We start from the raw sequence: 138,151 nt of genomic DNA on the forward strand, positions 1-138,151 counted from the left end.
GCTTATCTAAAGTGATCAACAGGTGGGCCATTTCCAGCACAAATCCAGGTTTTCTCACCCTCCACCCCCCCACACAAATTCACTCTCCTGCTGGTGCTAGCCCATCCAAAGTGACAACTCTTTACATAATCAAGTCGGGCTATTTCCTGCATAGATCAAGGTTTTCTCACATCCCCCCCACCCCCATACACACACAAACTCACTCTCCTGCTGGTAATAGCTCATCTAAACTGACCATTCTCCAGGTTTAAATCCAAGTTAAACCAGAACATCTGGGGGGGGGGGGGGTAGGAAAAAACAAGAGGAAACAGGCTACCTTGCATAATGACTTAGCCACTCCCAGTCTCTATTTAAGCCTAAATTAATAGTATCCAATTTGCAAATGAATTCCAATTCAGCAGTTTCTCGCTGGAGTCTGGATTTGAAGTTTTTTTGTTTTAAGATAGCGACCTTCATGTCTGTGATTGCGTGACCAGAGAGATTGAAGTGTTCTCCGACTGGTTTATGAATGTTATAATTCTTGACATCTGATTTGTGTCCATTTATTCTTTTACGTAGAGACTGTCCAGTTTGACCAATGTACATGGCAGAGGGGCATTGCTGGCACATGATGGCATAGATCACATTGGTGGATGTGCAGGTGAACGAGCCTCTGATAGTGTGGCTGATGTTATTAGGCCCTGTGATGGTGTCCCCTGAATAGATATGTGGGCACAATTGGCAACGGGCTTTGTTGCAAGGATAAGTTCCTGGGTTAGTGGTTCTGTTGTGTGGTATGTGGTTGTTGGTGAGTATTTGCTTCAGGTTGCGGGGCTGTCTGTAGGCAAGGACTGGCCTGTCTCCCAAGACTTGTGAGAGTGTTGGGTCATCCTTTAGGATAGGTTGTAGATCCTTAATAATGCGTTGGAGGGGTTTTAGTTGGGGGCTGAAGGTGACGGCTAGTGGCGTTCTGTTATTTTCTTTGTTAGGCCTGTCCTGTAGTAGGTAACTTCTGGGAACTCTTCTGGCTCTATCAATCTGTTTCTTTACTTCTGCAGGTGGGTATTGTAGTTGTAAGAAAGCTTGACAGAGATCTTGTAGGTGTTTGTCTCTGTCTGAGGGGTTGGAGCAAATGCGGTTGTATCGCAGAGCTTGGCTGTAGACGATGGATCGTGTGGTGTGGTCAGGGTGAAAGCTGGAGGCATGCAGGTAGGAATAGCGGTCAGTAGGTTTACGGTATAGGGTGGTGTTTATGTGGCCATTGTTTATTAGCACTGTAGTGTCCAGGAAGTGGATCTCTTGTGTGGACTGGACCAGGCTGAGGTTGGTGGTGGGATGGAAATTGTTGAAATCATGGTGGAATTCCTCAAGGGCTTCTTTTCCATGGGTCCAGATGATGAAGATGTCATCAATATAGCGCAAGTAGAGTAGGGGCTTTAGTTGATAGTGAATTTTCCTGTAGAGCTCCTCTGATGAGGTAAGTCTCAGTGTCAGCAGGAGATTCACTCAAACAGAGCCATCCCCAATTACCAAGCGAAGAACAAAGCACCTGTGTTGAGAGGGAGTGTTCAGCATTTCCAGACCTCCAGGCATTTCACCCCCACCCCCCGCAGGCTGAGCACCAGCCAGAGAACGGTTAGTCTGACAGGTACAGTCTGTGCTTGTGCTTCAACTCCAGCCCAAGTCCCTGCCAGCTGCTGTTCCTGGGGCCCAGGTCTGGGGCAGGGAAGGAATTTGGTCTTGAGCCCTTGTCTGCAGCTCTGTGATGTTCTGCTCTGTACAGGTGATTGTCCTGTGCTCGTTACCTCAGTGGCTGAGTGCCTGTAGATAAAGGCCAGAAAGGGTTTCATTTTTGTGTTAAGCAGTCCCCTTGGCGGGTCACCCTTTCTGCTTGGCTCACTCGGGAGGTTCCCTGGGCGGCCGGAGAACGAGCAGGACTTAGTGCCATGGCAGACACACCTGCCTGGGAGGTGGGATTTGCGTGACGCTATTTCTGATTCGCTACAGTGCCCAGAGAACAGTGGGGGACAGTGTCAGTTCTGGACTCCTCAGCCTGTCTTTCAGGACGCCGTTACCCAGCTGCACGGGGCAGAGTCCACTTGGCATGCCCAGGACAGGCTTGGCGCCCTCGGGCCAGAGAGAGGGGAAAGGCCTCTAGCCCAGGTGTGCAGGGATCCCCTGTGAGGGCCTGGGGAACATGGTGGTGCTGCCGTACCACTTCCTGCTCTCGCTGGTCAGTGGGACGCGCTCCCTCCTGTCAGGTGACGCTCCAGTCTCTGTAGCTCTGGGCTGCTTATGAGCTGGGGAAAGGAGCCCAGCAGCGGGAGGGGCCGCAGACGCCCTGTTTGACCTTGGCCAAGTCCCTCGGGGCTTGTTTACACGGGGAAACTTACCAGCGTAACGACCAGTACGATGCTACCCCTGTGGTTCTCCTGGTGTGCTATGGTGGTGTAGTCAGGCCAGTAGACTTCCTTGTGCACTTGGTCTCCCTGGACCTCCATTCCCGTCTCTACATTGGGGCCAATAGCCCTGTCCTGCCGCACAGGGGGTGTGGGGATAAATACACTCGGATGGTACGGTGACGGGAGCCTGGATGGATAGGGCTGGAGTCTGGCTCAGGACTGGCAGAATCCCAAGTTACCATTTTAATAAGCTCTCAGTCTGGAGGAGTGAGGAGGCTGCTGTGCATAGTAGGAGGCTGAAGATTTGCATGCCCTTCCCCAGAGGAGTGAGCTGCACTGGTGACCTGTAGAGGAAGAGTGTGCTGTGGGTCTGGGAGGTTCTCAGCGGGGTCTCAGATTCACCCCCCTGCCCCCTGTAGTTGCACTGACCCACTCTCTGGGGCAGACCTAGCTAGGTCAATGAAGGATTGCTTCTGTCAGCCTAGATAGAATAAGGGAGGTGGAGTTCCTGTGACAGCAGCACCCCTTCTGTCACGGAAGGAAGCGTCTGCGCCACAGTGGCACGTAGCTGTAGCAGCTGTCGTGAGACATGGCCCCAGGCACTGCTGCTTACTGTCCCTGCCCTCCTCTGGTTTTGTGAGAACAGGGTGGGAGCGCGGAAATCTCCGGGTGTGAAATGTGAGTGTGTCTGTGCCGATACCGTATTTTCCTGCCCCTCAGCTCCGTTCACGCCAGGTCATCTGCTGGAGACAGTGTACCCCAACGCTCCTGACCTGGTGCTTTCTCTTTCAGGATGCTCACAACTGTATTCCTGAGCTGGACAGTGAGACGGCCATGTTCTCCGTCTACGATGGACACGGAGGTAACTGCTCCTCTCGCTCTTTCCAGGGAAGTGTACTTGGGCAGCTTCTCATGTGGAACTGCTCTGGTCTGCTGCAGTGGCTGTCCCTCCAGGGCAAACCCCTCTGGCAGTAAAAACCCTGCTCCTTCTTGGGATGTGTTCTCTGGGGCAAAGCGCAGACTGAGGCTGTGTGGGGCTGTGGGAGGAAGGGCACTGGGTTGGCACAGTGGGATCTGCACAACCTCCCTCTGTGCAGTGGGAGTTGGGCTTGAAGGGTCCACAGGAGGCATTCCAGGACTGAGGCTGTTCTTTTCCAGCTGTGCAGTCGGGCGGGGGAGCGGTTTGAGGGTCACCACTTGGAGGTGAGTACGTGCATACACAGAGCAGGTCCTAGAGGAAGGGGCCTTTCCAGTTCTGCGGTGAGGGGATGACTTGGGGTTTGCAAGCTGCTCTGGGGGGCTCTGCAGTTGGTGACCTTGATCGTGCTTTAGTTTCTAGACTATAGCTGAAGGTCCTTGCCTTGATGCTGCTGCCCACGCCCACTTCCAACGTCAGACTGAAGCCTGTGTCCACAGAGACTAAGAGATGGAAAAGTTCTGTTAGGTTCCAGCTAGTCCAGGAGTTCTCAAACCAGGGGTCGTGACCCCTCAGGGGCTCACGAGGTTATTACATGGGGGTCGCAAACTGTCTGCCTCCACCCCCAAACCCTTCTTCTCCTCCAGCATTTATAATAGTGTTAAAGATTTTAAAAAGTGTTTTTAACGTGTAAGGGGGTCGCACTCAGAGGCTTGCTGTGTGAAGGGGTCACCAATGCAAACCTTGGAGAACCACTGAGCTAGTCCCTTTGCCTCCGCACGCCCAGCGAAGCCAGTACTAGATATGTGGGCCCACAGACTCCTAAGCTTTCTGTAAATGCCTAGGTGGATGGATTCTGTCCAGGGTCAGTTTCCAATCAGAATGCACGTATTCTGTACCTCTGTGCAGAAACACGGTCTGGCATCTCCACTTGCAATGTAACTAATACAGTGGCATCCGCCCAAGACTGCGGACAACAGCATTTATTTATTTGCCACGCCACCCTGGTCGTATCTGAGCAGCTCACATCTTGCAACAACCCTGTCAGGTAGGAGAGGGTTGTTATCCTCTGGCTGGCAGTTGGGGAACAGGGACAGATCAAGGACTTTTTGGAAATGCCTTTGAGTTCAGGTGGTGTTTGGGTGCTGGACAAGTCTGTCCAAAGTCACGTGCTATCAGCCTGGCCCGCGGTCACCGTGGAGTCCCCATTGTAAGTGCAAGCCCTGCCCTGTCTTTTGCTGCTGCGTCCAAGCAGGATGCTCACTTTGAAACTGAACCCTGGAATTCTCAACCTCCCTGTATATTGTGTTTTGTGTTGTTGGTAGTATTGGCTTGTGTTACCATAGCAGCTACAAGCCTCCGTCATGGGCCAGAACCCCAGTGCTAGGAGCTTTACACACGGGACAAAAAGATTACTCCTTCCCCAAATAGCTTACAGTCAAAGTAAGGACAAGAGGGACCCAGCCAGACGGGGTGGCAAGGGAAGAGAGAGTCAGCTTTGTTGAGCAGGAGGGGCGGGCGTCTCTGCACACCAGCAGCCTAGAGGTGGTCAGGTTTCTTTTTTTTTTTTTTTTTTTGAAGCCTCAAGGCAACAGAGGGTGTTGGAGGAGAACGAGGCAGCTTTGTGGATGTTTGCAGGGAGATCCTCTCAAATACATGGGCGGCAGGGAAGAAGGCTCGAAAATGTACCAAGGGGGCAGTTGAGGCCAGCACCACGGGCCAGTCGGAGGCAGGAGTCAGCCTTTCACTAATGAATGAGAGAGGACAGGTTGGTGTGGACAGGGCGTTGAGAGTGAAGACCATTAGCTTTTGTTAGCTACAGTAGAGAAGGGGGGGCAGTGGAGGAATGCGAAGAGAGGGGTGACCTAGAGCGCCCCAGCTAGGACAGTGATATTTGCAGCAGCATTCTGAAGGGGTCTGAGTGAGACAAGACTGTATTTGTCAAGAGTCAGAGAGAAGGGTGTTGTACTAACGAGATTGGAGTGCAGAGGAGATTCATCCTAAACCAGTCTGAGGTGATGCTGGTGGGTTGGGGGAAGCAGCTAAAGGAGATGGTGGGTAGCTGCAGCACCTTGGATTGAGGGGGTACAGCCACTAGCAGTTACTGATCACAGTTTCGGGTGATTTGAGACCCACAACTCGCATTTGAGTGTGTCTGGCCAATCTTTGTTATAAGCCTAGTATGCCTCTCCGTGTTCCCGCCTCCTTGTCTCCCTAGGTCCTACCAGGGTGTTTTAGAGTGACTCTCTCCTCCGCTGCTCTCCTCAGTTAGGAACCAGCGATTTATAGGCCATAAAGCCAGGAGGAATCTCTGTGATCATCTCTCTGACCTCTGGTGTAACACTTGTGGTAATCCTTGTATTAATCCCTGTTTGAACTAGAGCAGAGCTTTTGGGCAACTATCCAGGCCTGGTTTAGACGGTGCCGGCGATGGAGGATGCACGGTGCCAGTGGCTCGTTACCTGCAGCGGCTGTCGCTGTCGTCGTAGTTGCATCTTATTTCTGGTCTGAATCTGTCCAGCCTCAGCTTCCAGACACTGGGCTGTGACCCCTTTGCCTGCTCCACTGAAGACTCCCTCCATGGTCAAATCACTGTCTCTCTCCTTTTCTCCCCCCTTCCCCCCCAGTGTGCGGATAGACTGGGATCAGGTCACCCCTTAGCCTTCCCTTCTTTAATAAAAATGTCATGGCACCAAGTCAAACACCTCATAGAAGTCTAAGTCTGTTACATCAGCACAGTGACCTTTATCAGCCAAATGTGTCATCTCATCAAAACCAGATAGCGCATTCTTTTGACAGGGCCTGTTTTCACAGGCCATAAACCCATGCTGCTTTGCATTAATTATATTCTAAAAGAACTGCCATGTAGGGTCAGACCATGGTCCCTCTAGCACAGTAGCCTGTCTCTGACAGTTGTCCATACTGGAGCTTCATGGGGAGTGCACATGACAAGGCAGTTAGTGATCCATCCTGTTTTCCCTTGCCGGCTTCTGGTAGTCCGAGCTTTAGGGTTGCCCCAAGCATAGGGTTGTGTCTCTGACCATCTTGGCTAATAGCCATTGATGGACCTGCCCTCCATAAACTTCACTATTTCTTTTTTTGAGCCCAGTTCTACTTTGGCCATCACAACATCCCTGGCAATGAGTTTCACAGATGAATTGTGCATTGTGTGAAAAGGTACTTCCTCTTGTTTGTATTCATTCTGCTACCTGTTAATTGTATTGAGTGTCCTGGTTTTTGTATCGTGGAAAAGGGTAAATAACACTTCATTATTCACTCTCTCCACACCAGGCATGATTTTCTAGATATCTGTCGTCCCCTCTTAGTCGTCTCTTTTCCAAGATGAACAGCCCTAATCGTTTTAATGTCTCCTCATATAGAAGCCCTTTCATAAACTTGATCATCTTTGTTCCCCTTTTCTGAACATTTTCCAGTTCCACTATATCCTTTCTGAGATGGGATAACCAGAACTTGACACAGTATTCAAGGTGTGGATGTACCATGGACTTACATAGGGGCATTATGATATTTTCAGTCTTATTTTCTATCACTTTCCTAATGGTTCCTACCAATCTGTTAGCCTCTTTGAGCGCTGCTGCCCATTGAGCTGAAGTTTTCAGAGAACTATTCACTGTGACTCCAAGATCTTTCTTGAGTGATAACAGCTAATTTCGAACCCATCATGCGTTACTTTGCGCTTATCAATGTTGAATTTCATCTATTTTCCTGCTCAATGACCCAGTTTTGTGAGATCCCCCTGGAACTTTTTGTAGTCAGCTTTGAACTTAACTATCTCGAGTAACTTTGTATCATCTGCAAACTTTGCCTCTTCATTGTTCACTCTTTCTTCCAGATCAGCAATGAATGTGTTGAACAGCACAGGTCTTTGTACAGATCCTTGGGGGACCCTCTTATCCCATGACAGCTTAGGCTCTGGTTACACGACAGCTTAAGTCATCATAAGTTATGTTGCTCATGGGTGTGAATTAGCTGCGCTCCTGAGCGCCATAACTTATGCCGGTGTGGACAGTGCTATGTCGGCAGGAGAGCTTCTCGTGGGGGCTGGTGTAGTTAAGCTGACAGGAGAGCTCTCTGGAGCGGTGTAGCTGCATCAGTGCTCTCTTGTGTAGCCACAGCATAAGTTTCCTTAAAAGTCTTTGGTGAGGGACCTTGTCAAAGTCTTTCTGAAAGTCCAGGTACGCTCTATCCACTGGATCACTCTTGGCCACATGCTTGTTGACCCTCTCAAAGAATTCTAATAGATTGGTGAGGCATGATTTCCCTTTAGAAAAGCTGTGTTGATTCTTCCCCAATAAACTCTGTTTAACTCGGTATTTGATAGTTCTGTTCTTTACTATGGTTTCTGCACTGACCTTCGTCCTGGCCAGAGGCTCCAGATTTCCCTCGGGGCGGTCACAGCTCAGCTCGCTCTGTGCCTAGGGCCACTGGAAGGAGCAGGCTTTTCAAGCAGCCTCTGCTCTCTTTCAGGGGAAGAGGTTGCCCTGTATTGTGCCAAGTATCTCCCGGAGATAATCAAGGACCAGAAGGCATACAAGGAAGGCAAACTACAGAAGGTAAGAGCCTGGCACTGCAGTGGATAAGTGTAGGCACTAAGGCAGGAGAACAGGCCTCTCTGGGTGTCTAGTCCCTCCCAGGTCCCGGTGTCCTCTGGGATTGCCCAGCCCCTCCCTCGGAGGGTGTCCCAGGGCCTGGTTATTCTCCCAGGGAAGCTTTCTTCCTTTCTCCACCTTGGGTCTTCTGCTCACTAACTGTTGGCCTTGTTGTTTAGCTGTTCCTCCTCTCTCCTTTAGCGCCCTTGAAGTTACTGAGAGGCAGTGCTCAGTTCTGGCCCATGTCTTGTGTTCCCTACAGAGTGTCCCCCTCTGCTCTCCATATCCCCACAGAGCTGCCCTAGTTTTCAGTCTCCTCCTAGATCAATGCAGGAATCGGAATGATGGGCAGCAGTGTAGGTGAGAGAAATCCAGCCCCTTGAGACTCACAGCGATGGCAGAGTGGGGCTCTGGGAGAACGCGGCATTAGGCAGCATGTTCTGGGTGCAGACCAGTCTGGCCAAGCCAGTGACCTGTAGGAACGAGGGGCTGTTCCTCATGCTGACCCACCCCAGTGCCGTGCCATCCCATCCCCCCACACGCTCTTTGGCCAACCTGGCCAGTCACCTCAGTGATTCTCCTGGAGGGGCTGGGGACATGATGGGATCCCGGTGCTGCTGAGAGAGGGGCGGGCACTCCCCTGAACAGCATGCAGCCCCCATGCTGTGTGTTTGTCCGTAGGCCCTGGAGGATGCCTTCCTGGCCATCGATGCCAAGTTGACCACAGAGGAGGTGATTAAGGAGCTCGCTCAGATCGCTGGGCGGCCCCAGGATGACGAGGAGGAGAAGGAGAAAGTGGCTGATGAAGATGATGGTAAGTAGCTGAGGCTGAGCACTGAGGCGCTGGCTGCCAGCCGTGTGAGGGGCAGGGCAGTGACTGTGTTAGGGAATGGTTTTGCTGTTCAAAGGAGCCAGTTAAACACGGTGCAGCTGGAGCTGACTGAGCGGCCTCCTCGAGGTGCCCCCCCCCCCCCCCCCAGCGCTCTGGGCTGGCATGGGGGAGTCGGAGTTGTTTTGGCAAGCTTGCTCATTTAACTGGCACACCCTCCCTTGGGTGTATCTGCAGCAGGTGCTCTGCTGCAGCCAAGGGTTCGAGCTTTCTGGGCCACGGCAATACTGGTCTGAGCTGAGACGTGGTGTCAGTGAAATGGGCAGCAGCGTCCTGAGCTCCTGGCCCAAGACTCTGCCTTTTTCATTCCATGAAGCAAATGTGCTTTCCCCCCTGGGCATGTCTGTCAGAGCAAGGAGCAAAGCCCTAACCAGGAAACAAGAATTACTGGGGGCCTCACTGCCAGCCTTTGAGTCAACATAAAGGGGCACCTGCACTGGACCATGGCATTTCTCTGCGAGTGCCGGGGACACCCGGGTTCCTAAACCTGGTGGGGAAAGCCCTTTAGTTTGCTCCTTGCAGTTGACAGCACTCTGGATAGAGTCATTTCACTTCCCATCTTTGAGCTGACTAGCAAAGGAAAATCTAGCAAAAAGCCAGCTTCAGGGAAGCAGCAAGATTCTCCCTTGAACTCCTAGACCCAGTTTGGTGTTTGGGAAGGGTGTGCCTTAGCGTTACATGTTTCCCCATGGCCCCAGTGCCTGGATTTCAGGTGGGCAAGCGACCTGTGCCAGAGCCCTGCAGAGTGACTTGGCCCTTGAGAAGCTTAGCCTTTCTCGTTTGTGGTGTCTGATCTGTGCAAGAAAACAGACCCACCCCCAAACAAAACCCAAATGCTTCGCCAGCATCAGCTGTTCCCACTTGTGAGCGCCTCCCCCCCCAACCCCGCACCTTGAGCTGAGCTTCCATTGGCTAATCTGGAAGGCGCTTCACATCCCTCCTTGGTGACCACTATGTCCATGATGTTGACCAGTGAGCATCGGCCAGGCTTAGCGGCTGAGAGCTGGCTGCTGTGTGTCCACAGAGCCCACTGTACGAGTGTGATGGTCGCCCTCTCCACTGCCCGTTCCAGGCGGCCTGCCTGCTTGGCCTGGGAGCTGCATGGAGCAGGCTCTCCCTGCGTGTGTGTGCGCGGCACGGCTGGAACACAGGGCATATCTTGGCTAGCACAGCTTGGAGCCAAATCTGTCCTGCCTTGCTGTCCTGCCGCCACCCCACTGGCAGCGTTTTCTGCTCTGACTTGCCCTCTCTCTTGCAGTTGACCACGAGGAAGCGGCCCTTCTGCACGAAGAAGCCACAATGACCATCGAGGAACTGCTGACCCGCTATGGACAGAACTGCATCAAGAACCTCAGAAACAAGCCACTCTCGCTAGCCGGGGAGATGGGCCAGGAGCATGATGGGGAGACGAGCGTGAATGGAGAGACCAGTCCGGGAGAGCTGGCCGAGCATAGGGAGAGGAAGAATGGGAAGCCAAACAACGAGGCCACTGGCATTTCCTCCACCTCGGACGGAGCCGAAGCTGGGGGCAACAGCTGTGCTGCAAAGCAGGCCGAAGTGGGCAGGGGTGAAGAGATGGTCACCTCCTCCACCGGGGAGGCGGGGCCCTCCTGCTCCTCCACCGGAAAGCCCCAGGGCACAACCAAGTCCAAATTTTTTGAAGACAGTGAGGACGACTCAGATGAGGCCGAAGAGGAGGAGGACAGTGAGGTAGGCGCCAGAGCTCTGGGGCATCTACCCTTCCTGAGGGTGGGGAATGTCTCTCTCGCCACATTCTTTAAGGGCTGTGAGAGCATCGGGCCACCCCAGGCCTGCCATCGAGGTGGGATTTACAGGCCAACACCTGCGTCCGCACTGCCTCTCTGTGGGCCTGTGGAGTGAGGGTGCTGCAGACACTGGCCCGTGCATGAGCTGGGAGCTGCTACCTGCTGCCCAGATCCTATGCACCAGAGAGAGAAAAGACCTGCTGGGTCATTGGCTCCCTCTTGCTGAGCTCATCTTGTCCATCCTCCCGGAGGGGCTTGTGCCCTCAGAGCCAGGCATTCCTGCTCTCTGATGGTCTCTCTTGTTTCTGTAGGAGTGCAGTGAGGATGAGGATGGCTACAGCAGTGAGGAGGCAGAGAATGAAGAGGATGAGGATGACACAGAAGAGGCTGAGGAGGATGAGGACGAAGAGGAAGAGATGATGTTACCAGGCATGGAGGGGAAAGAGGAGGTGCACATACCATTTCTGCCTTCTCTAGCGTTGTTAGTCCTGTGCCAGGGAGCACCCGCGGGTCACTGGGGAGCCAGAGGATGCCCCTTGGCCATGGAGGCTTTCTGCTCTGTGCAGCCCATTGATTTCCTACACAGCTTTCCTGTGGTGGAGCATGCTGCCTGAAGCAGGTGTCTTCCCACCCGGCGGCTGTGGAGGGTTTGGAATGGGGCATGGGCTGTGGGGAAGCTGCAAAGGGAGATTCCACTGCTAGCGTATCTGGTCGGAGCTCTGCCCAGAACCCGAGTTCCGCAGAGTGTACCGCAGAACAGCGCAGCAGTGCCTTCTGGAGCAGCCAGCCAGGCTGTGTGTCTCACCTGCACACAGCAAATGCTGGTCATGAATCATAGAATCCTAGAATCTCAGGGTTGGAAGGGACCCCAGAAGGTCATCTAGTCCAACCCCCTGCTCGAAGCAGGACCAATTCCCAGTTAAATCATCCCAGCCAGGGCTTTGTCAAGCCTGACCTTAAAAACCTCTAAGGAAGGAGATTCTACCACCTCCCTAGGTAACGCATTCCAGTGTTTCACCACCCTCCTAGTGAAAAAGTTTTTCCTAATATCCAACCTAAACCTCCCTCACTGCAACTTGAGACCATTACTCCTTGTTCTGTCATCTGCTACCATTGAGAACAGTCTAGAGCCATCCTCTTTGGAACCCCCTTTCAGGTAGTTGAAAGCAGCTATCAAATCCCCCCTCATTCTTCTCTTCTGCAGGCTAAACAATCCCAGCTCCCTCAGCCTCTCCTCATAACTCATGTGTTCTAGACCCCTAATCATTTTTGTTGCCCTTCGCTGGACTCTTTCCAATTTTTCCACATCCTTCTTGTAGTGTGGGGCCCAAAACTGGACACAGTACTCCAGATGAGGCCTCACCAATGTCGAATAGAGGGGAACAATCACGTCCCTCGATCTGCTGGCAATGCCCCTACTTATACATCCCAAAATGCCATTGGCCTTCTTGGCAACAAGGGCACACTGCTGACTCATATCCAGCTTCTCGTCCACTGTCACCCCTAGGTCCTTTTCCGCAGAACTGCTGCCTAGCCATTCGGTCCCTAGTCTGTAGCGGTGCATTGGATTCTTCCATCCTAAGTGCAGGACCCTGCACTTATCCTTATTGAACCTCATCAGATTTCTTTTGGCCCAATCCTCCAATTTGTCTAGGTCCTTCTGTATCCTATCCCTCCCCTCCAGCGTATCTACCACTCCTCCCAGTTTAGTATCATCCGCAAATTTGCTGAGAGTGCAATCCACACCATCCTCCAGATCATTTATGAAGATATTGAACAAAACCGGCCCCAGGACCGACCCTTGGGGCACTCCACTTGATACCAGATGCCAACTAGACACGAGCAGCTCCCCAGCCAGCCAGGTAGCCAGCCAGCTGAGGACGGCATTGGCAGCTGGCTGGGAGGCCTCGGGCTGCAGCTAGGTGCAGTGGAATGGAGACTGCAGACATCTCCATCCTTTCCACTACCCAAGCGCAGGCTGCAAGGACCGTCGGCTCCAGCCTGCAGTGCAGCCTCTGCTTGAGGCAGGCTGAGGCCAGAGTCACCACCGCTTGCCCCTCCATATGAAAGGAGAGGACAGCTGCAGGCCGTGCTATTGAGCTCACTGGTGTTCCTAGGACGGTGTTTTTTCTCTTGGCGGGAGAGGAGATCTCCCACTCCTGGGAAAATGTACACGTTCTGTTCCTTTCGCACCGGTTCCGAGCCCCCTCCCCTTCCCTCGCCTCCTGCAGTGGCCCCCTCTTTGGACCCTGCACCTTTTGGGATGGGAGGTCTGGTACATCTGATGTCCTATAAGGGCTCCTGGGGCAGGTCTGTACCTTCTCTCCCCTGAATGGTTCCTTTAGGGCTAGGGGCATTGTGTATCTGGAAAGAAGTCTCACCAAACCCCTTGCCTCTCAGCCTGGCTCTGACAGCGGGACGACTGCTGTGGTAGCCCTTATTCGGGGGAAACAGCTGATCGTAGCCAACGCTGGAGACTCTCGCTGCGTGGTGTCGGAGGGCGGCAAAGCCGTGGACATGTCCTATGACCACAAGCCGGAGGATGAGCTGGAGTTGGCCAGGATAAAGAATGCCGGCGGCAAGGTCACCATGGATGGGAGAGTGAATGGGGGCCTCAACCTCTCCAGGGCAATCGGTGAGTGAAGCCAGGAGACAGGCCAGGGCACCCTGCAGCCTTGGGGATGGCACCTGTGCGTAGACCACCTGTTTCACGGTGGGTTTGTGAGTGATGGATGATTTAGATGGGGCCCAAGTCATGTTAGGTACGTCAGCCAGGACTGGGGTATGTAGGGCTAGGTGCCAAAGAGCCTGCTGTGTAAGCAGGTAAACTGATGTCCAGTGAAGTTTCCTACTGAGAGATGCAAGGTGATGCACATTGGAGAAAATAACGTGAACTACCTGTGCACCGGAGAGGGCTCTGAAGAGAGGACCATTGGCAGTTCAATGGGACCTCAACTCAGCACGCAGCTGGGCTCAGAAAAGCAAACAAGATATTGGGGTGTATAAGGCATGGGATGGTGTATTTCCTAATCAGTGGTGTGGGCTCATCTGAACACCATGTGGAGTTCTCATCAGCCTCTTAAATAGGGTGTTGCACAACTAGGGGGGTTAGAGAAGGGCAGCAGGAATGGTCAAGGACTTGGGGAAAACTCTTCTGTTCAGAGTGGATTGTCCCCTTGGAAAGGAGACGAATGAGAAGGGACATGATTAAAGTTTCTAAAACAATGCATGGTCGAGAGAAGGGAGATCAGAAGTGTCTGTTTAAATGATGGGGACATTCATTGGGACTGAAAGGCAGCAAAATAAAACTGATCCAAGGAAATATTTTCGCACAAGGGGCCTGTAGAACTCCCTGTCACATGACATAACTGAGGCTATGAGCCTAGCAGGATTCAGCAAGAAATTAAATGTTTCTGTAGGCATGGAGAATATCCGGAATTATCAGAAGAAATACTAACCCCCAAATAGAGTTCTGAACTGGCCATGAACCCTCCTGCCCCAGAGCATGAGCCTCTAACTACTGGGGCTGGGGGAACCTTCCTCTGGGGCAGGCCCTGGTCACTGCCCCTTCCCCTGAAGCAGCTGGTGCTGGCTCCTGCCGGAGATGAGACACTGGACTAAATGGACCCTGGTCTGGTCCACGTGTGCAGTGTCTGTGTTTCTGCTCCTAAAAGCACAGACGGTGGGGTGAGATGTGTGGCTGGGCTGGGGATGCTCTATTTTGGGGTGCTCTCTCTTCTTCAGTGTTGTAGCAGCTTAATTGCCAGGGTCTGCTGAGCTGGCCCCATGCTCCAACTCAAACGCAGACTGAGGACGGGGGAGGTTGTCCCCTCCTGCCTGCGGGAGTGCTAGCTCGGGCTCTCGGCCAGCCCCCCTCCAGCAGTCAGGGCAGTGTAGCTGGAGGAGACTTTGCCAGCACTGACCTTCCTCTCTCTTGCCAGGTGACCACTTCTACAAGCGGAACAAGAACCTGCCTCCGGAAGAGCAGATGATCTCAGCCTTACCCGACATCAAGGTGCTGACGATAAATGAGGAACACGACTTCATGGTTATCGCATGTGACGGAATCTGGTGAGTGCCAGAAGAGCAGAAGCCCCTATGGGACGGATCCTGCTCCAGCCTTTGCACGGGGCAGCAGACCAGGTGCATATCCCCATGACGCCCTCAGTACAGGTTAGAGGCCTCCTGGATAGCTCATCAAAGAGCCCGAGGCAGGCTGTCCCCAGTGGGGCACCATTCCCTGGGTAGAGGATGGCACAGCGCACTGAGAGCCCAATCCCTCCTGTTCCACGGTGCCCATGGCCCCTGAACAAGGGGATCTCCTTTAATATCTGCCTTGGTGCGTGCCCTGCCTCTCCCATTCAGCAAGCCAGGGCTCTCCTCCCTAGCACAACCGAGTGTGGGGGACCAGCAGAACCAGGCCTCCCTGCTGTCAGCTGCAGGGCACTCTTCCCTTGCCCTACCAGCTGCTCTGACTCTTCTCCTGCTGTGCTGGCAGGAATGTGATGAGCAGCCAGGAAGTGGTGGATTTCATCCAGGCCAAGATCTGCCAGAAGGATGAGAACGGAGACCTGAGGCCTCTCTCCTGCATAGTAGAAGAGGTAAGCAGCCTGACTCCAGTTGCCCTTCGCTGGATGGGCTTCCTCAGCTTGCTGGGCATCTGCACGCTCGCTGGGCAGTGACTCCCTGCAGGGAGAGTTACTGGAACAGGAATCTGGGGCCTGCCCATTGCTTGGTGGTGACGAAATCCATACGGACCCAACAACTTCATCTGCCTTCCTAGTTTCAGAGGGGTAGTCATATTAGTCTGTATCAGCAAAAACAATGAGGAATCCTTGTGGCACCTTAGATACTATCAAATTTATCTGGGCATAAGCTTTCGTGGGCTAAAACCCACTTCATCAGATGCATGGAGTAGAAAATACAGTAGGCGTGTATATAAATATATACAGCACGTGAAAAGATGGGAGTTGCCTTCCCAAGTGGGGGGTCAGTGCTCATTAGGCCAATTCAATCAGGGTGGATGTGGCCCATTCCCAGCAGTTGACAAGAAGGTGTGAGTATCAGCAGAGGGAAAATTACTTTTTGTAGTGACCCAGCCACTCCCAGCCTTTATTCAGGCCTAATTTGATGGTGTCCCGTTTGCAAATTAATTCCAGTTCTGCAGTTTCTTGCTGAAGTCTGTTTTTGAAGGTTTTTTTGGTTGAAGAATGGCCACATTTAAGTCTATGCCTGCCTACTGTATTTTTCACTCCATGCATCTGATGAAGTGGGTTTTAGCCCACGAAAGCTTATGCCCAAATAAATTTGTTAGTCTCTAAGGTGCCACAAGGATTCCTCGTTGTTTTTGCCTTGCTAGTGTTATCCTGACCAGCCAGCGGGTGGCAGTGCTGAGCAGCAGAAGGCCCTGCCAGCAGGGGTGGTACTAGCACATCGGGGGCCCTCAGCAGGAATATTTGGGGGGTGCGCCACAACGCATCCTAGGAGTGAACAGGAGTCCCCTGGAGGTGCCTCGCGCTGGCTCTGCCTGCCGGCCCCCCAAGGCACAAGCAACGCCTTGAGCTGTCCCGTTCCCTCACCTGGGAGGAGCTGAAGCCTGGGCCCGGCCCCGGAGCCGGGAGTCAGCCGGCGAGGGGCCCCTTTGGACTGCCTCGGCTGTGTGTGAGGTTGGTGTCCTGGTGGCTGCTCCCCGGGTGCTGTTAACTTGTCCTGTTCCCTCTCAGCTCCTGGATCAGTGCTTGGCTCCCGACACCTCAGGGGACGGCACCGGCTGCGATAACATGACCTGCATCATTATCTGCTTCAAACCACGCTCCACGCAAGCCCACACCGACAGTGGCAAACGGAAACTGGCGGTGGCAGAGGCCCAGGCAGCAGGGGAGGAGAACGGCAGTGACAGCAGCAAGAAGGCCAAGCTGGACTAGCAGGCCCGGCACAGAGACTTGTCGTGCACTCCCCAGACTCGTTTCTTAAACAAGCTGAACTCGAGACTCCAAAGTCTTGTCCTTTTTTTTAGCCTTAGCAGAGGCCTCGTTTGTCTGTGTCCTGGACAGGGGTGGGGTGGGCTAGCCAGGGCATGTCATGTTGTTCATTTGTAACCATTCCAAAGAGTGAGCCAACAGGAGAGCTGCCGAGTGGGGCTGGCTGCAGATCCACGGACACGGGAGCCCCAGCAGAGGTGAGTGGCGCGTTAGTGGTTAGAGGATGGACGTCCCAACATTGTCTCCATGTAGGTGTCACCATTTTTGTGCCTGTGATTGTTCTGTTCAGAGGGGAAGAACTTTTTCAGTGTTGAGGTTTTTTAATCTGCGCCCCTTTATTTAAGGCCCTTTCTGGTTTTATTTGTGGAACAGTCTGGCTCGGGTGCCGGCGTTGCACCTCGCTCTGTTGTACACTTTCAGTCAACACTTTTTCAAACTAAACGCCCAGAAAACTTAGCCGCACCTTTGTCCTTGGCTCTTTCACAGGAGGTGGGGCGGGAAGTGGGGAGAACCAAGTCTGTCTGTTTAATCTTTCCCCCTTTACAGGTTAGGAGACCTTAGGAGAATGCGAGGAGCCGATTGCATGGTGTGTGCCCCAACCCACTACTGCCTTTCCTGCTGCAGCTCTTCTCTTGCACCTTGCTCCTGGTCTGCAGGCCCCAGTCTTGGGCTCCCTCCCGCTCCCCAGCTCTGCGACACTGCTGAGCCCTGGCCCTGCAGTGTTTGAGCAGAAAGCTGGCAGTGCTGTGGGGGGATGGCTTGGGGGTGTGTAGAAATGGGCAGTAGGGACAAATCTCCTGAGCTCATTTGTCTTTACTGAGTTGCTGATTTGAACCCTGGGCCCAAGAGGCAGGACTGACGCCCAAACATCTCGGGGCCCACCCAGCTCTTCTGTTCCGGGTGACGGCAGCACGGTGCGCTGGGCGGGTTCTAGCCCTACACCCATCTCTGGCAGCTTGTGCGCTTTGCTTCTCCAGCCCCCCTCAGGGCAAAGTGCCTGGGTTGGAAACAATCTACTGAAGACTGAACTGCTCCTTCTTCCCTCTCTTCTCCTCCCGCCCCCGGGCCTTCTGCATGGATCGGGATTGGCCAATGTGGGGAAGGACTGATGGGGGATTTTCCTACAGGCCGTTGCTGACCAAGGGGCTGTGGAGATGTTGGATCATCCAGTCCCTCCCCAGGGCTCTCCCCAGTCATGGGGCTCTCAGCCAATCTCTCGGGGGACGTCCACTGCTCAGGAGGTTCCAGCACTGCTCACGTGCCCACTGGATCATCCAGTCCCTCCCCAGGGCTCTCCCCAGTCATGGAGCTCTCAGCCAATCTCTCGGGGGATGTCCACTGCTCAGGAGGTTCCAGCACTGCTCACGTGCCCACTGGAGCTGTGCTCCCTCCTGCTGTCCTTCTGGGGGAGCTGAGCAGATCTCTTCGAAAGAGACCTTCAGTCTTGCAGCTCCAGGAGATGGAGACTCTGCCGATTCCTGTGGCAGTTCAGTGGTTTGTCACCCGCTCTGGTAACAGTAATTGGAGCCTGATTTCCAATTTTAATTTGTCTGGCCTCAGCGTCCAGCCATAGGTTCTTGTTCTGCCTTTCTCTGCTAGATTGAAGAGCCCATTAGTACCTGTGTTTTCTCCTTAGGCACTGTAATCAAGTCTCCTCTCAGTCTCGTTTTGATAAGCTAACCAGATTGAGCTCTTCCAGTCTTGCTGTAAGGCATTTTCCCCAGCCCTTGGAGAACTTCTCTCTCTTCTCTGCACCCGCTGCTTTCACAACCTCCTTTTTAAAATGTGGACCCCAGAACTGGGCACAGTATTCTAGTACTGGCCTCCCCAGTGCCACCTACAGTGGAAAAATCACCTCCCTCCTCCAAGTCACTCCTTGCCTGGGTGTGCATCCGAGGATTGCGTTAGGCCTTTTCCCCAGTGCATCACGCTGGGAACTCATGTTGAATTGCTTGCTCACTGTGACCCCTAAATCCTTTTCAGGGTCCCTGTTTTCCAGGCTCCAGTCCCTTTTTTGTACATCTGGCCTGCGTTTCTCGTCCCAAGATGTATGACCTTGCATTGGGTTGTATTAAAATGCATTTTGTTGGAATGGGCTCAGTTTACCAAGCAATCCAGTCACTCTGCGACTGTCCTGCCTCTCGTCCTTCACCACTCTGCCAAGCTTTGTGTCGCTGCAGTTGTTTTCATATTTACTTCCTGATCACTGATGGAAATGTTAAATGGCATCAGAACTAGCACGGATCCCTGTGGAACTCCGCTAGAAACATCTCCTTCCATGCCAGCTCTTAATCCACGAGAACACAGGAATGGCCATACTGGGTCAGCACCAAGTACTTCCAAGGGAGTGAACAGTTCAGGACAATTATCAAGTGATCCCGGCCTGTCGTCCCCTCTCACTTTCTGGCAGTCAGAGGCCTAGGGACACGCAGAGCATGGGGTTGCGTCCTTGACCATCTTGGCAATAGGCATAGATGGACCCATCCTCCATGAACTTATCTAGTTCTTTTTTAAATCCAGTTACACTTTTGGCCTTCACAACATCCAGTGGCTATGAGTTCCACAGGTTGACTGTGCATAGTGTGAAGAAATAATTCCTTTTGTTTGTTTTAAACCTGGTGCCTATTAATTTCATTTGGTGACCCCCTAGTTCTTGTGTTATGTGATGGGTAAATAACAATTCCCTACTCAGGTTTCAGAGTAGCAGCTGTGTTAGTCTGTATCAGCAAAAAGAAAAGGAGTACTTGTGGCACCTTAGAGACTAACAAATTTATTTGAGCATAAGCTTTCGTGAGCTACAGCCCACTTCATCGGATGCATGCAGTGGAAAATACAGTGGGGAGATTTATATACACAGAGAACAGGAAACAATGGGTGTTACCATACACACTGTAACCAGAGTGATCACTTAAGGTGAGCTATTACCAGCAGGAGAGCGGCGGGGGACACACACGGACCTTTTGTAGTGATGATCAAGGTGAGCCATTTCCAGCAGTTGTCAAGAATGTGTGAAGAACAGTGTGTGGTGGTGGGGGGAAATAAACATGGGGAAATAGTTTTACTTTGTGTAATGACACTTCCCTATTCACTTTCTCGACACCAGTCATGATTTTATAGACCTCTATCCTATCCCCTGTTAGTCTCTTTCTCGAGCTGAATAGTTCCGTCTTTTTAATCTCTTCTCATAGGGAAGCTGATCCAAACACCTCATCAATTTTGTTGCCCTTTTCTGAACCTTTTCCAATTCTCATACATCTTTTTTTTTTTTTTTGGATGGGACAACCAGAACTGCAGGCAGTATTCAAGGTATGGACATACCATGAATTTACATAGTGACATTGTTATTTATTGCCTTATTATCTATCCCTTTCCTAATGGTTCCTAACGTTCTGTTTGCTTTTTTGGCTGCCGCTGCACACTGAGCAGATTTTTTCCACGATGATTCCAAGATCTCTCTATTGAGATGTAACAGCTAATTTAGACCCTATCATTTTGTATGTAGAGTTGGGATTATATTTTGCAATGTGCATTACTTTGCATTGACAACATTGAATTTCATCTTCCATTTTGTTGCCTGGTCACCTAGTTTTGTGAGATCCATTTGTAACTCTTCACAGTCAGCTTTGGGCTTAACTATCTAGAGTAATTTGGTATTGTCTGTGAGTTTTGCTACCTCACTGTTTGCCCCTTTTTCCAGATTATTTATGACTCTTGAACAGCGCTGGTCCCAGTACGGAGCCCTGGGAGACCCTGCCTTTTACCTTTCTCCGCTGTGCAAACTGACCATTTATTCCTACCCTTTGTTTCCTAACTTTTAACCAGTTACCAATCCATGAGAGGACCTTCCTTCTTACCCCTTGACTCCTTACTTTGCTTAAGAGCCTTTGGTGAGGGACTTTGTTTAGGTACACTATATCCAGCAGATCCCCCTTGTTCAAGTGACTGTTGACCCCCTCAAAGAATTCTAATAGATTGGTGAGGCAGGATTTCCCTTTACAAGAGCCATGTTGACTTTTCCCCCAACAAATCGTGTTTATCTGTGTGTCTGATAATTCTGTTCTTTACTATAGTTTCAACCAATTTGGCTGGTACTGAAGTTAGGCTTACTGGCCTGTAATTATCGGGATCACCTCTGGAGCCTTTTTAAAAAATCAGCATTATATTAGCTACCCGTCGGTCATCTGGTACAGAGGCTAATTTAAGAGAGAGATTACATATTACACCTAGTAGTTCTGAAACCTCATATTTGAATTCCTTCAGAACCCTTGGGTGAATACCATCTGGCCCTGGTGACATATTAATATTTAAATTAACTATTTGTTCCAAATCCTCCTCTATTGACCCCTCAATCTGGGACAGTTCCTCAGATTTGTCATCTAAAAAGAATGGTTCGTGTGTAGGACTCTCCCTCACGTCCTCTGCAGTGAAGACTGATGCAAAGAATTAATTTAGCTTCTCCGCTATGACTTTGTCTCCCTTGAGGGCTTCTTTTGCACCTCAATCATCCAGTGAGCCCATTGATTGTTTGGCAGGCTCTTCAAATTCTTTTTTGGCCTGCTTAATTATACTTCTACACTTGACTTGCCAAAGTTTATCCTTTCTGTGTTCCTCAGTAGGATTTGACTTCCAGATTTCAAAGGATGCCTTTTTGTCTCTTACCATCTCTTGTACTCTGTTGTTTAGCCAGGGTTGGTTTTTTTGTTTTTTTTTTTAATTTGGAGTATACATTTAATTTGTGCCTCTGTTACGGTGTTTTTAAAAGTTTCCATGCAGCTCATAGGCATTTCACTCTTGTGACAGTTCTTTTTAATTACAGTTTAACTAGCCGCCTCTTTTTTATGTAGTTCCCCTTTTTCAGGTTAAATGCTGCTGTGGTATTTCCGCTCACCCCCACAGGATGGTCAATTTAATTATGTTGTGGTCACTAATACTGAGCGGTTCAGCTATCATCACTGCTTGGACCAGATCCCGTGTGCCACTTAGGACTAAATCAAGAATTGCCTCTCCCCCTGTGGGTTCCAGGACTCGCTGCTCCAAGGAAGAGTCATTAATGGTGTCTAGAAATTTTATCTCTGTGTCCTGTCCTGAGGTGACACGTTCCCGGTCAATATGGGGATAGTTGAAATCCCCCATTATTATTGAGTTTTCTGTTTTTCATAGAGTTGTAGGATTGGAAGGGATCTCGAGAGGTCATTTAGTCCAGTCCCCTGCACTCAAGGCAGGACTAAGTATTTCTAGACCATCCCTGACAGAGGTTTGTCCAGCCTGCTCTTAAAAGCCCGCAATGATGGTTTCCACAAACTCCCTGGGAAATTTATTAACCACCCTAACAGGAAGTTTTTCCTAATGTCCAACCTAAATTGCCCTTGCTGCAATTTAAGCCCATTGCTTCTTGTCCTATCCTCAGAGGTTAAGGAGAACAATTTTTCTCCCTCCTCCTTATAACAACGTTTTATGTACTTGAAAACTGCTATCATGTCCCCTCTCAGTCTCCTCTTCTCCAGACTGAACAAACCCAGTTTTTTCAATCTTCCCTCATAGATCATGTTTTCTAGACCTTTAATAGTTTTTGTTGCCCTTCTCTGGACTTTCTCCAATTTGTCCACATCTTTCCTGAAATATGGTGCCCAGAACTGGACACAATACTCAGCTGAGGCCTAATCATAGTGGAGTACAGCGGAAGAGTAACTTCTTGTGTTTTGCTTACAACACTCCTGCTAATACATCCCAGAATGATGTTCACTTTTTTTTGCAAGCGTTACACTGTTGACTCATATTTTGCTTTTGATCCACTATGACCCCAAGATCCCTTACCGCAGTACTCCTTCCTAGGCCGTCATTTCCCATTTTGTAGCCTCTCTTATGAGCATTTCACAATCACTGTCACCATCGGGGGGGGGGGGGGGGGGTCAGCCGTCTGTTCCTGCTTCTACATTCTATTGTTGAAGCATGGAATTTCTGTCCCTAGAGATTCTGTGGCACTGTTTGATTCATTTAAGATTTTTACTCTATTGGATTCTATGCTTTCGTTAACAAATAGTGCCACTACCCCTTCTACGTCATCATTCCTATATATCTTTATATCCTGGTGTTACTGTGTCCCATTGATTATCTTCATTTCACCCAGTTTCTCTGTCGTCTGATCTGGTGTGGGGCCTTCAGGGCCTCTGGAAGCACTCAAGGAGACACGGGTGACATGGTGCCCTTTGCAATGCAACACGCATTGTCAGGGGCTCTGGAACAATTTGTACAGTGGGGGTGCTGAGAGCCATTGAACTAAACTGTAAACAATGGACACCACTTCTAGCCATGAGCAGTGTGTGGGGTGGGGGCCAGAGGGATGGGGGACACTGCTTCCTTTGCTGAATGTGCTGCTCCTGCCAGCCAAGTGCCTCTGCCCCACTGGGGGGGAGGGGTGCACTGGTTGCACAGCATTGAGTAATGTGGGTCGTCCCCCCCCAGCCCCGGGGCAAGAGTGCTGAGGGCTGGCTGCAAGCCAAAGCCCCCAGCCAGCCTCAGGCTGAGCATCCCCAGGCCAGTGGGGCTCGTACTGCGTGTGCCAGGCAGTGCCCAGGAGCCCCATGCTGAATCAATACCCAATGTCCATCAGCACCTGGACCGCTGGGCGGAGCGTCCCCTTACCAGGCCGCAGGGCCCTGTCTGGGCCAGCAGTAGCTCGGCTGTACAGCAGAGCCCAAGGCAGCCTGCCCAGAACACCCATGGCCTACTGCCAAGACAGGAGACCTGGGGTCAAATCGGGCAGCTGAGGCACTTGACTCCGGCCCCCCTTCCAGCAGGTGCCTCAGTCACTGGGTGTCTCTGGTTTGCCATGACCGGGGCTGGCCTGGCTCAGACACTGAACTCCAGGAGAGGGGCACGACCAAGCATCCTAGGTGGATGCCGGTGCCTAGAGGCCCCAAGCAATGGCAGAGGGGGGCCTAGGTCCAATCCCCTGCCTTGGCATGTCCCTCCGGGCTAGATTAGGCGGCTCCCTGCTCAGCTTACTGGGAATCTCTGTAGGGGCCCAACTCTGCTCACTGGCCTTGGATTCTGTGGGTCCAAGCACTGGAACACAGGACTTGCTGAGGAAGGCATCAGAACCCCCTAGTCCAAGGGCTGTTGGGTGGGGTGGGATGAGATCCCAGCACCTATAGAAGGCCAGTGTCTCTGACAGCCTGCACTGGCATACATGGGGCAGAGGGGATCTCTCCAAAAGTGGGTGTGTGACAGGCCTGTATCCAGAGCCCTTTAAAAATAACCAGAGCGCTCAGGGCAGATGTGCTCCCTGGCTGAAGAGCCCCAGCCTATCTAGAAGAAGGAAAACTCTGACTTCAACCCCCATCTATGGGTCAAATGAAGCCTGGTTCTGAGTAGCCGTGAGGCCTGTACCAGCCGTTGGCCCCTTCAAAGCTAAAGTGAGACTGCATCCCGGGTCAGCTGTGTGTCCACTGCTGCTTGTGATACTGATGGACTAGGTCAGCAGGACACTGGGGCAAAGGTGAGAAGATCCTGTGTGCAGGCGATATGGCTATAAAGGTGTTTTCCAAAGAAGATCTGAAGGAAATAGCAAGCCAGTGGTATGACCAGCTAAGCAGGCCTGGGATGAAAACGAGCACAACCAAGACTGAGGTCATGTGGGTCAGTAGAGGGAAACTGGACCTAGAGATTAACTGAGTATGATTAAACCAGACGGACCAGTTCGGCCAGCTTGGTGGCTGGGTCATGGAAGATGGTGTGACTGAGCAGGAGCTGTAGGCCAGACTGGGATGTGCTGGAACAACCCGTCAGGGGTTGTGTATGACAGGTGTACACAATTGAGCCCGAAAGCCCAAGCGTGCAGAACAATGGTGCTCCTTCAGTGCTGTAGGGTGCAGAAAAGAGACAGCAGATCCTACACCTGCAGGCATGAGATGAGCTGGCTTTATGCTATTAAAAAGAATAATAGAGACAGATTTCAAAATGAGAATATTAGGATGGAAGTCAAAGTCCATGAGGTGGCTGATAAAATCCAGGTGTGACCATGTTGGAGTCACATGCACAGGATGAATGGAGGGGACCTGGTGAAAACAGCATGACAGGAGAAAGTGGTAAGGAAGAGATGCCAAGGAATCTGAGGAAGCAATGGATGGATTGCATCAAAGAAGGCAGGAAGACCTTAGTGCCATCTCGGAGAGATGAAGCTGGCAGAGGCTTGCGCAATGACCCAACCCCAGCTGATGGGACGATAAAGGGAAGAGGAAGTGGAAGAAGTTGCAGATGGGGGGTAACTTGCCCTCTACATTAGGGGTCTCACCCTGGTCTCTAATAGTCAAAGATTGGCTTGAGCCCTGAAGCAGGAGGTTTAATATCTCTGCCAGAATTCTGTTCTCATTAATTATGAGAACTCTGAACATTCTTGGTAACCACAGGAACTTCTAGTCCTTTTTTGAATGTTATCAAGTTCTTGGCCTCAATGACTTCCTGTGGCAGTCTGTTCCATAGGTCAACACTGTAAAGTCTTTGGGGGCAAAGCCTATCATTCTGTGCCCTTTCCATAGTGTGTGGTACAGTGGATTCTGGTCTGTGACTGGCTCTTAGACACTATGGGAATACAAATAATAATAAACATGGAAAAGTGTTTTTAAATCAGTTTATTTCCCACTTTTTAATGTCACCAAATTTCCCCTTCTTATGAGACGCTCCCCGTCTCCCTTCTCTAGACCATTCAGTTTTAAATACTTCTGCTGCCTCCCATTCATCACCTTTCCAAGGTAACAATCCCAATCTTCTCAATCTCTTTCCATAGAAGTTTTCCCAGGCATCACCTGCCTCAGAGCCCCCTCTCGCTCTGCAATACCATGTCTGAGACGAGGGGATTGATACTGCAAACCATGTCCGATGGGGCCACACCGTTGATTGATACAAGGCATTAGGAATTTCTCTTCATTATTCTCTGGCCCTTTCCTTCTGCACTCTGATCTTGTTTGCTTTTTTGACTGCAGCTGCACATTAAGCCTGGTCTCACTGAGCTACCCCCAGGGATGCCCAGGCCCCTCTGAGTTAATGCAGTTAATTTAGAAGCCTGTAAAAGTAGTTTAAATGGCTCCCTCCAAGGTGCATTACTTTGCATTTATGAGCTTCATTTTGAATTTCCTCAGAGCCCTCTCTGTCCTGACTAGCCTAATCCTTTTGTGTCATCTGCAGATCATAGAATCATAGCAGATTAGGGTTGGAAGAGACCTCAGGAGGTCATCTAGTCCAACACCCTGCTCAAAGCAGGACCGATCCTCAACTAAATCATCCCAGCCAGGGCTTTGTCAAGGCGGGCCTTAAAAACCTCTAAGGAACGAGATTCCACCACCTCCCTAGGGAACCCATTCCAGTGCTTCACCACCCTCCTAATATCAGTGTTTCCTAATATCCAACCTAGATCTCCCCCCGCACTGCAACTTGAGACCATTGCTGCTTGTTCTGTCATCTGCCACCACTGAGAACAGCCGAGCTCCATCCTCTTTGGAACCCCCTGTTCAGGTAGTTGAAGGCAGCTATCAAATCCCCCCACTCTTCTCTTCTGCAGACTAAATAATCCCAGTTCCCTCAGCCTCTCCTCAGAAGTAAAGTGCCCCAGCCCCAATCATTATCTTCCTGCTTGTGTGTCTCCAATTTTAGGAAGGAAGGAAGCTGGGTCCAGTCTCCCTATGACTAATGCTGGTGAGCCAGCCTGAGGGGAACTGATTGCCCAGCTAGCGCTCTAGGGCTTAACTGGTAAATGAGCACCTGGGCCTACCAGAGTTTTTTTCAGAATTCAGGGAGGGTCGATCCAGAGGCAGAACCTGTGGAGAAGGAAGGAGATCACTGCAAAGGCTGTTGCTGCTGACCCAGCTCCAGGGAAGAGAAGGGGGGTTCTTCATCTACGGATAATAGCAAGACTGCTGTATCCCACTCTAGGAAGCTTCTTGCTTTAAACAAGGATTCAGAGACTGTCAACAGGAGCGCTTAGTGGGACCAGAGCCCCTGGTGAAGTGGTTTCTTTTTTTTGTTTGATGGATTCCTTGTTGAATTAAGGGGTATTCTTAGATACAGAAACAATGAGGAGTCCATGTGGCACCTCTGATTAACCATTTTATTTGGGCATAAGCTTTCGTGGGCTAAAACCTACTTCACCAGATGCATGGAGTGAAAAATACAGCCTGGACCAGTCCACACAAGAGATTCACTTCCTCAACATTACGGTCCTAATAAGCAATGGTCACATAAACACCACCCTATATCGGAAACCTACTGACCGCTATGCGTGCCTACATGCCTCCAGCTTTCACCCAGATCACACCACACGATCCATTGTCTACAGCCAAGCTCTACGATACAACCGCATTTGCTCCAACCCCTCAGACAGAGACAAACACCTACAAGATCTCTATCAAGCATTCTTACGACTACAGTACCCACCTGCTGAAGTGAAGAAACAGATTGATAGAGCCAGAAGAGTACCCAGAAGTCACCTACAGGACAGGCTCAACAAAGAAAATAACAGAACACCACTAGCCATCACCTTCAGCTCCCAACTAAAACCTCTCCAACGCATCCTCAAGGATCTACAACCTATCCTGAAGGACGATCCCTCACTCTCACAGACCTTGGGAGACAGGCCAGTGCTCGCTTACAGACAGCCCCCCTCAACCTGAAGCAAATACTCACCAGCAACTACACCCACCACACAATAAAGACACTAACAAGTCCCTGTGCCAACTCTGTCCGCATATCTATTCAAGGGACATCAGCCACACTATCAGGGGCTCGTTCACCTGCACATCTACCAATGTGATAGATGCCATCATGTGCCAGCAATGCCCCTGTGCCACGTACATTGGCCAAACCGGACAGTCTCTAAGCAAAAGAATAAATCGACACAAATCTGACATTAGGAATTATAACATTCAAAAACCAGTCGGAGAACACTTCAATCTCTTTGGTCACTCAATAACAGACCTAAATGTGGCAATTCTTCAACAAAAAAGCTTCAAAAACAGACTCCAATGTGAAACTGCAGAACTGGAATTAATATGCAAACTGGACAGCATCAAATTAGGCCTGAATAAAGACTGAGAGTGGATGGGTCATTACAAAAACTAATTTTCCCCCATACTAATTTCTACTACCACGACTACCCCTCTGAAACCTTAGATACAAAGCTTATCTTAAACTTGTTGGAAACACCCGGGGAGTGGGGATTAAGAAAAGCATCTACAATGCCATGACTGACCCCAAGGGCCCAGTTACCTGCAGGGATATGAGTCTGTTACAAAAATCTTTTATAGGGAGTGTCATTGCAGCCCTTTTAGTCCTAGGATATGAGTGAGACTCCAGGTGGGTGAGGGAATATCGTTTATTGGATCAACTTCTGTGGGTGAGAAAAATAAGCTTTTGAGATACACGGAGCTCCTGGAGGGAGAAAGCTTGTCTCTCTCATCAACAGAAGTTAGTCATGTAAAAGTTATTACCTCCTTGTCTCGCTTAATAAATTAGGTCAACTAATTCCCCATTAGCAAGTATTTTACTGACCCATTCAAAGAATTTGAACAGCCTTGCTGAAAGTGAGCTGGTTAGGGGCTCTTGGGTCATGATCATCCAAGCATTTTGTTCTGTTAATGATCATTTCAACCAAATCACCTGGTAGTGATGTAAGGCTGCCTGCCATGTAAGTCTCAGAATCAACTCTAGAGAATTTTTTTGAATTAGGAAATACATTTGCCACTCTCTGTCCTCTGGAACAGTGGCTGCCTTTAGTGAGAGGATGCATCTGTTAGGTTTCAGAATAGCAGCCGTGTTAGCCTGTGGCCGCAAAAAGATCAGGAGGACTTGTTGCACCTTAGAGACTAACCAATTTATTTGAGCATAAGCTTTTGTGGGCCTCCCTGCATCGGATAGTTTGCTCAGCCATTTCCTACCCAAACTCCCTGGGAGGGAGCAGCTGGGCCCATGGACAGACGGCTGCTTCGATGACCAGTTTGCGCCAGGCCCGCAGCCTGGGATCGTGCCTGGTCTGGATTAGCAGCAAGGCGCAGCTCTTTCCCCCCCCGCCCCGGCAGTGTCAGTACAGGCTGGGGGGAACTCCCGGGTTTCTTTGCCTCAACGTCCTTGTCTTTCTTAAGTGCTCCCTGTAGCCTGGGGGGCCCCCGCAGCGCCCCAGATTGGGGCACAGGCGTCCTGCTTCCGGCACAGGCACAGAGTCTCCCCCTCTGGGTTCTGCACCTCCCGTGGCCTGCCCTGCGGCTCTGCCAGGGCTGGGCTCCCCTGGGCGGCAGCCGGCGCCCCAGAAACGCCCCAACACACTCGGGGTCTCCTGGAAGCGGCAGCCCGCGCCGGGGGGACGAAGCTGCGGCCAAGCAATGCGGGGCTTGATGTGCTCGTGTCACCCCCAGGCCCGGCCTTAATCGCCCCAGGGACCAACCTGCAGCGCCCCCGCCTGCCCCTGGTAACCCCCCCGATCCCCCCGCCCCCCTCCATTTCACCCCCAACACCCCTCCCCCTCGCCCCCCTCCATTTCACCCCCACCCCCGCCAACACCGCCCCGCTCCCCTGCCCCTGGTAACCCCCCCGATCCCCCCGCCCCCCTCCATTTCACCCCCAACACCCCTCCCCCTCGCCCCCCTCCATTTCACCCCCAACACCGCTCCCCCTCGCCCCCCTCCATTTCACCCCCGCCAACACCGCCCCGTTCCCCTTCCCCCCCTGCCCCTGGTAACCCCCCCGCCCCCCTCCATTTCACCCCCACCCCCGCCAACACCGCCCCGTTCCCCTTCCCCCCCTGCCCCTGGTAACCCCGCTCCCCGCCAACCCCCCCCATCCCCTTCTCGCCCTTCCCCCGGTAGCCCCGCCCCCCGATCCCCTTCCCCCGGCCCCGCCCCGCTTCCGCCCCGGGCAGTGGGCGCGCCGATGACGTCACGGCGGCCGCCTTTCCCCGAAGGGCCCCGCGGCTCCCAGCGCCCCCCGCGGCCGGAAGCGGAAGTGGGGCCGGAGCCACCGGCCGCTCCGAGCCGCGGGGCCCATGAGCGGCGGGGGCGGCGCGGCGGAGCCGGATCCGGGGCCGGGGTCGGGCTGGAGCCGGACACGATGCCCCGCCGGAAGCAGCGACACCCGCAGCCCGTGAAAGGTGGGGGGGGGTCGGGTCTCCTCGGGGGGGCCCGGCGTGGGGGGGGAGGCCCCGGGTAGGGGGCGCGGGGGGAGGCCCCGGGAGGGGACGGGACGGGACGGGAGGCCTCGGGGGGGGCCGTGGGGGCGGGGGGAGGCCCTGGGGGGGAGGGGACGTGGGGAGGCCCCGGGGGGGGCGCGGGAAGGGGAGGCCCCGGGGGGGGCCGTGGGGGCGGGGGGAGGCCCTGGGGGGGCGCGGGAAGGGGAGGCCCCGGGGGGGGCCGTGGGGGCGGGGGGAGGCCCTGGGGCGGGGAGTAGCACGCAGCTGTTGGGGTCCCTCCATGGCTTTTGTCCCCTCTGGTCAGGGACGGGAGCTGTGGCTGGCTCGGTCGTTGCCCGGCTCTGTCCGTTCCCTCGGGCACCCCTGGGCCGGGCACCCCTGGGCCGGGCACCGGGCTGGCTGGACCATCGGTCTGACCCCGCCTGGGTCCCGGGAACCGAGCGGAGGCTTCTCCCCGGGGGAGCGCTGGGGTGAGGCGGCATCAGAGCAGCCCCGGAGGGCGCGTCGGTGCCCCCGGCTGCAACCTCCGTTAGCCAAGCGCAGCGCTGCCGGTCCGAGGGGGGAGGCCGGGACACGAGGCGCCAGGTGCTGCGGCGGACCCCAAGGATCCCGTTGTGCCCAGGGGTGCCGTGTGCCCATAGCAGTAGGGCACTGGGAGGCGGCCCCCCATCTAGGCGCAGGCAGTCCCCAGACCCTCGCGCATTCAGCTTTCAGTCCTGTCCATTTCCCTTACGCTGGACCTCGGTCAGCTCTCCTCTCGGAGGAGGAGACCCTATTGGGTCTGTTAGGAAGCTCCCCTTAGGGACGTCCCCACTCCCTTCTGAGGAGCGTGCGGCGACGATTCCCCTGGTCCTGTACTCGCTCCAGCTCTCAGCAAGTTAGCATGAGTGTAGGTCACAGCCCAGCTGCAGGAGCATGGGCAGCGGCCGCAGAGGTACAGCTGAAACGTTCGGGCATGGACTTGGCACAGCCAGGCCATGCCGCTGCGGCCACACGGCTGTTTATATTCTGAAAGCCTGAGCAAGGGAATCTCAGTCTTAGCTCATGGTGCAGCCATAGCCTGGGATAGAGCTCTAGGGGGGTATCGGGGGCGGGAGGGGGGAATACGTGGGCAGCTCCCCAGCCCTGGTAGAGGAGCTGTGTGAGCGGTTCCTTTCGGGCAGCAGAATCTCTGATTTCTTAGCAGGTGGGGAGTAGCCAGCAGGGAAGCTGTTCTTCCTCCCCTCCCAGTGAAATATACAAGGCAGATGGCTCCAGGCTCCTCTCCTGAAGGCCTGAAGGGTCTCCTGAACACCTGAAGGGTGTGTGGAATGGCAGAACCCAACATCTGACCTGAGCACCAATGGGCTTTGGTGGAATAACTTGCATGGGCGGGGTGCTGTCCTGGGAGCCAGTCTGTGTTCTGCCATGGGCTCCCTGTGTGGCCCTGGGCCAGTTGCTTTGGGTTTCAGTTCCCCACCAGCACCAAGGGAGCGAGCCGGTGAAGGCTGGATAGCTGGCGTGGCTCAGAGGCCGTAGACGTTGGGCTAGGTCAGGACTGTAGTGGGGCGAAAGCTGCACATCCCGGGGCTCACACAAGCCAGCACAATCTCTCTCCCACCACCCAGCTGTGCTCAGCGTCCCCTGGACTACACTGGCAACTCCCTGGTGCAGTGAAACCTAATCTGGTCACCTGAGTCTCCCGGCAGCGTTGTGGCTTGTCTGCAGAGGCATTAGGCTTTGGGATGTGGGGACAGAGCTTGCCAAGTTCCCCACCCTGTTGGGACCAGCAACGCTAGTTGTGTGTAGGTGGTCACAGTGCTGGCTAGGCCCTTTGCTGTCGCTGGCTGCTGGAGTGCGGGGGTGTGCCTGGACCTTTTACTTGCAGTGCTTCTGCCCTGCAGAGTGGCCTGAGGGCATTGGTGAGCTCCACCCTGCAGGCCTGGCTGGGCGGCTGGCTCCTCTACTGGCTATCAGTGCTTCTCCAGTCCCCTTGGGTATAATTTTCTCTTCACGCAGGAAGCGGGTGTGAAGTCCCTGCTGCATGGGGAAAGGGAGGTGCCTGCATTTGTTTCACTCTGCTGCCCCAGTCTTCCCTTGTCTTGCCTAGTTCCCCTGCGTGCTGTGGGAGCTCTGATCCGTGACGCTGAAGGCAGCCTGAGGAGGGGCATTGGGACTGTGGGTTTCACCTTTTTCTCCGTGCTGTATGATGGGAGGCTTGGAGGGCACTTCACATGCAGCTGGTAGCATGTGGAGGACTCTCCCTGGAGCCACTGCCGAAGCCACGGCTCCCCATGTGGCTGGGCGCAGCTGCCTGGGCCCAGCCCGGGCTCCCAGACACTAGAGTAACGTCCATTTCCCGTGCCTCCCATGGTTGCGCGGCGGCAAAGAAGAGAGCTGGGCGCTCAAGTCCTCAGCCTGTGATAGCGCATTTCCTTGTGCCCCAGCAGTAACTGGCTGGCGCTCCGTGTGTTGCAGTGGACACTGAAGACACTCTTGAGGAGACGCCAGGAGGGGGCCTGGTGCTGCAGAGTGACCTGCTGCTGGGCCAGGACCTGGAGTTTGAGGACAGCAGCGACAGGATCATGGGCTTTGAGAAAGACTCGGAAGGTTTGTCTGTGGGCTGCGTGTGTTTTCCAGAGGGACCCTGTAGGCCTGCAGTGAAACGGGAGCTTGCTTCATTGGAGCTGGGTGAGGGTAGCTCTCCGCTAGACCCGAGTGCAGGACCTGCACTCAGGAGGAGGGAGTGGCTGGCGAGCCAGCTGGCCTGTGCTCTCTGCTGGGCACTGGGAGGCTGGTAGTCCAGGCAGCAACTGTTGTTGCTAATTGAGGGAGGAAAGAGGGGAGGGAGTTGGCCCTGTGCTTGCAGTTTTGGGGAGGAAGTTGGTCCTGGGGACCTGGCACAGGCCCCTCGCTGCAGTCACCTCCATCTCAAGCAGGATGGGGAACCTCTGTCGTGCCCAACGGCTGCTGCTAGGGCTTCTGGGGGAGCGGGAGCTGTGAAGTTCTGTCCCCAGAGCCCCCTGGGGCCATAAGGGAGCACTACCCGCAGGACCCAGCACCCCTACGTGTGTCCCCTGAGACTCTGGGTGGGGAGAGGCTGGGCAGGGCATGTGCCTCACCCACCCTTGGCTGCATCGACTTTTATCTGCCCTCACGCTGCCCAGGTGCCTGATTAGCTGCAACCCTGGGACCCACGTGGAGGCAGGGCTGGCGCTTGCCTAGGTCGGGTGAGAGGGGGATGGGGTGGCTCTGACCCCTTGCTCTGGGCTCTTGTACTGCCATGTGGTGGGGGCTCCACTCCCTCGGAGGTAGCCCGGGTTCCTGTGGGACACGTGCACGACCGCTGAGCTCTGTGCAGAGGAAAGGCAGGGTCTGTGATGGTGCCTTCCGAGCGAGGCAGGGCCCAGGAGCAGGCCTGCTTTCTTCCTTATGAAACGGGCTGGGTGGGGGGCTGAGCTGCCTGGCCTCTGGGAGGGGCTTTGTTCGTCACTGTAAAAAGCACAGGCAAGTCGAGAGAGAGAGAGAGACCGCGAGAGCACGTGGACGAAGTCAAGATATGAGAGCACTACAGTCGCCTGGGTGCCCTTCATGCACGTGGGTTGCGATGGCCCATAACTAGGGACGGCGTCACGTGCTACCTGTCGCTGCAAGGCCGTGGCGAGTTCGCCAGGCAGGGCTGTGGGGAAATGGGCCTGAGGCTGCTGCAAGTCCTGTGCCGGGTGGCGGAGCCAGGAGTGTGCTGGTGGAGGCAGCCTGGATGGACAGACCCCAAAGATCTGGATTCCCTTCCTGCCCTGGGGCTGCGGGCAGTGACCTTCGGTGTATGTGCTGCACTCCTGTGCTGACCAGGGTTGGCCACACAGCTATGTCAGTGCAGCAAACCCAGCACCGATCAGCCAGGAGCCTGCCTGTGCCCCGGATCCCTGTTTGTAAAATGGGGGGTGAAGGAATGCTTGCTGGGCTCCAGAACTCCAGGGATAAGTAACACACACAAGCCCGGGAGCAGTCAGTCATTCCATGTCTGGATGGTGTGCAGTAAATGAGGCCGTGGCTCATGTGCTGAATTAAGAGGATAAACAGAAATATTGAACAGCTGCCTCATTCCCTGTCCATTCATTCTGTGCACTGAATGAGACACAATCCCTTGGTAAAACAGCACATGCTTCTGTAGCTGCAGACTACTGTCATGCATGTGCTCGGGGGCAGTCAGGTGTCCAGGCAGTTCCAGCTCTGTACTTCCAATGGATCAAGCCCTAGGCACATCACAGACCAAATTTATCTATGAACCACCCCAAGAGCTGTGCTCTTCTGGGCCAGTGCAGATCAGAGTGCAGGAACAGCGTGGCAGAGCATTTGCGGTGGAGGGGACCTGGCCAAGGAACAAAATTCTAGAAGAGATCAGGGGAATGTGACCTCCAGTCATCTAGGAAATGTGCCAAGCCTTCCTCTGTCAGAAGGAACACAGGTGGAACACCCTCCTCTCTTCCCACCCGCGCCCAACTCCCCCAGACCTGCCCCAAGCAGAGTCCTGGCCCTGAAAAGAGAATCCCTGAGAGTGCAGCTGGAGCTGTTGAGCTGGCGTGGAAGATGCTCAGCGGGTGCTATGCGTGGCTGTATAAAACCCTTAGAAGATAGATGGATTCCTGGCTTCTCAGAGCTGTACCTCCCAGCTACGCATTTGTAATGTATGTTTTAAATGAAGTCATGTCTATGCACCAAGCAGAACTCCCTGGTCCTGGCATCCTCACAGGGCCATGCCAGGCGTCAGTGGGATCCTGCAGCAACAGGTGTCCTTTCAACATCATCTGTCTCTAACACCGCCAAATGCAAGGCTGTCTATCTACCAGCACAGAGCATCATCCTGCTCACGAGCCAGAGGAGCTTCCCAGAAAGCAGGGACTCAGGAAATGACTTGTGGGCCAGCTGATCATCGGCTCCCAGGGCCACCCTGCAGTGAAGAGGCTAACGTGATCCTTGGATGTGTGAGCCGGCAGGTGGTATTACCTCTGTGTGTGGCATTAGTGAAACCGTCACTGGATGCTGCGCCCACGCTGCAGACAGGATATTGATGAATTGGAAGGAATTCAGTGAAGAGCCACAAGAATGATCTGAGATCTAGAAAGCCTGCTTTGCAGCCAGAGACTGAAGAAGCTCAGTTTATTTAGCTCAACCAAGGGAAAGTGAAGAGGTGACTAGAGCATGATCTAAAAGCACCTCTCTTGGGAAGAGATTCTCCTAGCAGATGGCTCTTCAGTCTGGCAAAGGCAGGAGGAGAGCCAGTGGCTGGGAGCTGAAACTGGAGAAATTCAGCTTGGAAATAAGGTGCAGATGTTTCTCCAGCCCTGGGACAAGTTAGAAGATTGGGCACACTTCTTTTTTGAAGATCTGCTCTGGCTCAGCCAGCAGTTCTGGGCTTGATGCAGGAGTCCCTGGAGGAGGGTCTAGGACTTGTTCTACAGATGATCACACTCGATGGTTGCAATGGCCTTCAATCTCTGAGCTCCAATCAGCAGAGTAATGTTGCTTGAGGAGTCTCCATTACCCCAACAGTGAAGATCGATGCAGAGACGTCATTTAGGCAGGTGACCATAAGAGGCAGTGTCCCTGTGGCGGGGCCCTGGGCTGGCAGCCAGGATGTCTTTCTGCCTCTGTCAATGACCTGTGGCAAGTTCCACACTCTGTGCCTCCGTGCCCCTATCTGCAGACCAGATAGCGGCTCTGACCTGTGCAGAGCACTCCAAGGTCTCTGGGGGCAACGTGCAATGATGCTGCAAAGGTTTCTGGGGGTTAGTGGTGCAGAGGCTGGGTCGTGTGCTCAGCTGGGTGTGCTGATAGGGCTTGCCCTGGATGCCCGTCTGACTGCTGGCCCCGCACTGCCATGCAACTCTGTCTCCTCCTGGTGCTCGCTAGCCCTCTGCTCTTGGTTTGGAGTCTGGCTGAGGCTCAGCAGGTGTCATTGCCAAGCGCTACGTGGGCTCCCAGTGCAGTGGGTGAGAAGAGAGCTTGGCAGCGTGGCACTGGGACAAGGGCTGGGCCCTCCCTACTAAACAGTGCAGGAGCCTTGGCAGGTTCCCCAGAGCTGGTCACACTGGGGCCTGCTCTAACCAGAGCTGTCCCTCAGCCTCCCCTGGGCAGATCCCTCGAGCTCCGCTGCTGTGCGAGTGGGCCTGCTCTCCGCCCTGCGCCTGGACCCACAGCGGTTCGCATGTAGGTCCCTGCAGCACAGGGGCTCTCTCTGGGGTAGTCGCAGAGGATGCAGAGCTCTCTTGGTGGAAGGGACCATTGTGATCATCTACTCTGACCTCCTGCATCATGCAGGCCAGAGAACCCGCCCAGTGATTCCTGCCTTGGGTTCAACTTCCAGAAGAGCTGGAGTGGCACTTGTAGACCTACGCCAAGCCTTGGCCTAAAAGCGTCAAGGGCTGGAGAATCCACCGCAGCCAGTTGTTCCAGTAGAGCGTCCCGCTGGGAGCACTTGGTCAGTTAGAGGTCAGAGTAGATACCCAAGTCCTGTTGTGACTCTCTGGTCTCAGGATAGTCCCCCGAGCTGTAACTCTGTGTCCCTGGATGCAGGATTGTACGTTTGGCTGGGTTAGTGAGCCCAGCTTCTCAAGCAATTCCAATTGCTCAGTATGTTTGCCCTGCCCCCATCCTTTAGCGACCTACTTTGACTCCTGTGCCAGGGTGGGCATTGTCCTTGAAGATAGCCCCTCTTTGTATTATTCATTTGTGTTCTCATCGTGCCAAGGAGCGTAGCTAGGGACCAGGCTCCTATTGTACTAGGGGCTGTACAGCCAGAACACCCTGTCCCAAAGCGCTGGCTGCCTAAGACGGGGGTGGGCAAACTTTTTGGCCCGAGGGCCACATCGGGGTTGTGAAACAGTATGGAGGGCCGGGTAGGGAAGGCTGTGCCTCCCCAAACAGCCTGGTCCCTGCCCCCATCCGCCCCCTCCCACTTCCAACCCCCTGACTGCCCCCCTCAGAACCTCCGACCCATCCAACCGCCCTTGCTCCTCACTCCTTGTCCCTTGACCGCCCCCCCCCGGGACCCCACCCCCATCCAACCCCCCCATTTCCCGTCCCCTGACTGCCCCAACCCCTATCCACACCCCTGCCCCCTGACAGGCCCCCTGGGACCCCTGACCCATCCATCTACCCCCCCCACTCCTTGTCCCCATCCAACCTCCCTGTCCCCCCCATCCATCCCCCCCGCTCCCTGTCTCCTGACTGCGTCCTGTTCCCCCCCCCCCGCCCCGAACTGTCACTGCATCCAACCGCCCCCTGTCCCCAACTGCCCCCCAGGACCTCCTGCACAATATCCAACCCCCACCTCCCCCCATCCCCCTTACCATGCCGCTCAGAGTGGCAGGACAGACTTATTGGAAAGCCTGGGAGGTGGGCAGGCGCAAGCCGCACTGCCCGCACAGTGGCGCGGCTCCAGGGGAGGGGCCAGGGTCTAGCCTCCCCGGCCGGGAGCTCAGGGGCGGGGCAGGATGGTCCTGTGGGCTGGATGTGGCCTGCGGGCCATAGTTTGCCCACTCTGGCCTAAGACAAGAAGTGGACACAGACGACGGTGGGGGTACAAGGGAACAGTGCAACTGTATTGGTCAGCATGATGGCCAGTGGGCTGAGTTTTCACAGGCCTCAGAGCAAAGCGGGTGCCGAAGGAGGGTAATGAGTTTAGTGGAACTTTTCAGGGACCTCCCCAAGTGAGAGGCAGCCAGGGAGAAAACACTGGGGTGCTTGTTTAAAATGTAACGGGTGGGTGCTAGTGGTTGATCAGCTGCAGGAGTTGACCTTTGGCTGCGAGTGAGAGAGAGATTGCTTGTCTTTGCTTTCTCGGCTCTGCACAGATGGTTTGGTGCGGTAGAGAAGGGGGAGCCAGTGGAGGGATTCAGAGAGCACCATAGTCAGAGGGCGCCAGACTAGGACAGAGATCTTTGCAGCAGAATTCCGAATGGATCTGAGTGGGACACGGTTGCCTTTGCAAGGCCAGAGGGCAGGATGTTGTAGTAACTAAGATGTGAGCCTGGCGGAAGGTTTTAGTTGGGCGGATGAACAGATTAGGCTGGATCTGAGAGCTGTTGTGCAGAAAGAATCTGCAAGATTTAGACACAGCCTGCAAGTGAGGGCCTAGAATGAGGTCCGAGTCGAAGACGATGCTCAGGTGATGGGCCTGATTGACAGCTGGATGGTGGAGGTGTCTTCAGCGATCCAGAAAGGAGGTGGCAGGGCAGATGACGTGGGGAAGATGAGGAAGCTCTGTTTTAGCCATGTTGCACTTTATCTGATGGCTACGCATCCACGAGGAGATGTCAGCAAGAGAGGCCGAGGCGTAGTTTGGCAGGAGACAGGTGTGGAGTAGCAGTAGATCTTTGAGCCGTCACAATGGAGATGGTAGTTGAATGTGTGTTTGCAGATAAGATGACCCAGAGATAAGGTGTGCAGGGAGAAGAGAAGGGGACCAAGCACAGAGCCCTGTGGAACCCCCCCCCCAGAAAGAGACGATCCCCCAAAGGTTGTGCTGAATGAGCACATGGAGCAGTAGGAGAACCAGGAGAGGACGGTCATGGAAACCAAGGCAAGACACTGCTTCAAGCAGAAGAGCATGGTTAGCGGTATGAAAGGCAGCTAACAGCTCAAGGAGGGCGAGGATGGAGTGCTGGTTCTGAGGTTTGGCTAGGGAAAGGTCATCAGAGATTTCAGCAAGAGCAGTTTCAGTGGAGAGTAAGGGATGGAAGCAAGGTCAGAGGGCCTCGGATGGAGTTGAGGAGAGGAACTCCAGACTGATATTATAGAAAGTGAACATAACGGCCATACTGGGTCAGAGCAATAGTGGCCAGTGACAGATGCTCCAGAGGTAATGAATGGAACAGAGCAGTTATCGAGTGATCTATCCCCTGTCATCCAGTCCCAGTTAAAGGGTTAGGGACACTACTTCTGGTGGAATTCTGTGACAAAAAATTAAAAATTCTGCGTGCAGTATTTTAAAATTCTGCACATTTTATTTGTCAAAATAACACAATATAACAAATGACCAAAATAATTGAAACTGATTTCAAAATACTTGTCAGCAAGTATGTCTGTAACAATACTGACAACACAAAAGATTCAGGAAATGTTTTTTGACAAATAGATTCCTTACTAGGCATATTAATATAGACCTTTGAATAATAATTCATTTAAATTACAACACAGAACCGTATTTCCCGCACCCCTCAGAAGCAATGCAAAGGCTGGGGGAAGCCAGGGGTAACGGGAGAGAGAAGTAATTGCTGGGCAGGAGCCTGGGAGTGAACCTGGAGGGTTGTTAGGTGTGGGTGGGAGAAGTATGGAACAGGGTTTTTTTTGTTGTTGTTGTTGTTTTTTTGGCAGGGTTGGGGGATGTTGTTAGGGAGCTTCCCCATGCAGACCCTGGCTGACCCCTGACCTCTCCCATTCAGTCAGGCACATCTGCCCCAGTCCCCAGGTGTCCCTGCACCCCTGCTCAGCCATCTCTTCCCCCCCCATCCCCAGGTGTCCCTGCACCCCCACTCCCGTTCTGTCCCTGGCTCAATGCTGTCACTTCACTGGCTCACGTGCCCCACTCTGGTCGTCCCCCTCACATCCTGTCTCCTCACCTGGCTCTGCAGGCAGAGCACTATAAGAAGGCAGCAGCTGCCCCCTCCCTCTCTGCGACTCGTTGCTCCAGCCTGGAGCCAGCTGCCTTTTCTTCTGGTGCCACAGCACCCCCTGGTGGGCAAAAGGTGAAACTGAAGCACCTCCCCTACTGAATCTGTTTTCAGGGGTGGGGGGAGACTTGGGGAAGCTGCAGGGACATGAATCATAGAAGATAAGGGTTCGGCTTTGTTAGAGCAGCAGGGCTGTCTGGGAAGATGCCATTTCCGTGAGCCCACTGCTGCAAAGCTTGCTGGCCCAGTGTGTGTCATGGGCTGCTCCAGCCTCTCTCAGGGCCTGGAGGGCAGCTGTCTTCATCTGGCTCCTGCTCTGGTGGCCACTGGATGCAAGCCTGGAGCGCCCTTGGCCCAGGCTGCCAGTTTAACAGCATATAGCCCATTGGCATTGCCCCTGACTGCCATCTGTCCAGCAGGGACGGTTCTCTCAGCTTAGCTGCCTGGCTTTGGCCATGCCCTTGCCATGGGGTGACCCTGCTGGGTGGGCGATCAGTGCAGGTACAGCCAGCCCCCTTGCCAGCTCTCATGCTGGTATAATGGCCTCTTAGAGGGCCTGGCCAGCAGGTGTAGAGGGAACCAGTGCAGTTGCACAGAGGCAGGCCCAGCTGTTGGGAACTGGTGTCTGCTGGGCTGTCATGTGCAAATGCCTCCATGGCCTGGGGGGTGGGCCCTGCCCCGCCCCAAGAGGAGGGGCTTATGAAGGGCTATTCCTGATTGTGGGGGGGCTCCTGCAGTGGGGCCTGAGCCAGTCAACACATTCATAAAGGATGTGGGGGGGAAAGGTGTAAACACTGAGGTGGCAAAGTCCCAGGCAGACTGCGAAGAGCTACGAAGGGGTCTCACAAAACTGGGTGACTAGGCAGCAAAATGGCAGGTGAAATTCAATGTCGCTCAATGCAAAGTAATGCACATTGGAAAACATAATCCCCACTCTTCATATACAGTGATGGGGTCTAAATTAGCTGTTACCACTCAAGAAAGAGATCTTGGAGTCACTGTGGATAGTTCTCTGAAAACATCCCCTCAATGTGCAGCAGCAGTCAAAACGGCAAAGAGAACACAGGAACCATTAGGAGAGGGCTGGATAGTAAGAAAATATCACGTTGCCTCTATATAAATCCCTGGTATGCCCACTGCTTGAGTGTTGTGTGCAGATGTGGTCGCTGCATCCCAAAAGAGAGATACTGGAATGGGAAAAGGTACAGAAAAGAGCAACAAAAATGATGAGGGGTCTGGAACAGCTGCTGCATGAGGAGAGATTAACAAGACTGGGACTTTTCAGCTTGGAAAAGAGGAGACTAAGGGGGGATCTGAGAGAGGTCTATAAAAGCACGACAGGTGTGGAGAAAGTAAATACGGACGTGTTATTTTTGCCTTCTCATAACACAAGAACCAGGGGCCACCAATAAAATGAATAGTCAGCAGGTTTAAAACAAACAGGAGGAAGTGTTTCTCCACACAACGCAGCCAACCTGGGGATATTGTGACAGCCAAGACTATAACGGGTCAAAAAGAACGAGATAAGTTCCTGGAGAACAGGTCCATCAATGGCTATTAGCCAATGTGGTCAGGACACAACCCCACACTCTGGGTGTCCCCTAGCCTCTGGCTGCCAAATGCTGGGACTGATGACAGGGTCTGGCTCACGTGAAAATGGCTGTTCTATTCATTCCCTCTGGGGCACCGGCCGCTGGCGGAAGACAGGACTCTGGGCTAGCTGGCCCACGGGGCTGACCCGGCCTGGCCGTTCTTATGTCCAGCCCAGAGGGGAGGGGCTTGTGGGTGGCTGCTGGGGGTGTCTGTTCAGGCCTGTGGGGCCTCTGGGCTGACTGCTCCCCTCTCCCTGCGGCATTTGCAGTGGACTCCCTGGTGGGGAAGATCACCATCCCGGCCTACTCGCTGAGCGACGACGACTACTCCTCCAGCTACCAGCAGCTGAGCGTGGAGAGTGACCCCGAGGAGGGGCGGGAGCCTGGCCCCCCAGCCTCGCCTTGCCCCCGGTGTGGCCTGCAGCTGGCCGTGCGCTTGGGGCAGAGCTGCCCTCGGTGTGCGGGGGAGGAGGGCCAGCGTGTGGTCTACTCCTGCCAGCTCTGCCCCTTCGCCTCCCACTACTCCAGCCACCTCAAGCGCCACCTGAAGACCCACAACGGCGAGAAGCCTTTCCAGTGCCCGCACTGTGACTATGCCTCGGCCCAGCTGGTGAACCTGACCCGGCACAAGCGCACGCACACGGGCGAGAGGCCCTACCGCTGCCAGGCCTGCGGCTTCGCCTGCAGCAGCCTGGGCAACCTGCGGCGCCACGAGCGTACCCACAGCCAGGATCAGCCCTTCCAGTGCAGCGCCTGCGAGTACCGCTGCAGCCAGAGCCGCAGCCTCACGCGGCACATGCTGCGCCATCGCCCGGCCGAGGAGGCGCCCGGCTGCCAGGACAAGGCCCAAGGTAGGGGGGCCGGAGCAGGCAGCTCCAGGGTGGGGCTGCAGGGCCCCGCAGAGAAGCCCGACTCCAGCCCCTCCGGGACCTGGTGTGGCCACGAGCTTCCAGTGAGGCTCTGTGGGATCTGGGGGGAGCGGAGTTGTCTCTGGCCAAGTCTCAGGCCCAGCTCCGCTGACCTGGCCTGGGAGCCCAGCCCACTCCCCACACGCTGAGCCCCAAGGGCTCTGTCAAGCAGCTGGGGCATTTCCCCTCCTGGGCCCACTCCTACCCCACCTGGCGCGCGCCCTGGGGAGGAGACTGTGCAATGCCTTCGTCCCCAGAGCGCCGTTCGTGATTTCCGTGGCCAGCAGCCAGGGGAACAGGGAGCGTTGAGGGAGGAGCATTGGAACTGGGGGCTGCCCTTCCCCCCTTGATTTGTTCTGTGGGGGACTGGGCGGGGAGGCGCAGGGCATGGGGAAGGGAGCAGGGGGCTGGACACGGTGGGGGGGGAGGTCCCCGCCCCCCAGTCTCACAGCTGCCCTCTGCCTGTCCTGCAGAGCCGCTGCTGCCGGAGCCGAGCCTGCGCCCGAGCAGTGCGGGCAGCCCTCTCCCGCCGGGCTGCGCCCGCCTGCGGGCCGACGAGGCGGACGCCCTGCCGGAGCTGCTCTTCCCCTTCACCTGCCGCACGTGCGGGCTGGTGCTGGCTGACGGCTTGGCGCCGGACGAGAGCCTGGTCGAGCAGGTCTGCAGCCGCTGCAGCCTGGCCGTGCTGAGCGGCAGCCCGCCCGCGAGCGGCCCCAAGGGCTTCTCCTGCAGCCTGTGCCCCTTCGCCACCCGCTACCCCAACCACCTGGCCCGCCACATGAAGACGCACAGCGGCGAGAAGCCCTTCCCCTGCCCCCTCTGCCCCTATGCCTCCGCCCACCTGGACAACCTCAAGCGGCACCAGCGGGTGCATACGGGCGAGCGGCCCTACAAATGCCAGCTCTGTGCCTATGCCTGCGGCAACCTGGCCAACCTCAAGCGGCACGGCCGCACCCACTCGGGCGACAAGCCCTTCCGCTGCGGCCTCTGCAGCTACCGCTGCAACCAGAGCATGAACCTCAAGCGGCACATGCTGCGCCACACGGGCGAGAAGCCCTTCCGCTGCCGGCTCTGCCCCTACACCACCGGCCACTGGGACAACTACAAGCGCCACCAGAAGGTCCACGGCCCCGCGGCCGCCGGCTGGGCCGGCCCCCCGGCCGCCAAGCCCCGGCCGGCCCTGCCGCCGCCCGCTGCCCCCCTGCCCTAGGCCTGGCCCAGGGCCGACGGGCTGCTCCGTGGGGCGGGGTGGCCCCTGCCAGCCCAACGGCCTGGGGACACGGCCTTGCTGGGCCTGTCCCTTCCTAGGGGGCATGGCAAGGAGCAAGGGCCTGGCCGTAGGGGGCTGGAGTGCTGGGTGGGGGTTGGCCGGCCAGGGGGGCAGGGCCCAGCAGTGCTGCAGATTCCCCCCGCCCCATGCCGGCTGGGCCTGGCCTCGGGTGGGAAGCAGGAATTCAGACCCATTGCCGCCCGGTAACCTGGGCTGGGGCCAGCTGCACCTCTGCTTCCTGCAGTGCCAGGACGACAGCTGCCCAGCAGCCTCGCCCGTCTGAGCTCCCCGGCGTCAGGAAGGGCTGTCACGTGGGACGCAGGCCCAGCAGCACCCCATGAAGGCAGGGAGTGGTGTGTAGCTGCTATCTGAGGGAGGGAATAGACCCCCCCCCACTCACACACAGCTGTTCCTCGGAGCCCTTCAGCCTGGGCCAGCCCCGCCTTGGCAATGGGGGCTCAGGGGCCAGGAGGCCGAGCACTCGGGGCACAGCATAGCTGCTGCCACCAGCCCGCAAGGCAGCCTGTCTGTGACCACCAAGCGTGGCCCCTTCCCTCCAGCATCCTTGGGTATAGCAGGGAGAGAGGGCATGGGGAGGCTGGCCGGGCCCACCGACCCAGGGTGCGTCTCAAGGCTGTGTAATTTATATTGTGTATAACAGCATTAAAGTCAGTTTGGGTAGCTGGCCTCACTCTTTGGGGGGCTTGGCCACGGCCAGGGGGTTGTGAGCGATACTGAGCCCCCTGCACCAGCAAAGGAGACGCGGCAGCACCCATCCTGCCGGCGTGCCACGCCCTGTAAGGGCTGATGGCACATGGCCTCAAGCTTCTCTGGGCCTGCTGGGTGCCTGGCCCTCACAGCACCCAGGGCAGGGCAGGGGAGCGCTGGCCTGTGGACCCTGCTCCTGCTGGCTCTCAGGCCTGACTTGGGTTAAGAGCCCTCCAGGGCCTGGACCTCCAGGGGGGTGCTCAGCCTCCCCTGGGACAGCCAAAGAGGGAGGTGCCAGGGGCCCAGCTGGACTTTGGGCTGCTTCCCCCCCCACACACACACACCTCCCAGCCCCACAGCCAGGGCAAGGCCAGCATCAACGGAGCCACCCCCGCACTCCACAGCCATACACCGGGTACCAATCATGATCCGCTTTAATCGCTGCAGTGTGTAAATACTGGTTAATGTCCATTAATGCTCCAGTCCCCTGCGAACAGCCGAGCGCGGCAGGTTACGAGCCTGGCGATTGTGCTGGCGTCCGTGAGCGGGTTAGAAGCGGCAGGCACAGCACCAGCCGCAGCTAAATTTCGCCCGTTCGTCTTCGTGCAAAGACCTAGCTGCTAATTTGGCATTTATGAAGGCTGGGAGGTGTCTGTTGCCATGGGAACAGCCCCAGGCCCCTGCCTCCACCTCCCCCTGCCCCCTCATGGCAGCCAGCCCTCAGACTGGCTCGAAGTGCAGGCTACGGGCCAGTCCTGGCCCCAGGCCGCTGAGCCCTCCTGCAGGGATGGGGCAGCTGCCTCGTGGCACTGGACCGGCCCACATCCTGATGGGGGCTGTGTGCAACCCTTGCTCTCGCCACGTGCAGGTGAGCGTTAGTCCCCCTGTGAAATGGGCTCCGTGGGCTGAGTCTGGGCAGGGGCTGCCCTCAGGAAGGTGGCGGCAGCGGCTGGGAGGTGGCTCCCCCCAAGGCAATGGCAGGTGGAGGGGGCTGAAGCGGGGCAGGGCAGGCAGATGGGGACCCGGCAGAGGCACACGGGTCGTTCCCCAGAGCCACAGTGGCCGTGCGTGGCCGGAGCGGGCTACAGGTCCTCGTCGCCGATCCCCTCGAAGGCGTAGTTGCCGTGGAAGTCGTCGGTGCCCAGGTCGCTGGTGGAGCCGGAGTGGCTGACGCCCCGCAGGCTGACGGAGGTGAGCTTGCTCTGCAGGGAGGGAGGGAGGGAGGGCGGGTTAGACCAGGCGCCCACCCGCCCGCGCCACCCCCCACACGAGGTGGCGAGTTACTCACCGAGAGTTTGAGCATGGGCTCCCTGCTGGCATCGGGCGAGTCCTGCAGAGAGGGACAGGGGTCAGAGCGGGCATGCAGGGCGGGGAGGGTGGGGGCGGGGGGCTGCACTTACCAGCAGGGGCGGGGACTTCACAGCTTGCTGGCTGTCCGAGCGCCGCAGGGCCCCGTTGGCTCGCCTGCGGAACATCTGGGGGAAAGCAGAGGAGAGCAGCTCAGCAAGGGCTGGGGGACAGCCGGATGGCCACACAGGCCCCAGAGGCGGGGGGACAGCCCCTCGCCATCTGTGCTCCAGCCGGGGAACCTGGGGGGACAGGGGGACCCCAGGGGGGCTGGGGCAGCAGCAATGCAAGAGGGACAAGTTCACCCCCTGCCTAGCTGCCCCCTCACCTTGCGGATGCTGCCGCCAGACTTCTTCACCATCAGCTCATCCACCATGGACTGCAGGCAGATGCTCAGCATGATGGCCTGGGGGAGACAGCGCCCGTCACAGCCAGCCCCGAGCAGGCCCCCCATCTCCCCCAGAGCACAGCCCTGCCTGCAGCCCCCCAGCCACAGAGCTCTGGGAGCAGCACGGACCAGCTGGCAGAGCCCCCACGGCTGGGGCCCTGCGTGAAGCCCGGGGCAGGCTGGCAGCTGGCCCTACCTGGGGGCTGGTGATGGTCACCCACTGCAGCCGGTCCTTGCTCATCAGGTACTCGAAGGCCAGCTCCAGCTTCACCTCCGCTTTCCCCGGGCTGCTCCCCGGCGGCCCGCTGCTTGTGGGAACCTGAGGAAGAGGAGGGTGAGGCCGGGGCTGTCCCTGCCCACCCCTGCCAGTGGGGCACCAAACAGAGCCCCCTGGACCCAGCCGGGCCCTTGCCTCCCAGCCCAAGTCCCAGGGCCACTGGAGTGGGGGGCTGAGGGAGGCTGCCCAGCTCCTCAGGTAGCCTTTCTGCCATAGCAGGAAACCCCCACAGACCCCCCTCCCCCCACCCTCTCCCCCAAAGACCAGTCCCCTCCTGACACAGTCCCCTCCCCCACAGTCACACACCCCCACCCCTCTCCCACAGACCCCCCCACAGTCACAGGTACCCCCCACCACTCCCCCAAAGACCCCACCCCTCCCCAAAAGACCCCTCGTCACAGGCACCCCCCACCCTTCCCCCAAAGATGTCACCCCCCCATCCCTCCCACACAGACCCCCCAACCCCTCTCCTAAAGACCCCCTCCCTCACAGATTCCCCCCCATCCCTCCCCCAAAGACCCCCGCCCCCACAGATCCCCTCCTCAGTCACCCCCATCCCTCCCTCACAGCATCCCACACAGGAGGGTGTGGCCCGAGCTGTGGGGGGCAGGCGGGCAAGGGGCCTGGCTGGTACTGTGGGCGAGCCAGACGGGCCAACGGATACCCCCCAGCTCTGTGGGAGGGCGCGACCCGAGCCGCGGCGGGCGAGGGGCACTCACCGAGGACGTGACCCGCCAGCACCGCATGCGCGTCACCTTGAAGCTGCCCTCTTTGATCTGCTCGCTGGGCAGCCGCACCTGGAAGTTCAGCTCGCTGTTGCCGGCGCTGACGATGACCTGGCAGCCCTTCTCGGGGAAGTCGGTGACGCAGGGCTCGAACTTGAGATAGCCGTAGTACTTCAGGGTCTGCGCCAGGCGGATGAACTGCAGGCAGAGCCGGGCACGGGTTCAGGACCCTCGCTGCCACCAGCCTGGGGCACCTCTGCCCAGCTGTTCCCGGCAAGTGGGTGCGGGAACCTCCAGACAGACTCCTCCCGCAGCAGGAAGCGAAGGAGTGGGCCCAGGGGCCACAGACCCTGCTCCGCCTCTCCCCTCAGACCCTACTTGAGACCCCTGGGGCCAGCGTGAACCCAGCTCCCTTCCCCCCGCACGCTCCGCTCACCCACCTCCTTCTTGGAGACCTTCTCCTGCAGGGACTTGAGTTGCCGGTGCTGCTCCTTGGTGACGAGGATCCAGCCACGTTCTATGTCTGACACCGTCTGCAAAGGAGCAGAGGCCATGAGGGGCAGCCTGTGCGGGCCCGGGCCCCGCAGCACAGACAAGGGGCCCAGGACAGGCTGGGCTGGGCCCACGCGGACACTCACCTGCGCATACAGCAAGTTCAGCCCCACCCGCTGCTCCATGACGTCGTCGTCATAGGAAGAGTCCCAGTAACTAGAGAGACGGAGCACACGGAGTCAGCGGGTCCCCAGCACGCAGCAGGGCTGGGGCACGGCGAACCCAGCAGACCACAGACTGGGCTGGCATCGGGGGAGCAGGGCGCCACTCCTAGCCCTGTGGAGTGACCCCAGCCCAGTCACTGCTCTCCCCAAAAAGAAGAGGAGTCCTTGTGGCACCTTAGAGACGAAGACATTTATTTGAGCGTGAGCTTTCGTGAGCTGCAGCTCACTGCATGGGATGCATCCGACGCTCAAATAAATGGGTTAGTCTCTAAGGTGCCCCAAGTCCTCCTGTTCTTTTTGCGGATACAGACTAACACGGCTGCTGCTCTGAATGCTCTCGCCAGGCCACCAGCATTGTCACAGACTCACAGGGTCGGGGCTCTGGAACGGCTCCGGGAGGACCCCCCGGGGTCTCTCACTTCCCCCAGGGTGAGCCATGCGGCCTCACCGCCTCCTGAGACTGGGCCCGTTCCAGCAGAGTCCGTTCTGGGCAGCTGGCACCCAGCCCAGCTGCAGTGACCCCTGGGGTTCAAGCTCTGTCCCCCCGTCTGTCCGATCTCCTTTGTCAGACTCCCGGGGTGCCCCCGACTGCTCCCCACAGCCCACACTTAGCCCCCTCCACCCCCAGGCCTTTGCTCCCAAGCTGGGGGATGGGGCTCAGCCCCCCTGCAGAGGGGCAGGGAATCCCCGTCTCTCTGGGTCGCTGGTCGCCAGGTGTCCACTCCTGGCCATGGATCTGCCCTTCTCTTCTCAAGAGCTGCATGGAGATGGGACCTAAGGGCCCAGGCCACCAGGCACCATCCACACCTGTGTCTTCACCTGCCCCAGAGCCCCCAGACCTTCCCACCTGCTGGGGAACTGTGCCTCACACAGGGGAAACTGAGGCACACACAGGCTTCATACAAAATATTTTAAAATTCCCACTTCATCACAAGCATCAATGAGAACAAGAGCCGGGAGGTGTTGTGTGTGCGCAGTGGGGGGTCTAGCCACACACCTGGGAGAGGGTGCCGCTCAAGGGGGGAGGCACAGGCAGGGCATTGCCACACACTCCAGCCCCTTGGGCCCTGCCCTAATCTGTGGGGCCCAGGGCTTTTCAGATAGCTAGGCCAGGCTCTCGTTCTCCATGCTGCGCAGCAGAGTAGGGCCCGGGGGGCCTGATTGGGCCCAAGGTGAGACAAGGGACTTTTTGGTGAAGATTTTATGCTCTATACATGTGGCTCAGTTTACCCTGCTCACTAAGCACACTGAGGGCAGGTCTACACTGCAGATTTACAGCATGTCTGGTGAAGACAACTCAGCTCCACACTAACACAGCGCTGTCTACATGGCGTCAGTCTGTCACTCGGGGTATTCACGACACGACCAAAAGCAATTCTCTCATGCAGACCAGGGCTGAGTGTAAAAGGGAATGAGGCATGGTGCACAGCGGAGTTTTTGCTAATACTTTTAGGACAGGCGTGCCTCAGTTTACCCGGGGTACCCTGCTATATGCACACTGACTGCAAAAAGGAACAAGGCATGGCCAAGCAGCAGGGATGCTGCCTGGGTGAGAGCGGCTCCTCTCACGAGAACTGGCTGGAACCAGCACAGGTGGAGACACTGGCAGAGACAACGGGAGTGAAGTGACCAAACCTTATTGTGGGAGGCCATTAGCACACCTGGGAGCCAAAGCACGCCGAGCAGGTGCACCCAGCGCAGCTCCAGCCAGCCGGGAGCGCGGGAGGCTCAGAGACAAGGGCCCAGCGAGAGAAACGGCTCTCGGAAGAGCGCGGCGGTGGGGGCGTTGCCAGATCCCTGCCGATCGGCACTGGGTGAAGTCTCCGCGTGGCGTGACCCGCGCTGGGGAAAGCGTGGCCAGGCAGCACCCCGGAGAACAGGGCAGGAAGAGTCACGGATCCCCGGAACAGAGGGGCCCTTGCTCCTCACTCCCTCGGCCCAGCGAGGTCCTGCCCTGGGCTGGGGGGGGCCGCAGGCCGCCTGGCCGGCTGAGCCACTCACCTCTTGCGCAGGATGATCTTGTACTCGGGGTTGCGGAGGCTGGTGACAGACACGTACGGCAGCTCAAACTCCTGCAGCTTCCTCATGACTGACAAGGGACAGCAGCATTCAGAGCCCCGCAGCTCAGCCTGCCCGGCGCCCTGCCCTCCTTTCCCAGGGGCCTGCCCCACGCCCGGCGCCCTGCCCTCCTTTCCCAGGGGCCTGCCCCACGCCCGGCGCCCTGCCCTCCTTTCCCAGGGGCCTGCCCCACGCCCGGCGCCCTGCCCTCCTTTCCCAGGGGCCTGCCCCACGCCCGGCGCCCTGCCCTCCCCTCCCCCACCCCAAGGCCCACCACGGGGCTCCCGGGCTGCAGCCCCCAGGAGGGAGGCACTCACAGGAAAAGGCTCCGTCCTTGGCTTCTCTTGCCAGGAAGAGGCTGAAGTAGCCAACTAGGTCCTCAGGCAGATCCAGCTTGGAGGCGACGGCCTGGTGAGCAAGCAGAGAGTTACCACTTCCCGCAGCCCCGAGCCCTGCCCGGGGCCACAGCCCCCACCACACCCTGCTTCCAGCCAGGCTGCTACAGGGCTGGGCACCAGGGCACGCACAGGGGCCCTGGGCACCCCAGATGGCAAAGACCCCAGAGACAGCCTGAGGGGGAGGTGTGGGGATGTTGGTGAGCGACCCCAGAGACAGCCCAGCCCGGGGGTGAGGACACGCCGGGAAGCGACCTAGAGCTCGCCCCCTGCCCCAGCACAGGCCCTGCTCTCGCTCCCTAGGCCCTTCCCGCACCTGTGCCCCCCACCAGCGCCTCTGCCCCGCCGCACCTACCTCCAGGACGTCCTCCGTCTGGTCTGAGGTCAGGATGGTGACCGTGACCTTCTGGCCGTTGGAGAGCAGCACCTCCAGCTGCACCTCCTCAGTGGGGATCTGCTGCGTCTCCTGGGGCATGGGGACAAGGTGAGGGGGCTCTGCGCCCTGCCCCCGCAGCCCCTGCCCACACCCCCGCCCGTGACCAGGGGGAGTTTTCTGTCCTCTTTTTAGGATGTTTAGGTGTGCCTCAGTTTCCCCAGTACTTTGCATTGCTCCCCAGGATGGGGGTGGGGGAGGGGTGTGGTTAGAGACCCGAGGTGGGCGTCACCTCCCTGCTGGGTGGAATGAACAGTCAGCCCGGAGCTGGCTGATCGGGGGGCCCAGAGACCCAGCACCAGCGACTCCCGGCTCAGCAGGAGGCAGGGCAGGCGACCCGGAGGGCTCTGACTGAGGAAGGCAGACAGAGACACAGCCCAACCATGGGCTCGTGACCACACAGCTGGGGCTGGACTCACCGGGATGGACTTGAGCGCGGCTCGAACCCCCACTTCTCTGTGCTCCCCTACGGACTGTCTGTGCCACGCGCCGGGGCGGACACCCCAAATGCCTGGCCGGCGCGGTCTCTGTGCCGGGAGCCTCCGTGGGTTGAGGCAGGTGGGCTGGAGCCCAGGGGCTAGGAGGCAGGGAGACTGCACGGCTGACCCCAGAAGAAGAGTGAGAGTCCAGGGGATCTGTCTCACTGCGAGGTCCCCGTTACCGACGGTGGGAGCTGGGCGTAGCCCCTACCCCATGGAGCCAACACCCCCCACTCCCACAGCCAGCCGCCCCCTGCACCCCTTCCTCTGCCCCTGCTCACCTGCTGCGCCTTGCGCAGGAAGCTGTTGAAGGTCTCGCTGCCTCCCAGCACTGGGTCCTGCCGCACTAAGGGTGGAACAAACCCAGGAGTCAGGCGGCACGTCCAGAACCCAGCCCAGAGAGAGCCCCCCCCAGGACGCCCCCTCCTGCCCAGAGAGAGCTGCACCTCCCCCCGCCCCAGAGACACCCCCCGGCGCCCTGTGAAACCCAGCCCAGAGAGAGCCCTCCCAGGACGCGCCCCCTGCCCAGAGAGAGCCACCCCGCTGCCCTGTGAAACCCCCGCCCCAGAGACGCCCCCCCGCTGCCCTGTGAAACCCAGCCCAGAGAGCCCCTCCAGGACGCCCCCCCTGCCCAGAGAGGGCCGCACCTCCCCCCGCCCCAGAGACGCCCCCCGGCGCCCTGTGAAACCCAGCCCAGAGAGAGCCCTCCCAGGACGCCCCCCCTGCCCAGAGAGAGCCACCCCGCTGCCCTGTGAAACCCCCGCCCCAGAGACACCCCCCCGCTGCCCTGTGAAACCCAGAACAGAGAGCCCCCCCAGGACGCCCCCCCTGCCCAGAGAGGGCCGCACCTCCCCCCGCCCCAGAGACGCCCCCCCCGCCGCCCTGTGAAACCCAGAACAGAGAGCCCCCCCAGGACGCCCCCCCTGCCCAGAGAGGGCCGCACCTCCCCCCGCCCCAGAGACGCCCCCCCCGCCGCCCTGTGAAACCCGGCCCAGAGAGAGCCCTCCCAGGACGCCCCCCCTGCCCAGAGAGAGCCACCCCGCTGCCCTGTGAAACCCCCGCCCCAGAGACGCCCCCCCGCTGCCCTGTGAAACCCAGCCCAGAGAGCCCCCCCAGGACGCCCCCCCTGCCCAGAGAGAGCCGCACCTCCCCCCGCCCCAGAGATGCCCCCCCCCAGCACCCAGCCCAGAGAAACCCAGCCCAGAGGGAGCCACACACTCCTCCTTGGAACACCACCCTGGCCCCCGAATTCTCACCCCTCATCCCCCCATGTTACACCACACACCCAGAGAGCACACCCCTGAACCATCACCAAAACCCCCAACCCTCCATGGTACCCCACACACCCAGAGACAACCCCCTGAGCTCTCACAGAACTCCCTGACCCACCTTGGTACCCCACTCCCAGAGAGCGCCTCCAATCCCTAAGGACCGCCCGACCCCCATGGTACCCCACACACCCAGAGAGCACCCCCCCCATCTCCAATGGAACCCCCAGTGCTGAGAGCACAAACAGACACGCGCACACGGACTGTGAAATTGGGAATTTTTAGTAATGATTTTATGAAGCCTGTGTGTGCCTCAGTTTCCCCGGTGTGCAGCACTGTTTCCCAACAGGTGGGAAGGTCTGGGGGCTCTAGGGGCAGGCGAAGACACAGGTGTGGACGGCGCCTGGCGGCCTGGACCCTTAGGTCCCATCTCCATGCAGCTCTTGAGAAGAGAAGGGCAGATCCATGGCCAGGACATGGACACCTGGCGACCAACCACCATGGATGGTCCCACCCCTCTGCAGGGGGCTGAGCCGCATCCCCCAGCTTGGGAACAAAAGCCCGGGGGGGGGGAAAGCTAAGTATGGACTTTGGGGAGCACTCAGGGGCACCGCAGAGTCTGACAAAGGAGATCAGACAGATGTGGGGACAGAGCTTGAACCCTGGGGGTTGCTGCAGCTGGACTGGGCGCCAGCTGCCCAGAACGGACTCTGCTGGAACCTTCACTTCTCTGGAGACCCCAGGGCTGCCTGTGCCGTGTGCCAGGCCACGGATACACCCGCCTGTCTGCCCGCGCTGGCTGGGTGTCCCTGCAGACGCTGGCAGGGGTGCTGCTCCCCCAGATAGAGCACGTCTACCCCAGGGTCTGTCCCAGACTCGCTGCCCAGAACTCCCAGGGTGGGGCAGGGATCTGCAGCCCCAGGGGCCCAGTCTCAGGAGGCAGCAAGGCCGCGTGGCTCACCCTGGGGGAAGAGTGAGACCTCGGGGGGTCTGGGTCACTGAAGGGTTCCTCCCAGAGACTGTTCCCAGGCTGGGGCATATGGACCCACATGGCTGTGTGTGGATGACACACACAGACATGCCCACCTCTGCCAGCCTGAGGTCTAGGAGGGGCTGCTACTGGGGCATGAAGCCGTGGAGAGCCCAGGCCGGGCTGCCCAGAGTCAGCCGCTGTGAGTGGTCAGCTAATGGCCCAGGCCTGGTTCCACGCTTGGAGAGATGCCCCAAGCCAAGCAGGGCTCAAGCTAGCGCTGCCTGCCTGCCCACTTACCGGCCTGCATGTACTTCTCCAGCTGCTCTCGTCTCTGCTCCACCTCCGCCGGGGTGAGGGTGAAGATCTTCTTTGGAGGAAAGGCGGGCACCACATTGGCCCCATACTCTTTCCTTAGCTGGAAGGAGAGCACAGAACACTGAGACGCCCCAGGGGCACACCTGGACAGACCCATAGGCCCCACCATCGCCCCCTGGCCTGAGTCTTCCCCACCCTGTCCTGGGGCACGGGGAGCATCCTCTGAACCGGAGCTGGGGTAGCATCTAACTCCATGGCCCCAAACATGAGGGAGAGCCCATCCCGCTCACCACCCGGGGCCCTGAGGGACGTCTCACCAAGGCACCCCGAGGGAACCCTGTGCCCGCCCTGGTGATGGAGGGACGGAGGGCCCCGCGCTGCGAAGCCCAGGCAGCGAGTGCCTCACACAGCAGGAGTGCTCACATCTCGGACAGCCCGGAGCGGCCCTGCGGACTGCGACAGCCCTTTCCACCCGCAGCAGAGAGCGCTTGGTGGGGCCCAGGGGCTGGCAGGGGACTGTGCCAGGGCTGCCCAGGAGCCACCCCAGACAGCTCCTGCCCTGCGCGGAGCCAGGAATGGCGGATTCTCAGCAGCTCAGCTCAGCTTCCCCCCACGCCCCTTAGAGCCTGGCCGCCACATGGGCCAGACTCTTCCCCACCCGCAAGGGAAGCGGAGCTGGAGATCTCAGCAGGGCACCGGGCACCTGCCCGGCAGGAACGACTGGTGCTGAGGAGGGGAGCGGCTGCCGGGGAGCTCTGGGCTGCTCTTGGCTGGCGGGGAGCAGGGGACAGAGCTGCCCTCCGGGCTGCGGCAGGCGGGCGCGACTCACCTGTTCATGCAGGCCCAGCAGCTGCCGGTAGCGCACTCGGCAGTGCAGCACGCCGTTCACGTGGACGTTGTAGGCCTGCAGGGGGAAGTAACCCCAGAATCACCCGTCTGGGGCGCCGCCGGGAGCAGAGCTGGGGAGCCCTGAACGGGGCAGGGGAACCCGCCAAGGCCGGGGAGGGGAGGAGAGACCCCAGCACCCGCTGAGCAGGGGAGGTGTTTGGGGGAGAGGCAGACCTGGCCCGTGACCTGGCCCGGGCGCTGCGGGAGGGCCCTGCCCTGCACCCACTCCCAGCCCACAGGCACAGCTCGGGCCTCCCAGGCAGGGCCGCAGGGAGTCTTGTTTGAAGTTGGGACGCCCCCCACAGGCCCAGGCCCTCTGCCAGCCCCACAGAGCCCACGTGGGTTTTGCTGTGGTACAGCAGCTGGCCACCAGCTCCTGCTCAGCCCTAGTCGTCGTTACAGAGTTCGGGGCTGCGGGAGACCCTCAGCAAGCAGCAGCACCCTCCAGGAGATGGGGCTCGGCTGGGGGGCAGCACAGTGAGGGCTGCAGCCCGGGCCAGGTGTCTCTGGGGGAGGGGAGCAGGCGTGGAGGCAAAGCCCAGGGAGGGGTGAGTGTGGACCCTGGGGGTGGGGGCAGACCCAGCAGAGGGGGACTAGAGCTGGACTCCTCAGGGCAATCCTGACAGGTTGGGAGTCACCTGGGGGACTTCAGAACACCTAAGGCCAGAAGGGACCAACCCATCACCCCACGTGACCCCTGCACCGCGCTGGGCAGAGACCCCCCACCCCCGGCGAGCCATGCACCCACCCACGCCGCGTGTGGAGCCGCAGCGGAGCTGTCGGCAGACACAGCCCAGCTGGCCATGAAGCCTCCGAGGGCGGGAGATCCGCCCTGTCTCCACGGCGAAGGCCCCCCCCGGAACACTGGCACCTTTGGTCCTGCCATGGCCCGGGAGAGCGAGGATCTGCCTGCTCCGAGACTCTCCCCCACAGAGGTACTTGGAGACAGCATCACATGCACCCACCTTCCCTTGGCCCCTGGCACTGGAAACTCCACCCCCAGGAAGCCGCAGCTTTGCCTGACACCATCCGGTCCCCAGCATGGGGCTCCCGGCTCCCTCCCTCTCGCTGGCCAGGGACTCTCTCTCTCTCTCTGTTCACTAGCCAGAGAAGTCAGATGCCTGAGGAGGGAGAATGGTCAGGCCACTGCCACACAGGCCTTTCCAGGGTGTGTCAGGAGCTTGCCAACTCCCTGACTGCCCCTGGGAGAGGGGGGCAGGGCTGCCTGAAGACAGGCTTGTGAGAGAACAGAAAAGGACTCATCCCTTAGCAGCAGCTGCTGACTCAAGAGGTGATTACGACCTTTGCTTGTTTGCTCTCCCATTCCAGATTTAGAACGCTAGGGCCCGCTAGGGCCCACGCTGTGCAGAGCTGTCCCCTACAATCCCCAGAACACTGCTGGCTTGGACGGCACTGAGCCTTCGCTGCCGGTGGACAGCTAGGCAGCCAAACCACAAAGCAGCAGGACCACGCACAAGGACAGTGCTATTTAAATAAATATATAACTGGGAAAAAGGAGAACAAAATAGCAATCAACATAGATTAGAAATTATGACATGTACAAAACTGATAAGGGAAGCTAAAGACATCATGGAAAAATCCATGGCTGGCAGAGCAAGCACCAGTGTTCCCTCTAGTTTTTCCCCACACATGCGGAATGAATTTTGTTATGTGCACCAATATAGAGGTGATGTGTGGGGCTGAGGGGTTCGGAGTGTGGAAGGGGGCTCAGGGCTGGGGCAGAGGCATGGGGGGGGTGAGGGCTCTGGCTGGGGGTGCAGTCTCTAGAGTCAGGCTGGGGATGAAGGGTTTGGGGTGCAGGCTGCCCTGGGGCTACAACAGGGAGAGAGAGAGAGAGAGAGAGAGAGGACTACCCCCAAGCTCTCTCTCCCCACAGCAGCACCTGGTCTGGGTGGGAGAGGCATCTCCCCCCACCGCAGCCCTGAGCACCTGTGCGGCGCTTAATAGGCTCCTGCGCGGCCAAACAGCTTCAAGGGAACTTAGGTAAGGACAATAGGAAGGAGGGTTTTTTGGTTTTAATTCTGTCAGGAATAAAAATCCTACCAATGGTACAGGCCCATTATTAGATGGGGAAAATTTGAATAATGCTGCAGGAAAGCCAGGAATGTTCAAGTTCTGCATTTGGAAAGAAGCAGGATGAGGTACTCCAGTCATATCACGAGGATGAAGAAGTTACAGAGACCAAAATTTAATTAAATTCAATATCCTTGTGAGGGAAAAATTCCCAAGAAGCCCACCACAGTAGCATTTCATTTCAAAAAGGGGAACCACACAAAAATGAGGAAGTCAGTGGGGCGATGGGATGTGCGAAGTGCCTAAAGTGGCACGCAAGGGAGACAAGTCCATTGTGGAGAACCTAAATGAATTCTTTGCATTGGTCTTCACTGCGGAAAACGTGGTGATGATTCCCATACTTTAGCCATTCTTTTCAGGTGACAAATCAGAGGAACTGTCCCAGATTGAAGGCTCAATAGAGAAGGGTTTGGAACAAATTAAAAAGTATTAAGTCACTAGGACCAGACAGGGTTCACCCAAAAGTTCTGAAGGAACTCAAACATGAAACTGCAGAAAAAAACCATGGTATCGCTTAAATCGACCTATGTACCAGATGACTGGAGGATAGTTAATGTGATGCTGTTTTTAAAAAAGGCTCCAGAGGCGATCCTGGCAATTACAGGCCAGTAAGCCTAACTTCAATACCAGGCAAACTGGCTGAAACTATAGTAAAAAACAGAATTATCAGACACAGATGAACGTAATATGCTGGAGAAGATTCAATACGGCTTTTGTAAAGGGAAATCCTGCCTCACCAATTTATTAGAATTCTTTGAGAGGGTCAACAAGCATGTGGACAAGGGGGATCCAGTGGATATAGTGTACTTGGACTTTCAGAAAGCCTTTGACAAGATCCCTCACCAAAGGCTCTTGAGCAAAGTAAGCTGTCATGGGATAAGAGGGAAGGTCCTCTCATGGATCAGTAATTGGTTAACAAACAGGAAACAGAGGCTAGGAATATATGGTCAGTTTTCATAAAGCAGAGAGGTAAACAGCAGGGTCTCCCAGGGCTCTGTACTGTGACATGTGCTGTTCAACATATTCATAAATGATCCTGAAAAAGGGGTGAACAATGAGGTGGAAAAATTTGCAGAAGACACAAAATTACTCCAGATAGTTAAGTCCAGAGCTGACTGCGAAGAGTTACAAAGGGACCTCACGAAACTGGATGACTGGGCAATAAAATGGCAGATGAAATTCAGTGTTGGTAAATGCAAAGTAATGCACATTGGAAAACAATCCCAACTATCCATATAAAATGATGGGGTCTGAATTAGCTGTTACCACACAAGAAAGAGATCTGGAGTCACTGTGGATAGTTCTCTGAAAACATTCACTCAATGTGCAGCGGCAGTCAAAAAAGCCAACAGGATGTTAGGAAACGGATATATAAGAAGACGGTAAACAACACAATACCACTATATAAATCCATGGTACGCCCCCACCTTGAATACTGCTTGAAGATCTGGTCGCCCTGCTCAAAAAAGATATACTGGAATTGGAAAAAGTACAGAGAAAGGCAACAAAAATATTTAGAGGGATGGAACAACTTCCCAGCTGAGGACAGATTAATAAGACTGGGACTGTTCAGCATGGAAAAGAAACGACGAAGGGGGGATAGGATGGAGGTCTATAAAATCATGACTGGTGTGAAGCAAGTGAATAAGGACATGTCATTTACCTCTTCACTTAACACACAAACCGGGGGTCACCCTATTAAATTAGTAGGCAGCACATTTAAAAGAAACATGAAGTATTTCTTCACACAACATAAGAACAGCCAGACTGGCTCAGACCAAAGGTCCCAGCCCAGTATCCTGTCTTCTGACAGTGGCCAATGCCAGCTGCCCCAGAGGGAATGAACAGAGCACAGTTAACCTGTGGAACTCATTGCTAGGGGATGTTGTGAAGGCCAAAAGTATAAGAGAGTTAAAAAAAAAAAAAAGAGATAAGTTCATGGAGGACAGGTCCACCAAAGGCTATTAGGCAAGATGTTCAGGATACAACCCCATGCTTCGGGTGTCCCCTAACCTCTGACTGCCAGAACCTGGGACTGGACAACAGGGGCTGGATCACATGATCATAGAATATCAGGGTTGGAAGGGACCTCAGGAGGTCATCTAGTCCAACCCCCTGCTCAAAGCAGGACCAACCCCAATTAAATCATCCCAGCCAGGGCTTTGTCAAGCTGGGCCTTAAAAATATTTAAGGAAGGAGATTCCACCACCTCCCCAGGGAACCCATTCCAGTGCTTCACCACCCTCCTAGTGAAAAAGTTTTTCCTAATATCCAACCTAAACCTCCCCCACTGCAACTTGAGACCATTGCTCCCTGTTCTGTCATCTGCTACCACTGAGAACAGTCAAGATCCATCCTCTTTGGAACCCCCTTTCAGGTAGCTGAAGGCTGCTATCAAATCCCCCCTCATTCTTCTCTTCTGCAGACTAAACATCCCCAGTTCCCTCAGCCTCTCCTGATAAGTCATGTGTTCCAGTCCCCTAATCATTTTTTTTGCCCTCCGCTGGACATTTTCCAATTTTTCCACATCCTTCTTGTAGTGTGGGGCCCAAAACTGGACACAGTACTCCAGATGAGGCCTCACCAATGTCAAATAGAGGGGGACGATCACGTCCCTCGATCTGCTCGCTATGCCCCTACTTATACATCCCAAAATGCTGTTAGCTTTCTCGGCAACAAGGGCACACTGCTGACTCATATCCAGCTTCTCGTCCACTGTCACCCCTAGGTCCTTTTCCGCAGAACTGCTGCCGAGCCACTCGGGGCATGTTCAATCGGCAGGAGGTTCCCACCCTGGCCTGCACCGCCCCAGGCTGCGGCCCCAGCCTGCAAGCACATGCCAGGCTCCGCTCCCTCCCCTGGCCTGGAACCCCAAATGATGGGGAGACAACAGCAGCACCACCCCTCCAGGTCTGGAGCAGCTCGAGGGGTCCTCGCCTGAACTCTGGGGCACCACAGCCCAACAGCGGGCCCTGGAGCTCCAAACCCCTTTCCCAAGCTAGCCGGGGCAGTGCACGTGGCCTACCACAGGCCAGAAGTGTACAGTGAGGCTGCCCTCCCTGTCCCCGGCAGAGCTGGAGGGAGAGCACCTTGGCTGGGATAGCAGGGACTGTGGGGGACTGAGGAGAGTGGGGAGAGGGACCGCTCACTCCATGGTCAGGCCTGCTTGGTCTCTGCTACACCCCCCAGACACGGGGACCTGCCAAGTCTGCTGCGGGGCGACTCGCCCTCCCCGGGGTCCCAGCACAGAGGCCAATGCCTCAGAGGCAGTGAGGAGCCGCACCATGCAGCCGACGCGGATACGGCCCTGCCTGGAATACCAATGAGGAGCTGGGGGATCCGCAGGGAGGCCATGCTCCAGAGGCTGGCTCCACGGCCCAGCCAATGCAGTTCCAGCACTAACAAGGGCCCAGGGGACAAGAACAGGGAGGAGGGACGGTAAACAGTGTAGGCTGGGAATCAGCTACAGTAGTGCTGGGCAGTGTGACCTTAAGGCCTCCTTCCCTCTAGCCCTTGCCCCAGCTCCAATCACCAAATCCATGGGGAGCCCTGCCAGTGAGGCAGAAGCTTTGCAAGACGGGAGGCAATTCCCCAGCAGGGCTCACAGCATGGCTGCGTAGAGTTCTGCACCAAGGGCTCACTGCCAGCCCCAGGGGGAAAGGCACCCTCACACCAGGCAGCCTCCTTGCCCTCCCCACACATAGCCTCTCTGCAGCGGCACAGGGACCCCTGGGCAGCTCCTCCGCCGGGAGATGCACCAGCACAGACACATAGTGCCTGGGGACGAGAGAGGGCCCCCTTCTGCCCCCCGAGCAAGGGTAAGCAGCAGCTGTGCTCACTGGCATGAGGGAGCAAAGCCATGCTGCAGCCTGGTAGCAAACAGGCCAAGGACAGCCTCTGCCCCTGAGGGGAGGGGTGTGAGAGTGAGGGCAACCCCACAGAGGGCTCAGAGACAAGGGCTGATGCCTCACACGGTCCTTGGCACTCCCTGCGGAGTCAAAGTGCCCCATGGGCTCCCGAGGCGATGGGCTCCCGAGGACCAGAGGCTGTGGGCTTTCTGCTGCCACCCAGGCCATGCCATGGAGCTGACCTGGTGGATCTCAGCAGGCCACTGGGAGCTGTGGCTGTGTGGAAGGGTCAGTGAGCAGCTGGCAGGCTACATCACGCCAGTTCACTGAGGCTGACGGCAGAGTCCTTAGGCTCTGGAATTCAATTTGCTTCAAGATGGAGGATCCCTCACTCTCACAGACCTTGGGAGACAGGCCAGTCCTCGCTTACAGACAGCCCTCCAACCTGAAGCAAATACTCACCAGCAACCACACACCACACAACAAAAACACCAACTCAGGAACCAAACTCTGCAACAAAGCCCGTTGCCAACTGTGCCCACAGATCTATTCAGGGGACACCATCACAGGACCTAACCACATCAGCCATGCTATCAGGGGCTCATTCACCTGCACATCCACCAATGTGATAGATGCCATCATGTGCCAGCAATGCCCCTCTGCCATGTACATTGGCCAAACTGGACAGTCTCTATGTAAAAGAATAAATGGACACAAATTGGACATCAGGAATTATAACATTCAAAAACCACCCGGAGAACACTTCAATCTCTTTGGTCACTTGATTACAGACCTAAACGTGGCAATACTTCAACAAAAAAACTTCAAAAACAGACTCCAACGAGAGACTGCAGAACTGGAATTAATTTGCAAACTGGACAGCATCAAATTAGGCCTGAATAAAGATTGAGTGGATGGGTCACTACACAAACTAATTTCCCCCATACTAATTTCCCCCTACTGTTACTCACACCTTCTTGTCAACTGTTTGAAATGGGCCACTCATTATCACTACAAAAGTGATTTTTCCTCCCTTGGTGTCCTGCTGTTAATTGAATTGGCTCGTTAGCCTGACCCCCCACTTGGCAGGGCAACTCCCATCTTTTCATGTGCTGTGTATTTAAACCTACTACTGTATTTTCCATTCCATGCATCTGATGAAGTGGGTTTTAGCCTTCGAAAGCTGATGCCCAAATAAGTTTGTTAGTCTCCAAGGTGCCACAAGGACTCCTCGTTGTTTTTGCTGATACAGACGAACACAGCTCCCCCTCTGAAACCTGGCTCAATTTTTGTGACCTCCCCTTTGTGATAAGCATGATGCTGGCATACCAGCTCATGCAGCAGCGTATTCAGGTCAATTTACTGGTGTATTAGGATAGATCCAAGTGATAACTGGGTAAGTGTATTGGGTGTTTAAACTTCATAAAACTAAGGGGATATTACACGCATTGTTTTTACTTATCTGTGTCTGTCCTAATGTAATAGCAACCTGGGACTTCGGGACACAACCATTTACACTGTAAATGCCCTCGGAACTGAACAACTCACCAGCCATCAAAGACGCCTTGGGGAATGCTAAGGAAGGACTCTCAGGAAAGGTGCTAATTCCAAAGCAAATGGCTACGGTGTGTAACAAGCGGAGGTCAGAGACTCCGAGTGCATTGCTCCTTGCTCATCCTAATCAAAGGAAAAGCTCCCCATGGTGGAGAAATGGTCAGCTTGTCTTCTGCCAGAAGATGATACAAGAACGAATGCAAAGGAAGAGCCCTCATCTCTGGACTATTTGGATTCTTACAGGGAAGTACACCAGATGCAAAGCGGAGATACCCAGCTCCTGAAATACTTTTGGGAAACTGGACATTTATTACATCACTGCCACCATTCGGTGTTACAGACTGACTCACCTGTGCAGTTATTGTACCTGCTTTAACCTCTCAATAACTCTCATTTGTTTCCTCTTAGCTAATAAACCTTTAGTAAGATTACTATAGAATTGGCTGCCAGCATTGCCTTTGGTGTAAGATCCAGACCTGATGTGGTTTGATTTTTGGTTTCAGTGCCCATTATCACAAAGTTCTGTTTGTGTCGGTGGAAGATAGGCTGGAGACTCTTAGGTCTTGTCTACACTGCGAAGTTGTCGACAAAACTTTTGTCTTTCACAGGTACTTAAAAAAGCCCCCCCCCACAAAAGACAAAAGTTTTGCCGACGCAAGTGGCAGTGTGAACATGGCTTTGTCGGCAGGAGCGCTCTCCTGCCAACAAGCTAACGCCGCTTGCGGGGCTGGAAGTATTTATTTGGCAAAAGTGCCAACAAAATACCGACACAGCATTTACACACGCTGACTTTTAGCAACAAGGCTGTGTCGACACAGCCTTGTCGCTAAAAGCTGCGTAGTGTAGATAAGCCCTAAGATAGGCTGGAGGGGACTGTCTGTTGCTGAAATCTAATTACAGAACACACCATCCACTTGGGGTACCTGCCCTGTTTCTGACAGGCTGCCCTGAGGTCAGCACTCACAGCTAGGAGTCACTCCAGACAGCATGGCAATCACATATCACGCTCTGGCCAGCCCAGTGCAGTAGTCAGGCATCTGCAGGCCTATCAGGGTGGAAACCGTGGGATGCCCCTCCACTCTCGGCTTAAGAACATAAGAGCTGCCAAACAGGGTCAGATCTTGGTCCATCGAGATCAGCGTTCTGCCTCCACCAGTGGCCTGTACCAGAGCTTCAGAGGGAGCATACAGAACAGTGCGATTTTTGAGAGAGCCACATGTCTTCTCCTCCCAGATTCTGGCATGCAGAGATTTAGGGTCACCCCGAGCACAGGGTTGTGTCCCTGACTATCTTGGCCAGTAGCCAATAGCCTAGCCTCCATGAACTTATCTAGTTCTCTTTGGAACCCACTTATACTTTTGGCCATCATAAGAACCCATAGCAATGAGTTCCACAGGTTAATTGTGTGTTATATGAAGTAATACTTCCTCTTGTTTGTATGTCATAGACTTGCTCTCTATTAATTTCATCAGGTGACCCCTGGCCTTGTATTGTGGGAAAGGATAAATAACATGCCTGGTGTGGAGACAGTGAACAGAGAAATGATTTTCTAGCCCTCTATTATCCCCCCTTTGTCTTCTCTTTTCTAAGCTGAACAGCTCTCTCCATGTATGGATCATCTCTGTTGCCCTTCTCCAAACCTTTTCCAGTTCTACTATACTGTAGATGGGGCAACCAGAACTGGACACAGTATTCAAGGTGTGGGAGTACCACATGTGTATATAGTGGCATTAGGATATTTTCTATGGCTTCCTAACATTGTTGGCCTTTTATACCGCTGCTGCGCGTTGGGCTGAAGTTTTCAGAGAACTATCCACGTTGACTCCAAGATCTCTTATCGTCTGCAGACTCATCCACTTCACTGTTCACTCTTTTATCCAGATCATTAATGAATATGTTGAACAGCACTGATCCCAGTACAGATACATAGGGGACTGCATTGCTCACTGCTCTCCATTGTGAAAACTGACCATTTATTCATACTCTTTGTTCCCTATCTTTTAACCAGTTACTGATCCATAAGAGGACGTCCCCTGATATCCCATGACTGCTCAGTTTACTTAAGGTTTCAGAGTAGCAGCCGTGTTAGTCTGTATCCACAAAAAGAACAGGAGGATTTGTGGCACCTTAGAGACTAACAAATTTATTAGAGCATAAGCTTTTGTGGGCTACAACCCACTTCATCAGATGCATAGAATGGAACATATAATAAGAAGATATCTATATATACACATACAGAGAATATGAAAAGGTGGAGTAAGAGGCTAAAGAGTCTTTGGTGAGAGATCACATCAAAGCCTTTCTGAAAATCCAAGTACACTCTAGCCACTGGAAAACCCTTCTCTACATGCTTGTTCACCCACTCAGAGAATTCTGACAGACGGGTGAGGCAGGATTTCCCTTTACAAAAGCCCTGCTGACTCTTCCCCAACAAATCACGTTCACCTCGGTATCTGATCATTCTTTTTTTTTTAACTACAGTTTCAACCAACGTGCCCGGTAGGCTCACCAGCCTGGAAGTGCCAGGATCACCTCTGGAGCCCTTTTCAGAACATGAGTGTCACATTAGCTACGCTCCAGACACATGGTCCAGCAGTGGATTCAAGTGACGGATTGCATCCCACAGTTAGGAGCTCTGCAGTTTCACATCTGAGTTCCTTCAGAATCCTTGGGTGATGCCATCTGCTCCTGGTGACTGATTACTATTTAACTTATCAATTTGTACTAAAACATTCTATTGACACTGCCTGTTTGGCAGGCTTCCTGCTTCTGATGTACTTTAAAAAATCCTCACTGGGAGTTTTTGCATCCCTTTTCATCTTTGGCATGTTGCTTCTCAATTCTTTCTTGGCCTGCCTTATTACACTTTTATACTTAACCTGCCAGAGTTTGCTTTCCTTCCTGTTTGCTTCACTAGGATCTGACTTCTAGAGTTGAAAGGATGCCTTTTCGCCTCTAATGGCCTCTACCACTCGGCTGTTCAGCCATGGTGGCATTCTTCTGCTCCTCTCACTGTCTTTTCTCTTTTGGGGCACCCATTATGCTGAGCCAGTACTATGGCCTTTTAAGCAGCTTGCAGGCATGTAACCCTCGTGTGCAGGGGCGCACCCTCACTCAGGTAGAGGAGGCTAGCAGGCTCCCTGGGCTCAATCAGCGCTAACCAGGCCAAGAGGTGGGGGGAGCTTAACAAGGGAAAAGCGTGAACAGGAAGAAGACAGCTGTACATCAGAGACTGCTGACCACAGAGACAGATCAGCCAAGAGGGACACAGTTGCAGGCCTCATCACCCCTGAAGTGAATGGACTAGCTAAAAGGTAAGATGCCCCCAAGAGGAGGGACTGAAGGTAGACCCCAATTAAAAACACTACCAGCTGAGAAGCTAAACCCCATAAGGGCAAACCCAAAAAACTGCCAAAGAGAGATCACCACTGCCTTTACTTAGATTCCCCACTCTCTCAAGGGAGGGGCAGAGTAATGGGACCCTTGTTTGTTTGGAGAACCCCTGGTGTGGTACAAACGGGGGCAGGACATAATAACCAACTGGAATCGGGGTCTAGTGGGGACTCGGGAGCCCTGCACCTTGCCACTATTCCTTTTAATTTCTGGTCTAACAAGATGGGGAGCACAGGAGGCCAGGGCGGTGTGGCACAAGGGGCCCGGAGCATTTGTGTGCCACTGACAGCCCCTGCCCACCCACCCACCGACCTCCAGGGTGCGGGCTGATCCACTTTCATGCTCTGCCCAAGGCACAAGCAGGTGAGATTCTGGAGAGAACGGCGCTGCTCTCCTATGGAACCCAGCCCCAGATCTAGTCCTGGCAGGTAACCACAACACCGGGCAACAAACAATGGCCCCAATGCAGTTGGAGAGGAAGCCTCTGTCCCCAGGTAGGGGAGGCCCAGAGTGTTTTACCATGGCCAGCGCTCCCCTGTGAACACATGTGAAAACCGCAGGCTGCCCCATCTTCACTGGGAGTTCACCTTGGGCTAGCAAACCCGTGGTAAGAACGTGCCTTCCTCCTGCACGTGGACAGAGCTTTCCGGTGCACAGCCGCAGTGGGCTCACTGCTGCAGCTGGCCTACCACACTCATAAGCACTACTCCCTCTCAGCCCAGTGCCCACCGGCGCAAGCCACAGGAAACAGCAGGGCTGGCATTCAGCATCCTGGCCACCCCCCCAGCTCCCTGACTCCAGCCCCCGGCACAGCCCACAAAACTGCCAACAGCTATGGAGGTGCCCAGGGCTCCCTGCCCCTCTCCCCGAGCAGCCCTCAGGGAGCCCCCATTTCAGGGCACACTGCTGCTTGTACAGCTGGTGCCTTGCAGCATGAAGTCTGGTGAGAGCTCTGCACTGCTCAAACAGGACCAGGTGCAAAGAAGAGCTCCTAGGATGATTGGGGGAACGGAGGGCCTCTGTGCCGAGAGGAGACTGGCCTGCCTTAGCCTCGCCAAAGGCAGGCTGAGCAGGGATGGGATTGCTCTCTCCACATCCAGCAGGGCAGTACACACCGGGGAGGGAGAAGAGCTGCTGAAGCTAAAGGTCAATGCTGGCCCAAGAACAGAGATAAACCAGCCACGAGGACACAGGCTAGCGCTGAGGAGTGAGGCTCTGGGACCCAGTTAGCTCTCCTGCTCCACTGGTTTGAAAATGGCTCTTGGCAAGTTTGTGAGCAGGATGACGTGAGGGGGCTACCTGTGCTAGCAGGGACTGGCCACGACGACACACACACTCACGCCCCCACCCCCCGGAGCTCCTGCAATGCACCGAGCTCCACCCCGGCACACTCCCTGCACAGCCTGGGCAGTGCAACACAACCAGGTGGCAATGGCTGGCAGGGGCAGGGCACGCAGCCCCGGCCACGCTGACCCCACCGGTAGGAGGAGGCGACACCCCTGCCCCAAACCCAACACTCGTCGTCACGTTCAGTCACCTTCGGGTCAGGCTGCACAGCTCTGCTGTGAGGAGCCACTGAGCGACCCTGACTGAGCTGGGGACCCCATTCAATCCTGCGCAGCTGGAGGCCGAGCTTCGTGGGGGATGTGCACTTTCACCCCTCTCCAGCCCCACGAACAGCGGGAAAGGCAAGAAAGCTGCCAAAGCAGCAGAGTACGAGTGGATTTCACTCCTGGAGCTCCCAACACTCCCCCCAAAGCACAGCCCAGGGGGCCTTTGCCTGCTGTCAGAGATGGCTCTGTGTCTAGAGCCAGCCCCTCAGCCACCAGCGGGAGCGAGCACGCACCAGGGCACAGCGTGAAAACTCAGCCAGGGGCATCAGACGCTCAGGAAGCTGCCTCAGACAGTCTGCTCCCCTGCTCCAGGCCCTGCTCCTCCAATGAGCAGCCAAGCAGGGAGGGCGTTCACACTCCAGCTCAACAAAACAGGAAGCTGGGGGCTGGCTGCCAGGTCCTGAGCCAGGCTGTGTGCTTCAGCCCCCTCAGACAGGCAGCACAAATCCCTCCCTCCAGGCAGCAAGCCACTGGGGCCAGGCACGTAGGGGTAGAGGGTGCCCTGCCCACACCTGGGCACCAGCACCCCCCGTGGAGGCCAGGCAGGGCTGGACTGTCCCGCACGGCTCCTAACACCACACAGCAGCTGCATCTTTAAGTCAGCTCCTGCAGAATGGCAGCCAGAGAAGAGTGCAGGGAGCCTGGGGAAAGGATCAGGGGAGGGACTCAGCGCGGGACCCTATCCCCAGAGCAGGCCAGCAGCTTTGCCCCTACGGGCCAGGCTAGGAGCTACAGCTGGGGCAGTTCTGGTGCCCTCCCTGAACTCTTTCTAAGGGCCCTTTGGAGCACTGCCCGCCCTGGACACAGGCAGGGCTGAGACAACGAAGCTATCCAGCTGCAGGGAGGGGGAAAGAGGTTTGCGGAGGAGGGACTCAGCCCCTCCCAGAACAGGGAGCAACCCCGTGGATTCCAACCAAAAAAGAACTAAACCCAGCTGAGGCCTCAGCAGAGTCCCCAGCACGGCTCCTTGCTGCCCCCAGGCCAGGAACACCGTGGGGCTGCGTCCCATGGCTCTGCACACTCGGAGGCCTAAGCCATGTGCAGAGCTGCTGGGCTTAAAACATGCCAATGGCTGCCTCCTCCCTTCCGGAGGGGCTTGAGGAGCCGAGGCCCCTCACTCCCCAGAATCCCAGCCACGGGGCTTGCTCCTGACGGGGCTTAAAGCCTGGCCACTGCAGTCTCCAAGCCCCTCTTGGGCAGGGGACAGCCACAGCCGCACTCACTGCTGGTTGGAGACCCCAGAGAAGAGGGATAGCTCAGTGGTTTGAGCATTGGCCTGCTAAACCCAGGGTTGTGAGTTCAATCCTTGAGGGGGCCATTTAGGGATCTGGGGCAAAAATTGGGGATTGGTCCTGCTTCAAGCAGGGGGTTGGACTAGATGACCTCCTGAGGTCCCTTCCAACCCTAACTTTCTATGTGAAGAAGCTCCTACACAGGATCGCTCTTGGCCTGCGCCACAGAGCACACCATGCAGCAGGCCTGGATACTGCCCTGGCAGCGTGAAGAGAACGCATGTCTCCATCCACACACAGCAGAGGTAACCGCACACATGTGCAGCGCATCTGAAACACCCACCCAATATCCTGCAGCATCCAGAGCCCATTTCCGAGTGTCACCTCAGGACTCCCTCCCTCCAGAAGCAGCAGCCGAACACCCCAGGCTCTCCCCGCAACACGCATGCTGTCAGCTGCCCAATGTCACCCTCACCGCCACTCACTGACCCTTAGTGAGAGAGCACGCAGCCTGGTGATGGGCGCCAGCAGCCTGGAAGGCCACTCCTGGTGAGCACGGCCCCTTCTTCCTCATCCACTGGGAAAGTGCGCAGGTAAGGGAGACACAAATGGGGGCTCAATCCAAGATGGTCGTCTTTCTGAGAGCGCCTCCTACAAGCAGGAAGCCCCCCAACTCTGGGTTAGAAATCCCTGTCGTTTATTGGGGTCTCGCGGACACACCACCAACCCCACTAGCCTTGCCACTGTTACTGTAAGCCAGCCTTCCCTGGCCTGGGGAAGGGTGTGCAAGTGACACAACTGGCCATCGTTATGCCAGCGCTGTCCCCGAACAAAGGGAATGATGTGAGAACAGCCAAGCCAATCCTTCCCATTGCAGGATTCCTCGCAGTCTCCCCGGGATAACGGCAGGTCGGCTTTCCCATGGCTAAGTGATCATCCTCGTCCCTCTCCGGAGGGAGCCCTGAAGGGCCAGAGAGAAACTTGGCACTATTCTCAACAGGACATGGCAGATCCCAGCCCTGACCCTTACAGATTATGCAAGCCAGTGAAAACAGCAAGCAGTAAGGATGCAGCTGAAGGGCCTGGCTCTCTGGGGGAAAACACTGTTGTTCACAGCTCAGCCTGTTTGGGGGGTCTGAGGAACTTTGTTCACACAGCACTTGGACCTTTTTGCCATGCAGTGAAACACAAGCAGGGGAGAATTTCCAGGAGCTGGTATTACCTGATACTGCATTGGTAAGACCATTATTGCAGCACTGTACTCAGCTCTGGGCTTCACATGCTTCGTACAGGATGCTCAAAAACTGAAGAGGGTTCAGAGAAGAGAACAAGAATGACTCAAGGGCTGGAAACCCGCCTTACAGTGAGAAATCGAAGGAGCTCGGTCTCCTTAGCTTAGAAAAGAGAAGGTTAAGGAGTGACTTGATGACAGTTCATAAGCAGCTCAGTGCGGAGAACGGTTCTGAAAGCAGACAGCTCTTTAATCTAGCAGACAAAGCCAGAACGTGCTCCAATGATTGGAAGCTAAAGCTAGAAAAATTCAGGTGGGAATAAGGTGCACGCATTTACAGTTCAGGTAAATGACCACTGAATGGAGGGTTCTCTGTCACTTGGGGTCTGAGACTGGAGAAACCATCGGCTCCTGTTCAACCACACACTACTGGGCCATGCAGGTCAGACTAGATATCAGAAGGGCCCTGGCCAAGATTTTCAAGGGAATAAGGGAAGCTGGGCTCCTAAGCCCAGACCAAAGAACCCAGCTCCGGGACCCTGCAGCTCCTCATTTGAGTTTTTCCAATCTTGGCCTATGAATCTATTCAGTCTGCTCCCCAGAGTTGGTCGGGGGAGTGCCTATGGGAGCCCTGCAAATGGGGACTGATTCGCGTATGTGGTTTTAATAGTTTCCAGGGGAGATGGAGTCAGAAGCAGCACCGGGTGCTCCTAGCCCACACATATTTCTGTGGGAGCCCCCAAGAAGACAAGGATGGACTCAGCCCAGCTCTCAAGGCCAGGTGCCCATGGCACAGTTAGCACAGTGGCCAGAGCAATGGGGAAGCGACACTTTGCACCCAGCCCTGCCACAGCTCGGGAGTTACAGAGGCCTCAGGCTCCGGGGCTGTCCAGCCAATGCTTCCCCCATTTAGATGGGCCGCAAGCTCCAAGTGCTCCCAGCTTGCTGGATGCACGAACAGCAGAGACTGAGGCTCACAGGGCACATCCAGAAAGACCCTCTAGGACAGGGTCATGAAGTTTAAGGCCTGAAGGGACCACAGATCACCTGGTCTGACCTCCAGTATATCACAAGCCACCAGCACCCACATACTGACCACAATGACCAAACAGGAGACCAGACGGTTACATGCCACAGGGGTAAACAGGAGAGGCCGAGGTGCACAAACCTCTGTGTCCTAGTGGGTGTCAGCAGCTCTGGGGAAAGGCCAATCTACAGAGGTAGGAGAAGCAGCCAATTGTCTTCTTCCCCCAGAAGCCCTTAGCGCCCCGCAGCAATGCAGGACGAGGACTCCAGTGCATGCTTCGGCCAGCAGCGCAGCCCACGAGGAGCCAAGAGACACGGAAGAGAAGGCGGGAAGAGTTTCCCAGCCCGCCAGGAGCCCAGGACAACAGCACCATTGGCTTGTTTTGAGCAAGGGAAAATAAGGCATCAAAGCCCTGAAGGCCCAGCCAGAGGGACCAAGAGGCAAGAAAGGCCAGGCTGGAGTCTGGGGCTACAGCAAGGAAGAGCCACGGGAACACAGTGTGTGTGACAAGTGATGAGATCACTAAAGCAGCAGGGCTAGGGCAGGCTGGGGAGCTGGGCCTGGGTTTCTCTCTCACCCTATAAAGAGGCAGGGGATTTTGCCTGCCAAACCTTACCCACAACCCCACTGTCGCACCCTGCGACACAGACAGAGCGGATCAAGGAGGGAGGGTGAGCCAAAGCAGGGGCCCTGGGGTATGTGCAGTTCATTCCCACAGGGAGAGTTACCCCCAGGAGAGTAACATGCACTGGCCCTTAGCACCACTGGCCACACGCTCAAGGCCCACTACCAGCACATGACAGCGAGGGATAGGGGTCCACTTCCAACAGTCCTGCTGCACCCTGGCTTGGGAAGGGTCAGAGTGGGACAGTACCTCTCTCCTCACCTTGTCCCTTGCTCACTGCAGCCCTAGCTGGGGGGAATTCATAGAATCATAGAATATCAGGGTTGGAAGGGACCCCAGAAGGTCATCTAGTCCAACCCCCTGCTCAAAGCAGGACCAATTCCCAGTTAAATCATCCCAGCCAGGGCTTTGTCAAGCCTGACCTTAAAAACCTCTAAGGAAGGAGATTCTACCACCTCCCTAGGTAACGCATTCCAGTGTTTCACCACCCTCCTAGTGAAAAAGTTTTTCCTAATATCCAATCTAAACCTTCCCCACTGCAACTTGAGACCATTACTCCTCGTTCTGTCATCTACTACCATTGAGAACAGTCTAGAGCCATCCTCTTTGGAACCCCCTTTCAGGTAGTTGAAAGCAGCTATCAAATCCCCCCTCATTCTTCTCTTCTGCAGGCTAAACAATCCCAGCTCCCTCAGCCTCTCCTCATAACTCATGTGTTCCAGTCCCCTAATCATTTTTGTTGCCCTTCGCTGGACTCTCTCCAATTTATCCACATCCTTCTTGAAGTGTGGGGCCCAAAACTGGACACAGTACTCCAGATGAGGCCTCACCAATGTCGAATAGAATTCAGAGATTCTTAGACTCCAAGACCAGAAGGGACCATTGTGATCAGCTAAGGCCTCAGCTGGAGTATGGTGTCCAGGTCTGGGTACCACATTTCATAGAATTTCAGGGTTGGAAGGGACCTCAGGAGGTCATCTAGTCCAACCCCCTGCTCAAAGCAGGACCAGTCCCCCAATTTTTGCCCCAGATCCCTAAATGGCCCCCTCAAGGATTGAACTCATAACCCTGCATTTAGCAGGCCAATGCTCAAACCACTGAGCTATCCCTCCCCCCTAATTTCAGGAAGGATGCGGACAAATTGGAGAAAGTCCAGAGAAGAGCAACAAAAACAATTAAGGTTTGGAAAACATGACCTGTGAGGGCAGATTGAAAAAACTGAGTTTATTCAGTCTGGAGAAGAGAAGACTGAGAGGAGACATGGTAATAGTTTTCAAATACATAAAAGGTTGTTATAAAGAGGAGGGTAATAAAGGTGTATAGAAAGCTGGCTAGACAGTTGGGCTCAACAGGTAGTGATCAATAGCTCCATGGCTAGTTGGCAGCTGGGACCAGAAAAGCAGGGAAGCACTGCGTGATGGGGGGGGATCTCTGCTCCAGATGTTAATGAATCCACCCCTGCACACACCCAGCTCAGTAGTTATCAGACCAATTCTAGTAATAAATCCTGTACTGGTAACCAAAATACTGAAGCTGCCTAACTGCATTGTGAGCTCCCTGGAAGGATCATCATCCTTAGCCAGGAATGATCAGTTCCTATCGTCTAGCCTGAACAAAACAACTTTGGTATTCTCCCTTGAGCCATCAGTTTACGCATAAACAAATCTAGTGTTCTCCCTTGAACCATTGTTCTTTCCCTACACAAACCCCTACCCATGCTCAAGTAAGCGTTCTGATGCCTGGATCCAACATCTGCATCAGTTCCATTGGGACTTCATCTTCTCCTGACGGATCATGCTGGGGGCTCTGCCAGCACTCCGGACCCTCAGCTACCACCACCACCACCACCTGGGACCCTCGATCGATTCCAGCTTCACGGAGTGGTGAGAACCCAGCTCTCACTCTCTCTCGGTCTAGTCTTCTGACCCTGACTGGTGGGATCAGTTCTAGTTTTCTAAACCTAACTTTTATAATCAAATTTAAGTGAGATTTAATATTATCCCTGTTTTGTTTGTTTGGCTCCCCTTGTGTGGTTATTACCTGGTAATAAATAACTTTAACGGTTAAGCTGGTTGCTTCTCTCTATCCCCCACATGCCCCCGGTGGGTGTTTTTTGGCTTCCCCCACTCGCTCTGCAGCAACGTTCCTCATACCAAAGTAAGATCCCTGGAGTGCCCCAAAATCCTGTGGGGTTTGCTCATCCAGTGGGTTACGACCAGAACAATTGTAACGTGGAAGTGGGGTCAGGGACTTGCTGAATCTGGGGCATTTGAGGGTGGCAGCTTGGAAGTGCTGCTTGACCCGGCCTGCTGAGCCCAGGGACACCTAAGGGGTCAGCTTGGGAGTGCTGATTGACCCGGTCCTCTCAGATGCACTCTGTTAACGTGTGTGGGTGTGTTCGTCTGATTCTGGGGCTGGAGGAACCCAGCCCTGGGGAACCTCGGTCCTGCAGGATAGCTCCACTGGGAGGGAACTTGCAGCAGGGAGAAGTAGAGCTCCGTGTGAGAACACAAGTGACACAAGCAGCACATTGACAGAATTACAGAAAAAAAACCCATTCACACACAGAAGAGTAACCCTAATAAATGGAAAAGGAGTACTTGTGGCACCTTAGAGACTACAGCTCACGAAAGCTCATGCTCAAATAAATTGGTTAGTCTCTAAGGTGCCACAAGTACTCCTTTTCTTTTTCCGAATACAGACTAACACGGCTGCTACTCTGAAACCTAATAAATGAGCGTACCCCCACGGGCAAAGCTGGTAACACTGTGTGATTTAATTATTAACCGATCTAAGTCATTAACCAACCACGATGCTTTACTATCCAATTGTAGCTGATAAAATGATAGTATTTGGTCAGTCATTTTGATATGAGACCATAACATTAGATATACACACACACACACACTATTTCCCCGTCATACTGTTTAAATAGGACTATAGTAAATGAAATGATTAATTCACACTCCTGTGGCTCTTTTGGGGAATGTTGATGGCTAATTTGGCTCCTGAACCACTGAGGTCTGAGTGTCACTGGTGTGGACAATACTTATTCCTGCCTCAGTGCAGGGGATGGGGCCAGATGACCTGTTGTGGTCCCTTCCAGTCCTACATGTCCATGACTGTAGTCTGACCTCCTCTATAGCACAAGCCAGAGAACTTCCCCCAGATCATTCTTGGAGCAGCTCTTTTTAAACAGCATCCAAGCTGGACGGAAGCATTGTCAGTGCTGGAGAACCAACTGGCCACTGGGGAATTGTTCCAGTGGGTAATTCCCCACACCGGTAAAAATTTCCACCTCATTTCCAGTCAGAATTTGTCTAGCTCCAGTTTCCAGCCGCCGGATCATGTTGTACCTGTCTCTGACAGACTGAAGAGCCCATTGTTAACTATTAGTTCCCCATGTAGGTACTTTGACTGGGATCAAGTCACCCTTTCGCCTTCACTTTGTCAGGTAATAGACTGCGCTCCTGGAGTCTGTCACTAAGGAATATCGTCTAATCCTTTATGAATTAGTGTGGCTCTTCTCTGAACCCCTCTCCAATTTATCACCAACATCCCTCTTGAACCGTGGGCATCAGAACTGGACACAGGATTCCAGCGGCGGTTGCACCAGTGCCAGAAACAGAGACAAAATAACCTCTCGACTCCTACTTGAGATTCCTGTTTATGCATCCAAGGATCCCATTGGCGCTTTTGGTCACATCATCGCACCGGGAGCTCATTCACCTTATCGTCCAACCCATCCCCCAAATCCTTTCCAGAGTCCCTGCTTCCCAGGAGAGAGTCCCTTGTTCGGCAGGTACGGCTGCATTCGCCGCCCCTACACGTACATTTACACTGAGCGACGTTAAAAAGCATTCAGAGGGCTTGCAGGGCTGTCCGTTGGCGCAGACTCTCTGGAGGAGTTTCATGGTGGGTCTGTCCCCCCACATCCAAAGGTTGTATGGACGACTTGTAACTCAGAACACGCAAGGGACACTGGGGCAGGCAGCTGGCACAACGGGTCCTCACCCCCCGCCTGCTGCAGGGCTTTCGGGAGCCCACAACCCGGCTCCTCCCGGGCTGGGGGGCAGCCGTTTGCCGGACGGGGGGCAAGGGAAGGGCAGGGTCGATACCGAGGGCCCAACCACAACCCTGAGAAGCTGGGACTGAACTGGCAGCCAGAGGGGCAGAGCAACAGCCCCCCAGCCGGCCCCACGCAGACTGACACCAGCCCCCCGGCCGGCCCCCCGCAGACTGACACCAGCCCCCCGGCCGGCCCCCCGCAGACTGACACCAGCCCCCCGCAGACTGACACCAGCCCCCCGCAGACTGACACCAGCCCCCCGCAGACTGACACCAGCCCCCCGCAGACTGACACCAGCCCCCCGCAGACTGACACCAGCCCCCCGGCCGGCCCCCCGCAAACTGACACCAGCCCCCCGGCCGGCCCCCCGCAAACTGACACCAGCCCCCCGCAGACTGACACCAGCCCCCCGGCCACAGGGCCGGCCCCACGCAGACTGACACCAGCCCCCCAGCACTCAGCCCCCCCGGGAGCTGCCTCCACGCCCCAGAACAGACCCCACCCACCCGGACAGGGACCCCCAGCACAACCCCCCCCCCGATCACAGCCCCCCACACACACACACGGACCCCCAGCACAGCCCCCCCCCCGATCACAGCCCCCCACACACACACCCGGACCCCCAGCACAGCCCCCCAGATCAAACCCCCACACACACACCCGGACCCCCAGCACAGCCCCCCCCGCCGGATCACACCCCCCACACACACACACACACGGACCCCCAGCCCCCCCCCCACACCCCCGGACCCCCAGCACAGCCCCCCCATCACACCCCACACACACACCCCCGGACCCCCAGCCCCCCCCATCACACCCCCGGACCCCCAGCCCCCACACCCGGACGGGCCCCCTCACCACGTAGGCGGCGGCGCCGCCCTCCCCGCCGCGGCTCTCGGTCTCGGGGACGGAGAAGTGCATCGTCCCGCGCCGCCGCCAGCTCGGGCCGCGCACCCAGCGGGGGACGCGGGCGGCGGATGGTTCGCTCCGGGGGCGCCGGATGGTACGGTCCGGCGGATGTACCAAGCGGCCCGTGCAGGGGGGAGCCGCCCGCCGCGTGCCCGAAAGGCCCGGCTCGCGGGGGCGGGGCCACGGTTTGCACCTCCCTCCAGTCGGGGATTGGTACGGCCCTCCCTGGGCGGGCTCCCGCCACCGCGGGGCGGCTCCGGCTCCGCCCCCCGCTCAGCGCCCCGCCCCCGCGCCCGCCCCCCACTGACCCGCCCCCCGCACCCCCCAATTCACCCCCCGCCCCCCACTGACCCGACCCCCGCGCCCCCCATCCACCCCCTCCGCCCCACCCCCCACTGACCCGACCCCCGCAATACACCCCCGCCGCCCCGTACCCCACTGACCCGACCCCCGCGCCCCGCAATTCACCCCCCGCCCCCCACTGACCCGACCCCCTCCGCCCCACCCCCCACTGACCCGACCCCCGCGCCCCCCATCCACCCCCTCCGCCCCACCCCCCACTGACCCGCCTCCCGCAATACACCCCCGCCGCCCCGTACCCCACTGACCCGACCCCCGCGCCCCGCAATTCACCCCCCGCCCCCCACTGACCCGACCCCCTCCGCCCCACCCCCCACTGACCCGACCCCCGCGCCCCCCATCCACCCCCCGCCCCCCACTGACCCGCCTCCCGCAATACACCCCCGCCGCCCCGTACCCCACTGACCCGACCCCCGCGCCCCGCAATTCACCCCCCGCCCCCCACTGACCCGACCCCCGCAATACACCCCCGCCACCCCGTACGCCACTGACCCGACCCCCGCACCCCCCAATTCACCCCCCGCCCCCCACTGACCCGCCCCCCGCGCCCCCCATCCACCACTGACCCGCCCCCCGCACCCCCCAATTCACCCCCCGCCCCCCACTGACCCGACCCCCGCGCCCCCCATCCACCCCCTCCGCCCCGCCCCCCACTGACCCGACCCCCGCAATACACCCCCGCCGCCCCGTACGCCACTGACCCGACCCCCGCGCCCCCCAATTCACCCCCCGCCCCCCACTGACCCGACCCCCGCCGCCCCACCCACCACTGACCCGACCCCCGCGCCCCCCATCCACCCCCCGCCCCCCACTGATCCGCCTCCCGCAATACACCCCCTCTGACCCGCCCCCCACTGACCCGCCCCCCGCGCCCCCCATCCACCCCCTCCGCCCCACCCCCCACTGACCCGACCCCCGCAATACACCCCGCCGCCCCGTACGCCACTGACCCGACCCCCGCGCCCCCCAATTCACCCCCCGCCCCCCACTGACCCGACCCCCGCAATACACCCCCGCCGCCCCGTACGCCACTGACCCGACCCCCGCACCCCCCAATTCACCCCCCGCCCCCCACTGACCCGCCCCCCGCGCCCCCCATCCACCCCCTCCGCCCCACCCCCCACTGACCCGACCCCCGCAATACACCCCCGCCGCCCCGTACCCCACTGACCCGCCCCCTGCGCCCCTCCCATTCACCCCCCGCCCCCCACTGACCCGACCCCCGCCGCCCCACCCACCACTGACCCGCCCCCCGCGCCCCCCATCCACCCCCCGCCCCCCACTGATCCGCCTCCCGCAATACACCCCCTCTGACCCGCCCCCCACTGACCCGCCCCACCCCCCACTGACCCGACCCCCGCAATACACCCCGCCGCCCCGTACGCCACTGACCCGACCCCCGCACCCCCCAATTCACCCCCCGCCCCCCACTGACCCGCCCCCCGCGCCCCCCATCCACCCCCTCCGCCCCACCCCCCACTGACCCGACCCCCGCAATACACCCCCGCCGCCCCGTACCCCACTGACCCGCCCCCTGCGCCCCTCCCATTCACCCCCCGCCCCCCACTGACCCGACCCCCGCCACCCCACCCACCACTGACCCGACCCCCGCGCCCCCCATCCACCCCCCGCCCCCCACTGATCCGCCTCCCGCAATACACCCCCTCTGACCCGCCCCCCACTGACCCGCCCCCCGCGCCCCCCATCCACCCCCTCCGCCCCACCCCCCACTGACCCGACCCCCGCAATACACCCCGCCGCCCCGTACGCCACTGACCCGACCCCCGCGCCCCCCAATTCACCCCCCGTCCCCCACTGACCCGACCCCCGCACCCCTCCCATGCACCCCCCGCCCCCCACTGACCCGCCCCCCGCAATACACCCCCGCCGCCCCGTACCCCACTGACCCGACCCCCGCACCCCCCAATTCACCCCCCGCCCCCCACTGACCCGCCCCCCGCGCCCCCCATCCACCCCCTCCGCCCCACCCCCCACTGACCCGACCCCCGCAATACACCCCCGCCGCCCCGTACCCCACTGACCCGCCCCCCGCACCTCCCAATTCACCCCCCGACCCCCACTGACCCGACCCCCGCGCCCCTCCCATGCACCCCCCGCCCCCCACTGACCCGACCCCCGCGCCCCTCCCATGCACCCCCCGCCCCCCACTGACCTGCCCCCCGCAATACACCCCCGCCGCCCCGTACCCCACTGACCCGCCCCCTGCGCCCCTCCCATTCACCCCCCGCCCCCCACTGACCCGACCCCCGCACCCCTCCCATGCACCCCCCGCCCCCCACTGACCCGACCCCCGCACCCCTCCCATGCACCCCCCGCCCCCCACTGACCCGCCCCCCGCGCCCCCCAATTCACCCCCCGCCCCCCACTGACCCGCCCCCCGCGCCCCCCATCTACCCCCTCCGCCCCACCCCCCACTGACCCGACCCCCGCAATACACCCCCGCCGCCCCGTACGCCACTGACCCGCCCCCTGCGCCCCCCAATTCACCCCCCGCCCCCCACTGACCCGCCCCCCGCAATACACCCCCGCCGCCCCGTACGCCACTGACCTGACCCCCGCACCCCCCAATTCACCCCCCGCCCCCCACTGACCCGCCCCCCGCGCCCCCCATCCACCCCCTCCGCCCCACCCCCCACTGACCCGACCCCCGCGCCCCCCATCCACCCCCTCCGCCCCACCCCCCACTGACCCGACCCCCGCAATACACCCCGCCGCCCCGTACGCCACTGACCCGACCCCCGCACCCCCCATCCACCTCCCGCCCCCCACTGACCCGCCTCCCACGCCCCTCCCATGCACCCCCCGCCCCCCACTGACCCGCCCCCCGCAATACACCCCCGCCGCCCCGTACCCCACTGACCCGCCCCCTGCGCCCCTCCCATTCACCCCCCGCCCCCCACTGACCCGACCCCCGCGCCCCTCCCATGCACCCCCCGCCCCCCACTGACCCGACCCCCGCGCCCCTCCCATGCACCCCCCGCCCCCCACTGACCCGCCCCCCGCAATACACCCCCGCCGCCCCGTACCCCACTGACCCGCCCCCTGCGCCCCTCCCATTCACCCCCCGCCCCCCACTGACCCGACCCCCGCACCCCTCCCATGCACCCCCCGCCCCCCACTGACCTGCCCCCCGCGCCCCCCAATTCACCCCCCGCCCCCCACTGACCCGCCCCCCGCGCCCCCCATCCACCCCCTCCGCCCCACCCCCCACTGACCCAACCCCCGCAATACACCCCCGCCGCCCCGTACGCCACTGACCCGCCCCCTGCGCCCCCCAATTCACCCCCCGCCCCCCACTGACCCGCCCCCCGCAATACACCCCCGCCGCCCCGTACGCCACTGACCTGACCCCCGCACCCCCCAATTCACCCCCCGCCCCCCACTGACCCGCCCCCCGCGCCCCCCATCCACCCCCTCCGCCCCACCCCCCACTGACCCGACCCCCGCGCCCCCCATCCACCCCCTCCGCCCCACCCCCCACTGACCCGACCCCCGCAATACACCCCGCCGCCCCGTACGCCACTGACCCGACCCCCGCACCCCTCCCATGCACCCCCCGCCCCCCACTGACCCGCCTCCCGCAATACACCCCCGCCGCCCCGTACCCCACTGACCCGCCCCCTGCGCCCCTCCCATTCACCCCCCGCCCCCCACTGACCCGCCTCCCGCAATACACCCCCTCTGACCCGCCCCCCACTGACCCGCCCCCTGAGCCCCTCCCATTCACCCCCCGCCCCCCACTGACCCGCCTCCCGCAATACACCCCCGCCGCCCCACCCCCCACTGACCCACCCCCCGCGCCCCTCCCACTCACCCCCCGCCTCCCACTGACCCGACCCCCGCAATACACCCCCTCTGCCCCACCCCCCACTGACCCGACCCCCGCGCCCCTCCCATGCACCCCCCGCCCCCCACTGACCCGACCCCCGCAATACACCCCCTCCGCCCCACCCCCCACTGACCCGACCCCCGCGCCCCTCCCATTCACCCCCCGCCCCCCGCCCCCCACTGACCCGCCCCCCGCAATACACTCCCTCCGCCCCGTACCCCACTGACCCGCCCCCCGCCCCCCTCCCATGCACCCCCCGCCCCTCACTGACCCGATCCCCGCACCCCTCCCATGCACCCCCTGCCCCCCACAATACACCCCCTCCACCCCGTACCCCACTGACTCTCCCCCTGCACCCCTCCCATTCACCCCCCGCCACCCCCTGACTCGCCCCCCACGCCCCTGCCATCCACCTTCCACCCCACGTGCCCCCCACTGACCCTCCCTCCGCACCCCTGCCATGCACCCCCCGCCTCCGCGTCCCTCCCATGCCCTAAGCAAGGATATTTTGGGGTCCCGCACAACACGTAAAAAGTGAATAAGAGGCCCCCTTGAGCTGCTCGGGGCCTTAAGAAATTGCTTAGTCTGTTTATGCTGAGCGGCAGCAGCTCTGACCCCCTGCACCACCCTAGTGACCCTCCCTTCAGCAGCCCGCCCCCAGTGACCGACCAGAGAAAGGTCTGTGACAAAGGGTGGGAAAGTTCTCTCTGAATATTGTGTGGGTGCCTCAGTTTCCCCTATGCCTTTCTTAAGTATCCAGGTGGTGGGATAAGGGGGTGAGATTGTGTCAGAGCCCTAGGGGGCCAGCGTGATGGTGTCTGCACAGAGAGTGGCCGTCTCCTGGCCACTGATGGCCTGGGGCCCTCCCCTGCAAGGTGCCAACTGACGGGGTTGGAGAACAGAGAGATCAGGTGGCCTCCTGGCTCGGGAAAGAGACAAAGGCCAGAGGAGGGGCGGGACAGTTGAACTTTGGAGCTGGCTGGGGAAATGGAGGGAGGCCCAGATGGGGCTCTGGCCTCCCTGGCCCCTAAGACGGACCTGACTGTGGGGTCCTGTTCTCTGCACCTACAAGCTCTGTGTTAGACCATGTTCCTGTCGTCTAATAAACCTTCTGTTTTACTGCCTGGCTGAGAGTCACGTCTGACTGTGGAGTTGGGCGGCAGGACCCTCTGGCTTCCCCAGGAGCCCGCCTGAGCAGACTCGCTGTGGGAAGCGCAGGGAGAATCATAGAATCCTAGAATCCTAGAATATCAGGGTTGGAAGGGACCCCAGAAGGTCATCTAGTCCAACCCCCTGCTCGAAGCAGGACCAATTACCAGTTAAATCATCCCAGCCAGGGCTTTGTCAAGCCTGACCTTAAAAACCTCTAAGGAAGGAGATTCTACCACCTCCCTAGGTAACGCATTCCAGTGTTTCACCACCCTCTTAGTGAAAAAGTTTTTCCTAATATCCAATCTAAACCTCCCCCACTGCAACTTGAGACCATTACTCCTCGTTCTGTCATCTGCTACCATTGAGAACAGTCTAGAGCCATCCTCTTTGGAACCCCCTTTCAGGTAGTTGAAAGCAGCTATCAAATCCCCCCTCATTCTTCTCTTCTGCAGGCTAAACAATCCCAGCTCCCTCAGCCTCTCCTCATAAGTCATGTGTTCCAGACCCCTAATCATTTTTGTTGCCCTTCGCTGGACTCTCTCCAATTTATCCACATCCTTCTTGTAGTGTGGGGCCCAAAACTGGACACAGTACTCCAGATGAGGCCTCACCAATGTCGAATAGAGGGGAACGATCACGTCCCTCGATGTGCTCGCTATGCCCCTACTTATACATCCCAAAATGCCATTGGCCTTCTTGGCAACAAGGGCACACTGCTGACTCATATCCAGCTTCTCGTCCACTGTCACCCCTAGGTCCTTTTCCGCAGAACTGCTGCCTAGCCATTCGGTCCCTAGTCTGTAGCTGTGCATTGGGTTCTTCCGTCCTAAGTGCAGGACCCTGCACTTATCCTTATTGAACCTCATCAGATTTCTTTTGGCCCAATCCTCCAATTTGTCTAGGTCCTTCTGTATCCTATCCCTCCCCTCCAGCGTATCTACCACTCCTCCCAGTTTAGTATCATCCGCAAATTTGCTGAGAGTGCAATCCACACCATCCTCCAGATCATTTATGAAGATATTGAATAAAACCGGCCCCAGGACCGACCCTTGGGGCACTCCACTTGATACCGGCTGCCAACTAGACATGGAGCCATTGATCACTACCCGTTGAGCCCGACAATTTAGCCAGCTTTCTACCCACCTTATAGTGCATTCATCCAGCCCATACTTCCTTAACTTGCTGACAAGAATACTATGGGAGACCGTGTCAAAAGCTTTGCTAAAGTCAAGAAACAATACATCCACTGCTTTCCCTTCATCCACAGAACCAGTAATCTCATCATAAAAGGCGATTAGATTAGTCAGGCATGACCTTCCCTTGGTGAATCCATGCTGGCTGTTCCTGATCACTTTCCTCTCATGCAAGTGCTTCAGGACTGATTCTTTGAGGACCTGCTCCATGATTTTTCCAGGGACTGAGGTGAGGCTGACTGGCCTGTAGTTCCCAGGATCCTCCTTCTTCCCTTTTTTAAAGACTGGCACTACATTAGCCTTTTTCCAGTCATCCGGGACTTCCCCGGTTCGCCACGAGTTTTCAAAGATAATGGCCAGTGGCTCTGCAATCACAGCCGCCAATTCCTTCAGCACTCTCGGATGCAACTCGTCCGGCCCCATGGACTTGTGCACGTCCAGCTTTTCTAAATAGTCCCTAACCACCTCTATCTCCACAGAGGGCTGGCCATCTCTTCCCCATGTTGTGATGCCCAGCGCAGCAGTCTGGGAGCTGACCTTGTTAGTGAAAACAGAGGCAAAAAAAGGGGCAGAGGAGGCTGAAAGCTCCGAGGTCAGACCCAGGAAGGTGGAAGCTGTGTGTCCTGCAGACAGGCTGCTCCCGGAGAGGAGACTTCCCCAGAGTCCTGACTGGCTTCGTAGGGAGCAGTTCCAGAGCATCGCCCGGGGACCCCGTGACAAGGTCTAATGGACCAGTGGCTGGAAGTTGAAGCTAGACAAATGCAGACTGGAAATAAGACACAAGTTTGTAACAGTGAGAGGAATTAACCCCTAAAGCAATTTACTAATGGTAGTGGTGAATTCTCCCTCACTGACAATTTTTTAATCCAGACTAGCTGGTTTTCTAAGGACTCTCCCCTGCACTGCACCCCAGACCCCGTCCCCCAGTACACCCTGCATTGCACCGCCTTCCAGTGACCCTCTGACCTGCTCCCTGCACCGCACCCCCTGTACTATCTGCAATGCAATGCAATGCACCACCCCAGCACCCTGTTCCCTTGCAATGCAGTGTCTCCAGCCTCCTGGCCTCTCCCCTTTACCCCCTGCAATGCACCCCCTGCACCCTCCCGGTGCCCTGAGTTCGTGTCGCCCTGCTGACAGCCACGGCTGGCAACAGGTGGGGCCAGGTGTGGGAAGGCTGCAGGAGGGGTGGGGCCACATGAGCAGGTATGCAGATCTGGGTGCGAGCAGAGCATTGTGGGAGCGGGAGCAGGCTGTCAAGCAGGGCCTGAATTTGGCATCTGGGATCGGGTGGTGAGAAGGGGCCGGGGCCAGGACAGGGCAGCTTGTGGCAGTCGGGGTTGGTGTGGGCTGGGGTGGCGGGAGGTCTGAGGGGGCCTCCACCGTGAGCACAGAGTGTTGGGTGAGCGCGGGGACTGATGGGGGGCAGGAATAGTTCACGCTCACTTGGGGGGGGGGGTACTAGGGTCCTGATTGATTTTTTTAAGCGTGTGTCTGTATTGCCTATGATGGGGCTTCCCCCTGTGATTCCCCTGGCCTCTGTCAGCAAGAACAGATCGAGCAGAGGGGCTGCAGGCAGCGCTCTCCTTTCTCCTGCCCTGGCGCTTTGGCGGGGCAGCTGCAGCTGCTGGTTTGTTTCTTTGCTGCCCTTTGCAGGGCTTCTCTATCCTGTCTCCACTAGGGGGGCTTGGAGCTGAGCCCTTGCTCAGGATAGCAGGAGAACCAAAAGGGAACTGGAATGAGAAGCCCACACAGGAGGATTGTCCAGCTAAAGAGGCAAGAGGCATTGACTGATGGGGCTCCTGTCAGTCCCGTAACAGACTCCATATTGTCGGTGGCACCCCAATAGGGGTGCCTTGGGGTGCAGGCTGCCCCGGGGCTGTGGCAGGGAGAGAGGACTCCCCCTAGCTCTCGCTCACTGCAGTAGCCCAAGGCCAGGGGAGAGGCGCCTTTCTCCCGCCGCAGCAGCCCTCTCCACCTGCACGGCCCTTGATAGCCGGCTGCATGGCCACACAGCTTAGAGGGAACTTAGATGGCTACCCATTTGCGCAGCTAGGGGTGTGCACAGAGGAGGTGGAAAGCAATAGCTCATGAACAGTATTGGGCGCAAGTGGCAATTTTAATAAGGGGCAGAAAGGGAAACACTTACGTAACATGTGAAAGCACATCAGAAACTGGGGAGTGAGGAAGGATTTTGGAATAACAGTAGTAGTATATAGATCAATAGCATTCATCACCATGCATTTTTCACCGGTTTCCTGGCCCCATTTAGCGCTTATGTCCCGCCCTCCATTCCCGTTTCCATTGGTGTCGAGGTTTGGCGCTGTTGGCCATTTTCAAATGTATTTTTTAAATTATTTTTTATGTTTGACTAGGGGGATTGTTGCATTCTTGTGCTTTGATACGTTTGGTTGATTGTTTAGAGAAAAAGGTTGAAACAACAGAGTGAAAGAGCTTAAAGATTAAAAAAAGAAAGCTTTGGTTAGGTTTAGAGGAAAAAAGGAAAGAAGGGTTATTAACCAGAAGAAAGATTGTTTGGTTAGATTTTGTAATGATTTTAAAGGACTAGTTTGGAATGTTATTAAAGACTAGAAAGAGAACTTAAAGAAAAATAAAGATTTTTCTTTTTAAAGGGCTAGTTTGAAAGAATAGAGGCAAGTTATTAAAGAATAGAAAGATTTTTGGTTAGGTTTATTAAGGAGAGATGATTTTAAAGGACTATTTTGGCATGTTATTAAAAAATTAAAAAATTTAAAATAAATTTAAAAGATTTATTAAATATAAAGTTAGGTTAAAAAGAGCACAGGGCAAACAAAAAAGGGAATCTGATAAAGCAGAGACTGTTTAGCAAGCATACGGTAAAAATATAAGTAGGTTAATAAAAAAATTAAAATATTAAATATAAGGGTAGGTTAAGAAAAGAGCATTTAAAAATATTAAAAGAAAAATATAAGTAATAGGTTAAAAGAGAACACATGGCAAAAAAGGGAATTTTATAAAGCAGAGACTGTTTAGTACGCACATGGTAAAAAATATAAAGGTAGGTTAATAGAAAAGCATTTAAAATATTAAATATAAAGTTAGGTTAAGAAAAGAACATTTAAAAAGAATTAAATAAAAGAGAAAAATATAAAGATAGGTTAAGAGAGAGGACAGGGCAGGAAAAGGGAAAAGAAAGCCCCTTTGCACAGGGCAAAGCCAGGCAGCATGTGGTTGAGCCAAAGAGAGAGAGATCTTACCCCTGCGACTGTTCCTGGGGAAATGGGAAGCTCGAAGGCTCTCAACCCCTCTGGCTAGTTACCTCTGCCTTTGGGTCAGACTAATCAGATGCCGTTCTATACATTTTCCTGAACCAATCCTATAGTCCCAAGATTTTTAAACAAAGAGCCATCTCCCCCCCTTCCCTTTAGCTGCCTGATTCTTATCTAAAAAACCCGACTCCAAGCATCTTTCCCACCATGTAGCACTTTTCCATAGGTGCTTTAATAAAGGTTAAAACCATAAGCCCTTAGTAACAAACCATTTTAAAAAGTTTTCCCTCTATGCTTTTGGTGAGGACAATTTGAAGCTGCAGCAAAAGCAGCTGTGTTAGCCAGTGAATTAGAAATAAAGAAGGCTGTTAGATGTTCGGAACATAGAGATAAGAAGTTTGTTTCTTTTCAGACTTTTGAACAAAAGCAAATAAGTCATATTAAGTTTTGTAAGGAATAATCATTTGAAAAGACAAGCCTATTTGAAGAAACAGCCCTTTATTTAGCACTTTTGCATATGTTTCAATAAAAAATGGAGCATGCGGAAACACCCCAGGCCTACAACCACAAACAACCAGTTTATCAAAGTAATTTATAGTAATAAAAAAGATTTCCCCTATCCTCTTGCTAACACTGGTTATTTTTTAGTGAGGACAATTTGAAGCAGCCTTTCTAAGTTAGTGGATTAGAAAAGAAGACCACCTCTTTGAAAGACAAGCCTATCTGAAGAAACATCCCTCCATTTAACACTTTTACATGTGTAACCCTTCTGTCAGGTGGAGCCGGCAGCAACAAGGGCCAGGGTCAGTATCTTGAGGTTCCTTTTCATTGATACAACACAGAACCGGCTCGAGCCCCCACCAGTGACCTGGGACAATTACACACTACCCCCTGGGCACCTCTAAGAGGCAATACTTCCCCTCTCGCAAGCAGAGAGTCTGAGTGTATCAAAATCTTTTAATAAAAGGAGGGAATTAACTCAGCATTAATTTGGGAAAACACCACAACTAGGCTCATAAACACAAACCATGAGCAAAAGACCCACCCCCAAGTAAGTTGGGCAGGTTCTTAAGTCCAGCAACCCAATAGTCCCTTTAACGTGCTTGTCCCTTCTCTGCACCTCACTCACAGTTACTTCCTTGACCAGTGCAGTCCCAGAGTTCAGAGGTTCATCTGCAGAGTTCACCTCCCACCCTGGGTGGAGGGGGGGTAAGGAGGCACCTTACACGTTCATTGCCGCAACAGCCGATTGCTGCATCTCTGCGGGGCTCTGCTCTGGCCCTCTCCACCAGCTTCCCTGCTGGCCGCTGGGCATGCCTCTCCCGCAACCACCCTGCTGGCCTCTTACTGCGCCTCTCTGCCAGCTGTCCACTCACCAAGATGTCTTCAGGCCCCCCCACCCACCACCACAGCGCTCAGCTGTTCGTGGGGGAGCCTCACTGCTGGTGCACACTGGGCAGTCTCCTGCAAGAGAGGGGCTGTCCCAAAGTAGGTCTAACACATAGACCTAGGTATCGGTGATTTCAGTTCTGCAGCAAGTAAGAAGACTCTCAATTGAATCTAAATGAGCTCTTTTATTATACCATAGGGAGAGGAAGGGTCAAATTGTGTTTAGGACCCTTAAACGGGGCCCACGCCAGCAGGTACAAATACTTATCCCCACCCTCTCTCAACTCATCAGGCTTCGGAACCTATGTCTCCTGCCTAGCAAGTGCCATTCAGTTGAGGGTGAGTCCCTCCACTGGGATGTAACGTTGCTGCCTTTGGTGGGACACTTCTGAGTGTATCAATTCAGGACAAATTGCTTAGAGCAGGGCAGTCACAGCCCAAGGCTGGGGTTTCTGTGCACCCCAAGGCAAACCAAACCAGCCAGACAGAGAGGACTTTGGTCTCACCCCACTGGCTAACCAGAAGTCACACAAGCAATTCCCTCAGACACTCCAGTTTCCCAGTATCCCCACCAGTGCCCCTCGTTGTGGGGACAGATGGTTATGAAAACCAATGCCCCAGTAAAAGAAAAAAGGTTCTCTCGGTCCCAAAGGACCAAGCCCCAGACCCAGGTCAATATACAAGTCAGATCTTACCCACAAATCATGCTGTTGCCAATCCTTTAGAATCTAAAATCTAAAGGTTTATTCATAAAACAAAAAAGATAGAGATGAGAGCTAGAATTGGTTAAACGGAATCAATGACACACAGCAATGGCAAAGTTCTTGGTTCAGGCTTGCAGCAGTGATGGAATAAACGGCAGGTTCAAATCAAGTCTCTAGAGAACATCCCCAGCTGGGATGAGTCATTCAGTCCTTTGTTCAGACCTTCAGTTTGTAGCAAGTTTCCTCCAGAGGTCAGAAGCTGGATTGAAGACAAGATGGAGGGGTTTCTAGGGTCTTTTATATTCTCTGCCTGTGGAAGGACCCCTTTGTTCTTACTGTGGAAAATCACAGCAGCAAGATGGAGTCTGGAGTCACATGGGTGAGTCACATGTCCATGCATGACTCAGTTTGCAGGCCAACGCTATTGTTTACATGTTAGCTTGAAGGTTCCCAGGAAAGCTCAGATGTGATTGGCATCTCCCAAAGTTCATTGTTAGTTAAGTGTTTCTTGTTTGGGCGCTGACTGAGAATAGTCCTTTCTCAAGAAGCTGACCAAATGCTTCACTGAGGCTCCTTGGAATCAAATACCTTTGAGACACAAGTACATAGCCCATATTCATAACTTCAAATACAAAAATGATACACACATACAGACAGCATAATCCTAACCAGCAAACCATCACCTTGTCACAGACACCTCACACAACAACCTTTGTATAATATTTGCTGCAAATATATAACAGTGGTTGCAACAATGCTCTATATGGTCACAGTTTATGTCAATAATGTCACATGGGGTATGCCAGGTACAGTTCTGTTGCCCTCCGTTCACACAACAAGGATAACAACCCTTTACTACTCCTGCCCCAATAACAAGGAGACTGGGCATCCGACATCAGCCACAAGTGATCCTTTGGGCAAGCAATCCCATCATGCTGAGCACCTAGGCAGGGTGGGTGTGTCCATGCAAATGAGATCAGCTTCTGAAGTCTTTTTCCACAGCTCACCACTAGATGTCAGGAGAGAGCTCATCCAGACCCTGCTTACAAGTGTTTCAATAACAAATGAGCGTGCAGAAGAACCCTGGGGTTAAACCCACAAACTCTTACGAACAAAAAGTCTCAAAAAGCTTTTCCCTGTGCTTTTAGTGAGGGAAATTTGAAGCTGCAGCAAAACCAGCATCTGTGAGCCAGTGGATCAGAGATAAGAAGATTGCTTCTTCTCCCACTCTCTAACAGATAGAGGTGAAAGTTACGGTATATTAAGTCTTGTAAAGGAATAAACACTTTAAAAGACAAGCCTATTTGAAGACACATCCTTTCATTTAGCACTTTTGCATATGTTTCAATAAAAATTTAGCATGCAGAATGATCCCAGGGTTAAAACCACAGAGAACCTGTTTACAAAAGTAATGTATAGTGATAAAACCATTTCCCCCCTATGGTTTAGCCGAACATTGGTCATTTTTTAGTAAGGACAATTTGAAGCAGCCTGCTTTTGCAGCAGGGCCCCTGTTAGCAAAAACAGCATCTGTGAGGAAGTGGATCAGAGATAAGAAGATTGCTTCTTCCGCCACTTTTTAGCAAATACAAGGGAAAGTTCTATTAAGTTTTGTCAAGGAATAAACACTTTAAAAGACAAGCCTATATGGAGACTCATCCCTTCATTTCACATTTTTACAGGTGATTTTCAATAAAAAAAAAAAAAGAGTAGAAACACCCCGGAGTGAAAACCACAGACCCTTAGTAACAGCTAGTTTATAGTCAGTCCCCTTATTCTGTAATCCTGTGGATCAGAGAGAAGTTTATTTTCCTCCCCACTTTTTAACAAATCCATGGGAAAGTTCTATTAAGCTTTCATTTTCGTAGGACTTTTAGATTAAGTATGCATTTTTCTGTTGCATTATCAGAATCTCTTTGTTTTTAAATGTTTACAACCTGTGCTGAGACACTGGTATAAGCTCCTGTGTTTGTCTAGGGTCCATAGATTGTATTAAAATAATACATCATAGGCTGGAGCTGTGGCTTTCTCTACATTTTAAAAACAGATACGACTAACTAGGCTAGCCAGTGATCCATGCACTATAGCAGGGGTGGGCAAACTTTTTGGTCCGAGGGCCACATCTGGATGGGGAAATTGCATGCAGGGCCATGCGTGTAGGGCTGGAGTGGGGGGCTGGGGTGCGGGAGGGAGTGTGGGGTTTGGGAGGGGGTGCGGTGTGCAGGAAGTGGCTCAGGGCAAGGGGTTGGGGTGGAGGAGGAGTGCAGGGTGCAGCAGGGGGCTCAGGGCAGGAAGTTGGGGTGCGAGGTGCAGGAGGGGTTTGGGGTGCAAGCTCTGGACGGGCGCCGCTTACCTGGAGCAGCTCCAGGGTGGCAGCGGCACGCACTGGGGCCCAGGCTAGGCTCCCTGCCTGCCCTCGCCCCGCGCCGCTCCTGGAAGCTGCTGGTACCACGGCCCTGCGGCTCCTAGGGTAGGACGGCAGAGGGCTCCACGCTGCCCTCGCCTGTGGGTTCCACACCCGAAGCTCCCATTGGCCGGCAATCCCGTGGGCTGGATCCAAAGCCCTGAGGGGCCGGATCCGGCCCGCGGGCTGTAGTTTGCCCAGCCCTGCACTATAGTCTGCCTTAGCACTGCTCCAGGGCTCACCCCTTCAGTTTGCTTGTTTTTTCACACAGCCTTCTTCCTCAACTCTTTAAACACTCTTCAAGTTTTAACAAATGGTGAGATTGCATTGAAAGACACTTTGTGAGAAGTTATAACAAATATTTTATTCCATTTACTGATGGTAAAAGACAAAACCCATCGCTTTGTGACTACACGAAGCTCAGAGATAGCCTATCTGAAGACCACCCCTCGACTTTTCCCCCATACTTTCGACACTTGCTAAACATGCCGTGTTTCGTTATATAAAGGTTTTTTGTTTTTACATTTAACATTAGATGTCCCGATTTTTGGGCCTTTTTCTTATATAGGCTCCTATTACCCACCACCCCCCGTCCCGATTTTTCACACTTGCTGTCTGGTCACCCTATTTAACGTGAAAATACAGCTGTGACTGAGCTGTAACATGACAAGACCTCGTTACATCCCGTGTGCAGCGAGGCCTATCGGACGCGTTATCTGGGTGGGTGTGTTTAAAATTTTCACATGAAAAAGCGGTATTGGCTGAGCGGCTCAGGGATGTTCTGTGGAAGTTTAGTGAACTAAAAAGGCTGAAGATACTGGTCTGGCCTTTTAAAAATTATGTTTTTAACGTACCAAAACAGCAGCCGGCTAAGAATATGAAAACGGGCAATTGAGGGGAGTTTACATCTGTGTTTTAATAAAAAAACAAAATTAACAAAAGAATACCCAAGATTGCGTTTTAAAGCTGGGATTTATACAAAAAACACAAGGAAAAATAGCTTATGTAAAAAAAATTAGCTGTTTTTTAACCAGAGATAAGGAGTCTGCCCCCCCCACCTTCCTACTCCCCTCTCCCCCCCCCACCCCACTTTCTTTCTGAATGTTTTTTAAAATATAAACTGAGGACAAAGAAATTTCTTAAAAAGCCCCAGCCCCAGAATTAGATTCTAGAAGCCAAGGCCACGGGGTGAGAGGGCTCCCTGAGTCGTAGGGGGATGCTGATAACGCTTTTAGTGCAAGAGGGCTGCAGGCAGCCAGTCCGTGTGAGCTGCCGTGCTTTAGCACAGGCAAGCGTCCGGCATTCGGAAGCACTTTCCCCTTTGTGAGGTATTAGCTCCCACTCCTCCGGCCTGTCAGAAATATTAACACAAACAAACGTAAAGATACTTTGTAGCAGGTCCTGCAAAGCAACATTTACAATGTTGTTGATCATTAGCTTGTCTAAGCCCCTAGAAAGTATTTTTTTGTTTTATTTTGATAAAACACTTTTATGCAAACTGTAACCTTAGATGCTGAACAGCATTAAATAATATGAACCAGTCGACGAGAGACCTGAGGCATTGCTGAAATCAGAGGGGTCATGATTAAGTCCTAATATAGAGGGCCTGCGGGGGGAAATGAAAAGGTCCAGCTGAAGCAGAAGATGGAATGATTAAAGAGGGGTTCTGGGGCTGCTTTGCAATGGTCCGGCTGCCCCAACAGCCTATATCCCTCACGCACAAGTGCAGGGCTGGGTGGGCCTTTGTTAGAGGAACAGGCCACTCATATACCTCTTCTCGTTGTTGACAAACTGTAACCTAACTGCACGTGTACCACGGAGGCAACCTACTTCCCCTTTGACAAACCCCACACCCCGTGAACTCCATACAAACACGCTTCACACTGTTATTTTCAACTGACATTTTATTTTACAACACACCCTGTTTTGTTTCCAAAACACACTCTAACTTTTAGTGTTCTTTCTTAGCAAGATTTTGTAATTTGCTGAACGAAGAAGAGGGATTGCCATTCCATACGGCTAAATTCAGTGCCTTGCATAATGACAGGTTTCAGAATAGCAGCCGTGTTAGTCTTTATCCACAAAAAGAACAGGAGGACTTGTGGCACCTTAGAGACTAACCAATTTATTAGAGCATAAGCTTTCATAGGCCACAGCCCACTTCACTGGATGCATAGAATGGAACATAGAGTAAGAAGAGATATATATACACATACAGAGAAGGTGGAAGTTGCCATACAAACTGTAAGAGGATAATTATTTAAGATGAACTATTATCAGCAGGAGAAAAAAACTTTTGTCATGATCATAGAATATCAGGGTTGGAAGGGACCCCAGAAGGTCATCTAGTCCAACCCCCTGCTCAAAGCAGGACCAATTCCCAGTTAAATCATCCCAGCCAGGGCTTTGTCAAGCCTGACCTTAAAAACCTCTAAGGAAGGAGATTCTACCACCTCCCTAGGTAACGCATTCCAGTGTTTCACCACCCTCTTAGTGAAAAAGTTTTTCCTAATATCCAATCTAAACCTCCCCCACTGCAACTTGAGACCATTACTCCTCGTTCTGTCATCTGCTACCATTGAGAACAGTCTAGAGCCATCCTCTTTGGAACCCCCTTTCAGGTAGTTGAAAGCAGCTATCAAATCCCCCCTCATTCTTCTCTTCTGCAGGCTAAACAATCCCAGCTCCCTCAGCCTCTCCTCATAACTCATGTGTTCCAGTCCCCTAATCATTTTTGTTGCCCTTCGCTGGACTCTCTCCAATTTATCCACATCCTTCTTGAAGTGTGGGGCCCAAAACTGGACACAGTACTCCAGATGAGGCCTCACCAATGTCGAATAGAGGGGAACGATCACGTCCCTCGATGTGCTCGCTATGCCCCTACTTATACATCCCAAAATGCCATTGGCCTTCTTGGCAACAAGGGCACACTGCTGACTCATATCCAGCTTCTCGTCCACTGTCACCCCTAGGTCCTTTTCCGCAGAACTGCTGCCTAGCCATTCGGTCCCTAGTCTGTAGCTGTGCATTGGGTTCTTCCGTCCTAAGTGCAGGACCCTGCACTTATCCTTATTGAACCTCATCAGATTCCTTTTGGCCCAATCTTCCAATTGGTCTAGGTCCTTCTGTATCCTATCCCTCCCCTCCAGCGTATCTACCACTCCTCCCAGTTTAGTATCATCCGCAAATTTGCTGAGAGTGCAATCCACACCATCCTCCAGATCATTTATGAAGATATTGAACAAAACCAGCCCCAGGACCGACCCCTGGGGCACTCCACTTGATACCGGCTGCCAACTAGACATGGAGCCATTGATCACTACCCGTTGAGCCCGACAATCTAGCCAGCTTTCTACCCACCTTATAGTGCATTCATCCAGCCCATACTTCCTTAACTTGCTGACAAGAATACTGTGGGAGACCGTGTCAAAAGCTTTGCTAAAGTCAAGAAACAATACATCCACTGCTTTCCCTTCATCCACAGAACCAGTAATCTCATCATAAAAGGCGATTAGATTAGTCAGGCATGACCTTCCCTTGGTGAATCCATGCTGGCTGTTCCTGATCACTTTCCTCTCATGCAAGTGCTTCAGGATTGATTCTTTGAGGACCTGCTCCATGATTTTTCCAGGGACTGAGGTGAGGCTGACTGGCCTGTAGTTCCCAGGATCTTCCTTCTTCCCTTTTTTAAAGATTGGCACTACATTAGCCTTTTTCCAGTCATCCGGGACTTCCCCGGTTCGCCACGAGTTTTCAAAGATAATGGCCAATGGCTCTGCAATCACAGCCGCCAATTCCTTCAGCACTCTCGGATGCAACTCGTCCGGCCCCATGGACTTGTGCACGTCCAGCTTTTCTAAGACTGGGTCTGGACACAGAGAATAGTCGACACCCTGTTTCCTGGCAACTGATGGGCTGGGCCCTTCCCCCCTGCGAGGTGAGAGCTAAAGGGTTGGAGAACAAAGGAATCCCGTGACCTCCTGGCCCGGGAAAGGGGAAAGCCCAGAGAAGGAGGGGCTGGAGGGAGTTTTCAGTTTGGGGCTGGCTGGGGACGTGGAGTGAAGGGCAGATGGGGTTGTCTGGCTCCCTGCCCCCCAAAATGGACCCAGCTGAGGGATCTTGTTCTCTGCACCTACAAGCTCTGTGTTAGACCATGTCCCTGTCATCTAATAAACCTCTGTTTTACTGGCTGGCTGAGAGTCCCGTCTGACTGCGGAGTTGGGGGGCAGGACCCTCTGGCTTCCCCAGGACCCCGCCTGAGCAGACTCGCTGTGGGAAGCGCACGGAGGGGCAGAGGAGGCTGAATGCTCCGAGGTCAGACCCAGGAAGGTGTGAGCTGTGTGTCCTGCAGACAGGCTGCTCCCAGAGAGGAGACCTCCCCAGAGTCCTGACTGGCTTTATGGGGAGCAGTTCCAGAGCATCGCCCGGGGACTCCATGACAGAAGGGTTGCACCTCGATACGTCAGAAGTGATGTGTAACTTGTCTGTACCTGTGCATAAGATGCATCCCTGGGGCGGTCTCTCTGTCCAGCCTAGGGGGCAGTGGAGAATCCCGCCAGGGACTGAGCTGTGTCCATTGCCAAGGAGCACATAGGGACTAACAGAACTGTAGACATCTGATCCGGGCAGCTAGAGATTGTGTTTCTTTTGACAGTAAACCTGGCCGGGTGCCATCGTACCTTATTGGAGTCTGTGGTCATTGGGGGTTCTCTGGGGGTCTGCTGTGTCGGCGATCTGCGCAGAGCCGGGGCAGCACACAGGGAGAACACACACGCACGCACGCAGCCGACTGTTCTCAACATTGGATAGAGCAGAGCACCACACCCGTGGCGTCTGCTGAGACCCTCTTTGCCCCCCAGGGATTGCAGGGATGTGCTGGCTGCTTTCAGGAGCAGCATGTGGCCAGGGCAGGCAGCCTTAGCCCCCATGTGCCGCCGGACTTTTAGCAGCCTAAAATCTCCCTGTTTGGCTCCAGTAGCCCCTGGGAGATTGAGGCCGATTCCGGGAGACTCCTGGGGAAACCGGGGGGGTTGGCGACCCGAAGCACACTGGGCACAAGGGACGGGGCAGGGCAGCCAGTGGGGATGCAGGGAAGCTGCCTGGGGCTGGAGTGGACAGAGGGGGCTGGGGCTCCGTGACCCAAGCTGGCATCGTCCCTGCATTTAGCATGGCCCATGAGCTGTGCTCTGCAGCTTCCCCCGGAGACCCATCGCCGGGCGCTCGTCTCCCCGCATGGCGTGGGGCAGGCTGCAGGGGACAGGGGCTGTGGGCCAGTGCGGCCGCCATGCAGCAAATCTGGCTGGGGGCTTGTGGGTGAGATGGGAGCCACGCGCCACATGGGCCGCAAGGCCCTGGCTGGCGGCAGCCGGCGGGTCCCGGGGGGCCAGGACAGGCCTTTAGCGGGGCAGACGTGGCCAAAGCTTTTGCGATGAGCTCCTGGCAGAGGGTGGGGAGCCCAGCCGGGGGCGTTCACCCCTCCCCACCCAGCCGGGGGGGCCTCCCCCACCCAGCCAGCCGGCAGGGGATTTACCCCCAGAGCCCATCTTGCCGTGGGGGGGGGATTTACCCCCAGAGCCCGGCCGGCCGGTGGGGGGGGGATTTACCCGCAGAGCCCGGCCGGCCCGGGGGGGGGGCGGGATTTACCCGCAGAGCCCGGCAGGCCCGGGGGGGGGGATTTACCCGCAGAGCCCGGCCGCCCGGGGGGGGGGGGGATTTACCCGCAGAGCCCGGCCGGCCCGGGGGGGGGGATTTACCCGCAGAGCCCGGCCGGCCGGGGGGGGGGGGATTTACCCCCAGAGCCCGTCTTGCCGTGGGGGGGGGGATTTACCCGCAGAGCCCGGCCGGCCGGTGGGGGGGGGGGATTTACCCGCAGAGCCCGGCCGGCCCGGGGGGGGGGGGGATTTACCCGCAGAGCCCGGCCGGCCCGGGGGGGGGGGGGGGGATTTACCCGCAGAGCCCGGCCGGCCGGGGGGGGGGATTTACCCGCAGAGCCCGGCCGGCCCGGGGGGGGGGGGATTTACCCGCAGAGCCCGGCCGGCCCGGGGGGGGGGGGGATTTACCCGCAGAGCCCGGCCGGCCCGGGGGGGGGGGGGATTTACCCGCAGAGCCCGGCCGGCCCGGGGGGGGGGGGGATTTACCCGCAGAGCCCGGCCGGCCCGGGGGGGGGGGGATTTACCCGCAGAGCCCGGCCGGCCCGGGGGGGGGGGGATTTACCCGCAGAGCCCGGCCGGCCCGGGGGGGGGGGGGATTTACCCGCAGAGCCCGGCCCGGGGGGGGGGGGGGGATTTACCCGCAGAGCCCGGCCGGCCGGGGGGGGGGGATTTACCCGCAGAGCCCGGCCGGCCCGGGGGGGGGGATTTACCCGCAGAGCCCGGCCGGCCCGGGGGGGGGGGGGGGATTTACCCGCAGAGCCCGGCGGCCCGGGGGGGGATTTACCCGCAGAGCCCGGCCGGCCCGGGGGGGGGGATTTACCCGCAGAGCCCGGCGGCCCGGGGGGGGGATTTACCCGCAGAGCCCGGGGGGGGTCACCCTCCGGCCGGGGGCGGCGCTGTGAGCGGCCGGGCCCGGCGCAGGCGGCAGCGATGGCGGAGCGGGGCGGGCGGAGCGGTGAGAGCGAGCGGCGGGCCGGGGTCCCCTCCTCCAGCCCCCCCCGGGATGGCCCCCCCGACCGCCCCGCGAGCCCCCCCGGGATCGACCGCCCCGCGAGCCCCCCCGGGATGGCCCCCCCGACCGCCCCGCGAGCCCCCCCGGGATCGACCGCCCCGCGAGCCCCCCCGGGATGGCCCCCCCTGAACCGCCCCACGAGCCCCCCCCCGGGATCAACCCCCTCCAACTGCCCCGCGAGCCCCCCCCCGCGATCGCCCCCCCAACCGCCCCGTGAGCCCCCCGAACGCCCCCGCGATCAGCCCCCCCAACCGCCCCGCGAACCCCTCCCGAGCTGCCCCCGAGCCCCCCCGTTTCACCCCCCAAGCCCCCTCACTCCCCGCTCTTCTGTTTCAGGGGCCGGCCCCCTGCCGAGCCGCGAGACGCCCTCAGACGGACAGGTGAGGGGCCCCGGGGTGGGGGTTGGTCCGGCTGCAGGAGGGGGCTGGGCAGGGGGCTGCCCCCGGGGTGGGGGTTGGTCCGGCTGCAGGAGGGGGCTGGGGGGCTGCCCCCGGGGTGGGGGTTGGTCCGGCTGCAGGAGGGGGCTGGGCAGGGGGCTGCCCCCGGGGTGGGGGTTGGTCTGGCTGCAGGAGGGGGCTGGGCAGGGGGCTGCCCCCGGGGTGGGGGTTGGTCCGGCTGCAGGAGGGGGCTGGGGGCTGCTGCTGGGGTGGGGGTTGGTCTGGCTGCAGGAGGGGGCTGGTGGGCTGCCCCCGGGGTGGGGGTTGGTCTGGCTGCAGGAGGGGGCTGGGCAGGGGGCTGCCCCCGGGGTGGGGGTTGGTCCGGCTGCAGGAGGGGGCTGGGCAGGGGGCTGCCCCCGGGGTGGGGGTTGGTCTGGCTGCAGGAGGGGGCTGGGCGGCCGGCGGGGGGGCAGGGTCGGGCTGCCCACAGGGGGCCGGGCTGACTCGTGGCCCCCCCCAGGCCCAGGAGCTCTCCAAGGAGGAGAAGCTGCAGCTGCGGAAGGAGAAGAAGCAGCAGAAGAAGAAGCGGAGAGATGAGAAGGGGCAGCCAGCTGAGCCCTCCCTCCCTGGGCACCCGCAGGGCCAGCCGCCAGGTACAGCGGGGGGCTGCCCCTTCTCAGCACGCCCCTGTCACTGACCCCCAGGGCCGGGCTACGGCCCAGCCTGGGAGCAGGCCCTGGGAGGGGCCTGCAGTGACCCAGAGCCCCGGGGTCTCGCTCTTCCCCCAGGGTGGGCCACGTGGTCTCACCGCCTCCTGAGACTGGGCCCCTGGGCCTGCAGCCCCCCTGCCCCACCCCGGGAGCCCTGGGCAGCGAGTCTGGGACAGACCCTGGGGGAGACGTGTCCCATCTGGGGGAGCAGCACCCCACTGCCAGCGTCTGCAGGGACACCCAGCCAGCGCGGGCAGACAGGCGGGTGTATCGGTGGCCTGGCACACAGAGAAGTGGTTCCAGCAGAGTCCGTTCTGGGCAGCCAGCGCCCAGCCCAGCCGCAGCGACCCCCGGGGTTCAAGCTCTGTCTGGCTCCGGCTCGCTCCTTGGTCCGAGCCCCGGGCAGTGCTTCCAGCAGCCAACGCTTATCCCCCCGCCTGCCTGTTGCTCTCCGCTGGGGAGTGGTGTTCAGCTGCCCTGTGGAGAGGTGGGACGTGATCTTCTCCCCCTTGGAGCTGCCACTGTTTCCTCTGGTAGGGGGCTTGGGCAGCTCTCCCCCTGCCCTGAGAGCACACAGCCCTTTTCCCCCCACTCAGTAACGATGCAGCACAGGGGGAAACTGAGGCACGCACAGGGCTCATAAAATATTACAAAAAATTCCCACTTTGTCTCAAGCCTTTGCTCATTTGCACGTGACCCCTGGGTTATGAGCTCTCTGTCTGTCTGGGTTCCATCTCTGACCGGGGCACACCCGACCAGCCATGGCACAGCCCGGCTACTGTCCCCATGCTACTGGTGGGGACTGGAGACCCAGTGCCTGGCCAGTCTGTGGTGAAGCAGGGACATGACCCCTGGTCTCCTGCATCCTCGTTGCGTGCTCTGACCACTGCGTCCCCTCTCCCTCCCGCCATGGGCCGTGTGCTCTCTGGATCCTGGGGGTGCAGGAGGCTCCTGCATGCTGAGCGGTCTCTCCTCTTGTAGGGGCTGTGCCCCCCATGCTGGCCCCAGTGCCCAGCGAAGGCCTGGCTGGCAGTGAGAAGCCGGCGGTGGGGAAGAGCAAGGCAGAGCTGCGAGCAGAGCGCCGGGCCAAGCAGGAGGCTGACCGCGCCCTGAAACAAACCAAGAAAGTGGAGTCGACCCCGGCAGCTGCGCCGGCCAAGCCCAGGCTGCCACCCAGCGAGCCCCAGTCCAGTAAGGCATTCCCCTCAGCATTGTGGGCTCAAAGGGGTGCGGTGCAGCGCCCGGGGTCCAAAGCAGTGCCTCCTGGGTGGGCTGGGTGAACCGATGGGGGTTCAGGGCAGCGACCCTGGGTGGGGCTGGGTAAGCTGGTGGGTGGCCCGGGGCAGTGCCCCCAGGGTAGGGCTGGGTGAGCTGGCGCGGGTTCTGACACAGCATCCCCTGGGTGAGCTGGCAGGGAGCCCAGAGCAGTGTCCGCTGGGTGAGCTGCCAGGGGGTCTGACACAGCATCCCTGGGTGAGCTGGCGGGGAGCCCAGAGCAGTGTCCGCTGGGTGAGCTGGCGGGGAGGGGGGGTCTAGCTCAGCACCCCCTGGATGGTGCTGCCGCATCTCCCCTGTGCCCAGGTCGCTGTGATTGTGCTTTTGCCCTCGTCCCCCACCCCCTTCCCGGGTCCCCATGCTCTTTGTTGCCCTCCGCCCCTCCAGGATGCCTGGGTCACCGTGGAGTGTGGTTGTGCCCCTCCCCCGGTGCCTGGGTGGCTCCGTGTTAGGGTCATGCCCTAGCCCCCAGCTCAGCCTGTTCTCCTGGCTCCTGCTAGTGGTGAAGCGGGTTCCGGAGCACGTGCAGGTGGACGACCCAGCAGCACAGAGGAGACTGGCGAAGAAGCTGGAACGACAGCAGGTACGGGGTGCCCGAGCACTGCCACATGCCGTGTGGTCTCGTCTCCGTGAAGGGGGACGCCTGGGGTGGGCGGGCGTAGTGGGCTAGAAGGCTGTGCCCAGGGGGGGTCAGGGGCAGGAGATAGGGGCATGGGGCAGGCTGGGTGGCAACGGAGGCGGGGCAGGCGGGTGGGGTGGCTGTGGGTACAGACAAGGTGTGTGGATGCAGATCCTTCCGTCTCAGCGCATTCTGTTATACCCAGGGGCTCTGCCCGCTCCCTCCCTGGTGCGTTCGGCTGTGACCCAAACTAAGGGTCTCCCTTCACGCCAAGTGAGGGAACTCACTCATCTGCTTATTAACGATAACCAGCCTGTCTCCGTGCTGGTCAGGGGCTTTGGGGCCCTGCCTCGCTGGTTCTGTTCGGCGGGGCCGTCGTGACCTGTCGTAGCCCCGTCCCTGTTCTGTGCCTAGATATCAGGGACGGTTCCAGGTAAGCCAGATGGCTGTGTTTGGTACTGCTCCCCAAAGGGTAATCCCAGGCACCCCCGTTGTATAGGTTACATTGGCCAGGTGCTTGTTCATGTAGGTTCCTAAGCAGCATGTGATATCAATGTGTATATGGATCCTTTACATACACTTAGGCCCTAATCGCTGGCTCACCTCCTGATGGGCAGGTTGGCTGTGCCAAGCGAGGGGGTGTCGGGGCTGTGCCCGGCGGGGTAGGAGTGGGGAGTGCGCCGGGGCAAGCTGTGCCCACTGGGGAGGAGGAAGGTGGGCGGTGTCTGGCAGGGGTGAGGCCAGGGGTGTGGGATGTGCCATGGGCAGGCTGTGCCCACTGGGAAGGGGGCAGGTGGGTGGTGTCTGGGGGGGCAGGGGCAGGTGGGCGGCACCCAGCGGGGTTGGGGGCAGGGGTGGAGGTGTGTGCCATGGGCAGGCTGTGCCCATGGGGGAGGGGGCAGGGGCAGGTGGGCGGTGCCTGGTAGGGGAGAGGGCAGGGTGGAGGTGTGTGCCATGGGCAGGCTGTGCCCATGGGGGAGGGGGCAGGGGCAGGTGGGCGATGCCTGGTAGGGGAGAGGGCAGGGTGGGGGGTGTGCCATGGGCAGGCTGTGTCTGGCAGAGGGCCTTTGCCGACCTGCACTGAAGCAGCGTGCTCTGAAATTTCCGTGCCAGGTTCCTCTGAGGCCAGACTATGGCGCCAAAGTCAATCTCTTCTCCCACTTGCACCAGTACAGCCGGAAGAGGCCGCTGACCCAGCAGATGAGGTTTGTGCTCCCCGCCCGGCCCTGAGGCTGGTGAAGATGTCTGCTGCAGCCTGTGCTCTTGGGCTGGGCTGTGCCCACGCAGCCTGGCCTCCGTGTGTCCTTCCTGGATGAGGGGAAGCTGGTGAGCCCCAGCTGGGGCGACGCCCTGTTGCTGTGGGCTGCCCAGCTCTGTGTGCCCACCCCAGGGGCAGGTCTTGCTGCCCCGGTGGGGCTACAGGGCGAAGGGTGAGCCATGGCCAGTTGGGGTGGGTTGGCCGGGACATCCCATTTGCCTCATGTGGGGAGGGTATGGGGCAGGGGACGTACTGGCTGTGTGTGTGTGGGGGGTGGTGGTGGTGGTATGGAATGAAGGGGGCACCCAGTGTGTGTTGGAGGGGTATGGGGTGAGGGGGGCACCCTATTACTGTGTGTAGGGGTGTCTGGGGGACGCGGTAACCTGGATGGTTAGGGGAATATGTGACAAATAGGGAACCCTGGCCTGGAACAAGTGTGGGGCAAAGGGTGATGCCCCAGGTGTGTGCGTGGCCGGGTGACGGGGATGTGCTGGAGGTGTGTGGGGGGGAGGAGGCGTGAGGGGGATGCCCTGGGTGGGTTACGGGGTGACGGGGATGTCCCGAGTGTGTGTGGGGGTGTGTGTGACAGGGATGTCCTGGGTGTGCATGGGGATTATGGGGTGACGGGGATGCCCTGGGTGTGCGCGGAGGTTAGGGGGTGACAGGGATGCGGTGTGGGGGTGACGGGGATGCGCTGGGGGAGGTGATGGGGATGCGCTAGGTGTGTGTGGGGGCTATGGGGTGATGGCGATGCCCTGGGGGTGTGTGCAGGGCTGATGGGGATGCCCTGGGTGTGTGCAGGGGGGTGTCTGGGATGCCCTCGTTGTGTGCGGGGGTTACAGAGTGACGGGGATGTGCTGGGTGAGTGTGGTGGTGATGGGGATGCCTTGGGAGGAGGTGATGGGGATGCCCTAGGTGGGTGTGGGGGGGTTATGGGGTGTCAGGGATGCCCTGGGTGGGTGTGGAGGTGATGGGGATGCCCTGTGGGGAGCTGATGGGGATACCCTGGGTGTGTGTGTGGGGTGGCCTGGTTCATGAAGGGCACATGTGCCTCTCACTGACAGGTTGATCGCTTGGGGGCTCACCATGGAAGCTCTGGGGAGGTGACCCAGCACTGGGGGCCGTAGGGTCCTTCCCCTTCCTCGCTGGTGGAGCCTCCCAGCTCCAAGGCCTCTCATCTGTGCCCTGTGTCCCCAGCATCCCCTCCACGGCGATCCATCCCGCCGTGGTGCGGCTCGGCCTGCAGTACTCCCAGGGGCTGCTGAACGGCTCCAATGCACGCTGCCTCGCCCTGCTGCAAGTCTTCAGACAGGTACCGCTGACCCCCCGTTGCACCAGTGCCGGCTCCCCCCAGGGGCGCAGGCTGAGAGGCAGCGTCCTGCCCTGGCTCGGGGCCTGGACCCGGGCCCCTCGCTCCCTCGAGCTGCGCCAGTCTGTCGTGTGCCGGCTCCCTAGGCTGGTGAGGCCAGGCCCTGCATGGTGCCGCAGCCCAGCCTGAGGGCAGAACGGGTGGGGCTGCTGGCAGCTGCCCGCCACGGAGCCTGACTAACTGCCCCCCTCCCCCCACAGCACTGCGGGTGCCCCCTACCCCACCCCAGCTCTGCCGGTGCTCCAGCCCCAAGCACCCCAACCCTCCACTGCCCCACCCCCCCGTCGTCTGGAAGCCTTGCTCTCCCGCTCTGCCAATGCCCCTCTGCAGTGACCGGCGAGGCAGGCTGTGCTAACCGAGCAGAGGCAAACCAAGACAAAACGGATCGTTTACATTTTTTAAAGTTTATAAGGGAAAACCCCACCACTGTACCAGGCGCAGAAATACCTAGACGGTTACCGAGTACTCACTGCTTGTGACGATAAGCTTTTGGTTCCCCCTCACTAGCCTCGCGCACGCTGCTCTTCCTCACGCTGTCCAAGAACACGGAGCTGGATCAGCGACAGTCCGGGTCACTCCGGAGAATGAACTTTTCCTCCCCTGGGCTGGAAGTCCAGCTCCTCGCTGGCTGTCCTGCTCTTTGCCTCTCTTCAGCTTGCCGTTCTCCTTAGAGTCGCTGTCCTGCGGCTGCATCTCTTCCCATGGCGTGTATCCACAAGCGGGCTTCCTACACCTAGTGGGCCCTCACCTGCCCACTGGGCGCATTTCCTTCAGTACCTGTCACGCTCAGTCCATACGCTGCAGGCCTGGGGAGGGCGGGCTTCTCGTTTGCTGGTTCCAGGATCTGCTTTGTGATCAGTTCCCTTTTCACCAAGCATCTTTCCCTGATACTTTCTCCAGCACGTCTGTAGTTTTTATTCCCATGCCCTCCCGTCTCTGGTAGTGCCTGATCACATACCCAGCTCTGCTTTCTTCTGCTCCTCGGGCCCTAAAACCTTCCCTCTGTCCCTCCGTTGCACTTCCCAGCTCCTCCTTCTCATCTTCCTTTATTTGATCACCTCGCCGCCCAGCCCAGCCCAGCCCAGTTCACCGCTAGCTCAGCACCTCCCTTCTCCTCCGCCTCCTCAGAACCTGTCCCAGCTGCCCCCTCCCAGCTCGCCCTGCCCCTCGCCCCATGACAGCACTCTGAGCTAGCACGGGCTCGGGTATGCCACCTCCGCCCCACACCAGCCCAGTCTCTCTCCATGTCCCGCCCGCCCATGCCTGCTCCTGGGAGATGTTCCCAGTTAACACGCCTGGGTACCTGCTGCTCTCCCTAGATGAGCCCCGGCTGCCTGCCCCCTCCACTCCTCTGCCAAGCCGGGATACCCTGTCCCGGTGCCTGGGTGTCATGGTCTCTTGCCCTGCTTGTTCCAGGTGATCCGGGATTACTCAACGCCACCCAGCGAGGAGCTCTCAAGAGACCTGGTGGCCAAGCTGAAGCCCTACATCAGGTGAGGCCGAGAGAGATGGGACGGCAGGATCTTCCAAGGGAGGGGCTCTTGGGGCTGCAGTTCATATGGGTACCGTGCCTGTGGTTCTCCCCTGGCCCCCCCAGTCCAGGCTGGTCATCTCCACTGGCGCTGCCATTCTCCCCCAGCCTGCTGTTCCTGCTCCCCGCCAGGCCCAGGCTGGGTATTACTGGGCAGGGGCTTCTCTGCAGATGCTGAAAAGCTGCTAATCCCCATTAATGAGCCTAGGCGCTCCCCCGCCCTGGGGGTGCTGCCTGCCCCCCCCAGATCTGGCTCCAGTCCGTGCCCCTCAGCGTTTGTCTCCTCTCTGCAGTTTCCTGAACCAGTGCCGGCCCCTCTCTGCCAGCATGGGCAATGCCATTAAGTACCTCAAGAAAGAGATCTCAGGCCTGTCCAGCACCCTGAGAGAGGAAGAGGTGAGCAGGAAGCCTGCAGAGGGGTCTGTGGGTTCACCAGGGCTCCAGGAGGGGCCTGCTCAAGGGGCGGTAAAGACACTAAGTCGCTGTGGGCTGAGGCAGGTACTGCCAGGGATCAGAAACTGGTTAGGAGACAGGACACGGGGTAGAGTAAATGGTCACCTTCCATCACGGCTGAAGGCAAACGGAGGCCTTGAGGTGCTGAACTAGATCTCGTTAATGTATTTATTGATGATGGGAATTGGGGGAGCAGTGAAGGGCAGAATGTGCCGATGACACTGAGTTACGTAGGGTCATCAGGACCAGAGGAACTTCAGGGTACATCTGCACTGCACACTGCGTGTAGAATACATTCACAGCCAGCCCCCAGCACTGGTATAACTAGGACTGCGGCCAGGGAGCTCTGCTCAGGTGAGTACAGACCCTCCTGACCTCTGGGAGTACGCACCGGGGCACGTACCCTACATGGCTGGGCTCGCCCACGCAGCACCCCATCCATGCTGATGTTCTTAGCATTGTAGTGTCCCACCGCTAGACTCCTACCCCGCTGCAGGGAGAGGCTCCGGAAGTGGATGGGAGGCAGCTGGGGAAGGCTCTGGCAGCTGGGGAAGGCTCTGGCAGTGGGGAAGCAATGGGGAAAGGCGCTGGCGGCTGGGAAGCAATGGGGAAAGGCTCCGGCGGCAGGGAAGCTGTGGGGGAAGGCTCCAGCAGTGGGGGAAGGCTCCGGCAGCAGGGAAGCTGTGGGGAAAGGCTCCGGCAATGCGGGAAGGCTCCAGCAGCTGGAAAGCCGTGGGGGAAGGCTCCGGCAGCTCCCTGTTGCAGGAATCTTTCCCTACAGTGGGGAACGTTTCCCGCAGCTCCCTGCTGCCTCCCACCTGCCAGGGCCTTTTACCGATACGTGCAGCTACACATCACAGTGTGGACGCAGCCAGCGTGTACCTACCTTAACCTACATGCTGCCCCAGGAGCGGTGCCGTGTAGATGCATCCTCAGAGAAGGCAGCAGAACAGGACTGCCTGCAGTGATTTCTGTGTGCTCGTAACACCTGCAGCTCTGCATTGTGGCAGCGACTATATTCAAATCTCATGCTTTGTGTCATCGGCCACTGACCTGCAGGGGGTCAGGAAGGAATTTTCCCCTCAATGCACAGGTGGCAGGATGGATTCTGTTTTTTTCGCCTTCCTCTAAAGCATCAGAGACTGGCCACTGCTGGAAATGGAACACTATGCAGGGTGGTCCATTGCTCTGGGGTGGTGCAGAGAATCCTTTCTACGTGCCCAGCTGCTGGTCTTGCTCACAGGCTCAGGGTCAAATTGATGGATAGATTCGAGGTCGGGAAGGAATTTTCCCCAGGTCAGGTTGGCAGGAGCCTTGGTGATTTTTCATCTCCCTCTGCAGTGTGGGGCTTGGATCGCCTGCTGGGATCATCTGGGCATGTCTGACCTGATCAGTTCTCTGCCACTGCAGGGGCCACAGCCCTGGGGGCACCTTGGTCTCTCCAGTTCTCTGCCTGTGGCCACAACTGCTCAGACTCCTGAGGGCTGAATTGTTGTAGTTTAACTAAAACCTTTTTGGGGTTTGTGTAGGGCTGGAGAAGTGGGGTTCTGGGAGGGTAAGGAGTGCGCTCGCGGTGTCTGATAACAAGTGACACGTCTGGAACTGGGTGTGGAGGCCTGGGGTGGAGGAAGGTTGCCTCTTCCACAGTGATAATCACTTTGTGGTGCCAGGGATTGTGATCTTGTAGCGTGAGAGTTCTTTGACAAGGGCTGTCTTGTACCCAGTGCTGCTCAGTGTTAACATGTTCCATATGGTGAGAGACCCCAAGGTCTAATCGGGACGTCTGGAGAGCTGGGGCCATGGGGGCTGGGCCTTCACATGGCACATATTGACATCAAAGTGGCATTTGCTTGGTTGCCGAGTCAGCAGCCCTCCCTCGGTTCCCTCGCGCCACTGTTGTATTAATTTAGATGGAGCAAATGGGCCAAAGGTGGTAACAGAACCCAGCCACCGTCCAACATTAAACAGTTTTGAACCGGGGGCAGGGCAGGGGTTGGTATCCAGAGACCTCAGCCTGCCCAGAACCAGGGCAAACACCCCATTAAACAGCCTGTTCACCTGCTATTACAGCTACAGAAAAGAAGGGCAAACAGTTAAAGCATTTGAAATATAAAGCATTCAATCAGGCTTTCCTTCCAACAGCATCCCTTGTTCCCTTGCCCTGTAGCCGGAGAGGGTTTTAGAAGGAAATTCACCCAGCTGTTTGACCCTCTCTCGACGGTATCGGCTGTCGTTATGGGCAGAAAAGAAGTGCGTTGCGATGAGCTGGAGCTGCTGCTGCTGCTGTTAAAGTCCAATCCTGCTTCATCCCAGGTGGTATCTGGGATTCGACTATGGCCGGTGGAGGTGGCGATGTTGTCTGGATCTCTGTCTGGCCTGTTCTGGTCAGGACGCCTCTAAAGGCAGGAGGTGGAGGTAGCAGCCATGATGGTGAAGTTCAGTTGAGTAGTCACCATCTGTTCTTCCTCCCCATCCTTCTGTCTGTCGTCTCCCCCCCTTCCAAAGTCTCTTGAAGGACCCACAAGGGGAGCAGTAGGGGAAGAGCTCATCCCCTCGTTATTTTGTCCACCAATTAGGCCTGATCTCTGTTTCTAACCATTAGAAGGTCAACACTCCTCGGATTGGATCAGCATGGCTTTCTTGGTGCAGGCTACTCCCGTCTCTCTCTGGTTCTCTTGCACCTGTTGATAACATTCTTTATGGAAAATGACTTGACCTACTTTCCACTGTACGTTTCGAAGCAGGCAGAAGTTACAGACCACCCGTGCCAGAGATAAGGAGCCTGGCGAGCACTCGCCTGCTGACTTTCTCCTTCCTTCAGACTCCTCTTCTACACCCAGTTCGGTGACAAACTGCTGCTTCTTCTGCTCTTCGTGTCGCTCCGCGCTCTCCTGTGGACATTTCCGCTGCCCATCCCCCATGCGGCGGGAGGCAGCGCATTGCACTGACCATGTGTTAGACTCTAAACCTGCAGGGTGTAAGCCAAGCCCCTCCTGCTAGGGGCTCGGTCCCCTGCCAACAGACATGGCCGATGCCTTTTCTGCCTGGGGCAGAGCCACTTCCCCATTAGGTGCACAGGGGGTAAGGACTTGCAAGTCGAGGGAGGCGTGGCTGAAATGCACCTGCTCGAGCAGTCCGTGCGTGTCACTCAGACCTGGAGGAGACGTCCACCTCCCTCCAAGGAGCCCACAGGCTAATCCTCAGCGCGTGCCCTGCGAGCAGACCCATGCCCGGGCAGCAAGACAACTTTAGCAAATCGGCACGGGTGACACCAACGCTGTCAGCACCCCCTGCTGCTATCTCAGCCCAAGGCTGGCTACTGCCTTGGCACCGGTCCCAACAGAGCCGGAGCCAGCAGAGACACTGTCATCGCTGCAGCAGGCAGGAGTGTGGGGCCAAGCAGAGACAGGCACGACTCCAAGCACAGAGACGTCGCCCCGTTGGGAGGAGAGGGCAGGCTGCCGTCGCGCTCTGCCAGGAGAGCAGGGCTAAGTCACGTGGCACTGACAGAGTGCCCCGGGAACGCCCTCACTGAACCATTGGGATCCCTGCTGGGCCACTGCTGGTGCAGAGCTGGAGCAGAGGCCTCCCCTGTGGCACTGGCCAAGGAATGTGCCTCGTCACCCTCACCAAACTGTGCCTTCTTCCCAGCACCAAGCAGAGACGCCTCCCCGCGTCTGTCTGACGGAGGCCTAGAGGTGGTACCGGGGACCCCTCTCGCAGGAGGCCAGAGTGGCTTTGAGCTGACCTGTATACCATGCTACACTGGCTCCGTGCGGCTCATCATCCCACATGTTCCCCAGCAGATCCCCTCTGGGATGTCTAGGAGGAGGAGATGGAGCTCTTCCCGGTGGCCTCACTGCCCAGACCACCGTCTCCAGAGTCTGACGTCAGCACTCCAGGATGGAGAGCACTGGAGAAACCCTAGGAGCCCCAGTCTCTGCTGGAGGAGGCGGTCAGACCAGCCCTTGCCTAGCAGTTGATGACGGAAGCGTTCCAGCATGTCCTGGCTCAATGGCGGAGACCCTGGATATCCAAGTGATGGCCATACGAGAGGAATCTCACAAACGTTGACTCCCTCACTGCGTCAGCCCTGGTCAGAACTGTTCCACCTGTGACAGAAAGCACACTGGAGCCAGTCGGGGGGTGCAGTCACTATCCACCCTACCTCTGAACAGGTGAAGTCAGATCAGAGACCTCTGAAAAACGGAGCCCTTTGACTCCCACCCAAACTCAGGATTGTGAGGTAACTACAGCAGTGTGGGAAAATCAAAATAGACAAAATGGACAAGGACCCCCCCAAAACTGGATGTGTGCAGGCGCGAGGTCTCCTCAACTGCTTCATTGCAGCGCTGGGTGGCGACTGCTGGGGGTGTTCACCAAATCTAATTTCCTGGGGCTGGAGAGGGTGACCCCGTCCTGCTGGAAGTGCCACAGGGTGCCAGGAGGACTTAAAGGAGTCATGAGAGATGGCCAGAGCAGCCGTTCAGGCTCTGACATGGCCACAAGGTCGCAGGCCATGGCTCTGACCAGGAGCTGGGCCTCCTGTCAGCCTCAGGAATGCCAGGAGAGATGCAGCATGCCGTGTGTGATGCGTCTGGGAAGTTATTGAAGGTGGGCATAGCAGTGACTTACTGCCCGGGAACTGCCTGCCAGTGACTAGGGAAGGGTTCAAATGCGGCCCGGGAGCAGAGCAGGAGACTGGAGGTGTCTGTGGAATTGGCTAGGGGGAGGCGAATGGGTCATGAAGGACTGGCTGAGACTGACTGTATCAAGGGGTGATTTCGAAAGACAGCGGGAATCCCAGCCTCTGAACAAAGGACACTTAACAGCAGGTGGCTCTCGCAGGAGGCAGGGGTGAACTCAGCAGGCTCTGCGAAGGCGAGGCCGCTGTGGTAAGAGCTCAGCTCACAGAAAAAGAGGCACTTGGCCAGTCTGAACCCTGTCTTAGCCTGTGTTTCTCTCTGCTAACCGAAGGGCTCCTGAGGCTGTGTCCAGGTGACTGGGAACCCAGCTCTCTTTGGAAAGGCTGCCTGGAGCTGCTGCAGGCAGTGCCCAAAGATCCCTGAGGGGCTGGAAGTTTCTGAACAGGGCTCTGCTTGAGTTGGCCTGGCTGGGTAGAGCTCATGGTGAGAAGCAGGAGTGCTGGAGCATGGAGGCTCAGTGTTGGAGGCGTTGAGGGTGCACGGCCAACCCTTGTGGAAAAGGGTGGCCCTTTGGGGTCTGGCACGTTGACGGGGTGCTCTCAGGAAAGGCCACAGCATAGCACAGTCAATCCGGTGGATCCGTGACACCATGTGAGGCTCCCATTCGGGAGGATAGAGCTCTTCAACAAAGGAAGCGACCCAGTGCTCACTTCGATGACTTCAGAGCCACCTTGAGAATCTACACACCAACCCCTTACAGCAGGGGTGGGCAAACCTTTTGGCCCGAGGGCTCATCGGGGTGCGAAACTTCTGGAGGGCTGGGTAGGGAAGGCTGTGACCCCCAAACAGCCTGGCCCCCGCCCCCTCCTCCCACTTCCCGCCCCTGACTGCCCCCCTCAGAACCTCCCACCCATCCAAACCCCGCCCCGCTCCTTGTCCCCTGACCGCCCCCTCCTGGGACCCCCCACCCCTAATCACCCCCGGGACCTCACCCCCTATCCAACTCCCCCTGTCACCTGATTGCCCCAACCCCACCCACACCCCCGCCCACTGACAGGGCCCCTGGGACCCCACCCCCTATCCAATCTCCCCTGTTCCCCATCCCCTGCCCCTGCCGCCCCGAACCTCTGCCCTATCCAACTGCCCCCTGCTACCTGTCCCCTGACTGCCCCCCAGGACCCCCTGCCCCATATCCAACCCCCCTGCCCCGACCCTCTTACCAGGCCACTCAGAGCAGCATGTCTGCAGACGCGCCGCCCCACATGAGCGCACAGCCCTGCCAGCCAGAGCACTGCCCATGCGGCAGCGTAGCTGCGGGGGAGGGAGGACAGTGGGGGAGGGGCCGGGGGCTAGCCTCCCGGGCCAGGAGCTCAGGGGCCGGGCAGGACGGTCCTGCGGGCCATAGTTTGCCCACCTCTGCCCTACAGAAAACCCCAACTGAGGCAGCAGGCTCCCCTCTTCTCCCAGGGCAGGCAGCCACGGTACCCGTTGTAAAAACTATTGTGATATCCTCTGTCACCCACCCTTCCCCACTGCAGACTTGATGGGAGTGTTTGGCTCCAGTGCAGGTCCCATCAGGAGCCAGTCTTTGGGGGCTGCCTTGCCCGTTCCGTTGAGCGTGGGACGATCTCACCTCAGACAACGGATGCTGAACGTAGTCTCTGGAAGACAAAAGGGGGCTTTTGTTTCATGCATGGCCAGAGGAGACTGAACTGCTTCAGGACAGCAACACTTCCCTCCATGGTTCCACCTCTGCAGCCCAGGGCTGGTGCATGGCTCCTGGCTTCAAGACACGGCCACCCAGCCAGCCCACAGGAAGACCCAGACGTTCGTGGGGGATCAAAGCGTTACCATTCAGGCTCCCTGCGGCCCTGAGAGTCTCCAGGAAATGCCTCACGCTGGTCGCGGCTCCCCTGAGAAGTCAGGGCACTTACGGACTTGCTGCTCAGAGGCAAGTCGCAGCAGGCGGAAGTAGTAGGCTTGGAACATGCTCTGTCCCTGTCCCCCCCACTGGTGAACTATTACTAATAACTGTTAGGGGCTTCCCCTCCGCGCCCCCGCCCCTTGTCCCGCAGACAGAAGACCAGGAGTCCGAAGTGCAGGCAATCCCATGTTAATTGGGGTTGATCAAGCAAGCATATCCAGAGCTCTGCACACTGGGAGAGCCTTTTTCCCTTCCCTCCTTCTTCTTAGCAGGCCCAAATTGACCTGTAGTGCCCGGCCCTAGCCCCACCCCTTACAACCTGTGATCATATTCTGTCTTGGGGGGCCTTGAGTCTGGGGGCTTTAGTAGAATCATAGAATCATAGAATCATAGAATATCAGGGTTGGAAGGGACCCCAGAAGGTCATCTAGTCCAACCCCCTGCTCAAAGCAGGACCAATTCCCAGTTAAATCATCCCAGCCAGGGCTTTGTCAAGCCTGACCTTAAAAACCTCTAAGGAAGGAGATTCTACCACCTCCCTAGGTAACGCATTCCAGTGTTTCACCACCCTCTTAGTGAAAAAGTTTTTCCTAATATCCAATCTAAACCTCCCCCACTGCAACTTGAGACCATTACTCCTCGTTCTGTCATCTGCTACCATTGAGAACAGTCTAGAGCCATCCTCTTTGGAACCCCCTTTCAGGTAGTTGAAAGCAGCTATCAAATCCCCCCTCATTCTTCTCTTCTGCAGGCTAAACAATCCCAGCTCCCTCAGCCTCTCCTCATAACTCATGTGTTCCAGTCCCCTAATCATTTTCGTTGCCCTTCGCTGGACTTTCTCCAATTTATCCACATCCTTCTTGAAGTGTGGGGCCCAAAACTGGACACAGTACTCCAGATGAGGCCTCACCAATGTCGAATAGAGGGGAACGATCACGTCCCTCGATCTGCTCGCTATGCCCCTACTTATACATCCCAAAATGCCATTGGCCTTCTTGGCAACAAGGGCACACTGCTGACTCATATCCAGCTTCTCGTCCACTGTCACCCCTAGGTCCTTTTCCGCAGAACTGCTGCCTAGCCATTCGGTCCCTAGTCTGTAGCTGTGCATTGGGTTCTTCCGTCCTAAGTGCAGGACCCTGCACTTATCCTTATTGAACCTCATCAGATTCCTTTTGGCCCAATCTTCCAATTGGTCTAGGTCCTTCTGTATCCTATCCCTCCCCTCCAGCGTATCTACCACTCCTCCCAGTTTAGTATCATCCGCAAATTTGCTGAGAGTGCAATCCACACCATCCTCCAGATCATTTATGAAGATATTGAATAAAACCGGCCCCAGGACCGACCCCTGGGGCACTCCACTTGATACCGGCTGCCAACTAGACATGGAGCCATTGATCACTACCCGTTGAGCCCGACAATTTAGCCAGCTTTCTACCCACCTTATGGTGCATTCATCCAGCCCATACTTCCTTAACTTGCTGACAAGAATACTATGGGAGACCGTGTCAAAAGCTTTGCTAAAGTCAAGAAACAATACATCCACTGCTTTCCCTTCATCCACAGAACCAGTAATCTCATCATAAAAGGCAATTAGATTAGTCAGGCATGACCTTCCCTTGGTGAATCCATGCTGGCTGTTCCTGATCACTTTCCTCTCATGCAAGTGCTTCAGGATTGATTCTTTGAGGACCTGCTCCATGATTTTTCCAGGGACTGAGGTGAGGCTGACTGGCCTGTAGTTCCCAGGATCTTCCTTCTTCCCTTTTTTAAAGATTGGCACTACATTAGCCTTTTTCCAGTCATCCGGGACTTCCCCGGTTCGCCACGAGTTTTCAAAGATAATGGCCAGATAATAGATAGTTTTCAAAGATAATACCCCATCCCTCCACAACTACCCCCTACCAGGATACCTTCTGTGCTGCTTCCTGCAGCCGCTTCCCTCGCGAGTAGTAGCCAAGTCCTGCCCACAGCTCATTCACATCCTGTTCCCAAGACACACAGCCAGGGGTTACGACTAGTCGCAAAGGGCCCGGGATTAAAGATCAATGGGGGTGTTTTCAGGCCCCTGCCATGGGGGATTCTCACCTCCAGGGAAGCTTTGGCGAGTGCTTGCAGCGTCGGCCATTTCTGCATCCACCTGTTACCACCTCTTGGGAAGGGTAGGGAGTGAAGTTGTGTTTCGGGCAGGGTCACTGTTTCTTTGGCTTTTAGTGTTTCTTATGCCCCCCGCACGCACACAATTCCCCTTGCCCCTCCTGACCAGTTGCTTAACCTTGGCTTGGGAGAGGAGTCGGGCAGCCTTCAAGTGTATGCTCCTACATTAAACTCCCACCATACCCAGCAACACTTTACCTCTCTTCCTTGTCTTTTCACATTGTGCAATAAACCCCATCGATAGCGGGCAGATGCAACACACAGCGTCTTTGTTCACACATGTTAGTTAGAATATCAAAGATCAAACCCCAAATTCTCTCTCAGGCTAACAAAGAGGCCTTGATCCTAACAGTAATGTCTCACCCTCCTGGGCACAGCGTTCACGGGAGCCTTGTCGACGCCAGCCAGAAAAGTCATGCATGACCAAGGGTGGGCTCCAGCACGGCAGGGACTTACTCTTCATGGCTGGGGCCAGGACAGCCATGGCTGGCAGCGCTAGCTCGCATGTTAGCATGCTCAGGAAGTCTCGTGCCAGACGCCAGCTGCGGTCCCTCTGAGTCTGGATCAGGTCAGTCTCGTCTCCACTGAGCCTTCAGATAGCAGGGACGTGTCTGCCCCAGCATGTCGCGGCAGAGCTGCCGGTGCTTGGGCCCCACACACACTTGGAAAGGGTTGCCCTTTCCATCCCCTCACCGATGAAGACACTGATCACGAATGTCTCAGGCTGGGGCCTCACTTGGGTCACTTACAGATTCACGGGACTTGGTCCCCGGCTGGCATGGAGGGAATGTCTTGGAGCTCAGGCCGGTGTGACATTCCTCCCTGTCCACTGGAATTCAGCCCTGCAGAGCCTCCTGCATGACACACCCAGCATCGAAAAGGGGAGGCCTGCTCCTCACACGTCCGGAGGCCGTCAGGGTCTGGACTCGACGCCATCCAAACAAGGTGACGCCGCTGGCCCTACCATCCCCCATGGCAGCCAGCAAGAACCCAGAGGGTTTCGTGAGCAGTCTGTGAGCAGCCCCTTCGCCACCATGGACGATGCTGACGCTCAGAACTTTGGCTCCCAAGAAGGACTGAGCCCAGGATTGTCCCCAGAGCTCGTCCTCCTGCAGTGGAACAGCCTGCTGCACCCCATTCCACCTGCTCCCCGATTCCCACGGTGATCTCCCACAGTCCGTCTCATTGCCCTGTTGGGCAAGACAGCTGTGGCTCACAGCCCTGTGACAAATGTCTGTCAAGCCGCCGATCCAGCTCCTGGACCTGATCTCGCAGCACTGTGGCCAGCTGCTGCATCCAGACCTGTGGTCGCTGCACCTGATATTGGCTGTGGGCTGACTCAGTGCTGCGGGTAGGCACTGTTCCCTCTGGGCCTAGGAAATCCTGATCGAATGCAGGAAAATATCTGCCAGACCGATGGACTCATCTAGGTGGAAGGTGGTCTCAATGTGGCAGCCCAGCCCAATTTGTTCTGAGCCCAAGTTTCAGTACCAAAGATCCTGGACTCCCTGTTACACTGGAAGCAGGCTGGCCTTCACTTCGCTCTGTTAACGCGCCCCTCGCAGCATTTCAGCTTGCCCATCTGTGCGGTTGTGCCTGGTCTTTTCACACACCCCTCTCCCCAGTATCGAGATTTCCAAGGGACTCCTGCGTTGATCAGAGAACCTGCCTCTGTCTGGGACCTCCATTCAGTCCTCCTGAGAGTCGTGGTACCTCCGTTCGAGCCGCTCTCAGGACGTTCCCTGCACCACCTCACTCTGAAGTTGGTCTTGCTAGTGGCTGTGACTTCAGGGACATATTGTTGAGCCTCCCTGTGGGACAAGGTGTGCTGAGCCCTTAGCTGATGTTCACAGCTGAGTTGGTCTCAGATTTCCATCTGAATGAGCCAGTCCACTGCCAGACTTCCTCCCCCTGCTGCACTCGGTGCCAGGAGAAAAGAAACCACACGCGTGATGCTTTGCTTTGTTGTATTGACCAAACCATTCCGACTCCCCCATCCATTTATTGCCAGAGCACTGGACCAAGCCATCTCTTCACGGAGAATATCGAAGTGGATCACAGGCTGTCCCTGGCTGCATTACCAGCTGGCTGGTGCGCCTCCCCACCGAACACGCTGGCGCTCTCCTTCAGAGCCCAGGCAGCTCTTCCGTCTGCTTCAGACACGCGCCAGGATCAGGGACCTGCATGTAACCCGCGGACCTTGCCAAACCCTATGCCCGGTCTGAGCCAGGTCCTCTAGTCCTGGCCAGCTGGAGCCCTTCATTCCCCCGCCGTGAGGGGCACTGCTTGACAGTCACCAGCAGCGGGCTCCATGCTGGCCTGTACTCGGAGAGACCGGTTACTTACTGGGCCAGAGCTGGGGTGCTTCGCGATGATGCAGTCCGTGTGGATCCCATGACCCACCCTCTGTCCCTGCTTTCAGAGCCCTTAGCTACCAGGGGCTTCGAGCTGCGAGGGACCGTCACAGCCGCCCTGCCCCCCTCCCGTGGCACGGGAGCAGGAAGGGGGCTGGGGTGCATGTGTAGCCCTGAGGCACATGGCTATTAAAACGTTACATCCCATGTGCACGAGGCGCCTGGCCACGTCCAGAGGGACCGGCACTGCCTACACCCAGCATCTCGCAGAACCACCGCCCCAGCAGGGGTGTAACAGCTCGCGAGGTGCTCTCTGCCTCATCGTTACAGGGGATGAGACTCCCATTACCGGTGGATTTCCTGCTGCTGGCTGATCACTGATGAATAAAGAGATGGGGGACTCAAGTTCAAGAGTATCCTGCCTCTGTCTCCCTCTGCCTATATCCACCCCTCAACCTGGCGTGTCCCCCCTCCTGCCTTGGCTCCCGCCTCCTCCGCACCCTGTCCCCCATTTCACACAGCTCTGCATTTGAGTCAACAACTTCCTCTTTCTCCTGCTGCCCGGAGCCGGGCTGGGGACTCGGCAGGGAACATTCCCCCCTGCAGTCAGGTCTGGCCCCAGTGCAGAGCTACGGGCGCTGTGCTGCAGGGAAACGGGCAGGGGACTAGGCAGGGAACGTTCCCCCCTGCAGTCAGGTCTGGCCCCAGTGCAGAGCTATGGGCGCTGTGCTGCAGGGAAACGGGCAGGGGACTCGGCAGGGAACATTCCCCCCTGCCGTCAGGTCTGGCCCCAGTGCAGAGCTACGGGCGCTGTGCTGCAGGGAAATGGGCAGGGGACTAGGCAGGGAACGTTCCCCCCTGCAGTCAGGTCTGGCCCCGATGCAGAGCTACGGGCGCTGTGCTGCAGGGAAATGGGCAGGGGACTCGGCAGGGAACATTCCCCCCTGCAGTCAGCGCTGGCCCCGATGCAGAGCTACGGGCGCTGTGCTGCAGGGAAACGGGCAGGGGACTCGGCAGGGAACGTTCCCCCCTGCCGTCAGCGCTGGCCCCGATGCAGAGCTACGGGCGCTGTGCTGCAGGGAGCCGGGCAGGGGACTCGGCAGGGAACATTCCCCCCTGCCGTCAGGTCTGGCCCCAGTGCAGAGCTACGGGTGCTGTGCTGCAGGGAGCCGGGCAGGGGACTCGGCAGGGAACGTTCCCCCCTGCCGTCAGCGCTGGCCCCAGTGCAGAGCTATGGGAGCTGTGCTGCAGGGAAACGGGCAGGGGACTCGGCAGGGAACATTCCCCCCTGCCATCAGGTCTGGCCCCGATGCAGAGCTATGGGCGCTGTGCTGCAGGGAGCTGGGCAGGGGACTCGGCAGGGAACGTTCCCCCCTGCAGTCAGCGCTGGCCCCGATGCAGAGCTACGGGTGCTGTGCTGCAGGGAGCTGGGCAGGGGACTCGGCAGGGAACATTCCCCCCTGCCGTCAGGTCTGGCCCCGATGCAGAGCTACGGGTGCTGTGCTGCAGGGAGCCGGGCAGGGGACTCGGCAGGGAACATTCCCCCCCTGCCGTCAGGTCTGGCCCCGATGCAGAGCTACGGGTGCTGTGCTGCAGGGAGCCGGGCAGGGGACTCGGCAGGGAACGTTCCCCCCTGCCGTCAGCGCTGGCCCCAATGCAGAGCTACGAGCACTGTGCTGCAGGGAGCCGGGCTGGGGACTCGGCAGGGAACGTTCCCCCCTGCAGTCAGCGCTGGCCCCAGTGCGGTTGTAGAGGGCTCTGTCCCACTGAGATGGCAAAGGCCTGACTGACCATATTAAAGATCCTTGCTGTCTGTCAGAGTTGGAGTGTTATCTCCTGTGGCCTGGCCAAATTCAAGCCCAGGTAATTTATGTTGAGCTGAGCTAACCCCCTGCAGTTGTTTCATAGAGGATCCTCCTTCACCTGCTGCTCTCATCTATTTTGCAGCATTTCTGTGTGGCTGTTACTGGTGCCCAGTTCCGTCCCAGAGTGGACTGCACTTCCATATGGGTGGGGTGGTGGGAGAGTGCTTTGGAGCCTCATAGCTGGCAGGTGCTACAGGAATGGCAGCGGCTCTGAGCCAGCCTATTCCCTGCCGGAGAGAGGGAGTAACCCCCCTGGGTTTCCTCTCCAGCCCTGTGGGGTGATGGGTCCTTTGGACTCAGGGTAAGGCCTGTGCCATGCAGTGCATCCTGGCTCCTGCTCATGAGGATGGGATGGGGGAATGGGAGCTGCCCTGGCTGAATTGTACAGCACAGACCCGTTCCCTTCCCTTCCTCCTCCAGTGCGGAGGGGCTCTCCCAAACCACGTGCTGGGGGCCTGCGGCTGCTAGGCCCAGTCAGGGCGCCCTGGGTAGGTGGGATGGGAGTGCTCCCTCCTGGTAGGAATGTGGAGCATGGCCAGCTGTGGGATGAGCCGGAGGGAAAGATGTCAGGGCTCTCAGGCCCCAGTGTGACTGTCACTGCCTCTCCCCAGGCGAAGGGGAAACTGCAGGGCAGCATCGAAGGATACGTGAGGGAGAAGATCCATCTGGCAGCCGAAGCTATCTCCAAATATGCCTTCGAGAAGATCAGTGACCGTGATGTCATCCTGGTGTATGGATGGTATGGAGGAGGGGGTTTCCCTATGCAGATGATCTGGCCCAGGGTGGAGGAGCCTTCCTTATGTTCACTGTGGGCAAACTGGACAGTCCCAACCAAAAATACAGATCCTTCCAAAGGCTAATGCCCATGAGCAAAGTTGACTGGAAGGAAAATGTATACAGAAAAATGTGAATGGAAATCAGGTGTTCTTTAAGATAAATTATTTAGATAACTAAAAATCCATGATTCCACAATCGCAGAAGAGAACAACTGTGCCTAAAAGCCCATCCTGAATCAGTGGGGAAGTGAAGGTTGCAGTAAGAAATAAAAAAGCAACATATAACAAATGGGAAATAAATAGTAATTGATATAAACTAGAAGCTAAGAAGTGTAGAAAATTGATAAGGGAGGCTAAAGACCTCAGGGAAAAATCAATGGCTGTCAGGGGTAAGGATAATAAGGAGTTCAAATATATCAGGAACAGAAGAAATCCAAGCAATGGTGCAGGCCCATTACTAGATGGAGATTTTGGTAATATTGTTAATGATGTGGAAAAGGCAGAACTGTTCAATAAATATTTCTGTTCAGTATTTGGAATGAAGCAGAATGAGCTTTAAAGAGTTTGATCTGTTTAGTTCAGTAAGAAAAGTGAGAGGTGACTTCGTTACAGTGTCATTACAGCACCTTCACCGGGGGGAGAACAGTGAGGGCTCTTCAATCTAGTGCAGAAAGGCAGAACAAGAACCCATGGCTGGAAGCTGGAGCCCAACAAATCCAAACTAGAAAGAAGGCACAAAATTCTCACCAGGAGGGTTATGAATTCTTGGGACAAACTGCCAAGGGCAGGGGTGGAGTCTCCCTCTGTCGATGGCTTCAGATCCAGACTGGCTGCCATTCTGAGTGTGCGTTAGCCTAACGCACGTTATTGGGCTCAGTGTCAGGGTAACTGGATGAATTTCTCTGACCTGTGATATGCCAATTAGTCTAGATGGTCCCTTCCTGCCTTAAGCTCCATGAATTCACTTGTGGTGTCCTGTCAGCTCCTCCTTAGTGAACCGCACACTGTGTGATGCCTATGCCAACGGTTGTGCCTTCCGGGTGATTGTGGTGGACAGCCGGCCGCGGCTGGAGGGCCGAGACACACTACGCAGGCTGGTGCGCAAGGGCATCCGCTGCACCTACGTCATGATCACCGCCATCTCCTACGTGCTGCCCGAGGTGAGCAGGCAGCTGTGCTGAGGGGAAGGGCATTGCTAGGGTGATGGAGGCAGGGCCTGCTACAGCCGTAGATTGGTGCTAGTTGACGTGCTCCCCCCCGCAGGTCTCCAAGGTGCTGCTGGGGGCTCACGCACTGCTGGCCAACGGCTCCGTCATGTCCCGGGTGGGGACGTCCCAGATCGCGCTGGTGTCCAAGGCCTACAACGTGCCTGTGCTGGTGTGCTGCGAGACCTACAAGTTCTGTGAGCGGGTGCAGACGGACTCCTTTGTCTCCAACGAGCTGGGTACGTGTCCTGCGTCCTCCCGTGCCGTGGGTTCCGCTCCCCTCAGAGCAGCTGCTGGCCACCGTGCAGCCAGGCTGACCAGTGTATGGCACGTCCCAGCACTGCATCCTCCTCTGGCCAGTCGGGGAAGTCATGGGGGGCAGGGAGGGGCTGTGTGGTGCCAGCCAGCTCCTTTGGCTGGGGGGCTGTCCGAGTGCTAGCCGGTTCCTCCGGCCAGTCAGGGAAGTCATGGGGAGCTATCCCCGTGCCAAGCAGCTCCTCCCAGGGAGGGGGTGCAGGTGCACCCTAGTGCTTGACCCTGTAGCATGTCTCTATAGACGACCCCGATGACCTGATCATGCCTGGGAAGGGAGGAGCCCAGCTGCGTAACTGGAAGGAGAACTCATCCCTGCGCCTTCTCAATCTGGTCTATGACGTGACCCCCCCGGAGCTGGTGGACCTGGTGATCACGGACTTGGGCATGATCCCGTGCACCTCGGTGCCCGTCGTGCTGCGTGTCAAGAACGTGGAGCAGTAGTGGGGGAATGGGGGCTGCACGGACCCTCAATAAACCCTGCTGATCTCACGGCTGCCTGCTGGGACTGCGTGATTGGGGGACAGGACCAGAGCTGCACTGCATGGGCCCCCACCTGTCCTCAGGGGAACCGGCCCCGCCCCACGGGTTCCTCTCAGAGTACCCGGCCCCGCCCCGGCCTGCCCCTAGGGGAACCGGCCCCGCCCCACGGGTTCCTCTCAGAGTACCCGGCCCCGCCCCGGCCTGCCCCTAGGGGAACCGGCCCCGCCCCATGGGTTCCTCTCAGAGTACCCGGCCCCGCCCCGGCCTGCCCCTAGGGGAACCGGCCCCGCCCCATGGGTTCCTCTCAGAGTACCCGGCCCCGCCCCGGCCTGCCCCTAGGGGAACCGGCCCCGCCCCATGGGTTCCTCTCAGAGTACCCGGCCCCGCCCCGGCCTGCCCCTAGGGGAACCGGCCCCGCCCCATGGGTTCCTCTCAGAGTACCCGGCCCCGCCCCGGCCTGCCCCTAGGGGAACCGGCCCCGCCCCATGGGTTCCTCTCAGAGTACCCAGCCCCCCCCCTCCCAGCCTGCCCCCAGGGGAACCAGCCCCGCCCCCACGGGTGCCTCTCAGAGGACCCGGCCCCGCCCCCGGGGAACCGGCCCCGCCCCATGGGTTCCTCTCAGAGTACCGGGCCCCGCCCCGGCCTGCCCCTAGGGGAACCGGCCCCGCCCCATGGGTTCCTCTCAGAGTACCCGGCCCCGCCCCGGCCTGCCCCTAGGGGAACCGGCCCCGCCCCATGGGTTCCTCTCAGAGTACCCGGCCCCGCCCCGGCCTGCCCCTAGGGGAACCGGCCCCGCCCCATGGGTTCCTCTCAGAGTACCCGGCCCCGCCCCGGCCTGCCCCTAGGGGAACCGGCCCCGCCCCATGGGTTCCTCTCAGGGTACCCAGCCCCCCCCTCCCAGCCTGCCCCCAGGGGAACCAGCCCCGCCCCCACGGGTGCCTCTCAGAGGACCCGGCCCCGCCCCCGGGGAACCGGCCCCGCCCCACGGGTTCCTCTCAGAGTACCCGGCCCCGCCCCGGCCTGCCCCTAGGGGAACCGGCCCCGCCCCATGGGTTCCTCTCAGAGTACCCGGCCCCGCCCCGGCCTGCCCCTAGGGGAACCGGCCCCGCCCCATGGGTTCCTCTCAGAGTACCCGGCCCCGCCCCGGCCTGCCCCTAGGGGAACCGGCCCCGCCCCATGGGTTCCTCTCAGAGTACCCGGCCCCGCCCCGGCCTGCCCCTAGGGGAACCGGCCCCGCCCCATGGGTTCCTCTCAGGGTACCCAGCCCCCCCCTCCCAGCCTGCCCCCAGGGGAACCAGCCCCGCCCCCACGGGTGCCTCTCAGAGGACCCGGCCCCGCCCCCGGGGAACCGGCCCCGCCCCACGGGTTCCTCTCAGAGTACCCGGCCCCGCCCCGGCCTGCCCCTAGGGGAACCGGCCCCGCCCCATGGGTTCCTCTCAGAGTACCCGGCCCCGCCCCGGCCTGCCCCTAGGGGAACCGGCCCCGCCCCATGGGTTCCTCTCAGAGTACCCGGCCCCGCCCCGGCCTGCCCCTAGGGGAACCGGCCCCGCCCCATGGGTTCCTCTCAGAGTACCCGGCCCCGCCCCGGCCTGCCCCTAGGGGAACCGGCCCCGCCCCATGGGTTCCTCTCAGGGTACCCAGCCCCCCCCTCCCAGCCTGCCCCCAGGGGAACCAGCCCCGCCCCCACGGGTGCCTCTCAGAGGACCCGGCCCCGCCCCCGGGGAACCGCCCCCGCCCCACGGGTTCCTCTCAGAGTACCCGGCCCCGCCCCGGCCTGCCCCTAGGGGAACCGGCCCCGCCCCATGGGTTCCTCTCAGAGTACCCGGCCCCGCCCCGGCCTGCCCCTAGGGGAACCGGCCCCGCCCCATGGGTTCCTCTCAGAGTACCCGGCCCCGCCCCGGCCTGCCCCTAGGGGAACCGGCCCCGCCCCATGGGTTCCTCTCAGAGTACCCGGCCCCGCCCCGGCCTGCCCCTAGGGGAACCGGCCCCGCCCCATGGGTTCCTCTCAGGGTACCCAGCCCCCCCCTCCCAGCCTGCCCCCAGGGGAACCAGCCCCGCCCCCACGGGTGCCTCTCAGAGGACCCGGCCCCGCCCCCGGGGAACCGCCCCCGCCCCACGGGTTCCTCTCAGAGTACCCGGCCCCGCCCCGGCCTGCCCCTAGGGGAACCGGCCCCGCCCCATGGGTTCCTCTCAGAGTACCCGGCCCCGCCCCGGCCTGCCCCTAGGGGAATGCATCAGGAGAGGTATTTCCAGTAGGGATAAGGAGGTTTTAGTACCGTTATATAAGGCACTGGTGAGACCTCACCTGGAATACTGTGTGCAGTTCTGGTCTCCCATGTTTAAGAAGGATGAATTCAAACTGGAGCAGGTACAGAGAAGGGCTACTAGGATGATCCGAGGAATGGAAAACTTGTCTTATGAAAGGAGACTCAGGGAGCTTGGCTTGTTTAGCCTAACTAAAAGAAGGTTGAGGGGAGATATGATTGCTCTCTATAAATATATCAGAGGGATAAATACCAGAGAGGGAGAGGAATTATTTAAACTCAGTACCAATGTGGACACAAGAACAAATGGATATAAACTGGCCACTAGGAAATTTAGATTAGAAATTAGACGAAGGTTTCTAACCATCAGAGGAGTGAAGTTTTGGAATAGCCTTCCGAGGGAAGTAGTGGGGGCAAAAGATCTATCTGGCTTTAAGATTAAACTCGATAAGTTTATGGAGGAGATGGTATGATGGGATAACATGGTTTTGGTAATTAAATATTCATGGTAAATAGGCCCAATGGCCTGTGATGGGTTTTTAGATGGGGTAAGATCCAAGTTACCCGGGAAAGAATTTTCTGTAGTATCTGGCTGATGAATCTTGCCCATATGCTCAGGGTTTAGCTGATCGCCATATTTGGGGTGGGGAAGGAATTTTCCTCCAGGGCAGATTGGAAGGCCCTGGAGGTTTTTCGCCTTCCTCTGTAGCATGGGGCACGGGTCACTTGCTGGAGGATTCTCTGCTCCTTGAGGTCTTCAAACTACAATTTGAGGACTTCAATAGCACAGATATAGGTGTGAGGTCTTTTTTAGGAGTGGTGGGTGAAGTTCTGTGGCCTGCGTTGTGCAGGAGGTCAGACTAGATGATCATAATGGTCCCTTCTGACCTAAATATCTATGAATCTATGAACCGGCCCCGCCCCATGGGTTCCTCTCAGGGTACCCAGCCCCCCCCTCCCAGCCTGCCCCCAGGGGAACCAGCCCCGCCCCCACGGGTGCCTCTCAGAGGACCCAGCCCCGCCCCCGGGGAGCCGGCCCCGCCCTCCACGGGCTCTGTCCCAGGACCCGGCTGCAGGCGGTGCGCGGGGCTGGCGAGGGGCGGGGCCGCGCATGCAGATCTAGGCGCGGGGGCGGGGCATTGTGAGAGCCGGGCAACATCCGTTCCCCGGGGACGCAGCCGGAAGTGACGCCAGGGAGCGCCGCGCGTCGATCGCCGCGCGCCTGCGGAGCGGCCATCTTGGAGCCCCCGGTTCCGCGCGGGCCGCCGGGAGCCGAGGTGAGGGCGGCGGGGCGGGGCGGCCCCGCGTGACCCCCGGAGCCCGCCCCGGAGCCATGCGGGCGGCGCCGGCCTGAGGCCCGCGGGCGCTGATGGCGGCTCGTGCCGGGGCCATGGGGGCGGGGGCGGCCGCGGGCCCCCGCGGGTCCCTGCGCTCGGAGCCGCCCTGCGCCGCGGAGGCCGCCGCGGGACCGTCCGCCCCGGGCGCGCTGCGGGAGGAGCCGGGCCGCCGCCGCCGCCGCCGCACGAGAGGACGCGGGTCTCCAGGGAGCGAGCGGCCGGAGCCGAGCTCCCCGCAGGCCGCCGCCCGTACGTACCCGCCGCCGCCGCCTCCCCGGCCCGGCCCGGCCTCTGCGCGGGGAGCCCCGCGCCGGCAGCCTGGGGTCCCCCCCCCGCGCCGGCAGCCTGGGGTCCCCCCCCCGCGCCGGCAGCCTGGGGTCCCCCCCCCGCGCCGGCAGCCTGGGGGCCCCCCCCCGCGCCGGCAGCCTGGGGGCCCCCCCCCCCGCGCCGGCAGCCTGGGGGCCCCCCCCCCCGCGCCGGCAGCCTGGGGGCCCCCCCCCCCGCGCCGGCAGCCTGGGGGCCCCCCCCCCCCCGCGCCGGCAGCCTGGGGGCCCCCCCCCCCCGCGCCGGCAGCCTGGGGGCCCCCCCCCCCGCGCCGGCAGCCTGGGGGCCCCCCCCCCCGCGCCGGCAGCCTGGGGGCCCCCCCCCCCGCGCCGGCAGCCTGGGGGCCCCCCCCCCCGCGCCGGCAGCCTGGGGGCCCCCCCCCCCGCGCCGGCAGCCTGGGGGCCCCCCCCCCCGCGCCGGCAGCCTGGGGGCCCCCCCCCCCGCGCCGGCAGCCTGGGGGCCCCCCCCCCCGCGCCGGCAGCCTGGGGGCCCCCCCCCCCGCGCCGGCAGCCTGGGGGCCCCCCCCCCCGCGCCGGCAGCCTGGGGGCCCCCCCCCCCCGCGCCGGCAGCCTGGGGGCCCCCCCCCCGCGCCGGCAGCCTGGGGGCCCCCCCCCCCGCGCCGGCAGCCTGGGGGCCCCCCCCCCCGCGCCGGCAGCCTGGGGGCCCCCCCCCCCGCGCCGGCAGCCTGGGGGCCCCCCCCCCCGCGCCGGCAGCCTGGGGGCCCCCCCCCCCGCGCCGGCAGCCTGGGGGCCCCCCCCCCCGCGCCGGCAGCCTGGGGGCCCCCCCCCCCGCGCCGGCAGCCTGGGGGCCCCCCCCCCCGCGCCGGCAGCCTGGGGGCCCCCCCCCCCGCGCCGGCAGCCTGGGGGCCCCCCCCCCCGCGCCGGCAGCCTGGGGGCCCCCCCCCCCGCGCCGGCCCCGGCCCCGCCGGGCCTACTCCCCGCCCCGGCCGGCCCGACGCGGCCCCCATTGCATCGCTCGCGGACTGGGGCAGGGAGGGGAAGGGCCTTGTCAGTTTATGAGTCGGTGGCAGTGGAGAGGATAAACCTCTGGCTTCCTAGTCCAAGGCCTGTGCTTGCGCCCTAAGGGCGCCTTTCCTCTCCCCCAGCCCCCCGTGCTCCTTCAATGGCTGCTCTAAAGCCCTGCCGGGTGAAGCAGCTCCCGGCTCCCCGCAGGTGGCTGCATTTCAGTGGCGGTTTCTGGGATAGCCAGGGTGCCAGCTCTCATTAGGTTGTCTGAGCCTTTCTGTTGCCAGCCCCCCGTTTGGGGTTGCCGTAGCATAACTCTCTGAAACGTCCATCTGTGGGCCTGTGAGGTCTTGGCTCAGGACCTTTTAGAGACTTTGAATCAACCCTGTTCAGATTGGGAGGCCATGTGAATGACTTTCCCATGTGAGAATCTGCCTGCTGCTGAAGTCTGGAGAGCTCTGGGACTGATCAGTGGAAATCACCCTCTGCGTGCAGTTGGGGAGCTTCCTGAGTGCTGGCAAGCTGCATTGAGCTCCAGCTCAGCTCATGGAATCTCCTGATTTAGGCCCTGTTGGGGGAAAACTGAGACCCATCTTGGTCCTCCATTTCTCCTTACCTGAGAACTTCACCCTCAATAATCTCCTGTGCTTCCCAGTTTAAATGAGGTCTCACACACACCCCCCCCGGAGGGTGTTGGGTGAGCTTTGCCCCGTGGAAAGCTTATAGGGTCAGGAACGGAACCCAGCTCTCCGGGATCTCAGAGCACTAGACCACAGAACCTGATAGGTGGACTTGGCTCTGCCTGCCCATGCGGCTGCTTCGGGTTCCTCGCTAGTTGAGTACCTTAGAGTTGGCAGCTGCAGAAGGGTCAGGCAGGTGCTAAGCATTGGCACTGGAGAGTGAGGGCACGGGCAGCAGCTGGGCCAGAAGGGACTGTGGATGGAGTGATGTGGCTTCTAGTCTTGGCTCTTACGCTATCACTCTTGAGTTCTGCAGTCCTGTTGACCTCACCTGTCGCTCACCTCGTGTGCTCTGCTGGTGCCCTCTTCTCTTTCAAATAACCCAGGGTTCCTTCGTCCTGCAAGGTCCTGTCAAACATGAAACAATCCAAGCCAGCTCGTTGTCTGGCGCCCGGCCTTGGAGGGAGCCCCTCTCCCCAGAGGGGTCCTTTTGGCTGAGGAGTGCCCCTGGGAAGGGGCAGAGTGGGTGCGCCCTGCTTGCTGCTGGAACCTGGGGCCCTCGTGTCTGCCAAGCTGGGGAGTGGTGCCCTGTCACCCCCACACTGGTGGCTTGTGGGCCATAAGGCAGCTTTGAGTGGGGAGAGGTGAATGGTGAGTTGAGCTGCACATCACTGACATCTGGCCCTCTTCTCTTTGGCCAGGTGAGCTTCCAGCACTGGTGGGCTGGGAGGTCTCAGCCCACCCCGAAGGGGAGGTGGCAGCTGCCATGCCCAGGAGGAAGCCTGTCCGAAGCCGAAAATCCAAAAGGAAACGTCCTGCCCGCAAGTGTCCAGCCTGGGCAGAGGCTGAGGGGGGTGGGGAGGCTGCTGGGACCTCGGAGAATGGGCCCACCTCGCCCATGAAAGTGCCAAAGAAACGAGGCCGTAAGTCCAAAGCAGAGCTGCTCCTGCTGAAGCTGTCGCAGGGTCTGGACTGCCAAACGCCAGAGCCCATCTGTGTGCAGAAGGTACTGGGGAGCAACGAGGCATCTGATGGCTTGGAGGCCACGCCCAGTGAGCGCCCCAAGAGGCGGGCAGCTAAAGTGTAAGAGCGGGTGTGGGGGGAGGAGGGCTCCTAGCACAGAAGTGCAATGGGGTGGGGGGAGGAGGGCAAGGGTGCTAATGCCAGTGTAAGAGTGCCCTTGGGGGCAGAGCTGGCATCATTTCTTTGTCCTGGGTTTATACAGCTCCTAGTGCAATTGGGCTCTGGGCCGTGGCTGGGCTCCTAGGTCCTACGGTACTACAAAGAATCAATAGGAGGAAGTGAGGCTGCGCATGTGAGCATGGTGCTCTTGAGGCCGGTTCTGTTCCTTGCGGGGGCATCGCTGCCATTGTGGATGCAGCAGGGAGAGCCTAGTGGGTGCCGTTGTCGACTATATGCTGTTAACTCCACTTGGGACTTTTGTCCTGGCTGGGTCCCCCCGAGGCCCTTCCAGGGGAGCTAGCATCCCATGCAGCATTCGGGCACCTGGCGGGCCTGCAGGCATTGTAAGCCTCTAGAGCTGGGGAAGAGGATTAGATCTGCCAGCATGCTGCTCATTGGCCTGACGTGGCCAGCTCTGGTCTCTGCCCAACAGTGACTCTTGGGAATTTTGAGCTGGAGGATGCAGATTCCCTATAGTCTGCCATGCCTGGGCCAGGTTGGCATGTGTCTGCCTGGAAACAGAAGGCTTGGTTTGAGCCTAGCTTGCTGGGATCCAGTGGGGGTCCTGCAGTCTGTGGATTTCTCTCTCTGGTGTGAGACCTGAAGGAGCTGCAGCCCAGGGTGCCTTGTGTGGGGCAGAGAGGGGATAGCTGCTGTTTTGCAGTCTGTGTTGCAGGAGTGGCTCCTTGTGGAGCTCCATGCTGCCCTTTCTGAAGGTGTCTGTGCCCCCCAGCCTGCTCAGCTGCTCTGTGGTGACTGAGGTTCATCTCCACCTCACCCTAGAACTTCCCTGTCTGCGCTCTTGGGAAGGCGCCCGGGAAAGTCACAAGAACAGCCATAAAACTGCTGTGGAGGTGGTTTGGGCTGCCCAGTGAAGCAGTCTGAGCTGGGGAGGGCCCTGCCCCTTGTGTGCCTACAGCAGCAAGGGGCCAGCTTTGACTGTGCTCTGGGGGGCTGGTTTTCAATGCAATAGACTGTCTGACGGGATCTGTAGGGCAGCTGCTTGCCATGCTGTGTGCTGGGCTGTGGTTAGCGGACCGACCGGGGAATCCATTCCCATGAGCTGCAGTTACTCACTGCCTTCACCCCCCAAACACACACGTGTGTTCCCTGCAGAGCATAGAGTCACACTGGACATGGGTTGGTATTGGCTGTGTGTGGGTCTGACTTCACTGTCCTGTCCTCAGAGGGGCCCCTGGGAGGGCAGTGCTGCTGGCTGAACAGGAAATGGCCATGGGATGCTGACAGTCCGGGCTGGGGGTGGGAGAGCTTGAGGGGCTGGACACCTGCCGGTTCAGCAACTCTCATCTGAAAATTCCTGACAAAACAGTCGTTAGCCCAGAGATAAGGTTGCCTGGCAACATCTGGTGCCCTTCTACATCATCGAGTTTGGTAAAACTCAAACCCAGGAAATAGAATTACAGTGCATGCCTCCATAACCTTTATTCTGCCCCCCCACCCCAGAGCAGGCATTAGCCACGGGGAGCTCCTGTGTTAGGTATAGCTGTATTGAATGATGGATACGTTATTTGGAGCAGTTTGGCAGAGCTGAGTGTGTAATATGAGGCGATCTGGGGGGCTGTGGCCCTCTGGGGTGTTTGTGAGCCCCTCTCCATGATCCCTGTGTGTGTGATTGAAGGAAAGAGGTACTTGTGTGCCTTAGGAGATTCAGCAGCCCTCATGTCAGTACTGCATTGTGTAGGCTTTGTCGGGAGCAGGACACGGGTTTTCTTGCAATGGGGATTGCCAGCAGTTTGTGTGAGGTGAGTGTGGCTGTGGGTTTAATGAAGGGTGAGTGAAAGCAGAGTGCTGGATGGCACCATGTGCGTAGGAGTGAAGGCTCTGTGAAATTTAGCAGGGTGGTGGTCTTTCCATGGAGCAAGCCATGTTTGAATGATCTCCTGTTCAATACAATGCAAAGGGAGACTGTGAGTAAGCATGCAATGAGTCTGTTGGGGCATTGCTCAAAGAGGGCAGAGCTAAGGCTGCATGGGTGCGTACCCTAACTCAGCATTTCCTGGCTTTCAGAAGCTGGAGTTTTGGTGAACTCAACATTCTAGAAAGGCGCAAGATGCCACCAGGCAACCGCGCCTCTGCATTGTTGACATTTTAGTCAGTGAACTTCCTAGTTTCTTCGAATGTGGTGTTGGTAGTTCCGGTCACTTAGGCAGATGTAGGAGTGCAGCTCAGACACTACTGTGGTCAGGTAATGATAACACCTAGCCCTGACATAGCACTTTGCATCAGTACATCTCAAATTTGGTCCAGTGGCAGAGCTGGGAATAGAGCCCAGGGCTCCTGTGTCCCCATCAGCAGCCGTGTGGGTTAGTGATGTGATGCCAGGCGGTATGTCTACACTGCAATGTAAGCCCAGGGTTAGTGGGACTCGAGTCAGCTAATCTGAGCTAGGGAACCCTGGGCTTGAGCATCTACATTGTATTTTAACCCTACATTAAGACTTTTCTAATCTGTGCTTGATCCTAGGGCTCCAGTGTCCACACTGCAGTGCGCAGACCCTAGTCGAGGTGACCCTATCCCCGACTCCCTAGCATCCTCATCCCCCTGAAATGTGGCCGCTCTAGCACTAGGACCGTGTGGGGAAAACTTTATATCCCACCCTGCATGTTACAGGAAGGTTGAAGCTGCTCACTTTGCAAAAGGTTTGATCTGTTCGCTCTCCACTGCAGACCCAGGAAGCTCTCTGACAGTGCGCTTCCAGATTGGTGATCAGTAGAGAATGGGTTAATGCTGACCTGAGTTGCTGCTGTTCGCAAAGGGGGGGAAGGGGGGGGCTTCCATTTTCAATATAGTGGATTGCAGATTGTTGGGATAGAGAGGACTAAGGAGGTTGTCCCATGGAATTGTGGGATACTTCTGGCTGAATCCTGGGACCCGGATCAAGCAATTGCAGTGTAGACACAAGGGGAGAGGAGGCTAGGCTAGGCTAGAGCCCAGGCTCAAGCACAGGCTTACAGTGCAATGTAGACATTCCCTAAGTGGCCCACCCCCTGCTCTCTGTTATCGTGGGCTGGGAATAATGGCCATGATTGGAATATTTGCAGTGTTCAGTTCCCACCAGGGCTGCAGAGAGAGATCTCAAACACGGCTGGTCTAGCTACCAAGAGTGTGACAGTTTTATTACGTGATGGTTGCAGGAACTTTAAACCTGTGAAACAAGGCTGGTGCCTGTCTCTCCATTCCCTGCAATGTATAACAAGCACTTTCCAAATATGTGGCCCCACCTACCGCCGACATTGCCAGCTCACCCTCCTCCCCTTCCTGTGCCATTAAGCCATTAGTTAGAAGCCAGTTGTGCATAAAGAAACTGTGAGAAAAGTAGCCACAGTTCTGCTATATCCAAATTCCCAACATAGGAGAACCTGGAAAGCTTGGGACGGTCTGCAGGGTGTGATGTAGCCCATCCATGTGATGGTCTCAGCTTGAATGACAACACCATGGAGATGAAACAGGGGAACAGCCAAAGGAGGGCAGTGGTGCTCCCAGTCTCTGGTGGCCCTGGCTGACTCAGAGCAGCATTGCTGGGCTCTGTTGGCACTCCTGTGGGGGAAGCTTGGCTTTCAGACGCAGTGTAAGTTTTCCCCTAGAGGGGCAAGCCATGTTTCCTGAATGCAGAGCTTGGCTGGGGTGCGGGAAGTTGCTGGTAAGATTTGGTCTCCAGTCCTGGTGCAGCCTAGCCCCTCCGGGCATCAGTGGCAGAAATGCTCCTTCCCAGAGCACCAGGTCCAATGTCTGTAGCCCAGGGAGACGCCCTGAGGGGGCAGGGCAGCTCTCTTACCAGTGATCCCTTTGGTGCCCCCAGGGCCTTGCTTTACCTGCAGGAGCTGGCCGAGGAGCTGACATCGGTCTACCAGCCCCTGGCTCCCAACGAGGGCCCCCAGGAACCAGAGTCTGACAGTTCGAGAAAGAAGCGCCGGAGCAGGAGGAGGAAAGAGGAGGAGGCGGCTGATGACGATGACCTCTCCCAGGATGTGGACTTTGTGCCCTCGAAAGAGGTGTTGCTGGAGGCGGCAGAGGAGGAGGAGGAGAGTGATGTCCTGCTCAGCGAGGTCTCTGAGTCAGAGCCAGAGGCTGTCCGGGGCCACACCCTGAGGATGCAGTCAGCAGGGGTAACAGCATCCTATTCACGTTGCCCCCTTGTCACACCAGCCCTGGGTTAATGTTTGTAGGAGGGGGAGGGGGCTGGCCACTGGGCCTTGATGTGTCGTCCGTTCCGTGTCTCTCCCCACCCACCCCCTCCAGTGTGTATGGGGTAGAGTGGGAAAGGGGTCACCCTTGACCCGGGTATATAGAGCATGGCTGTGGGGGAAGGAAGCAGTCCCCCCAGGGGGAGGGGGCTCTGGGACATGGCATGGAGGCAGAGCTGCTGGTTTAAAGTGACTCAAACTCCCTGTTTGAACACAGGGCCTAGGATTGGCAGGGAGCTCCTGGTCCCCTGAGATTGCAGGCAGCTTCTTTGTGAGTTTGTCGAGCTCCATCTTAAAGCCAGAGAGGTGGTTTGCTCCCACAGCTGCTGTTGGGAATCTGTTCCCAACCCTCCCTCCTCTGATGGTCCAATATTTTTTCCTCTCCAGCCTCAGCGTGTTCATTGTCACCTTATTCCTGTGTGGTCTTGTGCCAGATTTGGCCTTTAGCTTCAGCAGCTCTCCCCTGTCTTGGGCATTACCCGTGCTGTATTCCCAGGGAGCAGTCAGATCTCCCTGCCCTTCATCCTGCGTTTTGCTCGGGTAGTCAAAGCTCTGCCAGCCTGCTCCCATAAGACAGGCCCTGCGTTCCGCTCATCAGCCTAGCAGCTCTTTTCTGTGCCTGCTCCCGTCTGAGTTCCTGGAGGACGAGTGATATGGGTAGGAGTTAGTGGTCATTTAAGTAGTGGTCATTACGTAGGTATGCAATCCAGATGCTGCTGTGGCCAGGTAATAAAGGGGATAACCTAAGTCTTTCATGGTGTTCTTCATTATATTTCAAGGAGGGAAAAATCATTGTCCCCATTGTACAGATAGGGAAACCGAGGCATGGAGATTTGGCCAAAGTCACTCATCAGGTCAGTGGCAGAGCTGGGAATAGAGCCTAAGCTTTGAGTCGCAGTCCACTGCTCTCACCACTAACCCACATGGTTGCTACGTGAATCATAAGTCCTGTCCCCACCATGCACTTTGTTACAGTGGACCCGGCATAATGGTCATGCTTTGAAATGTTTGTAATGTGTAGTTCCCAGCAGGACTGTGAGGAGAAATTCGCCCAGCCGTGGGCTGTCCCCCAAGAATCTGACTGCTTTAATACATGGTGGTTACAGGAACTAAGCATATGAGAGAAGACTGGTGTCTCTCTCTCCATCCCCCCAAGTAACAATCCCCCCACTTCCCAGCTCACCCTCTTCCCCATCCCATCCCTTTAAGCCATTAGTGCATGAGAAGCCAGTGGTGTACAAAAAGCATTAATCAGTCAGCAGCAGCTTTGCTAAATCCAGACTCCTAGCACTGGAGAATCCTGAAAGTGTAGGAGGTTCTGAGTGGTGTGAAGTGGCCCATTCGTCCCAGTGTGATAGGCTCAGCTGAATGGAGACAAGTAAAGCCTAAACCTATAGCTCTGCTGTGCACTGTTCCATTTTTGGAAGTTCTTTGGAACCAACTCCGGGACACAGCCCCAAGATCAGAGCTGCCAGACCTCAACACCCTACCAACCACATGGTGCAGAAGCTGGAGTTCCCCAGATGACCTAATCCTGACTGGCCATCACATTCATCTCAGTGGCTGTTCCCATCCCCACACCTCCTGCTTCAGAAACCTGTGATGTGCAGCAAGTACGCCCAGTCACAGTTCTCACCCAGTCTTAGCAGTGTGCTCTAGGCTCATGCGCCCACCATGCCTCTTGGGAGCTCCCCAGCCCAGGGACAAGGCACCTCCCTACATGCTGGCTCATGTGGAGCAGGAAGAGGGGCTGCTGTCCTCCAGGAAGCTAAGGGGAGAAGCCCCTCCCCCCAGATCGCAGCACATACATGGGAGATTAGGGAGAGGGCTTCAGGCCCCCCAGATACTGTCTTATGTGAGGGGAGGCAGGGGTGGAGACCCTGTAGAAGGGCACAGGACCCTTGGATCCTGATGCACACACAGGAGGGGAGAATGTGGGGCTGACAGGTGCCCTGCCCCTATTCTTCCCCAGCTCCTTACCTCTTTCCCATGTCCAAGGCCATCCATCCGAAATCTTCACCCCCTCACCTGAGCCCACTCCCTTTCCCAGGATGAGAGTCTGATTTTTTCCAGAGTACTTTGCTTACATCCCTAGAAAGAAAGGTGTAAGCTACATGCCGTCGTCTTGGCCTCTTCCAGCGTTCTGCCCTCGGATTAGACCTGACCTGGGATGGCTGGGTCAGGATCAGAGGCTGCTGCTTAGCCCTGGAGCTCTGCAGCTACCGAGAGACTGCTGAGGCTGCAAGCCCTCCTGTTCCTCTGTCTACAATTGCTCAGGGTGATCTGTGTCGCTCTGACATCGCAGGAAAGCTAAACAGGCTGGGGACTGCGGCTCCTTGGATCAGTGGTGCCAGGCGCTCCCAGGGGTAACTCTTTGCCAGGGCCAGAGCCCTGCTTTGACTCCCAGCTCCAGCCCCAAAAGGTTGGCAGAATGTGGCAACCCTAAGAAAAGCCCTTGTTGTCCTGGGAGGGCTGAGTCTCAGGAACCCCTTTTTCCAGTGATCCCAGGTGTGGCGCTACCCTGCCGCGCTTGCCGGACGCTTGCCGGAGTTGGCGTTAACCAGAAAGCTGGTCTGTACTGTGACTGTAATGCAGGGGGTGGCCTGCTGTACTAAGGCAGGTTGGCCAGTCAGTCGCAGGCTCTCCAGCACCCACCTTGCATTTCCTGAGCTCAGAAACGGAGCTGTACGTGCCCAGGTCACTTTTCCCCTTTTTATAGATCTAGGTCTGGGGCTGGCTGGCTGCATCTCCCTGCCGTTCAGGGGTTTTGGCTGGCCTGGAGCCGATAGGTTAATTACAGACCCTTGCTTGTTTGCACTGGGCCAGTTCTTCCTGTCTACTGGGCTGGAGGTTCTGAGACTGACACTGACCAGGGTGTTGTCAGACGCCACCGGTGTGGTGCTCTGCTCTATTCAATGTTGAGAACAGTCGGCTGCGTGCGTGCGTGTGTGTTCTCCCTGTGTGCTGCCCCAGCTCTGCGCAGATCGCCGACACAGCAGACCCCAAGAGAACCCCCAATGACCACAGACTCCAATAAGGTACGAAGGCACCCGGCCAGGTTTATTGTCAAAAGAAACACAATCTCTAGCTCCCCGGATCAGATGTCTACAGTTCTGTTAGTCCCTATGTGCTCCTTGGCAATGGACACAGCTCAGTCCCTGGCGGGATTCTCCACTGCCCCCTAGGCTGGACAGAGAGACCGCCCCAGGGATGCATCTTATGCACAGGTACAGACAAGTTACACATCACTTCTGACGTATCGAGGTGCAATCTCTCTACGCAGTAAGGTGCCACCTCTCACTTTGTACATGTTGGTTCGAACAAAACCACTCTATCCATCATAGTACCCTTTTGCCCCTGTCTTTGGGATGGGTCGGCCTGTTCCTTGTTACGTGTGTGGAATGTGCAAGTTTCAGAGTGTTCGGATATCGCTAGGGTCCAGGACCTTTTAGGTATGTGTATTTTGCAACATCAGCCCTTTCCTTGCCAGCTTCTATGAGCAGGGCCTGCCTTTGGCTCACAGCTTAACTGTGCTTTGTTAGCAAAGTCTTGACCATTACTTTAGCTCAGGCCTCAGACCAGGCCTCTGATATAAGGGTTTATGTTTCAGGGCCACATCTTAATACACAGGGCTGAGGCTGGGGTGTGGGCACACATCTGCTGGTCCCTGCGCTTCTCCAGCCTGCAGCAGCCTTTGTGCTCCGACCGAGCCAGCGGGCTGAGCAGGGGCTCTCGGCAGACACAGCCCTGGAGAGGGAGGCAGGGTAGGGGCTCCATGGGATGGCTGCATCCCCCCTCTGTTTCTGGGGCTGGGTGGAGGGTGTGTTGGGGGGTTGCGTCTGGGGGCATGGGTGGGTTGGGCAGGGAACTAGCTGGGACTAAGGGCATGGGTGTCTCGAGAGTTGGCCTGGGCTGGGTCATCTCTTCGGCATGGCTGGGTAACTAGTGTCTTGCTCTAACCCTGCTTTCTCTTATGCTCAGAAGTCCAAGCCCCAGTGCCGAGGGCTTGCTCCCAATGGCTTCCACAACTCCATCATGGCCCCCGTGTGGAAGTGTCCCAGCATCACCCACAGCCTGTGAGTATGGCCACCCTCGCGCAGGTCTAGGGGGGGTGCTGAGAGGTGAGCGCCTGGCCCTGGGGCTGCGACAGGATGGGTGACCCGCTGGGCTGGAGGGGCTGCAAGCAGTCTGTCCCGGGGCCCTTTAGGTGGTCCTATCATGCAGGGCCAGCCTGCCTGCAGTGGCATGGCTAAGGCTCCCTTGCCCCTTAGTCTGGGGTGGCGGGGCTGGGTGCATCAGTCTCACTCAGGGCTGCCCCATGGGTAGAGGCCTGCAGGGTCCTTTGCAGCACAGGTGGCTCGAGAGGGGCAAGGAGCCCTTGGCAGAAGGATCTCTGGGGTGATGAGTTTCAGGGGTGACGGACTGGGGCCAGGCTGGGCTCGAATTCCCCACTGTCTTCATGCCCCAGCCTGCGGCTTCTGCCTCTAGCCTGGGCGTGTAGCAGCAAGGAGAGCAGCTGGGCGGGGGCATGTGGGATTCTGATGCCTTGTGCTCCACAGGAGGGACCAGCACTACTCCCCCTGGGAATTTCCCGACTGGCTCCCTTCCACACGCAAGTGGACGTTTCTCTCCGAGAGGTAGGTGAATGGTTTTCCGCAGGCTGGGGCGAATGTGGGCATGGGGCAGCCCCTGCCTTGGGGCTGGCAAGGGAGCAGTGGGTAAGGGGTGAATGCACAACATAGGGGCAGTTCCCGATACTGACCTTGATGGTTGTCAGGTGTCTGATATCAGAGGGCTGGACCAGTTCCCCAGGGAGGGGGTTGCAGAGGGTCAGGCCGGAGCCCCGGGGAGGGGGTTGCTGAGGTATGGGCTGGGGCCCCAAGCCGGGTTTGTTTCCCAAGTCAAGTCCCTGAGAGAGGAGACAGTGGCTGCTCATTCCTCTCCTTCTGCCCCTTCAGCGAATGTGCCCAGTACCTTCCGGGAGAGATGAAGTCTCCGCTCTTCTCCATCCAGCGGGAGGGCATTGAAGAAGACGGTGTCCTGTACCGCATCAACAGGTATGACCAAGCCCCAGGGTCACTGTCCAGAGCTGGGCCTGGCAGCTGGAGGGTTGTGCCTACTCCAGAATGACTTGCTGGGTCTTGGCACCCCCCCAGAGCGGCTTCTGCCCCTGAGATCCAGTGCAGCCACCGCCCAGAGCTGATGGGAATCGAGGCCCCCGGCAGCAGGGCCAGCTGAGCCTGCAGTGTGCTCTGTCCCTCCTTGCAGGCTTCCCTTTGCATTGTACCCTGGGCACTGGGTTCAGGTCCAGGCAGGGCTCCCACCCCCAGAGCACGGCTCGATTATGGCGCAGTGTCAAGCCAGCCTGCAGCTGCCCTGCCTTGCTCTGCATGGTCCCCTGGACAGCAGAGCCCTTAGCTGGCCGTGCCTCCTGCCCTGCCGCCCGCTTTTTACCCACTGCTCCCATTCCCCTCGGCAGGTTCAACTCCCTGCAGCCCCACGAGGAGCGCCTGGACGTGTCCTTCTTTGTGGGTGGCCCAGTGTGGGCCATGGAGTGGTGCCCGTGTCCAGAGGGCTCTGCCGCCCCCCAGTACGTGGCGCTGTACTGTAACAAGGGCATGGATGAAAGGCACAGCCTGGCCGAGCTCCACACAGGCCCTGCACTGCTACAGCTCTGGGCTCTGGGTATCCTGCAGCCGGAGGCAGGGTGAGTCGTGTGTGCAGGAGAGGCTCTGGTGAGCGCAGAGCCTGGAGGGTGGTGCGGGGTGGGGAGTGAGGGCAGAGACTGGTGCAGGGTCGGGGGAAGGGGGAGTGCAGAGCTTGGGGAGTGCTGCAGGGTGGGGGGAAGGAGGAGCGCAGAGCTTGGGGGGGGGGGAAGGAGGAGCGCAGAGCTTGGGGGGTGGGGGGGAGTGAGCTCAGAGCCTGGGGGTGGTGCAGGGTGTGGGGGCGGTACAGAGCCCTGGGAGGCAAGCCCAGAGCCCTGGCGGGGGGAGAGTTGGGGTGGTGAGCCCACAGCCTGCAGGGGTGGGAAGTGCAGAGCCCTGGGGGACAGAGTAAGCGGACAAGCCCAGAGCCCATGTGTGAGGGGGGCGGGCAGCCGAGCCCAGAGCCATGGGAGAGTTGGGGGTGGCGAGCCCACAGTCTGCAGGGGTGGCAAATGCATTGCTCGTGGGAGTGGAGCAGGGCCTCCTCCCCCACATGGGATGTGGGCCTGGGGCCTCACCCCCACGCTCCCCGGGGCACATGGCCATGCCCTGCACAGGCCGTCACTCACTCCAGCACCCTGGAGCTCAGTGGCCCAGTCCTGGGCAGAGGCCAAGGCTGAGTGCTGTGGGAAACCGCGACCCAGGCGCCCAGGAGCTGCTCTGCAGGGAGGGCATGACTTACCTCCTTGGTCCCGGCTGGAGGCTTGGCCCGTGCCCAGGGTGGGGGCTCTGGGTGGCAGAGCCAGCAGCTGTAGAGCACTGCAGGGCTCTCCCTGCCTGCCCCATGTGCCTGGGGGCTGAGCTGGAGCTATGCCCCTGTGCGGGTGGAGGGGGGCTCCTGACACCCACCAGCCAGGCCCCCCCTAACTCGCCTGTCCCTGCAGCTCTGCCACCAAAGCCAGGCTGGCTTATGCCATCACCGCCGACCACGGCTGCATCTGGGACATGAAGTTCTGCCCCAGCGGAGCCTGGGAGCTGCCCACCACCTGCAGGAAGGTAGGGGTGTAGTGGAGCAGAGGGGAGGCTGGGTCTGCCTGCATGAGGGCTCTGGGGATGATCCCAGCAGTGGGCCCCACAGAAACGGATTCCGCTCCCCTCCGAGCAGCCTGTGGAGTGGCTGCCCCCCAGCACAGAGCGATGCCCATGGATTGTACCCGCTCCTGGGCGCAGAATGGAACCATTGCACTGCAGCGCTCCGCATGACCCAGCGGGGGGTGGGGTGCCTTGGGTGAGTCTCCCCAGGAGCCTGAGCCTGGCTCCTCAGCCTGTGCGTCTGTCCCTCCAGCCCCCTCAGATGAGCCGGCTGGGCCTCCTGGCGGCAGCCTTTTCTGACGGCAAAGTGCTCGTGTACAGCCTCCCGCACCCCGAGGGACTGCTCGCTCACAAGAGAGCCCAGGTAAAAGGTAGGAAGAGCCATGCCGCGGGGCGGAGAGGGGTGGGGTGACAGTACTGAAACCCTGGCGGGGCAGCGCATGGGGCTCTGGGAAAACCCTGAGAAATGCAATGC

The 138,151-nt window shown here is 57.6% G+C and overlaps 5 protein-coding genes and 1 long non-coding RNA gene across 8 annotated transcripts in view; 4 read left to right on the forward strand and 2 right to left on the reverse strand.

Moving 5' to 3' along the window:
• Nucleotides 1-3,151: 3,151 nt before the first annotated feature.
• Nucleotides 3,152-16,999, forward strand: PPM1G (protein phosphatase, Mg2+/Mn2+ dependent 1G). The gene is made up of 9 exons (XM_073335408.1): nt 3,152-3,243; nt 7,786-7,871; nt 8,589-8,721; nt 10,055-10,506; nt 10,874-11,011; nt 12,963-13,197; nt 14,504-14,633; nt 15,061-15,163; nt 16,286-16,999. Exons 1-9 carry the CDS (start codon nt 3,216-3,218, stop codon nt 16,484-16,486), a joined length of 1,506 nt encoding a protein of 501 aa, XP_073191509.1. The 5' UTR covers nt 3,152-3,215; the 3' UTR covers nt 16,487-16,999.
• A 12,512-nt stretch (nt 17,000-29,511) lies between these two features.
• ZNF513 (zinc finger protein 513) lies at nt 29,512-43,818 on the forward strand. Of its 2 annotated transcripts, XM_073335413.1 has the most exons (4): nt 29,512-29,675; nt 32,172-32,303; nt 41,229-41,810; nt 42,341-43,818. In XM_073335413.1, exons 1-4 carry the CDS (start codon nt 29,636-29,638, stop codon nt 43,075-43,077), a joined length of 1,491 nt encoding a protein of 496 aa, XP_073191514.1. In that variant the 5' UTR covers nt 29,512-29,635; the 3' UTR covers nt 43,078-43,818. The 2 variants fall into 2 exon arrangements, with proteins under 2 accessions (XP_073191514.1, XP_073191515.1); XM_073335414.1 differs by lacking the exon at nt 32,172-32,303.
• Nucleotides 43,819-44,261: 443 nt separating this feature from the next.
• On the reverse strand, nt 44,262-75,878 carry SNX17 (sorting nexin 17). Of its 2 annotated transcripts, XM_073335410.1 has the most exons (15): nt 75,652-75,878; nt 54,049-54,123; nt 53,202-53,319; nt 50,945-51,009; nt 50,107-50,217; nt 49,674-49,764; nt 49,300-49,387; nt 47,221-47,290; nt 47,023-47,115; nt 46,577-46,780; nt 45,777-45,899; nt 45,521-45,598; nt 45,246-45,320; nt 45,134-45,175; nt 44,262-45,047 (listed from the first exon to the last, which is right to left on the reverse strand). In XM_073335410.1, exons 1-15 carry the CDS (start codon nt 75,712-75,714, stop codon nt 44,928-44,930), a joined length of 1,416 nt encoding a protein of 471 aa, XP_073191511.1. In that variant the 5' UTR covers nt 75,715-75,878; the 3' UTR covers nt 44,262-44,927. The 2 variants fall into 2 exon arrangements, with proteins under 2 accessions (XP_073191511.1, XP_073191510.1); XM_073335409.1 differs by having other exon boundaries at nt 47,023-47,290; nt 49,674-50,217.
• A 10,111-nt stretch (nt 75,879-85,989) lies between these two features.
• LOC140908402 (uncharacterized) lies at nt 85,990-90,124 on the reverse strand. Its single transcript, XR_012157849.1, has 2 exons — nt 89,955-90,124; nt 85,990-88,189 (listed from the first exon to the last, which is right to left on the reverse strand). It is a non-coding gene; the product is annotated as an uncharacterized lncRNA (long non-coding RNA).
• A 6,426-nt stretch (nt 90,125-96,550) lies between these two features.
• Nucleotides 96,551-119,991, forward strand: EIF2B4 (eukaryotic translation initiation factor 2B subunit delta). The gene is made up of 13 exons (XM_073335412.1): nt 96,551-96,611; nt 97,005-97,048; nt 97,566-97,698; nt 98,737-98,946; nt 99,531-99,613; nt 100,763-100,854; nt 102,105-102,219; nt 103,693-103,769; nt 104,101-104,203; nt 117,818-117,945; nt 118,965-119,142; nt 119,246-119,426; nt 119,744-119,991. Exons 1-13 carry the CDS (start codon nt 96,587-96,589, stop codon nt 119,941-119,943), a joined length of 1,569 nt encoding a protein of 522 aa, XP_073191513.1. The 5' UTR covers nt 96,551-96,586; the 3' UTR covers nt 119,944-119,991.
• Nucleotides 119,992-123,531: 3,540 nt separating this feature from the next.
• Nucleotides 123,532-138,151, forward strand: part of LOC140908403 (general transcription factor 3C polypeptide 2-like) — a 30,837-nt gene continuing 16,217 nt past the window's right edge. Inside the window, 9 exon segments of the mRNA XM_073335415.1 lie at nt 123,532-123,832; nt 126,254-126,635; nt 130,555-130,861; nt 134,921-135,015; nt 135,499-135,576; nt 135,898-135,996; nt 136,419-136,646; nt 137,529-137,640; nt 137,930-138,047. Of these exon segments, the coding sequence (XP_073191516.1) occupies nt 123,616-123,832; nt 126,254-126,635; nt 130,555-130,861; nt 134,921-135,015; nt 135,499-135,576; nt 135,898-135,996; nt 136,419-136,646; nt 137,529-137,640; nt 137,930-138,047 (1,636 nt within the window). The 5' untranslated portion in view covers nt 123,532-123,615.

The sequence above is a fragment of the Lepidochelys kempii genome, chromosome 3, assembly GCF_965140265.1.
Source record: "Lepidochelys kempii isolate rLepKem1 chromosome 3, rLepKem1.hap2, whole genome shotgun sequence".
In the NCBI taxonomy this organism is placed as follows: domain Eukaryota; kingdom Metazoa; phylum Chordata; order Testudines; family Cheloniidae; genus Lepidochelys; species Lepidochelys kempii.

Coding starts and splice junctions, on each gene's coding strand:
- ZNF513 (XM_073335413.1), top strand. CDS start 29,636: ATGCCCCGCCGGAAGCAGCGACACCCGCAGCCCGTGAAAG. Junction 29,676..32,171: donor ACACCCGCAGCCCGTGAAAG/GTGGGGGGGGGT, acceptor CGTGTGTTGCAG/TGGACACTGAAGACACTCTT. Junction 32,304..41,228: donor CTTTGAGAAAGACTCGGAAG/GTTTGTCTGTGG, acceptor CGGCATTTGCAG/TGGACTCCCTGGTGGGGAAG.
- EIF2B4 (XM_073335412.1), top strand. CDS start 96,587: ATGGCGGAGCGGGGCGGGCGGAGCG. Junction 99,614..100,762: donor AGAAGCTGGAACGACAGCAG/GTACGGGGTGCC, acceptor TTTCCGTGCCAG/GTTCCTCTGAGGCCAGACTA. Junction 103,770..104,100: donor AAGCTGAAGCCCTACATCAG/GTGAGGCCGAGA, acceptor TCCTCTCTGCAG/TTTCCTGAACCAGTGCCGGC.
- PPM1G (XM_073335408.1), top strand. CDS start 3,216: ATGTTCTCCGTCTACGATGGACACGGAG. Junction 10,507..10,873: donor AAGAGGAGGAGGACAGTGAG/GTAGGCGCCAGA, acceptor TTGTTTCTGTAG/GAGTGCAGTGAGGATGAGGA. Junction 14,634..15,060: donor ATCGCATGTGACGGAATCTG/GTGAGTGCCAGA, acceptor CTGTGCTGGCAG/GAATGTGATGAGCAGCCAGG.
- SNX17 (XM_073335409.1), bottom strand. CDS start 75,714: ATGCACTTCTCCGTCCCCGAGACCGAGAGCCGCGGCGGGGAGGGCGGC. Junction 53,320..54,048: donor TGCTGGGCCTGCATGAACAG/GTGAGTCGCGCC, acceptor CTCTCCTTCCAG/CTAAGGAAAGAGTATGGGGC. Junction 45,900..46,576: donor GCTGGCGGGTCACGTCCTCG/GTGAGTGCCCCT, acceptor CCTCTTCCTCAG/GTTCCCACAAGCAGCGGGCC.